This window comes from Podarcis muralis, chromosome 1, assembly GCF_964188315.1.
Source record: "Podarcis muralis chromosome 1, rPodMur119.hap1.1, whole genome shotgun sequence".
NCBI classification, from domain to species: Eukaryota; Metazoa; Chordata; class Lepidosauria; order Squamata; family Lacertidae; genus Podarcis; species Podarcis muralis.
Genome location: NC_135655.1, coordinates 133,671,097 through 133,815,275, shown reverse-complemented (window position 1 = coordinate 133,815,275; position 144,179 = coordinate 133,671,097). Strand labels below are relative to the sequence as shown.

At 43.6% G+C, this 144,179-nt stretch overlaps 3 protein-coding genes and 1 pseudogene across 6 annotated transcripts; 2 read left to right on the top strand and 2 right to left on the bottom strand.

Annotated features, from left to right (window-relative positions):
* Positions 1-15,790: 15,790 nt before the first annotated feature.
* On the bottom strand, positions 15,791-17,557 carry LOC144326939 (uncharacterized; annotated as a pseudogene).
* Positions 17,558-57,332: 39,775 nt separating this feature from the next.
* On the bottom strand, positions 57,333-94,571 carry MREG (melanoregulin). Its single transcript, XM_028704594.2, has 5 exons — positions 94,285-94,571; positions 84,453-84,612; positions 60,539-60,629; positions 60,077-60,240; positions 57,333-58,833 (listed from the first exon to the last, which is right to left on the bottom strand). The coding sequence occupies exons 1-5, from the start codon at positions 94,389-94,391 to the stop codon at positions 58,699-58,701; spliced, it is 657 nt and encodes a 218-aa protein (XP_028560427.2). The 5' UTR covers positions 94,392-94,571; the 3' UTR covers positions 57,333-58,698.
* LOC144324874 (UDP-glucuronosyltransferase 1A1-like) lies at positions 64,213-73,815 on the top strand. The gene is made up of 5 exons (XM_077919262.1): positions 64,213-65,159; positions 66,542-66,673; positions 69,044-69,131; positions 70,632-70,851; positions 72,779-73,815. The coding sequence occupies exons 1-5, from the start codon at positions 64,251-64,253 to the stop codon at positions 73,074-73,076; spliced, it is 1,647 nt and encodes a 548-aa protein (XP_077775388.1). The 5' UTR covers positions 64,213-64,250; the 3' UTR covers positions 73,077-73,815.
* A 2,996-nt stretch (positions 94,572-97,567) lies between the features above and the next one.
* Positions 97,568-128,456, top strand: UBE2F (ubiquitin conjugating enzyme E2 F (putative)). Of its 4 annotated transcripts, XR_013390806.1 has the most exons (11): positions 97,568-97,721; positions 99,261-99,394; positions 103,217-103,246; positions 103,558-103,623; positions 105,900-105,967; positions 110,681-110,751; positions 114,895-114,952; positions 115,526-115,558; positions 119,230-119,315; positions 121,116-121,178; positions 126,453-128,456. XR_013390806.1 is itself a non-coding variant. In XM_028704555.2 (10 exons), the coding sequence occupies exons 2-10, from the start codon at positions 99,277-99,279 to the stop codon at positions 126,501-126,503; spliced, it is 558 nt and encodes a 185-aa protein (XP_028560388.1). In that variant the 5' UTR covers positions 97,568-97,721; positions 99,261-99,276; the 3' UTR covers positions 126,504-128,456. The 4 variants fall into 4 exon arrangements, 3 of the variants coding, with proteins under 3 accessions (XP_028560388.1, XP_028560407.1, XP_028560392.1); XM_028704555.2 differs by lacking the exon at positions 119,230-119,315; XM_028704574.2 differs by lacking the exons at positions 119,230-119,315; positions 126,453-128,456 and adding an exon at positions 121,367-126,211.
* Positions 128,457-144,179: the final 15,723 nt, after the last annotated feature.

Below are 144,179 nucleotides of genomic sequence, written 5' to 3'. Positions count from 1 at the left end.
TTTTTCTTTCTGCATGCAGGGAAATAAAGGGGCAGCTTATGAAAATATTACTGAAAAATACTGAGGGATGTTAACTAGAGTCTGAGGAGTAATGCAGTAACAGGGGTTTACATATCTTGCAAGGAGAGTAGGAAACCAGTTTTTGAAAATTGTATTAAATTGTATTAATTTGGCAAATATTTGTAACAATTTGGAATACTGTTTTAAATTGACTCAATTTGATAATGATCTGTAATAATTGGGGGGGGGGGAGAAAATTTGGCAAAAAAGAAGAAACCCAGAAAATCAGAAAACTGAATTATCAATCATTTGAAATATACAAAATGAAACTGGGACCCTTCCAATACACACATTTTGCACTTACATAATTTCTTTTTTGTTTATCCAGGTTGCCGGAATGTTGTTTGTTTGTTTTTTGCTGAGAGGTACAAAACTGCACATGCTCAGAGTTGTCTATGATAATTTAAGCCATAATATATTTGCTGGTCTTTTAGATCCCACAAGACTTCTTTTGAAATCCTTGTTCCTTTTGCGGTGAAGGAGGGCCCTGTTTTGGGAACTGCGCCAGGGCCCCCAATCACCTTAATCTGGCCCTCAACTCATAGGGCTGCCTAGGACTACCCATGCTTCTCGGACAATGTCCAATCTGTAAAGTGGGGGCATTATCATCAGACTTCACATGCCTTTGTCTAAATATTATTTTCTTTTCCCCAGCAGATACTCTGGCAAAAAAAGGGAGAGAGAAGAGGATGCACAATTTTGTGCTGTGTTCAAGAAGCACAGGTGGTGGTAGGTGATGGGGTGCGGCAATGCATGGGATAAGGATCTTCTGAATGCTATGTTTTTAAGCCTTTCTCTGTAACAATGAATCTTCCTCATTATAAAAATAAAAACTGCCAAAGAAATTCAGCTGCTTGAGCCCACCAAGCTACTTCACAACCCTATTTTTAAATCCAGTTCTAAGGACTCTTTTTGGATTTAGTGAGATGCCAAATCAGAATTAACCCATCAGCCAATCCATGGGAAGAAAGCCAAAGAAATAAACATTCCCACCATGCAGCTGCTTGAGGCCAAGGTTGCCTGCACACTAGCTGTTTTCTCTAGAATTGATGTTATTGGAGAATCCGGACAATGTGGCTTTAAAACTGACTGCATTTCAGTTACAGATGGGTAGCCGTGTTGGTCTGCCATAGTCAAAACAAAAAAAATTCCTTCCAGTAGCACCTTAAAGACCAACTAAGTTAGTTCTTGGTATGAGCTTTCGTGTGCATGCACACTTCTTCAGATACCATTTCAGTGTTTTCTTTAACGTTGTCATCCTGACTTGAACCACGATTGCAGTGACTGCCTGTCTGGTGTGGGCTGGCAAAGCACTTTGGACTCTCAGCTTGGCCCTTTGGAAGAGTGGAGACATGGAGCACAAGGGAAGAAAAAAACATCTAGCTGAGGCCATGAAAAGAGGCTCTAAGCCTGGCTGCAAGAGAGGATGGTGGTTTGACCTGGCTGTCTGAATCGCCAGCAGTGCCACCTCTCCACAGCTGAGTCAGCTGGCTGGTGGAAGGCATGCCAGTTATGCTGGTGACTAGGGACCCTTGGGACACTTCGCTGTCCACCATATTCATCTTCCCCGCCTCCCCTCCAACTGGGTTTAGACACTTGGGCTGTTTACAAATGCACGCCTCACCCAGGTTCTTTCGGGAAGGGGTGTGTTCAGTTAGAGTGGGAACAGGAAAGGCCTTCTCCACTGGCTGCTGGAACTAGAAAGGTCACTCTTCTGCTTTTTCTGAACATTACACTCTCCCTTCTTCCTTCCCCCTCTCAGAAGCTTTTGGACTTCCAACCTAGGGCTCTGATTTTTATTTTTAATCTTATGTTTGCTTAGTCTGCCTTTGTGAAGGCTTGATTTTAATAATGATGATTATTACAGTGATTGTGATAATGCATTCTGATTTTGTGCAAGCATAATAATAAAGTTGTTGTTGTTGTTGTTGTTGTTGTTGTTGTTGTTGTGGCAATGGTGTAAATTGAGTTGAGGAAATGAGTTGAGGACTGTATGCTGAAAGGAAACCAGTTTAGAAAACAAAAGTGTCAATTGCAGCAATGGTAGGAGAAGCAGAAGCTGCTTAGATCAAAACAAATGCGGGAGAACTTGGCTGACTGAAAGCTGCGGTCCTGAAGACTTTCAAGGAATTAAGTCTCACTACACCAAACAGAATGTAAACTCTTTAGGACTTTGCCCGTGCCTTGTAAGTGGGAGAAGCAACAAGAGGAACAGCCATTTTAGATCTGGTCCTAACCAATGTTGATGACCTGGTTAGTGGGGTAGAAGTGGAAGGATCATTAGGCGCGAGTGATCATGCTCTTCTGAAGTTTACTATACAGCGGAAAGGAGCAGCCAAGCATACTAGGACTCAATTTCTTGACTTTAAGAAAGCCGACTTCATAAAGCTTAGGGAAGTGCTGGGTGAGATCCCATGGACAGTAATACTAAAAGGAAAGGGAGTTCATGATGGCTGGGAGTTTGTTAAGAGGGAGATAGTAAAAGCACAACTTCAGGCAATACCAATGAGACGGAAACATGGAAGGTGCCTAAAGAAGCCAGGGTGGCTATCTAAAGAACTTTTAACTGAGTTAAGATTAAAAAAGGATGTGTACAAAAAATGGAAAAGGGGGGAAACCACCAAAGAAGAATTCAAACAAATAGCCAGCACGTGTAGATACAAAGTCAGAAAAGCTAAAGCACAAAATGAACTCAGGCTTGCTAGAGAGGTTAAAAGCAACAAAAAAGGCTTTTATGGGTATGTTCGTAGCAAAAGGAAGAACAAAGAAACCGTGGGGTCACTCAGAGGAGAAGATGGTGAAATGCAAACAGGGGACACAGAAAGGGCTGAACTTGTTCAGTTTCTGTTAATTGGTTCTCGTGGGAAACTTGCAGATTCTAGCTTCGCACAATTAACTCAGGCTGGTGTCAATTTACTCTTGGCAGAAAGCCCAGGTCTGCTTGACCTAGAAACTACTCACTCTGATTGGTTAATGACCAGCACTCTGCTCTGTTATCAAGGGTTTGCTAGCTCAGTTTGAAGTGAGGTGTTGTTAGGAGTAGAAGTGCTGTGTATGGTTTTGAGAGAGAGAAAGAGAGGGTTTATTTTACTTGTATGCAGAAACTCTGCGGTTTTATTTCTCCTTTTAATAAATCCTGTAAATAGTTATTCTGAGTCTAGCTGACTTGTCATTACCGCCGCAACTAGCTTCCTCGCTGTGCAGGAAAACTCTGCTACGTTTGGGCTAAAGCCAGTAGGGCTATGCCTGACACTCCAAAGTTCCATGAGGTTATGGGCATTGTGCTGCCAGCCTGAGTTGCGGTGGTGTCAGCATCAACGGCGTTGGTTCCAGTAGTTCCAGAAGTTGTTGTTCTCTGGCTGGTTCCTGACCGTGGTGAGCTGGTGACGCAGCGGACACAAGGACAACAGCTGCAGCGTGTGAGTGCTGGGTGCTGTGGTTCCTGTTTTCTCTCTCGGTGGTCGTGAGTAGCTGGTTCCGGGTTCCAGGGACATCGCTCTCAAGATGGCCTCACAACCAGTTCAGATGGCTTTTGAGCGTCTGAATGACTCCAATTACTTGCTGTGGTCGGAACGCATGCAGGCAGTGCTGCAGAGGGATCGTCTCTGGCAAGTGGTAAGTAAGTTTCCTGCGAAGCCTGATGATGAAGACCTCAATAAAGACCAAAGAGCAAGGGCCACAATTGTCTTGGGGCTGGAAGATTCCCAGTTGCCGTATGTGAGGGGAATCAAGACAGCTAGAGGTGTGTGGCAAGCACTTAAAGAACTCCATGTGCGTGAGACAGCGGTTTCCAAGCTGTTCATTCGCAAGGCATTGTACAAAGCAATGTTACAGCCTGGGGTTACAATGCAGGAACACCTACACAGTTTACAGTTAAAGTTTGCAGCGCTACAGGAAAGAGACTGTGCGTTAGACCAGCAGGAGAAGGTGGCTATTATTTTGAGTTCTCTCCCGGAAAGCTGGGATAATTTAGTTTTGTCTCTAGAAGGCATGCAGGAGCATGATTTATCAGTCAGTTACATTACTGGGCGTTTGATTGAAGAATGGCAGAAGCGGCAAGAAAGGTCGTTGGCTGCAGAGGCTTCTACAGGCGGGCGGTTTGGAAGGAGTTCTCATGCCGTGCCAGAGGTGGAGCAAAAGCAGCGTACTGGTGAGAAGTCAGCGTTTGCTGTTAGGCGTTGTTTCCGATGTGGGTCTTCAGCGCATCTAAAACGACAATGTCCGGAGTTGGTCAAGTCTCAGTTGCCGGTGCAGGAGCAGAGACGAGATCAGCAGCAGCAGCAGCGTAAAAAGAAATTCTTCAAACAAAAACAGTCGGCTCAGCTGGTGACCGGCGAGGTCAAGAGTGCTGATGAGAAACAAGCGGTCTGGGTGGTCGATTCAGGAGCATCTCGCCACATCGTAAATTCAGATGAATTGTTTGTTTCCAAGAACTCAGCACAGCGCAGCCAGGTGGCTCTAGCAGACGGAAGTACTTCCGAAGTGATTTCGGGGGGTGCAGTTTTTGTTCCTTGTCTTCGTGAATGCCTGCAAAATGTACTTTGTGTGCCGTCATTAAGGAGCAATCTGATGTCTGTAGATTGTTTGCTAAAAGCTGGGTTTAAAGTGTATTTTGAAGGAGACAGCTGCATTATTAAGAAGGCTGGTGAGATTTTAGGCACTGCTAAGTCAGAGGGAGGCTTGTTTTGGCTTAAAGCAGGATCTCAAGTTGCAGCAGTAGTCAGTAAATCTCAGCCTGCAGTGAATAACAAAGCTATACATGACAACTGTGTGCACTTATTGCATAGGAAAATGGGGCATGCTTGCTGGAAAAGTGTACTAAAAATGTCTGAATTGGCTGATGGGGGTAATTTAAAGAGTTGTAACAAGTACCTTGATTGTAATGTGTGTAAGAAGGTTAAAACCCACAGAGTCTCTTACCCCAGAAGCGACAGAGTTAGTGAGTCACCGCTACAGCTGGTTCACATGGACGTAATTGGCCCATTTGCTGTAAGCAGGGGTGGATCGTGCTTTTCACTAACAATTGTGGATGACGCCACACGTTATTCTTGGGTTTTTCCCATGAAGAATAAGGGTGACGTGTTCACTAAGTTTAAAGGCTGGGTCGCATCTGTGGAAAGATTTCTGTCCATTAAACTCAAAAGGATTCAGACGGACAGAGGTGGCGAATTTATGTCAAATGCCTTTAAAGATTGGTTACAAAAGCGTGGCATTGGGCATAGAAAAACAAACGTTTTTTCCCCAGAGGAGAATGGCGTGGCAGAACAAAAAAACAGATCTTTACAAGATATGATGTTTGCCATGCTTGATGATGCTGATTTGCCCATGTCTTATTGGGGGGAGAGCATGCTCACCGCGTGTTATCTCCAAAACAGGCTCTTTCATCAAACAATAGGTACAACCCCGTACTTTAAATTGTTTCAGAAAAAAACCAAAATTGACCATTTGCATGTGTTTGGATCAAAAGCCTGGGTATTGATTCCGAAACAAATGAGGAAGAAGGGAGATCCTAAGACCAAACAGTTAGTGTTTGTGGGTTACCAGGAGCTGGGAAAAGGTTTCCGCTTTGCTGAAGGGACAAATGGCATTGTGATCTCCAGGAATGCCAGTTTTTGTGAACATAGTGGCTGGGAGAGACTACATGCCAATACTGAGGTTTGGTTTGAACCTTCCCAGGAGCTTCATGACTCTGAAGGTAGACACAGAGAATCAGAGTCTGAGGGGGAGGAAAGTTCAGATAAGAGCTCTCAAGAAAGTGGAGTTAGCCAAAGACCAGTTGCTAAGCAACAAAAGAGAGGTCATAGTTCTGAGGAGGAAAGTGGGTCAGAAGAAAAAATTTTCTCCCAGAAGATCTAAAAGACAAAACAAAGGAGTGCCTCCGGTGCGTTTTTCCCCAGATACTGCAAATGTGTTTAGTGTAATTGCAGAACCCAAGAGTTTTCAGGAGGTGTTAAAGTTACCAAAAGAGGAGGCAGAGCTCTGGAAACAGGCAATGGAGGAAGAGATGTCCTCTCTGAATGAGCACAAGGTTTTTACACCAGTAGCAGCGCATGAGGGGGCAAAGATTGTAGGCTGCAGGTGGGTAAACAAACTAAAAGGTTTGCCAAACAATTGTCCAGTAAGTTCAAAGTGAAAGACTTAGGCCCGGTTAGGACATATCTAGGGTTGGAAGTGTGCTGGGCCCAAGATGGCAGCTGCCTAATTAGTCAGCAGAACAAAGTTAAACAACTACTGACTACATACAGGATGCAGGATTGCAAAGGGGCAGTGGTGCCTATGGATCCAGGTTTCATAAAAACACTTCATATAGATGAGAGTCCTGAATTTGAACATCCTGATGTATATCACTCTGTAATTGGAAGTTTATTGTATATAGCACAGTGGTCCAGACCTGATATTAGCTACGCAGTAGGCATATTAAGTAGATTGGTCTCAAAACCCACACTAAATGCCTGGAAAGGGGTAAAACAAGTTCTGAGATATCTCAAACAGACAATTGGCTATATGTTACAATTAAATTCTTCAGTGGATGAAATGTTGAGTTGCTATTGTGATAGTGACTGGGGAAATTTGCCGGATAGAAAATCTGTCACAGGACTAGTCATAATGGTCGGTGGAGCTTTAATCAGCTGGCGGTCACGCAAGCAAGACGTTGTAAGTGTGTCATCAACGGAATCAGAGTACGCCGCATTGAGTGAATTGTGCAACGAGGTGATTTATTTCAAGCATTTGTTAGCAGATTTAAATGTAAATTGTGGAGAACCAGTACAAGTTTACATTGATAATCAAGCTTGTATAACCTTAAGTAAAACAGAGGGTTTCAAATCGCGTTCCAAACATATCTCTGTAAAATACCAAAATGTACGTTGCTGTGTACAAGACAATGTAATCACCTGTACTTATGTATCAAGTGAAGAAAATGTAGCAGATGTGTTAACTAAACCATTGGCAAAGATAAAGAACAAGCGAATGTGCAAGGGTTTAGGTTTGCTGGAAAAATGATCTCCTACATAGGTGTATTTGGTGTTAATTGTTCAGCAGAATCTGTGAGGGGGTGTTCAGTTTCTGTTAATTGGTTCTCGTGGGAAACTTGCAGATTCTAGCTTCGCACAATTAACTCAGGCTGGTGTCAATTTACTCTTGGCAGAAAGCCCAGGTCTGCTTGACCTAGAAACTACTCACTCTGATTGGTTAATGACCAGCACTCTGCTCTGTTATCAAGGGATTGCTAGCTCAGTTTGAAGTGAGGTGTTGTTAGGAGTAGAAGTGCTGTGTATGGTTTTGAGAGAGAGAGAGAGAGGGTTTATTTTGCTTTGTTTTGTATGCAGAAACTCTGCTGGTTTTATTTTCTCCTTTTAATAAATCCTGTAAATAGTTATTCTGAGTCTAGCTGACTAGTCATTACCGCCGCAACTAGCTTCCTCGCTGTGCAGGAAAACTCTGCTACGTTTGGGCTAAAGCCAGTAGGGCTATGCCTGACACTCCAAAGTTCCATGAGAACTCCTCAATGCTTTCTTTGCCTCAGTCTTCTCCGATAAAGAAAACAATGCCCGACCTGAAGAATTTGGAGCAAATGATTCAGCAGAGGAAACACAGCCCAGAATAACTAAGGAGATAGTACAAGAATACTTGGCTAGTCTAGATGTATTCAAGTCTCCAGGGCCAGATGAACTGCATCCAAGAGTATTAAAAGAACTGGCAGATGTGATTTCAGAACCACTGGCAGTCATCTTTGAGAATTCCTGGAGAACAGGCGAAGTCCCGGCAGACTGGAGGAGGGCAAATGTTGTCCCTATTTTCAAAAAGGGGAAAAGAGAGGACCCAAATAATTACCGCCCAGTCAGTCTGACATCAATACCAGGGAAGATTCTGGAGCAGATCATTAAGCAAACAGTCTGTGAGCACCTAGAAAGGAATGCTGTGATCACCAATAGTCAGCATGGATTTCTGAAAAATAAGTCATGTCAGACTAACCTGATCTCGTTTTTTGACAGAATTACAAGCCTGGCAGATGAAGGGAACGCAGTGGATGTAGTCTACCTTGATTTCAGCAAGGCATTTGACAAGGTGCCCCATGATATTCTTGTAAAGAAGCTGGTAAAATGCGGTCTTGACTATGCTACCACTCAGTGGATTTGTAACTGGCTGACTGACCGAACCCAAAGGGTGCTCATCAATGGTTCCTCTTCATCCTGGAGAAGAGTGACTAGTGGGGTGCCACAGGGTTCTGTTTTGGGCCCGGTCTTATTCAACATCTTTATCAATGACTTGGATGATGGACTCAAGGGCATCCTGATCAAATTTGCAGATGACACCAAACTGGGAGGGGTGGCTAACACCCCAGAGGACAGGATCACACTTCAAAACGACCTTGACAGATTAGAGAACTGGGCCAAAACAAACAAGATGAATTTTAACAGGGAGAAATGTAAAGTATTGCACTTGGGCAAAAAAAATGAGAGGCACAAATACAAGATGGGGGACACCTGGCTTGAGAGCAGTACATGTGAAAAGGATCTAGGAGTCTTGGTTGACCACAAACTTGACATGAGCCAACAATGTGACGCGGCAGCTAAAAAAGCCAATGCAATTCTGGGCCTCATCAATAGGAGTATAGCATCTAGATCAAGGGAAGTAATAGTTCCACTGTATTCTGCTCTGGTCAGACCTCACCTGGAGTACTGTGTCCAGTTCTGGGCACCACAGTTCAAGAAGGACACTGACAAACTCGAACGTGTCCAGAGGAGGGCAACCAAAATGGTCAAAGGCCTGGAAACGATGCCTTATGAGGAACGGCTAAGGGAGCTGGGCATGTTTAGCCTGGAGAAGAGGAGGTTAAGGGGTGATATGATAGCCATGTACAAATATATAAAAGGATGTCACATAGAGGAGGGAGAAAGGCTGTTTTCTGCTGCTCCAGAGAAGCGGACACGGAGCAATGGATCCAAACTACAAGAAAGAAGATTCCACCTAAACATTAGGAAGAACTTCCTGACAGTAAGAGCTGTTCGACAGTGGAATTTGCTGCCAAGGAGTGTGGTGGAGTCTCCTTCTTTGGAGGTCTTTAAGCAGAGGCTTGACAACCATATGTCAGGAGTGCTCTGATGGTGTTTCCTGCTTGGCAGGGGGTTGGACTCGATGGCCCTTGTGGTCTCTTCCAACTCTATGATTCTATGATTCTATGATTCTATGATTCTATGTAGGATTGCAGTCAGGAATTTGGTGCCATGTCGAACCACAATCATAATTCCAATGCAGTAACAGCATTAAAAGGCCCTAATGTTGAAAGGGCCAGAATCTCGCTCCTATCATTAACATGCCTTCTTTCAATATAATAAATATTGGTAAGATAGAAGCATCTCTCACTGGGGAGCGATGCATAAATACTAGTGCTCACTGTTTTAGGCGACACCCTGGAATAGCTTGACATGGACCAACACCTACCTACCTACCTTCCTTTCTTTCTTCCTTTCTTTCTTCCTTCCTTTCTTTCTTTCTTTCTTTCTTTCTTTCTTCACCCTCCCTCCTTTCTTTCTTTCAAAGATGCATACAAAAGTAATTTTATGGCATGTCATAACTGTTTCACTGTCATGGCTCCCAACGCTATAACTGTGAAGGGCTGGAAATCTTGTAGCAAATAATTTTCATTAGCCTCATATTGTTATTTGGGTGAAGCCACTAACTGGTTTCAAATGTATAGCAGAGAGGTGGCCTTAGATTGCCACCCCAATCGTATTGCTTCCAAGTCCAAGAAGCTGAGTTGCTGGGACACGGTTATGCACCTAAGAGCTGTGTTACACATAAGTATGTATAGAACATGTGCATGTATAGAAGTGTGACTTAAATTTCTTCTTGCTTTGCTTCTGTGTGTTATTTGCGAGGTTGATATAAAGTTAGCTGAGAAAGCTTAAGGCGTTTGTCTTCATTCAGCAACAGGAAGAGAACCACTCCTTTGGCTTAGTTTTTTTTTTTTCTTCCCCTCCTGGAGCTGTGATTTCACAAGCAAATTTGCCCAGAATACATGGAATTATCTAACTTCTCAACCAGCCTCCTCAGTACCTTTTAACCTCTAAAACTAAACATGCCTTTAAGATTTCACTTGTGTTCTTTTAGGTTTTTCCCAGCCTTAATCCACACATTTATTGTGTTTTTCCTGGAAATGCCAATGGAAGGACATCTTTGAAACCCAACACTGCTTAACTCCAGTCAACTTAGAGTGGCTGCCACAGGAAGAAGAATGTCATTAGAGTTAGTTTTGCAGGAGGGTGCTGAAACAGAAACATTGATCTGGGTTTACCCCGACACCCCATACTAACTGTGCCAGCCCTACCCTTGGAATTTCTTCCTGAGGTGTGAATTAGCTTGGCGCAAACATCTTTGCCCATGAACGGATCTGGCACACACCAGGGAACTTTGGTGGCTAACAGAACTATTTTCCACTGGGTGTGGATCCAGAGGCAAACCAGCAAGCCAATGTGCTCTGATGTTGTTTTTCCCTTGGTTTATGAAACACGCTGCCCTAGTCTCTTCATCCATTCCTTATCTGACAAATAAAGTTTGTTGCAGGACCATTGTATGGGCAGACAATTCTCAGTTTTATTCTCTCGTGTCGTGGCATGTCTTAACCCTTTGTATGCGCAGGACAGGGTCATATTTCCTCCAGTATATGCCCATACTGAACATCCAGGATCCAAACCACAATTCAGTGTCCTCTGAACTAGCATGTAGACTGCAGCTGAGATTGCTGTTAAAATGTGGTTGTATGACTGTCACTGTAGCACCTATTGGACAGCACAGGTGCTACTGCTGATGCCAAGCGAAACAAATTCCTTCTTTACTGTGTATAATTTTTTGGTGTTGTTTTAATGGATTTTATATATTATTGTGTAGAAATTGTATTAAAGTATCAACTAGCAAATGAGGGAATATGGGGAATAGCTTGCTACTCCCCGCCCCCCCCCCCCCCCGGTAAGCATTTCAATCGTCTTCCAAGTAATCATCTGAAGTGGAGAGCCTGTTATAAGATTTGTTTGTGTGCCAGTGCACCCATTAACACGAGCATGTATCTTACGGTCCATGTGTATTTGCTCAGTGGCGTAGCGTGGGGGTGCAGGGGGGGCCGGCCGCACCGGGCGCAACATCTGGGGTTAGGGCAAATCCACGGGTTAGGAGGCGCAAATCCACGGGTTAGGGGGCGCAAATTACTTGCCTTGCCCCGGGTGCTGACAACCCACGCTACGCCACTGTATTTGCTAGAAGGCTGGTTTGGAGGGATCAGCAATACTCCTCGTCAAGGAAGGTGAATGCACACTTGCACAGAACCGCATTGGCTTCGACAACCTTGCTTAATTTGTGGGATTTAATACAGACCAGTATTATGCTTGATTTGGAGTGGCAGCAATAATGACACTGCTGTTGTGATTATAAACATTAAAAGAATAAAGTATTGCCCCTAGAGCTTTCCGTTGCTTGCAAAAGCGGGGGGAGGGGGCAGACAACTGTGTAGCAGAACTTAGCATTTCTATGGCACTTTGACATACAGTACATCAACCTGTAATTCTTACAACAATCCAGTAAGGTAGGTAAATGTGATTATCCCAAAATTACAGGTGTGAGGCTGATTGTGACTGGTTTGCCTAGCAGAGATTAAATCAGAACCAGAGTCTTACCTGCTTTGCTACACCGACTCTCAAAAAAAGAGGCTGGATTTGTTTTACTGCATGCCTCTTGCTTTGAAACATAATTTTATTTGCAGACCTCTGTGCTTTGCATTAAAATCTGGATGTTTTTGTAGGTGGCTTTCAGGCTGGGTGTCTCAAATCTTCTAGTGACTCACCCGTCTGCATTTCCTATGATGCAGTCTGAAGCTAAAATCTGCAGACAGCCTACGTTTATTTACTGAACAGGGTGATTTCTATTTTGGCTGTTGTCATGTTGCTTTCCAAAGTACAACTAGGATGTTCAAAACATGGGGGCTAAACACTATGATTCAGCATTTTTACTAAAAGATTCAATAGACTCATTAGTTAATAGTCAAGTAAAAAGGAAAAAAGAAACCTGGTAGTGGAAATGGGATATTGTTTTTCTTGTTATTCTGCTATGCATTGCAAAGCATTTTGTATTAAACTGGCGGCGAGAACTTGGTTTCACAGTCATCCCCGCGCACTGGTTTGGATGCTCAGCTACCAATATTACAACCAGTCTACAACTCCAGGTTCTGAGCAATCTGATATGAAGACATAGCAGCCATCTTCAAATATCTCAAGGGCTGTCACGTGGAAGATGGAGCAAGCTTGTTTTCTCCTGCTCTGGAGGGTAGGACTCGAAACAATGGATTCAAGTTACAAGAAAGGAGATTCTAGCTAAACATTAAGAAGAACTTCCTGAGGGTAAGAGCTGTTTGACAGGGGAACAGACTCCCACAAGAAGTGCTGGTTTTTAAGCAGAGGTTGGATGGCCATCTGTCATGTATGAGCTAGTTGAGATACCTGCATTGCAGGGGGTTGGACTAGATGACCATCAAGATCCCTTCCAACTCTACAGTTCTATGATTTTACAGGCATACACCTATGTGTTGTTCAGGGATTCTCCCTTCACACAATTACAGTTGGATGAATGGGGTAGCAGGGCATACTGGCTGGCCCTGTCTGCGCAGCCCCTCATCCATTCATGAGGAGGAAAGCCCGAAAAGAGAGCACAATCACATTCCCTTATCAACTTGAAAGGCTATGGGTCTATACCAGGTTTTCACTTTAGACCTTCTCACCGGTGTGCAGATGACTGAGGACTGGAGAAGGAACAGTGAGCGCAGGAAGCATAAAGCATGATCAGCGCTCATAGGCTCACCACAGTGGGGGGAATTCAAAGGAGGCAAAATGGCTTAAATCCCATTTACATCCCATGAACTGGGCCTAATGTTCTCTAGAACAGGCTATAATGATGATGCAACCTCAGTGGGGCTTGCATCCCAATAGCTGTGTGAAATGCACAGGCTTTATGCTGAGCTTCAGTGAATGCACAGAAGAATGGATGCCGACCAGGACACAGAGGACAACCATGACACCAGCACCGTATGAGCAGTAGTCAGTGCAAACATCTTTCTTGCAGTGTCAAATTTATGATCCTCCAGGAAGAAATAAATAAAAAACCCTATAACAATTAAGATTGCATCCTCCTGCAGTTCCTTTGAGTTAAAAACTGTCAAGGAGCTGTCAGCAAGCCAGGTCAACCAAGGAGAGGCATGGGATGCAACTAGCTCTTTATTATCAGAAAATACCAACACAGCAGAGTCCTCTGGTTCGCCTTAATCCAGCTGAGATGTTGCCAAAAGTGACCACTAGCTTCCCCCTCCCCCCTCTAGCCTTTCACTCTGGATCACTCCTAAGCAGACAAAGGAGGCAAGCTCCTCCTCTGGGCTGTCTGGCCCAAGCGTGCTGGCTTGCCCCCACAACTGAGGGGACCAGGGCCATGCAACATGCATGCTATGGGGGTTCTGATGTCATGCACTCACTGCAGGGCACGCTGAAGTTACTCATGCACACTGTGCAACATGCCCTGCAGCCTGTGTGAGTGACATGAGCATGCCCCACAGCATGCGTGCACGGCTACTATGGAAACCCCCTCCTTGGAATTTGGGGGCCCTTGGCCCCCCAGCTTTCCCAGATGGGCCCCCTGGTCTGGCTCACTGCTCAGCAACATGCAGAGCTCTCCTTGATCTGTCAGAGGGGGAGGAGAGATAGCAGGACTGGGACTGTCCTGCTGTTGTGTAGCAAAGGCAACCTCTGATTCCTCTCTGCCTGAGTCTGCACTCACACTGTGACTCTCAGCCCCTAACCCTGTCCTGGTAGACCCTCCTGCTCCTGACCCCTCTTGATCACTCAGATCCCCTTCTTCTAGCACCTCCCAACTCAACCCTTCTGCAGACGGTTCTTCACTGGTCCACCACCAGGATCTGGGATCTAAGTTGTTGTCTTCAGTGCCTTCCCAGGCCGGGGGCTCTTGGGCGGGCAGCTCCCATCACTCTTCCTCATCCAGCTAGTCCCTGACAAAAACTTGGAAGAAAATCACATTGTGTGGGATGTGTAGGAGTTCGAGCCTCAGGACATTCAGGCCCCAAGGGATTTTGCACAGACACTCATGGAGGCCAGACCCAGGAAAAGCTGGACATAGATAATGCAACACAAGCAATTTTATCACTTCTGGCCCCTGACTCAGAAGCAGACAGGCCAGAATCATTACCTCTGACTAACCATTTGCAGAAGTCTCAGAGATACGGAACAAGGAGCTCTTGGTTAGGACTTGATGACTTTGTTAACCATTGTACAGTATCTGCCTCTTCTGAGAAAGCTGCCAGAATGTGGGAAAGGTCTATAAAAGAGAGAGAGCATTTAATAAGGCATATTGTCTGTTACTGTTGCTTCCATTGCTTTTCTTAGATCTTTTTATTTCTCTTGGATCTGGTCTAGATCTAACAGAATAAGGGAACAAATGAAAGGTGTCAAAGCTCTGAGGAGGCAGAATGAAATACATTCAAATTGCAGGTACAAGATACCATTTTTAATATTATCATGCTTGAATAACTTTTGGAGGTGGAAAACAAACACAAGGGGTGCTCTCAGGTGTGTGTGTACACACACACAAACACATATACACACAGAGAAACATGCACACATGGATGCATATACATATAATTTATGAAAGCAAAAGAATACAGATATATAGTCATTGACTCACTCAGACCTCTGCCTGTTTAAGATCACCACTTTTTTCTCTCAGTTTTCCTCCATCCCTGCTTTATTCAGTCTTCTGCTGTTTTTTAACACCACCATTTTCCTCTGTGTCCCTCCCCTCCACTTTGTTATTTATTTCCTCTGTCAGTGTCTGCCTTCTCCCTCCCTTACCATAGGTAAAGGGTAAAGGAACCCCTGACCATTAGGTCCAGTCGTGGCCGACTCTGGGGTTGCGGCACTCATCTCGCTTTACTGGCCGAGGGAGCCGGCGTACAGCTTCTGGGTCATGTGGCCAGCATGACTAAGCCACTTCTGGCGAACCAGAGCAGCGCACAGAAACGCTGTTTACCTTCCCGCTGGAGCAGTACCTATTTATCTACTTGCTCTTCATGCTATCAAACTGCTAGGTTGGCAGGAGCAGGGACTGAGCAACAGGAGCTCACCCCGTTGCGGGGATTCGAACCGCCAACCTTCTGATTGGCAAGTCCTAGGCTCTGTGGTTTAACCCACAGCGACACCCGCGCCCCTGGGTATGATGCGACCAGGGATTCCCTCAATCGCGCGGGGGCTGAGAGCCAGCCCCCGCGCACGTGGAGGGGGCGTGAAGCCCGCAACTCCACCTCCGCTCAAGTTCGGAAGTGGCTTTCCCAGCAACTCACAATTTGACCTGTAACAAACGGCAAATGTTTCCCAGAATGTCACCCTTAAAGGGGAATTTCATTTGTAATAAGACTTGCCAAGCCAACTTCAGTGTAAAAAAATTGTTTTCTAATGACTGAATTCCTCTTGGGACTTTGATTTAGTGTACATCATTCCAAATCACATTGCTGGATACATTTAGGCTCTGGCTCCAGATGCTTCAGCCAATAGCATTGCTTTATGCTTCTATCTGTTCTTCTGTTCTGCAAGTAGCATTTAAAACTTTAAAATGAAACTCCATAGCACTTTGTAACAGTATTGCAACAGTACTGCTGCTAATACCAAACCCCTGCTTTTTGTAAAACCCTGTTTAAATCATGTATATTTTTCAAAACTCATAACCCACCAAAAATGAGGATATATGAATGTCAGGGACTGGACTGAAGGGGAGGAGGAATGGTGGAGATCACCCCCTCCCCCCAGAGAAAAGGAAGGGAGTATTGAATTACAGAAGTGGTTTGAGGAAGGACACAGCGCAGAGACAGATGAACAGAAAAGTTGGGAGGTGTTGGGAGAAGAGAGGGGGGAGGCAGAGCCAGGGGAGACAACTGACACGTTATCTCTGGAGAATATTTCTGACCACCACCCCTTCTCCTAGAACTCGTAGAACTCGACGTTCATTGAGAGTGCAAGAGCAATTAGCCCTTGCAGAGACAATTAGCCCTTGGCGGCCACCATAAGGGAAAGTGCTGTTGCTAGGAAGGGAGGAGCTCAGTTGGAACAATGCCATTATGGGAGACTGACTGGATTTCTTTGTCTCTCACCATGATGTTTGAATAAACTCATTACTAAGAACTCTCTTTGTTTTTTCCTGCTTCGAGCTGCCACCAGGGAAGGATAGAATTCCCCGAGCCTGACAATGAAGATGCTAATTTAATAATTGTTTATTTGAAATGACACTGTGCCCTGCTGATAGTTCTAGGAAGAAAGAGTGAGACTAGCTGATGGCCCCCTTCAGCACCAGCTTTAGGGTGGTGTAGGTGGTTCCCCAGGGACGCGGGTGGCGCTGTGTTTGGTTGCATTCATTCGGATCTCTCCTCCACTTGCATTCAAGCCCTCTCCCAGCTTGTTTCCTCGCCCTAAGCTCTGGCGTATACCAGGGGGCCCAACGGGCTCCACAAAGTGGGAGAGGGCACTCAGGTGTGATCATGTCAATGGCTCGAGCCATTCGGGGGTTCCAGAGGTTGGCCAGGGCTTCGACAGGGCGCCAGTCATATCAGCCAGAACCACACACCCCCCGAGCTGTTTGGAATCCCACTGGATCCATCAGCCTCCAAGGGCGGACCTTCCTAATAGGTCTCCCCCCTCTACGGAGGGGGAAAGCTACTGACAGCCTCTATCTCAGCAGGAAGTGATCTGACCATAACAAGGGACTGATGTCAATGTCCTCCACCTTCAGATCACCCTCTTCCTGCCCAGTCGAGACAACAAGGTCCAGAGTGTGGCCTGCCATGTGCATTGGGCCAGTGACATGTTGGGACAGCCCCATGTTTGTCATGGTGCCCAGGAAGTCCTGAGCCACCCCAGAACCAGCATGGATGTTGAAGTCTCCCAGAACCAGCAGTCTGGGAGTCCTCAAAACTGCCTCCGAGACCAGCTTTGTCAGCTCAGGCAGGGAGACTGCTGGGCAGCAAGATGGACGGTAAACCAGAAGAATCCCTAATCTGTCCTGATTGCCAGATGCCAGGAACACACACTCTAGATTCCCCCACAGCTGGACAGAGAGCCTGGAGATAGTGAGTGAATCTCTACAGACCACAGCAGCTCCCCTTTCCTGACCCTCACGTTTGGCCTGATGCTGCACTGAGTACCCAGGTGGGCACAGCTGGGTGAGATCAACTCCACACTGTTCACCAACCCAGGTTTCAGTGATAGTGAGCCAAATCAGCCTCCTCATCCATAATCAGATTATGGATGAGAGAGATTTTATTCTGTGCTGACCTGGCATTCAACAGCAGCTGCAGACCCAAGGGCGGCTGATGACAACCACAATTCCCCTGGAGGGGGAGGGGCTGGCACACAGCACAGTCACTCACTGCCTGTGCCATGTGCCCCACCACCCACGCCATACCCAGAACCACTGTAATTGGGCCTCCTCCTGCTAGTCAGAAAGTGGATGGAAGCAGAACTTTCTCCTTAGGAGCAGAAACTGAGCGTCTTGCTCTCTCCCAGGGCTCCTTCTCTTTGGAAATCTCTAGCTTCCTTCAGTGGATCTCTGCATCCTTTGAATCTTTGGCCTCTCCTCTCATTTGGGGGTTGGACTAGATGCCCTTTGGATCCATTCCAATGCTACAATGCTATGATTTTATGTTAATGCCAGCAACAAGAAAAGAAACACAACAGAGGGAAGGGAAGAGTCCAGAGAGAAAATAAGTATTGTCTGTGAAAGACTAAGGCTGTGTACACAATATTGTTTACTCCAGTGCTAGTGTGGTACCACTAATGGTGTTTTAAGCCAGGTAGACATGCTGTTAGACAGAATTAGAGATTGGGTATAGATGGCTTCTCCTGGTCAGGACCAACCCAAGACATGCTTCTGCCTGAGGCAAAAGACAACATGGCGCCCCTTCCCCCTCTCCACCTACGGAGGCACCAGGGCTGGCAGCTGGATCTTACTTCAGCTCTGCTGATGGGCAGGTGTCCCCCTTGTACCTGATAACAGGGGTTATCCTGGGCTGTTTGGCCACGTAGCAGAGAAAGCCCTGCAACTCTTCTTACAGTGGGGGGGTGGCAGCCCTGGGGCTTAGGAGGAACAGCCAGAGGGCAGCTGCTGTCCCTGCCCACCCAGCACCGGATGCTCCCTTTGAGTAAAGGCAGGGCCAGGCCTGCTCATGGCACATCTGGCTGCTCTCAAGATCCCATGGTTTGGAGTAAACATAAAAGTGCCAGAAAAATATACACTTGCAGACTTTTAATTTTGTTTTCTTGGGCAGTCAGCTGAACTGCTTCATTTACTGTGGCCCTGAAGCACTGAAAAACAAATGTATTTGTACACAAAAGCAGCATGTTTCAGCATGCAACAAGCGAGCCGGATACAGAACTGCCAAAAGCTTATCTTGAACAGTTTAAAGTCATCAGAGTGAAGCCTTGACAAGATGCCCTTTGTTTATAATGCCATTTGGGTGAGAATTATGAAAGTGCAGATGAGAAATAATGGGACCTTCAGTTGCCAAGAGACAGAAAGATACAAACGTACCACAGTTGACAGTGAAATGAGGTTTTGTTCTTGTTAGTTAAGAATCTGTCAAATGGTTATGAGACAGAGTTGCAGGAATTTTAGGTATAATTCACCCCCTAAACTAAACTAAACATATTCTTTGGGATCTGTCAGCTTTATATGAAAGTACGGTACATGCAAAGTGGGGAAAATTTGAATCTTCCATTACAGATCTGCGCAATTTTGGAAACCTGGGATATTCTCAAATTGTAATTGGTGTCCAGTATTCAGGACGGTGTGGATTTAGGACAGCATGCCCAGTTGCACCCCACTGGGTGCCAAGCCTGGGGGGGCAGCAGGGCATCACAACTATGACATAGTGAAGTGAGTAGAATGGAAGGTGAGAGGCAGTGGGCCCGAACTTTTGGTTTTGCACAGGGTACTTTGAGAACCTGGATTTAAACAGAAAAATCAATCAGATTTTTTTCCAAGCTGGAAAACTAAACCAGACCAGAATGCAGGTTTTGGAGGGAAAGTAAGACAATCATGCAAGAGTGGAGTGGGTCAGCCCAGTCTCAGTGCTGATGGGGCATGCAGGCTCAAAAGGGCAGAATTTTGCAATTTGAACTGTACAAGAAAACCCCAGAATGAATCTGCAAATGACAACACAAATTATTGTTCATGCTGTGGAAGCAGACACAGATCCAGGCGGTGCCCTGCCTTTCTACAGACCTGTCACAATTGCAAACATGCAGAATCATTTTGCAGAAGTTTGCAAGCAAGCAGAAACTGGACCCAGCAAGAAACCAGGGATCAGCAATATCCACACAGTGAAAAATGACAGCGCTGGCACAGGAGGAAACGCTCCCCCCCACCTGCCACTTTGTGATACAAGTCTTTGAGAGATAGCTTCAAGACAAAGCCAAGCCACATTTGAGTACAAACTGACCTAACTTACAATTTCCAGCATAGAACACATTCAGGCTTTGAGCATTTGTGACTGCATGTCCAGGCAAACAATAGTGTGCTGAGGTTATCATTGTTTCAGGGATTGGAATATCTGTCTGGACCCTGGGTCTTATTATGAAATTGTGTGGAAGGATGGGAACTCTGACAGCCAGTTTCAATTTACAGTGGTACCTCTGGTTACATACTTAATTCGTTCTGGAGGTCCGTTCTTGACCTGAAACTGTTCTTAACCTGAAGCACCACTTGAGCTAATGGGGCCTCCCACTGCTGCTGCGCAATTTCTGTTCTCAACCTGAAGCAAAGTTCTTAACCCGAGGTACTATTTCTGGGTTAGCGGAGTCTGTAACCTGAAGCGTATGTAACCTGAAGCGTATGTAACCTGAGGTACCACTGTATCTGGAAAGGCTAGGAAATCTATCAGCAGAATGCAAAGAAAGAACTGACTGACATCTTCTCCCTCTGCCTTGTCATACATATGCCCATAAATATCCCTCTGCTTCTTAGAAATAAGGAAAAAGAGGAATTAGAAAGACAGACTGAATTATGATAGATAAAGTTGAACCCACAGCATGGGTTGATTCCCTAGTTACTCTAGGAAAGGAAGATAGATCCTATAGTTATGTACAGATCTTACAGAAATATTTTTTTAAAACAACATTTTCCAACACCCATAAGACTGGTAATTTTTAGTCTAATGGCACGTCCCAACATATTTTTCTTGTGGGTGCATCTGCCAGATTCTGGCAAGTGCCCCCATACAAAACTGCAAATGACTGTGCACTTTCAATACACATTTTGGAAAGTTTTCCAAAGTCTAGATCAGGGGTAGGGGATCTGACAGGGATGCAACTTGAATAAAATAGGGGGGGGCAGGTAAGCCCCACTCAGTATAATTGATCACATAATGCAGCACATGCAAACCATCTGAATGGCAATGCCCATTAACAATGCCCATTAAATATTTTATTGGGGGGGGGGGGGCAAAGGGACCTCTGCCCCTAGTAGCTGGCTCTTATAGAATCTGATGTCTGGGGCTCAAATTCAGTCCTTGAGATTATTTGGACTTTCAGAATTATTGACATCAACATGTTGGTTTTAAAAGAGTACTGTAGTCTAATAACTACATAATTATCCATCTGAAATGCAATATGTTATCCTGCTGTGCCTCTGTAAACCTCATATATTGAATTTGCATGCAAACAATGACAGGGGAATAATAATAATAATAATAATAATAATTATTATTATTATTATTATTATTATTATTATTATTATTATTACTTCATCTATGGGAAATTGAATTGCAAGAGACTGCAGGGAAGCATCTTAGCCTACAGGCCATTCCTCTGTGTGTAAGAAATAGTGCACTGGAACTAGTCCCAACTCCCACTATGTCTAGTGCAAGTAAAACTAAATTTTCCTGCAATGTGTGAAAGTATGATCTAGGGCGAAAGCCACTCTCATTAACTCAGAGCAGAGACATGAGCCTGAGTCACATCTCAGTTGTTTAAAATATACAGCCTGCTCATGTAATACGATGCATTCACTCCCATCTCTACTGCTACAGTACTACGTAAGATGGTAAAAATTTCCAGATTTATTCCTTGTGCAACCTATCTGCTAGGTTATCGTGCTGAACTACTTAGAAACAGCAGTCATTTCATTCCTTTAACAAGAGACTATGACTAAACTGTCCTTTGCAATTTTAGTACTGTTCTGTCTTGACAATTTGTGTGCATGATGTAACTTTGAAAACGGCCATTAATCTAGCTCTAAAACTCTGGTTTCTGAGGCACAATAAATCAGATTTAAATATGTTTTCACTGGAGCATATTAAAGAGAAATAGTTAATTTGTATTTGGGTATGTTATGCATTAGTTTTCACCACACACCTGCTGTTCTGCTCTTCCGCCAGTGAAGCCTTCTGCCCCTGGCAGAGCCAGTGGGATGGCTCAGAGCATTTGGTTTCTCAGGGAAATAAAGAAGGTGCAGACCAGATTATATGGGGGAAGCCGCCAGCTTTGCTGGGAGTAAACCAACAAGGCTTGCAATGAATAACTACTTGTTGGTAGATGACTTATTACTTTCAGGCTTTTACCTCCCTCCTTCTTCTCCTCCAAGTTGCAGTCAAAGCAGCATTGTGATCCCGCTGCTCACAGGAGACCATGAGGGCCAAAAGGCAGTGGTGCTAGGGCTGGATTTTCATGGATTTGGACTAATCAGCCAGTTCTTTGGCTAAAGGTTTCCAGTTTTGTATTGGTTTTGTACTAGATAGTCATTTTCCGACATGCACCACCCTCTGGTGTGGATGCGATACCATGGATGTGGAAAATATAAGATCCAGAAAGGTGTGGACAGTGCCGTGCTATCACATGGTCTGATAAAAGTGGAATAAGAAGGGGAAATAAATTGGCAGGAGGTTTCATGTGGAAGTGCCCTGGGGTGTTCCACTTGCATGCACCACATGCAGAGCCGGATTTACGTATAAGCTAAACAAGCTATAGCTTAGGGCCCCACTCTCTTGGGGGCCCCAAAAAAAGTTAAAGGAAAAAAACTGGATGTACATTTCCAAAATAATTTTTTATCCAAGATAAAAAACAAATAAAATAAAGCAACAGCAACAGTGTTTTGTGTTGTGTAGGCTCCTATGATGTAAGTAATCGGCCCCACCTGCTAGTCTGCTCCCTAAAATATCACATATTTTGTTATGTGCAAATGGCTTTAGATAGCTATTAGTTCCATAAATTACCATATAGCATATATTCAACACAAAAAAGGGACAATTTGTTGTTGACACAGGACAGCTGGACATATAAAGGGCCCCATTACTTTCAGTAGCTTAGGGCCTCATCAAACCTAAATCCGGCCCTGACCACAAGCTTCAAGGTGGGGGTTCCTGGCATGTGATAATTTTACTTGATATTAAAATGAAACTACTGCACTTGCTTCAGCAGCCTCTCTTCACCAGGTACAACCCCTATTTTCCAGTACCTGCGCTTTTTGTTTTGCCTTTGGGGAATTCCTTGCTATTTTTTTGTTGTTAGTGTGAGTTGCCAGCCTTGACATTTTTCAGGATCTGGTTTCCTTCCTCTAGAGTCTCTATAAATTAAATCTCTGAGGAGGAAGGTGGATGTGCAAGTAAATATATGCACATGAACACGAAGGCACCGTGCAACACTATGAATGTCCAGCCTGGTATTTCACTTACTGCAGCTGCCAGAGTATATTTGAACTATTGATACCATTTCATGGGACAAATTGCTTTTTTGAAGTGTATCTTTAACCAAAATATTTTAGATCCGTGGAAGACAGGCTGTTGCAGAGGCAGGCGAACCCATGGCTTACAGCAGACAATTAGCACCTTCAGCACTGAGTCATAGTGGGAAATGTGGGGCTTTCAAAGGGACCCTTTTTGTGATAATAGGGACATTGTGAGAATGTCAAAGTTTTCATCTGTGAAATGTTAGAGGGTATGATGTAACCTCACATGGATACACTTCTTTTAAGTGCATCACATTACTTTTAAAGTGGAGCTGAGATCTGAACTGGGGATATCCTAATATGCAGCTCAGTCTATTAGCCACTCTGCTATGCTAAAGCTCTTTTATTGTATTTCTAAATGAAATTGTTATAGTCCCAAGAAATCATTAAAATCCCAGAGCTGCATTGCTGCAGTTTCTCTACGTGACTGTAAGGGTGGATGTGGACTATAAGTAGATCTAAGGGGAGGGGGGAGCAGTTGCTTCTTGTACAGTTTGACTTCACCACACATTCTTCCAGTGTCTCTCGAGACAGACAGATGCCAAGGAACCAATTTGTATATTGTTGTGAGTTTGAAGGGTTAGTCTGCATGATGCCCGAGTCCCTTGTAATTCTTGGAATCCCGCAAGGGTTAAAATCTAATGGAGGATTCAGTTGTGCAAGTAGCCCGGCCAGCTTCTTGGTGAGTTTAGGGGCCTAAGTCTGCTCCTTACCATAACAAAGGAAATGGCTTTGTGCCAGATGGCAAATGGGTGGCCCCTTCTCTCACCTGGCTAGTAGTGAGAAGGACAAAGGCCAGAGTTGAGTTGTGTGAGCTGGGCAGAAACCAGAGAACAAGCATCATCCTTGACTTCTGCTCGAATCCAAGGCTTTAACTAAGGGAGAAGCAAGACCTTCTTGGGGTATTGATTCTGGGAGCAACTCCATTGTAGGCCCAGGTTCTATAGATGTGTAAATAAACCATATATCAAAAAGACACCACAGTCTCTGCTGTCCCTCATTCCAAGGAAAATGAACCCTGGAAGCCCTGGAACCTCACACCACTTGGAGATTGGGGCGGCAGGCAACAATGTGTACACATAGGTTTTGGATTTAGAAGGTCATTATAATATATATAGCAGGCATGCATATGTGTGGTATGGAAAGAATAAAATGTAGAAAAGTTTCATGAATCATGTAATTAGGAAAAATCTATATAGAGTATGGGATAAATATAAAAACTTTCTGGAAAGGAAAACACCTTTTTGGCTCTCACCTTTAGAAGCCATAGAGGTTAAAAAGGGAACATGAGAAAAGGCTGAGTAACATATAGAAATGTAATAACAGAAGTGGATGGTGAGATTAAACTAAAGAGGTTTGAGGAGGAGAAATAGTAACAAGTTGGTTGCAATATCATCAGCTTAATGAGGAATTCAAATTGGATAAGAGGAATGGTGTCAGAGACTGCCTCCCGGTCTCAGCTCACAGAAGACCAACGCTAGCCATTAGAACTGTACAGAAGTCTTTATTGGCATTTAGTTTCCATTTCCAAACACTAGCGTGCGTCTCTACGTCTAAACCCTAGACCAGCGAAGCCTCGTCTGAGTCTCCGCCCCCTGTACACCAGCTTAAGACTCTAGCCTTACTCCACCTTCTACGTTTCTCCTTCCTCCTCTGGGTCCTACTACCCCCCTGGGTGCCTTCTTTCCGGGATGCCTCGGAAGCGGACCCTTCGGACTCCTCCCCTTCTCTCCGGCGAGCTTTGGGACCCGGCTCTCTCTCCGGACTGCCCATTGCGCCCCCCCCTCCTGTACATTTGAACTTGGCACGCGCGCGCTGCCCCTGACCTTCCTTTTGACCGTTACCTCGCTCTCTGATGCAGGCGTGGCTAACCCTGACTCATGTCCTTCCGCAGACGGAAGGCTGCCTGCTGCCGATGTTTGGGACTCCTCCCCCTTACTGCTCTCCGGTGGGAAAGTTGGTCCCGATTTCCAGCTGCTGCTCTCTGAGTCCCCTCTGGCCCCTCCTTCCTGGGGTGTTCCCTCTGGCAACCCCCTGGCTCTGACCACTGGGGCCCCTTTCTGTGAATCCTCTGATTCACTGGAGAGACTTAGAGACCTCGGATGGCTACCCTCGCTGACTTCTCCCTCAGATTCCTCTCCCTCGGTCTCTACTTCCTCCCTCTCCTGTCCCTCTGCTCCTGAACCCCTGACATCCATCCCCCCCTCGAAGCCCCCCCTTCCCCCCTCCCCTCCTTCCGGTGCGGGTACTGGGTGCTCCGTCGTCGCGGGGGTGCTTGCCGGATACAGTTCATCCCCCATGTACTCGTCAACGTCGCTCTCCTCTGCTTCCATCTCTCTGTCTTCATGCTCGAACCCCACGTTGTCCCCCAACACGTCCATGTCCGTCTCGCCCCTCTCCCCCTCTTCGGGTGGTCCCATCCAAGGACCCCTCAGCCACTTCCTGCGCCACTGCTCCTCTGGTTGATCGTCCCACCAATACGAGTGGTCTGAGGCAGACCCCGGTGGCGAACCCACCTGAGAGCTGGGGACTGGTGCCTGTTCCTCGTCCGAGTCGAACCCCAGGAATGTGCTGGCTGAAAGAGTGGGTGTGAAAAGCCAGTCATCGAAATACTCTGCTGGCATGGGCCTGTGCGGGAAGAGGGCATGAAACTCCTCTTTGAGCAGCGGTTCCTCCAAGGCATAGTCCGGTACCCAGCTGTTGGCACTGGCCGGGGTACCCTCTCTGGCTAGGAAATATTCTACTCCCTCTTCCCCCCATCTGGAGTCCAAAATCTCTGTGACCTCATTGATGTGTCCCTTCCTAGGCGGCCCCCTCACTCTGGGCCCTTCACTGCTCTGGTCTGGTGCTGTGTCTGGCTCCTGAAACCTATGAGGTGCTTTGTAGGGCATGAGCACCGATCTATGGAACACCGGATGCATTCTGGAACCCTCCGGAAGAGCCAACCGGAAGGCCACTGGATTGACCTGCGCCTGGACTTGGTAAGGTCCTAGCTGCTTATGTCCTAGCTTCTTCTTAGCTAATGATCTGGTTGGCACTGCTTGCGCTGCTAGCCAGACCCAGTCACCCACCTGTATGTCTTCCCCAACTCTTCTGTGTCTGTCGGCCTGCACCTTGTATGCGTGCTTTGCTAGTTCTAGCTGCCTCCTGAGCTGTTCGTGGACTTCCTGCAACTCTGACGCTAAGGCTTCCGCTGCCTGTGGCTCCCCCTCCCCCACTCTCTCTAAACCCGGGAAGGTTCTGGGATGCCTCCCGTTGTTGGCGAAGAACGGCGTCACCCCCGTCGACACGTGCTTCGTATTGTTGTAAGCGAACTCGGCGAGCGGCAGGTAGTCCACCCATGTCGTGGGCTGCTGGTTGGCGTAGCATCTTAGGTACTGCTGCATGACGGCGTTGACCCTCTCCGCTTGTCCGTTGGTCTGCGGGTGTCTCGCCGACGCCAAATTGACTTTGACGTTCAGAATGCCCATCAGCTTCTGCCAGAAGTTCGAGATGAACTGTCGCCCCCGGTCGGAAAGAATAGACCGTGGCAGACCGTGGACCTTGAACACGTGGTCTATGAACAGTTTGGCGGTCTGCTCTGCCGTGGCTACCTTCGCACACGGAATGAAGTGTGCCATCTTAGTAAACATGTCCACCACCACTAGCACTGCTGTCTTTCCCCTCGAGCTGGGCAGATCCGTGACGAAGTCCAGGGCCACCCTCTCCCACGGTTCAGACGGTGTCTGCAGCGGTTCCAGCAATCCCGCCGGCGGTCTGTGAACTGACTTGGCCCTTTGGCAGGTGTCACATCTCGAGACGTAATCCGCTACTTCCCCCCGCATCTTGGGCCACCAAAAGTCTCTGGCTACGAGTTCGACAGTCTTTTCTTTGCCAAAGTGCCCTGCGGTGGGAGCGTCGTGTAGCTGCTGCAGGACCCTTGCGCGGAGGTCGTCTCCCGGCACGTAGAGTGCTCCCTTGTGGAGGAGCAACCCATCGCGAATCTGGAACTCGTCGGCCCTCGCTGTGCCCCTGTGCACCTCCTCCATCTTGGCCCGTGCGAAGGGGTCTTCCCGCAGCGCGCGACGTACGGCGTCCAGGTCCACGGTTGCCGACGCGCATGCCCACGCTTCCGGTGCGAAAATGTGCTTGGCCGCCGACGGTGCCGCCTCCTCCAGGTATTGCGGCTTTCTGGACAATGCACCCGCCATCACGTTGTTGTCGCCTGGGATGTACTCTATCTTGAAGTCGAAGTCCGCGAAGAACTCTGCCCATCTAATGTGTCTCTGGTTGAGGAACCTAGCCGTGCGCCAGTACTCCAGATTCTTGTGGTCCGTGTGGACCTGCACTGTATGTCTGGCTCCGATGAGGAAGTGCCTCCATGCCTTGAATGCTGCATGTATGGCTAGCAACTCCCTGTCCCAGATAGTGTAATTCTGCTCCGACTTGCTGAGCTTCCTCGAGTAGAAGGCGCACGGCCTCCAGTCCCCCTGCTGGTCTTGTTGCAACAGGACAGCTCCCACGGCTCTGTCTGAAGCGTCCGTCTCCACCCTCATGGGTCTGCTGGGATTCACATGCAGCAGCTGCTCTTCGGACGCGAAGAGACGCTTGAGTTTCTGAAAGGACTGCTCCGCTTGCTCCGTCCAGATGAATTTCTTCTTCTTGGAGCTGAGCGTGTCGGTGATGGCCGCTGTCTGCATGGCAAATCCCTTGATGAACTTGCGGTAAAAGTTGGCAAAGCCGACAAACCGCTGGACTTCCTTCCGATTGCGTGGGCTCTTCCAGTCCAAAACTGCGCGAACCTTGGCGCTGTCCATGGCGAGCCCCTTGTCCGACAACTTGTAGCCCAGGAAATCCACCTCCGTCACGTCGAACTGGCACTTCTCCAGTTTGGCGTACAGCCTGTGCTCCTTCAGTCTCTGCAGAACTTCCCTGACATCCCTCTCGTGCGCCTCTCGCGATTCTGAAAAAATCAGGATGTCGTCCAGGAAGCATACGCACTTCTTGTAAAGGAGCCCCGCCAGCACGTGATGCATAAAGGCTTGGAAAGTGTGAGAGCCATTTTGTAATCCGAAGGGCATAACTCTGTATTCGTAGGTGCCCAGTGGCGTGAACATGGCCGTCTTCCACTCGTCTCCGTCGCGCATGCGAATCAGGTTGTACGCGCCACGTAGATCCAGCTTGGTGAAAACGCGTCCTTTCCGCACCGTCGCGAGCAAGTCGTCTATCTTGGGCATGGGGAAAGCTGAGGGCTTGGTTTTCGAATTCAAGATTCTGAAGTCCACCACCAGTCTTTTTTGGGGCGTATCCCGCTTCTTCACAAAGAATACGGGACTGCCTCCCACCGCTTTCGACTCCCGGATGAACCCACGCTTCAAATTGTGATCTATGAACTCCCTGAGTTCTTGCAGTTCATCCTCAGACATGGAGTACAGTTTCCCAGTTGGCAGCGTCGCCCCCGGCAGGAGGTCAATCTTGCAATCATAGGGTCTGTGAGGGGGTAGCTTGTCCGCCTCCTTCTCGCAGAATACCTCCAAAAACTCCGCATACTTGTGGGGTACTGCTTGCAGCGTGCCCAACTGCAACTGCGGGTCCTCCTCTTCCCCTTCCGGGCTGGGTATAATGCAGTGTTCTGCACAGTAGGAGGAGCCAAAAGTCAGGTGGCGCTGGTACCACGCCAATGCTGGGCTGTGCCTGTGCAGCCAACTCATGCCTAATACTATAGGCGTGTCGGACAGCTGGGTGACATTGAAACTGATGACTTCCCGGTGATTCCCAATTTGCATCACCATAGGCGGCGTCTGCTGCACCACCTGCCCCCCTAGCAGTTCCCTGCCATCCACCGTGACAACCTTCAGGGGCAGTGTGGCTGGCAGTAATGCTACGTTGTGTTGTTGAATGAACTCCAATCCTATAAAGTCTGCGTTACTGCCAGAGTCAATTGTAATAGGCACTTCTAAGGTGAGTCCATTGGGCAGCTGAAGCGATGCGGTTAGCTGCACCACTGGCTTGGGCGGGAGGGGGTCTGTGGGCTGCAAAATCTCTGGGGACTTCCTCACTGACTCGTCTGGCTGGGCCCCAGTGCCTCCTCTTCCAGCCAGACCTGGTCGTTTCCCTGCTGTGGTGCTCTCTGCTGAGTTGTTTCCAATACTGTCACTGAAGCTGCAGTGTGCTTGAAACTCCTCTGGGGACACTCTTTCGCCATGTGCTCTGCACTCTCACATATATAACACTTCCTGTTCCTTCTAGGCAGCTTCGATTTTACTGCTCCCGGCGTTAAGGCTCTGGTAGCTGAGTGAGCCCTAGCACCGCCAATCTCCATCTGCTCCTCGCCCCCTCCCTGTGGAGGCGTGGACTGCGCACGCGCTGCCTCTCTGGGCAAGAGGGAGGGCACTCTCGCTGGTGAACGTCCCCAACGCCCTTCTTCTTTGCTCCACGGACGTTCTTCCTGCCTCACCCCAATAGACAACGCTCTTTCAACCACTTGCTGAGTGGTGGTGGGTCTCTCTCCCCTTGCCATCTCATCCTTGATCTGTGCATTCAGACCCTCCCAAAAAAGGTCTCTAACCGGCGGAGAATCCTTATCCCAATTCAGCGCGTTGACCAATGCAAAAAACCGGGAATGATACTGCCTTACGCTGGCTTTCCCTTGTCTTAGCCCAAATATGTCCCTCCGGGCAATGTCCAGGTCTATTTTGGATAAGAAACAGGAGTCCATCGCCTTAATGAACGCATCTGCGCTTTGGAGCGCTGGATCCTTATCTCTCCACAGGTTGCGCAGCCATGATTTCGCGTCCCCATGCAAATGAGACAAAATAAACCCCACTTTTTCCCGCTCATCTCTAAAGTCTCTTTCCAGCAGCTGCAGCGCAAACAGCACATCTGCTCGGAAATTGGGGTACTGCTGCAAATTCCCATCAAAATGAGATACAATGCTGCCTCCTCTCTTCCCCAAACCGATCCCCTCGGACCTGGGTGCTGGGATCCCCTGCTTTACAAGCCCTTCCAACCTGGCTTGAAGATCTCTGCATGCAGCTGCCGCTTCTTCCTCTCTCTTCCTGGATGCGATTATTTCAGCGTTGAGTAGCGTCACCGCTTCTTGCAGGGAAGCTATTTTCTGTTCTGTAGTCATCTTGCCTGACTCTTGTGAGCTCGCAAGGCACCAGTCTTCCACCCTCCCTGCCTCGCTTCCTTAGCGATGCTTGAGGCGAAGAAAACCGATGATAACCTGAGACGAGGCTTACTGTCAGAGACTGCCTCCCGGTCTCAGCTCACAGAAGACCAACGCTAGCCATTAGAACTGTACAGAAGTCTTTATTGGCATTTAGTTTCCATTTCCAAACACTAGCGTGCGTCTCTACGTCTAAACCCTAGACCAGCGAAGCCTCGTCTGAGTCTCCGCCCCCTGTACACCAGCTTAAGACTCTAGCCTTACTCCACCTTCTACGTTTCTCCTTCCTCCTCTGGGTCCTACTACCCCCCTGGGTGCCTTCTTTCCGGGATGCCTCGGAAGCGGACCCTTCGGACTCCTCCCCTTCTCTCCGGCGAGCTTTGGGACCCGGCTCTCTCTCCGGACTGCCCATTGCGCCCCCCCTCCTGTACATTTGAACTTGGCGCGCGCGCGCTGCCCCTGACCTTCCTTTTGACCGTTACCTCGCTCTCTGATGCAGGCGTGGCTAACCCTGACTCATGTCCTTCCGCAGACGGAAGGCTGCCTGCTGCCGATGTTTGGGACTCCTCCCCCTTACTGCTCTCCGGTGGGAAAGTTGGTCCCGATTTCCAGCTGCTGCTCTCTGAGTCCCCTCTGGCCCCTCCTTCCTGGGGTGTTCCCTCTGGCAACCCCCTGGCTCTGACCACTGGGGCCCCTTTCTGTGAATCCTCTGATTCACTGGAGAGACTTAGAGACCTCGGATGGCTACCCTCGCTGACTTCTCCCTCAGATTCCTCTCCCTCGGTCTCTACTTCCTCCCTCTCCTGTCCCTCTGCTCCTGAACCCCTGACAAATGGTTTTGTGACTCAAAAGAGTCCTTGGAAAGAGACCTGCTAGATAACAATAAACCACTGTCTAAAATGTTTAAGATGCTACTAGAATGGCAAACAAAAGATGAACAGGTGAAATCATCAATGACACACTGGGCAATAGATCATCAATGGGCATACAGTCGGCAATAGATATTGGTCATAATATTGAAATAACTGAGTGGGAGCGATTGTGGAATGTTGACATGAAATTTACTGCATGTTACAGGATAAAAGAAAATTATATGAAAATGATGTATAGATGGTATCTGACTCCTAGTAAACTAGCAAAAATGTATAAGTCAGAATCTGATACCTGTTGGAAGTATAAGGAGAAAGAGGGTACTTTTTAAATATGTGGTGGTCTTGCAGGGTAGCAAAAGCATACTGGAAAATGATATATACCGGTAATCAGTTGAAAAAAATACTGAAAATAATGTTTGTAAAAATAAAAAATAAATCCAGAAGCTTTTCTTTTAGAAATAATAGGTTCAGAGATACCCAAAGAACAAAGGAAATTGTTTATGTATGCTTCCATGGCTGCTCGAACGTTATATGCCCAGAGATGAAAAGAAGAAACAATTCCAACTAAGTAAGATTGGCAACATAAACTGATGGAGTGTGCAGAAATGGTGAAACTTACCGGGAGATTAAGAAATCAGTAAGAGAGATGCTTTAATATAGAATGGGGGAAATTATTGATTATCTGAATAATTATTGTAAACAACTTAAATCACTAGCAGGACTGAAATAAAAATGTGCAGTGAGAAAAACTTAAATAGAACTTAAAGGACGACTAGTAAATATATATGAACTGGATATGCAATGGGGAAAGATATAACATACGAAACTGCAGAAAGGGGGGAGGGGGTCAATGATTGGATGTTTTGATGTGTAAATTTAGATTTGTGATTTAACTGTAAAATGTGAAAATGGAACCAGAAGAGATACCAGGTAAACGGAGAATTATGCAGAATCACACACAGAGCTAAAAGCTCTACCAGGTTTAAAGGATCCTGCCAGTAGCCCTGAATCTTTGACATACGAACCCTTCTTCCTTTCTACTAGCAAGAAAAAGAGGTAAGCAGCAGCATCAGGAGAATCATCTAAACGGAAAATGATGATACGCATTGATACTGAATACTTTCCATGCTCTCTTTGGCATACTAGCATCTGGCAGAGAGAGAGAGGACTTCTACTCCATGCCTTACCAGATGTTGGCATGAAAGTTAGCACAGTAATCTTTTTAATGCAAACCATAACAGTTCCTTAGTGTATTTTAGCCATTTTCTTTTATAAAAAAGAACCAGTTTGCATATTTTGAGTTAATTAGGCCCAAATTTTAAAGACTCCTTTCTAAACAAAACATTTAATTACACAAGGTCCTCTTTTCTACGTCAGCAAAAGAATTCTCCTTGGGAGGTCCAGATTTGCAAAACATAAAAAAATCTCCCACTCCTTCTGAATGTATTTGATCCAGTCACCTGCAAGATTTCCTTTACTGTTAACTTTATCCAATATTTCATTCTTTTTAAATATATATATCCCACCATTCAGCCCAACAAAGCTCCTTAGTTAGACAGCTTGAGTCCAGGTTTTCCCAGACATGTCCTCTTTTTTAGATCCAACCTGGCCATCCAGGCACACTTTTTTTCATTTTGCAGGACACGTCCAGCCCTGTGTAATCTTATTTTCCAGATTTGCATCCAGGCTGATGGCACACTTGGTGCCCGTGGTGTCAGAGCGAGTGGGCAGGCGCGGGTGCGAGAGAGTGAGAGAGGCTGAGCATGATGTCAGAGGCTGCCCAGATTCAGATTGCTAGGCGTTCCAGGGCTTGGATGAATAGGAAGGGGGTTGGACTCAATGGCCCTTGTGGTCTATTCCAACTCTATGATTCTATGATTCTAGGAAGGGAGACAGTGGGCATCCTTGTTTTGTGCCTCGTTGGGGTGCTGTGGTGTTAAAGTCCATGTTGTTAATTCTGCATTTTGTAAAGGCTTGGGAGTAGATTTGTCTGAGGATTTGTAGTTCCATTCTAAGCAATCTAAGATTTAGTAATTTTCTAATGGAGTCTGTTATATTGCAACCAGGGACAAAGTTGTCTGGTGTGTTTGGTAGTTTGGTTCATGTTCAGTTCAAATTTAATTTCATCCATATGGTTCTTAAACCTTCCCCCCCCCCCCCAGCAGTCACAGAATCATAGAATGGTAGAGTTGGATGGGACCCCAAGGCTCATCTAAGGCAGCCCCCTCCTTTGCAGGAATCTCAGCTCAAGCATCCAAGACAGGTGGCTCAACCTCCCATTTTAAAAAATCACATGAACAGCATATGGATATTTTCACATAGGCTTCAAAGTCAGAGGTACCCTTGTAAGATGATTATGCATCAACCAAAATGCTCGCTTGCACTACAAATTCCTGATCTCTCATTCCTTTCCCATGTTGACACCATCACATAAATACAAATGTCTGTCTTCTTCTTCATCTTCTTCTTCTTCTGTCATGGAAAGTCAAGAACATGGCTACTAGCAATATATTGCAGCTTCTATAGCCTACATATAGGAGGGGCATTTTAAAAGAGAGTCATCACCATGACCCACAGTTAGAAGTCAGTGAAGATGTCCTCTTTGGGGCTCATTGCAATATGAGAGTTTGAGAGTTTTCAGCAGATCTGGAAGAAATGTTCAGTGTAAGACTATTTTAATTTGGGAACATTTAGTCATCTTTGGATAAACATAGAGTTATTTTAGCTCTGCTTTTTAATCTTATCAATGGTGCTTTTTATATAAACTATTTTAAATCAGTCCTTAAATTAGAAGTAACAAAAAAACCTACCACAGTTTCTTCAAATTCTTGCATACTATCACACCGTCAGAAGGATGTCTGGTTTAATTTTTTTAAGCTTCCATCAATAGGGATAGTGAGCAGAATTTCTCCAGTGAACATGTTGGATACAAATAAGAGCTTTCTGCAGTGGGAGATTTCTGAAAGGTCACCCAAAAATTACCTTTCCCAGAACTATGTGCTGTTGCTCATAGGCTCACAGTCCCAATTAGCAGTTAACTTCAGTACCATTTTTGTTTAAAAGCACGTCTTCTTTCTCCCTATTAGTTTTGTCATACAGCCAGTCAGATTTGGTAATATGGCTATTTCACCAAGAACAAATGACGCCAACTTTTGCATAGACAGTACCCTCACTCTGAACTTCATTTTCCCTCAGTGACATCATCACGCATGATTGACAGCATGGCAACGTCAGTATTACTGGAAGGAAATGGGACTACTTTTCATGGGGAAGACTAATCAGTGGTTGCAGTTGATTGGGGCTGTGAAGGATCTGGCAATGAAGAATCACTGACACATGAATGCCAAATATAGGGTTGAGCATACACAGGACAAGTGTATTGCATGCTTTCTTCTTGCACTGCACAACTCACACATACAGGAACAGGATGAGGAGGAAACCTGGGTGCATCTCACTGTAGGTTGAAATGTACATGGAAAGCCTCCCCATCCACAGTTTGATTAAACTTGACTGAAACGATACCATTCTCAGGAGCTAATATGACAAGAACTTTCTGTTCTTAAATGAGACAACTGCGAAACTGCCAATTATAGAATTGACATCAAATAACCAAAAGACTCCATCTCTAATAGTATTTACAAGAGATGTCGTGTGGGTTGGATGGCAGCTTCACATCAAAAGGAATTATTCACTTCTCTCTTTGTGTGGTTAGTTTCAGCCACTGATTAAACACCAGTTGTTATGTCTTGAACAAAATCTTAGACAAGTAGTCAAACATCTCACAGCAGTGAAAGAACTCAAGGAAGTCTAGCATGATGGAAAATAACCTAGGATAAATAAAAAGAGAAACAGAAGTATATTCTCGCTAGATCTATAGCCAGGAAAGACCACAGTTCAGGTGGTGTACCTCCTCTGCCCCTTGAATCAACACCACACCAAGGCCTCAATATGATGGCAAATTAAATTTTGACAGCAATGCTATCTCAGAGAATTGACCTTGCCCCAGGATTTTATTGGGACTTTTCCATTTAAGCAAGACATCGCCACCTCAGACCAAGAAGTATACTGAGGCCACTTTCTGTGACTCAGTTGGGAAAGCAGGAAGACAACATACCACACAGCAGAGGCTGGCAAAGGCTTCAGTGAGAGACTTATTTTCACTAGCTGAGGGCTATTCTAGGTATAAGTAAATGACTGCCACCATAGTTCCATCCATATCCAAAGTGCCATGGCTACAGTGGCAGAGCAGTTTAAAGATGGAAATATCCAGAAGATTGGCTGTATGGCCATGCTAGTTGGGAGGACAGATTAACTGTCTTCACCATACAGCAAGACTGTCTTCTTCTTCATCGTCGTCTTCTTCTTCTTCTTTTTTCTTCTTCATCATCTTCTTCTTTGGCAATCACTCGTAGCCAAGTAAGATTGTCTTCCATGAATATGGTCTTAACAGTGAGTCCATAGGTGACTATGGAGGCCAATTCTGGATCCACATCTCCTTCCACAGTGAGGACATAGATTTCTGGGCAGGAGTTGATCACGGTGAGGATTTGCCAAACATGCCTTCCTCTTAGCACATTTCTCCCTTTTATTCCTGAGTCTGAGCTTCTTCAAAGTCCATGACGCTTTTGGTAGAGGCTATTCTCCAGTTGGAGCACTTGCAGGCCAGTGTTTCCCAATTATACGTGCTTATACTGTATTTTTTTTATAATTGCCTTGAGAGAGTCTTTAAACTTCTTTTGTTGTCCACCAGCATTTCAATTTCCATTCTTAAGTTGGGAATAAAGTAGTTGCTTTGGAAAACAATAATCAGGCATCCAAATAACATGACCAGTCCAACAAAGTTGATGTTGAAGAATCATTGCTTTGACACTGGTGATCTTTGCTTCTTCTTGTACACTGACATTAGTTCGCCTGTCTTCCCAAGTGATATGTAAAGATTTTCAGAGACACCGTTGATGGAATCTATCAAGGAGTTGAAGATGGCATTTATAAGTGGTCCATGTTTCACAAGCGTACCGTAAAGTTGGTAGTACAATAGCTTTGTAAACAATTATTTTGGTCTCCCTGTGAATGTTCCGGTCCTGAAACACTCTGTGCTTCACTTGGGAGAAAGCTGCACTCGTAGAGCTCAGGCAATGCTGGATTTCAGCACTGATGTCAGCCCCTGTGGAAAGATAACTGCCCAGGTAGGAAAAGTGATCAACACTTTCCACCGTTACAGCATTAAGTTGGATTTGTGGTGCTGCGGAGGGGTTGTTTTGTGTTTGTTAGTGCAGCACTTTCATTTTTTGGATATTGAACTTTCTGTTTTTAAACAGAAAGCTTGTCTTAATAATAATAATAATAATAATAATAATAATAATAATAATAATAATAATTTATTTATACCCCACCCATCTGGCTGGGTTTCCCCAGCCACTCTGGGTGGCTTCCAACAAAATATTAAAATACAGTAGCCCATCAAACATTAAAAGCTTCCCTAAACAGGGCTGCCTTCAGGTGTCTTCTAAAAGCTCCTGCAAAGATATTTAGGATGATTTGGAGGTCATCTTCTGCATGTGCACACACTACGTTGTCATCAGCATATTGAAGCTCCATGATGGAAGTTATGGTAACCTTATTCTTTGCTTTCAGCCTACTCAAGTTAAAGAGCTTTCCATCTGTTTGAGATATAATTCCTACATGGGGTTTATCAGTGATTGTTGCCATTATATTATCATGGAGGAGCCAAAGGATTTTCACAAATTTATCCGGGCAGCCAATTTTCAGAAGGAGACCATTTACAGTATCAAAGGCCTTAGTCAGGTCCATAAACACCATATACAGGGGTTGGTTTTGCACTCTGCATTTTTCTTGAAGCTGTCAGGCAGTGAGAATCACTGTTGGAAACCATTTTGAGATTCAGGAGATTCAGGAAGGGTATCCTCAGATATAGCTAGGAGAGGGTTTGCTAAGGGAGAGAGACAAAAAAATTAATAGAACAAAAGACACCATGGTGGTTGTCAACCACGGAAGCAATATCTCTCAAAAAGATAAATATGAGGACAAATTGGCCAAAATATAGAGAGCTCCTAATTGAAGTGGAAAATCAATTAAAATTAAGAAAATTTGAAGAAATAAGAGAAAAGATAACAGATTGGTTACAATATTTTCAATTAAATGAGATTTTTAAGGAGGATAAAAAGACAGGATTTAGTTATACAATATCCAGATTTCAAAGAGAAATTGTAGAGGACAAAAGTTACCCTCTTTTTCTTTACATTTCCAACAATTATTAGAACTTATTCTATAAATTTTGGCAAGTTTTACCAGTGTTATGTAACAATGGTACATCATTTTCATATAGGTCTCTTTCAGTGTTGTACATGCAGTGAATTTCAAATCCACCTTCCAAAGCTTTTCCGTCACTCATTTGAATATTATATCTCAGATCTTTTGCCCATTTTATCATCACACATTTACGAGACATTGATACAGTGGAACTGGTAAATGAAGTAGCTTCTTTCAAATTTCAAGCAGCAAAACTACTTGAAAACATTGGCGTGGCTTCCCATTTAAATATGTTGAAAAGTATAACCAAGTATGGGTTAAGGGATGTTTAGTGATAAAGCGAGATATCAAATTCAAACTCTTCTTCGGCTGTACTTGGTACCAAAATCTGCGGCACATTTTTCAAGATGGGAAGTTGGACTTTCATTTTAAACTTTCCCTGCTAGAAAACTGAAATCTGATGTAACAGTATCATATACCTGAGATCTTTTTTTTCATTTCAGACATAATTCCGTTAAAAACTTCATTGGCCACCCACACTCCAGGGGCGCTGGCCACCCCTTCACCATTGTACTTCACATCATCATAGCAGTGGTGCTCATTAAGCAGCGACACCTGCAGCAGGGCGCGCAAGTCCCTGCCGGCGGTGGCCGAGCACCCAGCCAGGGGGCGCTTTGTGGCGTCCTGGGAGGCAGAGAGAGCGGGGCATCCTCCCATGTGTTCACTGCTGCTGCTACTTCTCCAGGCTCCGGTGCTCAGGCAGGCTGAGCAAGAAGCACAGTGCGGCCTCTCCACACCCCACTTGCAACGCCATGCAAAGGCTCTCACTGGAGCACACGCCCAAGCCTGGCAGCCCCACGACCGAGTGACCTCACACTGCCAGAGGGGCCACCATGGCTGGGGCAGCTGTCGTGGGGGTGTTCCTGGCGGCTGGGGCACCTCTGTTGCACAGCAGCTGCCTTGGGAGAGAAGTGTTGGGCCAAGAGCTTGAGAAGGCACTCTGCAGGGATGCTGCCATGACTTTTCTGAGGGGGCTTGGCTTGGGCGAGGGGGGCGCCACCAACTTTTTGGCAGCTCCCGCGGTTGGCAGAGACGGCTGCTGCGGATACCGGAGCTGGAGTTGGGGACAGCAGCAGGGACAATAGAGGAGGCAGGGACATGGTGCGAACACCATGGTGTGAACACCAGTGGGAGCCCCTTCCCTCCTGCTGCTGCTGCTGCTGCACCCCCCTCGCCTGCACCCCTGGCAAGGGCCTTCCTCACCACCCCCTAGCTACAGCCCTGGTCATAGCTCTGGTAAGGAGCACATCACAGTGATCTTTAGCTCGGGGAATTACATACTCTAAGAGGTGCCAGTGGTTCGACTGAGGGTGCTTCCATTATATTTTTAATTTACTTTTTTGTCAAAAGAGTGTGTTGGTGGTAATAAGTTGTGCACTGCACATATAGTCAAAAGTAAGATTCCCTTCTGGTTACTGTTGCCAATTCCTTCTTTCCCAATAGTCCCTGACCACAGATTGAAGTGTCACCCAACTCTAATTTTATCCTCCTTAGGTGTCTCTGATAGGATGGCATCCAGCCGAGAATATTTTTTTTCTTTAATGTCTTCATCAGCATCCAGGGTTGGTGCATAAGCACTTAAAATAGTTGCCTGCTGGCTTTTGGCAAGTTGTATTCGAAGGGTTGAAAGTTGTTCATTAATGCCAGCAGGGACTTCTAACAAGAGCTTCACAAGATCATTTTTGATAGCAAAGCCTGCTCTGTGTCTGCACACATTACTGCAGAAATCACTTCCTCGTGGCTTCTTTCCATCTATTTCTGGTTAGCATTTAGATGAAGGAACCACATTGGTAGGGCCAAAGATTTAATTGCTCCCCATACAAATATTCCTTGCCAGAAAAAATTAGGTAAACATCCTTATAGTCTAGCATTATTTTTGAATGGTTGTTGCCTTTCAGAGACTGTGGCCTCTGAAACCTTATGCAGTGCTCTTTTTCTAGAAAAAGAGGTGCCAGAACTCACCATGAACACCTCCCCTTGTTCTCTTAGAATGGCAATGGCATCCACCTGAGAGGTGCTCGAAGTGAGTTCCTGTGAGTTCTCCCTGAAAAAAAAGCCCTGCCTATAAGACAGGCATGAAAATCATCCCCTATGATTTGACTACAGCATCTCATTTTGCTGTCAAGGCCGTTGAGAGGTCTACCATCTATGAATATGTCTATTCTTTTAAATAAACCATCTAGTTTAGTGATCATCATCAGATATTGTGGTTGTGAATTCCATAATTATATGTTGTATAACCAGCATTTTCTTTTGTCTGGCCTAAACTGACTTGAAAACCAATTTCATAGGGTGACCTCTGTGTTCTACTATCATGAGAGAGGTGAATTACTGTCATATGAATGGTTATGCTTTATGGTGAGGTGGGAATGGAACTTGCTGATGGATTTGGTCACCTCTACTGCTCTCTTAGGGGGACGCGGGTGGCGCTGTGGGTAAAAGCCTCAGCGCCTAGGGCTTGCCGATCCAAAGGTCTGCGGTTCAAATTCCCGTGGCGGGGTGCGCTCCCGTCATTCGGTCCCAGCGCCTGCCAACCTAGCAGTTCGAAAGCACCCCCGGGTGCAAGTAGATAAATAGGGACCGCTTACCAGCGGGAAGGTAAATAGCGTTCCGTGTGCTGCGCTGGCTCGCCAGATGCAGCTTGTCACGCTGGCCACGTGACCCGGAAGTGTCTCCGGACAGCGCTGGCCCCCGGCCTCTTGAGTGAGATGGGCGCACAACCCCAGAGTCTGTCAAGACTGGCCTGTACGGGCAGGGGTACCTTTACCTTTACCTTACTGCTCTCTTACCTTCTCAGTTCCAGCAAGTCCTTATGGCCTTGTTTCTGATAAAATAAAAATGGAAGAGGAACTGCTCATGTTTCATGAAAATCATCCAAGTTATTTTACTACTGCTTCATCACAGAATTGGGAAAATGATCCCAGAACATGGCCGCAAGGAGTAAAAGACAGTTCTTCCATGGGAAGCTCATTAGCACCACTGCTTTTCAACGTTTGGTTTGCCTTGAGGACATCTGTATGTATTCATCATTCAGTTAACTGAGGCAAAACAGCTGTTATAACTTTGAAACAACACAGTCATCTGAGAAGCCCTTGCATGTACAGCTGTTTGCACAAAGGTTGCATGACTGGGAACCTTAATTGCATTGGGTTCCTAACTGCATGGTAACCTTCCTGCGCACAGCTGTATTTGTAAAGACCTCCCTGCTACAGATGTTTGCACGGTCTATGCATATAGGCATGCATGTAGACCTCAGGAGGAAATCTGCCTAGCAGTAACTAGAAGGATATTATCCAACCAGCTAGAGGAATATTTTTCCAATTCCCACCCCACCCCAAACACACATACATACAAGTACTTCTTTGTAAGTTACTCTGGGAGACTTTTTTGGCTGAAGAATGGAGTAAAAATGCTTTAAATAAATAAATATTTTCTCTGCACTGGTTGAGGATTTCTGGAAACAGTGGGCTGTTGTTACTTAAGGTAAACCTTAAGTACAAATCTGAATCATAACATTTTTGCTGAGCACTTTGAGGAACCATTTAAAACTTGGAATAAACTATGCCCTAAAGACCTGAATCATCCTCTATCCCCTCCATGCTATAAACAAGTGCTCTTGGAAGTCAAAGTGTCATCCCTGTATAGCAGTAATGGAAAAGTTTAGAATGATGTATATACCATGACCTTAACAAAAGGAGAAACATAATTTCCACAGAAGAGACTTGAAATGATCCTTGAAAAGTTTTGCCCCTAGCAACAAGTTTGCCCCTAGCAACAGGCCTTGTGTGCCAAGGCCCCGTGACTCCGCAGTTCCCTGGGGAGATAAATAACCACACTGGACAACAGCATATTGGGTTTGGGGTTTGACTAAGGCCACAACTTTATTGATTACAGTAGTGAACAGTTTGGCATAGGCATTGGGTAAAGCCATTGCTATTCCACTCCAGCCCATTTGCTGGAAGTGCATCTAATAACGAAAGGGCTGAGAAAGGGTGCCAGGCATGCCACAATCTAACCTCTCCTGGAAGCGGGCCCAAGCATCTCCATTGGTTGGTTGGGCCTGCCACCAAGGGAACTCCCAGCTAATGTCTGCCAGCATTGGCCAATTTGCTGGTCAATCTGGCCTGCCATTTGTCTGATCACTTGGCATGGTTCGGGGCCATACCGCAACACTGCCCATCCCAGAAGGTGAGCAGGCCCCCCCAGTAACAGGGTTGCCCTTGACAACAGACTTCTTTATAAGGCATGCTCTGCAGGAGAGAGTGTGTGGTGTGGAGACTGTTACTCTGGCCAGTTGGCTGAAGAGCAGTGAGATAGAATGATTCTCTGTACATTAAGAACAAACTTAATTCATTCCAGAGGTCCGTTCTTAAGCTGAAACCGTTCTTAGCATGAGGCGCGCTCCCACTGCTGCCGCACCGCCGGCACGCAACTTCCACTCGCATCCCTGGGCAAAGTTCGCAACTAGGGGCATCTACTTCTGGGTTAGCGGAGCTCATTACTCAAAGCGTTCACAAGGAGGACGGTACGTAACCCGAGGTTCCACTGTATATAGTTCCATTTTATTTTCCTTAGTTATATAAGTTATATACACTGTAGTGTTAATTCAACAATAAATACTTTATGAAGAACTGAAATAGGAGAGGTGTTTATTCTCACATGGGAGTTCATCAACAGATGAGCAGCTGAATTAAAAAAGGAGATTCTGGAAGACTTTCTAAGTGACTCTGCTAACTGAAAAAAGGAACCCCAAATGATTGACAAACTGCACTAACATTTTGCCACTCAGTGCAGTCAAAAGACTGAGGAAGCAGCAAGTCGGGGCTCATCCACACTTCCACTTGTCCCACGCCTAGAAAGCATAGGTCTGAATGGTTTTCCTTAGAAAACCCAAATTACCATTCTCTCCAAGTGAATGCTAAAGAGCAGTCCCCCCCCCCGCCCCGAGGGAAAGGAAATGGACAAGAGGAAGCATGGATAAGCCCTCAGTGGTGACCATTGTCTTAGTGACCTGATAATCAGAATTATACTTGTGGACGTAACTCATTGGCCAAAGCTGTCAACTGAAGAAGACAATGTAGGTTTAAAATGGAATATCATATCCCCCCAGTTTCTTGCCCCATGCCTTAAACCTTTGTTTCAGAACAAGTGCTGCAAATAGACCATTAATTAATCCAATAAATAATCATGATCTTCATGATGGTGGTGCAAGAGGTCCTTTAGGAACTGAAAAATGAAAGATGGAAGGAGAAAAAAATACATCAGAATCTGGCATGGGCCTCATTCCATTCTGTTTAGCAACGAGTGGTAAAAGGAGTGAAATGTGAAGGCAGGCCAACAAACCTCCAAGTCTTCCTCCTCTGCTCTCAACTGCAAAATAATTTTCTGCTTGCTTTCCCACCCTCCCTCCAGCACGGAGCTATCAGAAATTTCCTTCTTTTCCTAGGGAGAATGTAGGGTGACTCAGAAATGTCAGAACATTTAATTGAAGGGAGTGTATGAAAATAAAAAGAACTCTGTCTGACCAAAGAAGAAGGAAAAAATGTTTTAGGCAGCCTAAAGAGAAAGCCCTCAATTCACTTTGGGAAGCAATATGCATATGTTTACTGGAAGTTAAACACCTGAATGAATTCCTCTCCTGAGGGAAAGTAATCCTTGCATGAGATCTGTTCCTGAGGCTACAGCAGCATGAAGTGCAGTGACATCATTACCCTGCTAGCTTTTCAGTCATCCAAAGGTCGAGGACACCTGAAATAAGCTTTCCACCATTTTCATAGATTAAATAAAATAAAAAGAGTGGGAGAGGGCTTTTCCACAGTGCTTTTAACTGTACGTAACCAGCATACTAATACACTGATGAGTTGACGGGAAATGGAAGTAGGAGCTCAGCGGTAACAGAATAGATGGAACATTCTTTAGCTGCTTCATTTACTTTGAAACAACACACAGGAAAGATAAGGATTAAGTTCATGAGGTGGGGTCTGTTGATTGCCTTGGTGCTCTGGTAGGGCCGCCATGCATCTGGAATTTCCTGGACACGGCCAGGATTCGTCCGTCGAAAATGGTGTTGGAAGTGTTTATTTTTCCCTTAAAAATAACTTTAAAACTGCTCTCTTTTTTGGAGATTTCCACTTTTTGAAATATGGCAATGCTATGATAAACGTGTAACCCTGAAATTTTGGATCCCCTCCAGAAACAGGTCCTGGAGCCACGTCCCCTCGCATTCCTCTACCACTCCACCACCGCTCCCTTTTCCAGATCAGTTCTTCAACACAGAAATAAAAGTTTTTGTCATAAACAGAAGGATCCACAGGTGGTTCATAGCAGTTGTAACTGAAATTCCATAGCAATTGCATTTCAAGACTCACCATCACAAAGTTCACTCCAGCCCCAGAGGGACTATCTTTATCTCTTGTTCCCATGATCACAGCTTAACTTAACCAATGCCCTCTTCTGCAGTTTAAACATTTTAAAGGCCTGCACAGTTCCAGAGGGTTCAACCACATTTCCTTGTGGCATCCAGAATGAAAACAAATACTGTACAGTACAAAATACTGCAGCATTTTCATTTAACTCTTTCACCACCAGATAACAATCTCCAGTGTCAGCATACAAAGAAAAGATTACACTCAGGGCCATCATCACTAACACACAGGATTTCAATACTGTTCCTCAAATCATAGAATAATAGGATCATAAAGAAGTAACATTACTTACCTTAATCTGGACACTATACTAAAAAGGTAAAGGTAAAGGACTCCTGGACAGTTAAGTCCAGTCAAAAACAACTATGGGGTTGCGGCGCTCATCTCGCTTCAGGTGAAGGGAGCCGGTGTTTGTCCACAGACAGCTTTCCGGGTCATGTGGCCAGCACAATTAAGCCACTTCTGGCACAATGGAACACCATGACGGAAACCAGAGCACATGGAAACGCCATTTACCATCGTGCCACAGCAGTACCTATTTATCTACCTGCACTGGTGTGCTTTCAAACTGTTAGGCTGGCAGAAACTGGGACAGGACAACGAGAGCTCATCCCACCATGGGGATTCAAACCGCCAACCTTCTGACTGCCAAGGCCAAGCGGCTCAGTCAGTGGCGTAGCGTGGGTTGTCAGCACCCGGGGCAAGGCAAGTAATTTGCGCCCCCTAACCCGTGGATTTGCGCCCCCTAACCCGTGAATTTGCGCCCCCTAACCTGTGAATTTGCCCTAACCCCAGATGTTGCGCCCGGTGCGGCCGGCCCCCCCTGCACCCCCCACGCTACGCCACTGGGCTCAGTGGTTTAGACTACAGCACCATTCGCATCCCAATAACAACTACTACTACTGTTGATGTAGCCTAGAATAGCATTAGCTTCTTTTGCTGCTGCATCACACTATTGACTCATGTTAAGCTTTTGGTCTACAACCCCTAAATCCTTTTCACATGTACTATTCAACAGCCAGGTGTCCCCCATCTCACATTTGTGCAGCTGGTTCTTTTTGCATAAGTGTCACCTGCAGTTCCTGCTATGGCATTCTGCCTGTTTCTGTGGTGTGCAACACACCAACAGCCCACTTTATGTGGTAAGAGGACATGCAGGAGGATGGGAATGGGGCAATGGACAGGAGAGCCAAAGATGCAGATCCAAAGATAAATAATAATAGGAAATTACTTTTTACATGCCTGGTGACTGCTAAACACACTGGAGCCTTGGCAGAAATGAAAATGGCAATACTTGACTGAAAGTAGTTAGCAGAGCTGCAATTCTGGGTGCTGCCTCTCCTATTGTCCCTGGCCGCTGCCCATGCTGGCTGAAGCTGATGAGAGTTGGGAGTCCAGCAACTTTGGGAGGGCCCCAGGTTCCCCACCCCAGACAGACAGAGTGAGGTGGACGGTGAAGGTAGCTTGATTCTGGACTGTGTCACTTCCATGAGTAGGCAGGACATCATATTTTTTGAATGCTCTGACAAAACACCTCCCTTCCTGTGTAGCATATATGAGAGAATGATACGCCGAAGCTTTAAAGCGGTAGCTTTAATACAGGCAATTTACTTTTTATTTCCTTTTTTAAACAATAAGCATGCGTGCATGCAAGTATGACTCACTCAGCCTTGCTTCCACCTGCAGTCAGAACTGGTGTGGTCTGGAAAAGGAGCCTTTGGGGACCTAGGGACATAGATTGCCACAAAGAGACTTTTTTGGGCACCACAAACAACTCCCTCCAAACAACATGCAAAACATCTATAGACACCCTTGCGGAGAGAGAGAAAGAAAGAAAGAAAGAAAGAAAGAAAGAAAGAAAGAAAGAAAGAAAGAAAGAAAGAAAGCTCCTCCGCTCAAGCAAACTAACAAGCAACAATTTTAGCAAGAGGACAGAAGCCAACATGGTCTAGAAATGTACCACATCAGTCCACTACCTAATTCTCTGTAATGTGTGGTTTAGCTAGACATAGCATTTTGAAGAGTTCCCATAAACTAAAAAGGCATATGTATTGATGCTGCTGTGCGATTTAATAAAAATAAAATAGTAATAACTTCAACAATAATGTCAAAATTAGTATGCTGCAAACTGCATTTTAGTCATGTATTTATTATGAGGGGGAAATCAATTAAAACTGTTGGTACGTAAAAAACAGTTTACTTTTGTGCTTCTATAGAGCAGCATAACACTCTAAAAGTCCTGGAGGTTGTGATGAGAGAGAATCTGAAATACAGGAAGACAAACTGTGATTTTGACACAAAGCGTTCAGAGTTTTATCTGCCAGATTTGCACATTCATGCAGCAGATGGAAGTGGGAACAATTTTTTGTTACTATAGCTTGCTCAAAAATGACAAGCATTAAATTGCGGTTTATGAAACAGGAAACAGATGTACTCTGTGTAGCAAGTCTTATGAAAGTAAGGTGGGGCCCTCCCATATATACATCTTCATAAAGAAGGACTCATAGTCAATGTCCCAAAAGTTCAGGCAGCCATGGCGATTCATTGGGTGGGGGAGGGGCAGAATCCAAGCTGTATCATCATTAATTTCAGCTTTCACTTGGTCCTTATGAATGTATTGTGCTGCTGCAGCTGTTTGGATGAACAGAAGTAAATCTCCCTTAGCACCCTTTAACCATCTTTTTATATTTACAGGGTGCTAAAAGAATGGATATTCCACTTCAGTCAATGCTGATAAGTGAACTGGAACATCTAATTCACTTTAGTGAATGTGAATATAGAACCAAGAAATAATTTGTAGTTCTGTGTTAATTAATAAGAGCTAAAGGTATGAGCTTGTATACAGGGCAGCAGTCCTGAACAAACACATTTGAAAGTGAACATGGGGGGGGGGGGGGACATTCAGAAGGAAAATATATCTGGACATGAAATACAGCTAGAGCGTGCCTCAGTGTGCTTGTGTAGTTTCTGCTCATTTAGTCTTAAAAGTGCCATGGGACTCTTCATCGTGTCTTGTAAACAACCTCAATAATTTATTTGTTTCCACAAAAGCTGTACCAACTGTAACCTTGCTCCCATTTGCAAAAACTTGAGTAATGGGTCTAATACTAAGTTGGCAATGTAGTAAGAGTTTACCACAATAATTTAACAATCCTAAAAAGCATTTCAGTACCAGTCCTAAAAGAACTGCATCGGCTCCCAGTACATTTCCAAACACAATTCAAAGTGTTGCTACTAACCTTTAAAGCCCTAAATGGCTTTGGCCCTGTATACCTGAAGGAGCATCTCCACCCCCATCGTCCAGCCCAGACACTGAGATCCAGCTCCGAGGGCCTTCAAGTGGTTCCCTCATTGCAAGGGGAGAGGTTACAGGGAACCAGGCAGAGAGCCTTTTCGGTAGTCAGCTATGTGAATTTTAAGACACCTGAAGGCAGCTGTGATGCATTTCAGTCCCCCTGAAATTCCACCAGCGTGCTGGAGCCTGTTGCTGATTGGCTACAAAGTCAGCTAGCCACAGAGGGCAGAGGAGCATAAAAAAGAGAATAAAAGGAGAGAGTTAGATAGCGCTGGATTTGAGAAGTTGGACAGGGTTTGTTTTGGGTTGTGAGATAGGGAGAACTGGTTCTGATTTGAGTTAAACATCCACACTGAGTGAGGAGACTACCTATGGCAAGAGGACAGAGCCTTGCAGCTTAGACAGGGAGACCTGTTGAGGGTCTGGGGAAGGTGCACAGACAGGAGTTACCTGGAGGGCCGAATCTGAACCGGGAGAGACAGACTGCAGACGATACCTGGGTCTCATTCTAGCCAGGAGGGGAGGGTTCTTCTAGGTAGAGAAGACTCCCAAACCTGTCGCAAAGGGTGAGGGGATCCCCTGGGTCTGTTATACTGTTTGGAAACCCTCAGGAGTAGGATTGCGAAGAGTGGGTAACTGAGTGCCCCTTGCTCATGAACCAAGGTATTAATGTGTGAAGGAGGCTGTATGGTGTAAAAAGTATTTAACTGTCATAACTAAGTAACAGAAACTGAATTTGAGCAAAGAGAGGTTAAGAGAAGCTGTGACTGTAACACTGTGATTAAGCCTGTGACACCTTTATATATAGTTTTAGTAATAAGTTAAATTCTACTTGAAAGAATGCATTCCCTGACCCACTTTGTTTCACAAACTTCTTTTGTTTAATAAAACTTTTCCCGTTCGTTTGATCCATTCCTGCCTGAGACTCTAATCACAAAGTTTTCCCTCACACAAGTTCCCCACATGATAGCCCATGGTAAATTGTAAAACTTGGTGTAAATGGCATACAGTGAGGCATATGTGCCATATATAACTGGGGGCAGTTAGTGAGTGAGCCCACCGCACTATTAATCGGGGGTGAGCGGTGGATCTGCTGCTGCAGTCCTGTTCAGGGAAGTTTTCAGTGTGTGGTGTTGTATTGTGCTTTTACTATTTTTTGTTGGGAGCTCTCCAGAGTGGCTGGGCGTCATATAAATCATAAATTAGTAGTAGTAGTAGTAGTAGTAGTAGAATCATAGAATCATAGAGTTGGAAGAGACCACAAGGGCCATCGAGTCCAACCCCCTGCCAAGCAGGAAACACCATCAGAGCACTCCTGACATATGGTTGTCAAGCCTCTGCTTAAAGACCTCCAAAGAAGGAGACTCCACCACACTCCTTGGCAGCAAATTCCACTGTAGTAGTAGATTGCAACACTGATGGGGATGCCTTGGAAATGCTAAATACCTTCTCTTCCTACTGGGTGTCAGCCACCTACAGTACCTCCCAAGTACATAACTAGCTTCAAGAAAATGTATTTAAGTTTCATTATTAGCATCCTTAGGGACCTGCTCCAAGGAACATACATCCTGGTTGCTCTCGTAAGCTTTCTACTTCAGTTCTTTCATAATCAGGATTTTATCAAGGTACAGTGGAACCTCAGTTGTCGAACGCTTTGGAAGCCAAACAATTCAGAAACTGAACGCCGACAACCCGGAAGTGAATGCTTCCGATTCTGAACATGCCTTGAAGGTGGAACAGCTTCCGAGGTGCGTTTCTCCATTTTTTCAATGGATTTTGCAGGGCGGCAATTGCGCCTTGGTTGCTGAATGTTTCAGAAGTCGAACTCTCTTCCAGAACACATTATGTTCAACAACCAAGGTTTCACTGTACACCAAAATGTGACACACCTTGAAATGAATCGTCCCTATTTCTTTGGAAAATATCAGGAGACACTAGGACACCAAGGCGGAGAGCACAAAAATAGGTTTTAAGCTTTTTGCCTTGCTTACATTTAACTTGCAGAATTTCAACTAGCCTGCCTTCAACCATATGCACAGTTGAAATTGTCCATTCGATGTGATCATACTGTACCTTAAATTCTCTTTAAAATGTCTCAGATCTTAAGAATGCTAAACTCACATTTTTTCTCTCTAGTTCTTCATTTTCTGGGGAAAAGATTAGCAGGTACTTGTTTGTCTTACAGCCTCGCCAGGGTACCTTAGATGTCTGGAATCAGTTCCCATGGCTTTCATATCAACTTGAATATTCATCAGAGTGTATCTAGTACGCCTTAACTATTTGAGCAGGTTTTTATAGAACTACTATTTCAAGCAAGCAAAAAAACCAAAAATTCTGTAGTACATTATCCAGCACCCCACAAAGAAAGGTTTCCTGGTCATATTATATTGCACTCTGTAGTACTTACAGAATAAGAAGTGCAGTTGAAATAAGGATGTAGGACACACTTTACTCTGATAAAGAAAAATTAAATAATCAAATAAGCAAATCAATGCCAGGTTGCAGAACTAGAAATGTGATATTTTAAGTTTTGCATCTCTGGCTTTAAAGGCGAGGAGAAAGCAAGAGGAATCTGATAAATACACAATTCTGACTTCTTGCTGGAAACCAACCAGCTTTCAGCCAAGCTTCCTGAAAGCTATCCAAGAATGGATGAGTCTTCCTCCTCCCGTCTTCCTCCACCCCCTGCACACAGTGGGTAACCCCAAGCCTAGAAACCAATGGAAAACGAATGTGCAGATATTTTTATTTATGTGTTTATCAAAAGCAAATGTTCTGACTCAATGTGAATTTTATCCCCTCCCAACTAGTGCACTGAGCCCCCGGATCTCAAGAGCTTATTCCAACTTGGTTATGAAACTTGATTGCTCCTGAGGAAATCAGTTTGTATGGAAGAAATTTTAAGTCCCAGAATTTATTTTTATTTTTAAAAAGCCATGCCTGTTTTCTGATATGGACTCCCACACGTCATAGTCTGCCTGGATCAATCTGCACATGTTTTACCAGAGTGAGCAGTGGGCATGAATACATTCACTTGATCCTTCAGACTGTGAGCTGTGGAGCCACTTCTGTCTGGAATAATCCAACAAGACATTTACAATTGTATTCAGGCACCAAGTGCTCACGGGATTCAGGCTTCCCTTTTGAGAAACAGCCTCCTGAAGGTATCGCTGTCACACTTGTGAAAAATAAGGTTTCAGTCTACAGATTAACTAATGTTGTGGCTCAGCCTGTCCATATGGCTATTAGCTTACTTGGGGGAAATGGATGCTGCTTTTTCATTTCGAACCACATATGATGGAGGATCCAGACTTCAAGCCAGGTTTTCGTTCACCTGGGACATTTTACAGCAGTTTTATTGGGTCACCTTTCAGAACTTCGTTTGAACCCATCATCCCCAAGAGCGAGTGGCTGATGACTAACTGGTGAGTAAGCCTTATAACCCTTAACCCCACACCCATTCTAGTCTGTGTCATTCACAGGCCAGACAGGAGAAAATGCAACTTCAGCAAAATAGTGAGACTAAAATAAATAGGAGGAATTGTGATCCCCCTTTGACCGCACCCCCCAGTATCTCCTTCCACAGGATTTCCCCTCAGTTGCCTGAGTATCTTCTGCTCCTCTCTGTGGTTCTCTCTCACTTCCCCAAAGTCCTGGAACTCCCCTCAGAACACCCACCTCTCTGACTCATTGCGAATCCCTCCTCAAGGTTCTCAAAGGTGTCTCACTTTTCCTTAGGATGTCCCTATTTTCATCAGAGAAGTGTTAGAGGGTATGCCATATATCATCTGGGACAGGTAGCCCTCAAAATCCACCTCCCCCAACTCCTGTATACTGCATACTGGGTTCCAGAAAGCCTCTGAAATCCATTAAGGGACAGGGACCTGTAGCAAGTTTTGGTACTCTCAATAAAATGCAGCCAGCAAATTCTGCCAAAAAATACGCAAATATAAACAATATATCCAAATGTGAAAACCCAGTATAAAAGACACACATTCCTGGAAAAGCTATGATTAATAAATCAGGATTCCTTATATGGGGGAGAGAGAGAGTCTGGGCACAACAGTTTCAGAAGGCTGGATTTCCCCTGGGGAGAATCTATATCATCAAGCTTCCTTGCTGCTTTTGGTAGAGTTCACACGAGCCATTTACAGGAAACCCCCTGCATGCAGAAATGGAAAAACACAATGGAAAAGTTCTGTCAGGGGCTGGTTTCCCCTGATGACAATGATGAGATCATAGACTTGCTTGCACAGTTTCTCCTATGGTATTGTTACCCATGGAAAAGTGAAATCTCCCTGGAGTTCAGAACCCATGAGAGGGAGTTGAAAGAGGGAAGAGTTAGACATGCAAATACTGAAGGAAAATAGGCCTGGTATTCATTACATCCTCAGCAAGAGTGCAGAGCAATATAAGAGCTTCCAGAGTGTACAGTCCTCTGACATGAGCCTCAGACGCGTTTTCCTTAAAAAGTCAACTCTCCAATAGAGCAGCCTTCCCTTGATTCATGGTTTGCTGTCATTGGGCCAGAATTTGATAAAACAATAACTTTCAGGGAGCTTTAGGTCTCCTGAGTCAGAACTTTGAAGTCCAGACAAGTTCTTTAACTGTTCCCCTGCCGTAGTAGATTCCAGCCAAAAAACATTGCTCAGGCTGGGGCAAATTCTTTCAGGTTTCAGAAACTACATCTGCTCTGACAGTGGCTAATACGAACCAGGAGTGGGCAAAATCGTTCAGGCTGTTGTGTCTGGCTATTTGAAAGAAGGAATCTGTTGGTCAAGAGCCAGGCTTGTCATGTATAGACTTTGCCTAAAGTGGACCAGGAAGTATAATGTTAGTAGCTATTAAAGAATGCTCAAAAGGCAGCAGAGCAGTGATTTGAGATGAATTAATCTGCAATGCAAAGAGTGTGATATTGTAAAACATTTGAAAAATGCAAGGAACAAAGGGCACAACTGAGGGATTCTTATCATAATAGGGTGGTTGTTTTAAGCGTCCACCGAATTGATATTAGAGAGCTACAAAAGAGCAACAGCAGCAGCAGTCCTTTAAAAAGATGTGCATTTTATGCTTTGAGCACAGAAATATGGATTGGAGTAGACTTGTGGAACATCCACTGATCATAGAAACCAAGGTGCAGGTTTCTGTTGCCATCTAGTGGTTAATGCAAAAGAGGCATCTGTCTCCATTTAGATCCACCGATTGCAGATGTAGCTAGGCTTAAGCTTAGGCCTTTGGTGTGCACCCTCATTAATTTTCTTGCCTGCTGACGGGTGATTTTCAGGGTCATGCCTGGGTTAAGGGCCACCTCAAGTTGCAAGTTGAAATCTCTATGGTAGTTTTTGAATGGTGCCATGGACCCCCTGGGTAGGTTGTACCCAATGTTGATGTACAGGACTCAACTCAATTCCACCCAAATTTGTGAGAACTGCTATGAGGTAGGAAAACCCCGCCCACCGACGGGCCCAATTTGCAGGCAAATTTCTTCCCACCGGGCCCTGAATATGGCAACCACATCTTAATAATGCAATATCCACAGCCCATGGTACCTAGTGGGTCGGCAGGTTGATCTGCCACCAACTGTGCCACTTGGTCAGAGTGTAGCCAACCTTTTAAACTGCCACAGCAAACCAGAGTGAAGCCTTGCTCCCTCTGCTCCACTGTCAAAGTTCTGCCCACCTTGAAGACCACGACTGGCCAATTTAAACTGTGCTTTTGGTGAGCCATCCCAATGTTACCCAAGGCTGGCCAGGGCCAAAGCCAATGGTCAGCTGCAAAGAAGGGAGGCATCGCTCACTCCCCACTCTCCGTCCCCAGAAGCCAGGCTGGGCCGCAACCATCACCCACTCTGAAAGGGTAAGCAACCATTTCCATTTCAGTTACTTGAGCTATCAGTGAGAATTCACATTTCTCCTTAAATGTGGAAATTTTGAAATATAGTCAATGGTAAAGGTTAAAGGTAAAGGTACCCCTGCCCGTACGGGCCAGTCTTGACAGACTCTAGGGTTGTGCGCTCATCTCACTCAAGAGGCCGGGGGCCAGCACTGTCCGGAAACACTTCCGGGTCACGTGGCCAGCGTGACAAGCTGCATCTGGCGAGCCAGAGCCACACACGGAACACCGTTTACCTTCCCGCCAGTAAGCGGTCCCTATTTATCTACTTGCACCCGGGGGTGCTTTCGAACTGCTAGGTTGGCAGGTGCTGGGACCAAGCGACGGGAGCGCACCCTGCCGCGGGGATTCGAACCGCCGACCTTACGCTCGGCAAGCCCTAGGCGCTGAGGCTTTTACCCACAGCGCCACCCACGTCCCAACCTATAGTATGCAGGTGTTATAAGAAAAAACTGCTCCTTTTCCCTTATGGGTTATCCAAGGGCCCATATAGAGTCCTCTATCGGTAGGAGAAAATAACAGAGGCCAACCAGAGAAAACTGAGAAGCAAAGCAGCTAGTAAGCCCGATCTTTATTAAACTGTTGCAACAGGATCCTCACTCACCACACGCAGGCGGGAGGAGGAACCCAGAACAATGGTGTGCAAGCCCTTATATAGACATTTTAAATTGCCCACCCTGTAGTCCAAGACCACCCCAAAACATCATACATACATCACAGAAGGAGGCGGTCTACAGCAGAAATCCTGTTTTGATTGCTTTACCTGCAATCTGCTTTACCTGCAATTCTTTACCTTTACCTGCCATTCTTATAACAGCAGCTTTACTCAGTAAATGCTGCTAAGTTCTGTGAGACTTCCTGGAGTTTACAAAGCGCTCAGCAAGCTGCAGGGCTGAGAGGGATGGCGTTCTAAACTAGAAGGGATCAGAGCTCAGCTGCTCAACTCTCCAACCCCCCACAAAAAACCCCAGAATGCTGCCCACAGTTCTCTTGTCCTCTGGCTCTTTGCACACTCAGCCCAGTTCAGCTATAATCAGCCACAAGATGGCCCTATGAGGAGATCCACTACATTAACCCATGTGTCTCTTTTCCTTTAAATGCTGTGCTGTGAGATGCTTCTTATACTAATATGGTACAGACATAATGTGGCTGTGTAAATATGGCATGGGCAGACAAAACTTTTTGTCACAGCACCACAATTAGCTAAAAGCATAATTCTCTTGTCAGCAAAAAAGAAAAGAAAAGAAAGCAGATCTGGGTCTCTGTTTGCCAGGTTTGGGGTGGGGGGGGCACCAAACTCTATCAATATATTGCCCAGCTCTATTTGCAGAAGGCAAACATGAGAAGAAATCGCCAGAGACAGGTTGCTCCTTTGACAAGTGAAGGAGCTCAGGGCCAGCAAAGTGTCAGGGGATAAGTGTGAGCCACAAGTGACTTACAACCAAGTAAAAATTGCAATAATAAAACCGTTTGAACCTATTTAAAACAGGCTAAACAATACAATATCATGGGCGCTATCCCCAAATGCTGAGGAAACAAAAAATGCCTTTGTCTGGCATCAAACAGATGACAAGGTTGGCTCACCACACAACAGAGTGTGGAGTCTTCTTGCCACTCTCAAGGGTGATGATCTTAGGCTCCAGGCAGGTTCATATGGGGGCAAGATATTTCAAAACTAGCAGCAGGGAGGGAGAACACATTTGCAGGGACTATTTATTTGACTGAGTAAAGACCTATTTCTTCCCCACCAATTCTCTCCCTAACCTCACATTCCATAGAATCATAGAATTGTGGTGTTTGCCTTATAAAAAAAAATAATCCTAGTTGAGAATTAAGGTGGGAATTCAGTTACCAGCACCTTCAAATGTAAAGTGCCTCTTTCTCTCTCTGCTATGTACTTCCTGAAAATAGAGAGCAGGTTTAAAGAACACACGGCAAAGGTGAGTGAATGGAGGTGAAAGAACTCACAGCTAACAGCAACCTCCACATTCTGGCATTCTAAAGTCTATGTTGCCACCCTGTGGAATTCAGAGGGGAAAAGATGCTGAGGAGAACCTTGTTGACAGCGACAGAGAACTACAGCAGGAACAGGACTACCAATCAGTGGCCCTGACTAGGCCCTGCCCTCCTCGACTAGACATCTCCTCTTGGCAGTGATAATGGGCATCCAAGAATCTTGAACCGTTCCCAATGCAAACGCCCAACTCCTTCTTGATGCTACTTGCCTGCTGTTGCTACAACAATAATCTAAGGAAACAGCAAGGTTGAGCCTCAAGACGGGCATATTTTGAATAAATCTGTCCAAAATCTGCTACCCCTAAATTTTGCCCCAATTCTCTGGCTATAGTGGCAAATAACTTTTTCTGATTTCCTAAGCCCTGTTTCCAATAGTGGAGCCGCGGCAGCCTGTGAGAGTACATTTGAGAGGAGAACACAGGAGGCTGCCTGATGCTGAGACATGCCATTGCTCCATCTATCTCAGTATTGACTACACGGACTGGCAGCATCTGTGCAGGATTTCAGACCAGGACCCTCCCAGCTCTAACTGGAAATGCCAGGGATTGAATCTGCAACCATCACACCAAAGTGATCACACCCCACGTACAGCACATTGCAGTAGTCCAAGCAGGAGATAACCAAAGCATGGACCACTCTGGCGAGACGGTCTGCGGGCAGGGAGGGTCTCAGCCGGCATAACAGGTGGAGCTAGTAGAATTAACCTTCACCTCTATGGACAACTGTGAGTCCAAAATGACCCCAAGGCTAGGGTTGCCCCAAAAGTTGTTGAGTTTTTAGTTTTGCCCAAAGTTGTTGAGCAAAAGAAAATTGCCGTTTTTGAGCTTTTTAAAAAGGAAAATCGGCAAATCCAACACTGCCAAGATGGGTTGTCATACGTCTGGATTTGCCTATTTCTGCCCAACACTGCTTCTGACTGCAGTATTCTGCATATGTTCAGAAAATTCCTCATGTATGGCAACCCTACCCAAGGCTTCAGGGGCACAGTTACCCCATTCAGGACCAGGGATTCCCCAACACCTGTCTGCCCCCTGTCACCCCAAAACAGTACTTCTGTCTCAACAGTACTTCAGCCTCAATCTGCTAGCTGCCATTATCAGATCCCACAGCCCAGAACCTACCAGCATTATTGTTAGATATGATTCAGAAAAGAATGAGATGGCAACTGGAGCATAAATGTTGATATTAGATGCACAACATTAGGTGCACAACAACAGCTACTCATGGGAGGACTTGCATTCAGATTCAAAAGGTCCCCTTCTGTGGACAGAGTAAGTCTTCCTGGCAGAATAAGTTCCTTCGGTCAGCAAAGGTAAACCTTTGGTTCCAGCCCTAATCACTGCAACCTAGGGATGGGGAATTTGTGCTTCTCCCAGATGCCGTTGTGAGTTGGAGTTCAACAACTTCAGTCGGCTGGCTGATAGCCAGGGATGATGGGAGCTGGAGTGCAGCGACATTTGGAGAGAAACAAGTTCACCACCTCTGTGGTAACCTGTTGAACACATGTTTGATATTAGAACACTTGCTGTAATAAAAATGTTACTGAGACAGGCCACAAGACTTTTTGTATTAGGTAGAATATGTATATCTTGCTATATAGACCCAAGAGGATATCAGTAGCTTACAAAATATCCTTAAATATAGGACAGGAACAGAAATTAAATGGCACTCCACAATGAATCAGGATTACCTGGGCAGCATCCTTGGTATCTTCCTATCAGGTAGCAACTCCCAACAAAATATTTTGAGGCAAGGGAGCCATGAACAGTGGGGGGGGGGGGGAGAGGGAGAGAAAGTGTGTAATTTCTCACCCAAATACTGAAACTGAACAACATGCAGTGCAGCTCTAGTTCTGCATGATGCTTAGGCTGCAATCCTAAACATACTTTCTAGAGAGTAACCAATAAATCACAATGGGACTTTGTTCTCAAGTAAGTATGCATAGAACTACATTGTAAATTTCATAAAGTAAAGGGACGTGGGTGGCGAAGGGATGCGGGTGGCGCTGTGGGTAAAACCTCAGTGCCTAGGATTTGCCGATTGCATGGTTGGCAGTTCAAATCCCCGCGGCGGGGTGTGCTCCCGTCGTTCGGTCCCAGCGCCTGCCAACCTAGCAGTTCGAAAGCACCTCCGGGTGCAAGTAGATAAATAGGGACCGCTTACCAGCGGGAAGGTAAACGGCGTTCCGTGTGCTGCGCTGGCTCGCCAGATGCAGCTTGTCACGCTGGCCATGTGACCCGGAAGTGTCTTCGGACAGCGCTGGCTCCCGGCCTTTAGAGTGAGATGAGCGCACAACCCTAGAGTCTGGCAAGACTGGCCCGTACGGGCAGGGGTACCTTTACCTTTACCTTTAATCTGCAAGGACCAGATAGTTTTTTGATTTCTACAATTTCTAAATTGCCTTAGAAAAATGGTTGGAACCTCAATATGTCTAGCATTCATTAATCTGCTTTACAAAGACAAAACATACTTCAAAATAGGGAAGAATCACATAGGGACTTTTTATTTATTAAATTAAGGTATGAAAGTATAGAATCAATACATCCCCCCCCCCAGGAAGTGACAAAGCACACATTTCATATAACTGTTTTAACATCACTGGTACAAACACTTAAAATACCTCTTGCCATTTTGTTAGGTATGTTGCAACCACAAAAACCAAATACCATCTGGTGAGAGCACCAGCTTTTTGCTTTAAAAAAGTAGTAGTGACAATGAACCATCACCACATCCGTAGTTTAAAACCATTGCTCATTACCAGACCAAAACAGCAAGATACTATTTGGGCTATATTAAAACATTTTGTATCATTAGCTTTTGTAACACAATATAGATTTCAATAAACACATTTGTTCCAACAGGTTGGTGAAAAATAGATGCAAGTGCCAAAAAAAAAAAAGTGCCCCTCAATTACTAAATGTTCCATTTCGAGCAAAACCGCAGGACACCGTAATGTCCAAGTTCAGTATGTGATAAAAATATCAGCTGGAACAAAGGAGGCAGCTGGAATCAATAGCTACTGCATAAGGATCTAGGACAAAAGGAAGGCTTGCAGATGTTTTCAATACAACATCTTTAAAAAGATGCTTACACAATAATCTTTCACAGTGGAACAATGGATTCGTGCTATGATGAGGAAAGCTCAGTAACAGCCATTGTAGATTTTTGAATCTTGAGGCAAAACCAGCTCAGAATAGCAGGATTTGATTTCTTCACTTCTAAAAATGCTAATTAAGACACAGAGTAAGACTCTTTTGCTGCTAGGAAGTAATTTGCAGTGTGGTTTTTGATGGTTCTCACAACATTCTGCCATTGTTGATGAATACGTCACCCACATCTACCAGGCAGAGAATCTCTAATTGCATAGATGGATATGAGGAGTTTTGCTGGCACGATACATGGTGTATTCTCAAGAGAGAAGGAACTTGATGAAATGGCAGTTTTAAAAGGAGTTAACTTTCCACCCTGTTAAAATCCCACTTAAACAGGAACACAGGAAAATAGTCAGTTATGGGAAATAACTGTACCAATTGTACCAAGCTGTCAAAGAGAAAAACATTACATCGGAAGCAGTACAGGAGGTTTCTGTCACTGCACTTTTTATACTCACTGCAGCTCTAAGACTACCGCCAGCATCTAATCTAGCACCAAAGCTTATAGCAGACTCCAATCACAGACTTTCTCCTGAGTCAAGGTGAGTCTGTATTGCATCACACTATACAACAGGTACATCATCCTGGATTTATCCTGCACTTCTGAGATATACTAGTTTCCTGAAGGAAGAAGTCACGTTACTCTGGCCAATCCCTTCAAAATCAAAAGTCCATCCAAAGGTGATCAGTGTTATGACAGAGAAGAACTGAACTGGACCGCAATCAGATTGACTTCCTCTTTCACAGTACATCTTTCACTCTTTGGATAGGTTGCACTGGCGATTCGAAAGAATTCATCAGCAGCATCAAGGGCAATGAGACGATCCTGCACAAGAGAAAAAGCGGCTGAACTCCATGCAAACTCAACCCTTTACCTCCAGGTAGAATTTCTATCATAGTGACGTTTTTGCCCCTGCTGGGCAACTTTAAGACTCTCTTGGGAAGTTTTCCAAACATCACTCAAGGTAGTTCGTAGCTTCTGCATATAATCTTAAACAGACAAAGGACTTGTTTGCAACACTCCCTCCCATTGTTGTTTTAACAAGCTTAATGGTTTGCGCAGAGACTTCCCATATACTAGTTTGAGGAGCACTGAATCAGGATACGCGCACATCAAAAACATAAGGTGTTGGTCCCATTCTTTTCCATGAACTATTTCAGCAACATGTGCCCTATAGATTTATTCAGCCTTTCAACTCTAAGCCATTGATCAAATGACAATAAGCCGGGCTTGTCCTATGTTCAATTTTAGTAATTTCAAAAATAGGCTGCATTAACCAGGACATGAAAGCTCCACTGGCGACAGTTTGTGGTAAGCCCCAGCGACAAAAAAACACTTAATAAAGCTCTTGCCACAAAAGGGGCACTAATTTGTGATAATGGAATCATTTCACAAAAACAAGTACAATAATCAATAACAGTTTAGTTATACTTCTTGCCAATTTTGTGGCTTGTGGCATTGGGCCAATAATATCTATTCCAGTTTTATTGGTTCCCCAATAATCTCACTGGGCTGCAACAGGAAACGCTTATGATCTCCGTCAGGTCCCACTCATTGGTATACATCACAAGACCTGATATATAACATCTCGAAACACATCAGGCCAGTAAAATTCTCTAGCAACCTTTCCCAATGTATGCTTAAGCCCCAAGTGTCCTGAAAAGGCAGCTTCATGAGCCAGATGTAAAACAGTCTATCTGCATGTCTGGGGTACTAGCAACTGTCTTCTCGGCTCACACTCTGGGGCAGATTTCTTTGGAAGGAACTGTCTATAAAGCAGCCACATGAAACTAACTCTTGATTCAGTGCCAGAGACAACTGCCAATATGCCATCTGTGGCTCTTGGCACAAAAGTTGCTATATTTCTATATTAATGCAAGCTTGCAGTGATGTAGAATCTTGTGCTGAATAGGTCATTCCTAGTCATGGGACCGATCCTGAACAGGACTGTATGCAGCTAGACAGGCACTACTAGGTCATCATCCAATATACATTCCAAATCACACTGAGCAGTTCCATGAAAGCGTATGAAAAAGTAATCACAGGAGAGAGAGAAGGCAAGACTTACCACCACAAAGAGGTATCTCTCTGAAAGCTCCCAGCTTGTTGGGAAAATAGCTGTCTCCTCAGACAGCTTCAGGAGGATCTCCCGGGCTTTGCTCATGTTCTGAGAGTCACTGACAATGCTTCGTTTGGTCACTGATAACAGGGTATCTGCTTCCTTCAGAAAACCTAGGGCAGGATTTTAAGTCTCGTTTTAGCAAATGCAGGTTACTGCAAATATCTTTGCAAAGGATCAAAAGGTAGCCTTCATCTTGCAGACACACGGGAAACCCAGTGGTAAAATGAAATGAGGCACAGTATTAAGTAATGGGGGTTTTGTTTTGTTTTAAATATCTCACTATCACGCAAAATTGAGTGCATATATCTTTGTTTTTCTTTTTGCGTGTTTATTATGTTTCCCTTCCTCGCATATACATACTGTTTCTATATTAACTGTAAGAAAATAGCCTGAGCTTAACTGACTTACCCAAATCTTCCAAAATGCATTTCCACCTGTTTCTCACTTCCCTTCGCATTTGCCGCAGGGTATAGATGTCATAGTTCAGCTTTTGCCATTCCTGCAAAGGAAGAAGATCGGCCACCTTTACTCCTGAATGCCTTAATTCAGCTCTCTCTGATCTCCGGGGTCTTCACATTCACAGGTACATTTGCCTTTTAAACACAATTTTATTCAGGAGCACTACATGTCCCGAGGCCAGTTTTTCTCCATACTGCACTCTAATTATGCTCACTGGGTGGGGAGGGGTCAGGGAGTTTGAACTCATCAACCAAATATTTTGCTTCAGGACAATTGCTTATAGGTGGATATTTTTGATGGGGAGGATTGCTTCCTTCTCACATAGCTATTCACAAACTTGAACTGCCGACCTGAATGCAGAGGGGACTGGTTTAAATCAAAGCAATTTTTTAAAAAAATCACAGAGAGGACCAGCTTAAACAATTACATCAAATTGACAATCTGAAAATCCAACTTTTTTCAACAAACATGTCTACTAACTGGTTGCTATAACTTTTGAAATTAGTGATGTTGTAGTTACCTGGTTCAGAATGCGAATAACAAACTTAGTTGGCCTCTAAGGCGCTACTGGAAGGATTTTTTTTATTTTGCAGTGTGTGTTGTGTTGTGGGGGGGGGGGGGAGAGAAGTGCCCTCCCAGCAGTGGCAGTGCTGCTGCTCAGCGGAATGGAGGTGGAACAGAGAGTGGCAGCAGCAAAGTCACAGAGCTCTTGATTTGTGGTGGCTGCAAGGGGGGATGGGGACAGATGGCTAAACTGGGGGGGGGCAGATAAATACCAGCTCAAGCCAATTGATGATGGGCAAAATAGAGGCTTGTGGGGTGTTTTTCTTTTCTTTTTTTCAGAGACATGGTGTATATTTTTAAACAGAATTAACACTGGCTTCCGGTGCCAGGGCAGGCCTGCACAAGACGTCCGTGCTCTTGTTGTTGTTGTTGTTGAATATTGTTACAGTAGTTAGAGCCTTCAGGTGTGTTTTTGTTGTGCCTTCAGTGTGCAGCAGCATTTTGGTCACTGGAAACGAAATGGCTAGTTTGTATTCAGCTGAGCCGCATATACAGGTAAGGGGTATGAAAGTAAAAGCCCCTCCTGCCCAGAGGGGTACATGCAAACTACTTTCCCCAAAAAATAAAGTGCACCAAAGACTCAGCTATACGGCTGCAAATAAAATGTTTTAAGTGTGTTTTATGTACAATATACAATGCCACACTAGATGGCAATAGTGAGCCTTGTGGAAAATTCAATGTATTTTTTAAAAAATACTTTTCAAAAAGCATTTTCTGAATGGTTTTTATATGTGTGCAGATTCCACCAAAGAAGCTTCCCTGTCAACAGTGACTACATTTTTGTACTGGACCATTTTTCCTCAGTGGATCATCCATGGATTGGGAAAATCTGGATTAAACATGTAGGAATTTGGGGCTGCCATTTTGTTAAGGATGATGTGTACACATTGAAAAACCTTGCTCACATAACTAAGAGCAAATGCACAGTAAACGGACATGTGGAGAAGCCCTTTATTTGTCTGGACATGTTCCAACTATTGATTTGCGGAATAATGGTTACCAGGAAATTGGGCATTTTTCTCTGCTTGTGACAATGTGTTTGACATATGTATGAAAGGAGCTTGAATGTTTTATGAGTTTCCTGTATCAGTTTATGAATGACCTATTCATTCAAAGCAGTAAACTTGTTAATTGGAATGTTGTCTTTGTAGACCCTGTAGGTGTGCTGTGGTGCTGTTTAGGAGCCTGTACTGTCACCATGTAAAAAGGTAAAGGACCCCGGATGGTTAAGTCCAGTCAAAGGCAACTATGGGGTTGCGGCGCTCATCTCGCTTTCAGGCCAAGGGAACCATTGTTTGTCCACAGACAGCTTTTCCGGATCATGTGCCCAGCAGGACTAAACCGCCTCTGGCACAACAGAACACCGTGACGGAAACCAGAGCACACGGAAACACTGTTTACCTTCTCACCACAGTGGTACCTATTTATCTACTTGCACTGGTGTGCTTCCGACCTGCTAGGTTGGCAGAAGCTGGGACAGAGCAACGGGAGCTCACCCCATCACAAGGATTCGAACCGCCGACCTTCTGATCGGCAAGCCCAAGAGGCTCAGTGGTTTAGACCACAGCGCCACCCGCATCCCTTGTCACTTTGTAAGATCAGGAAGATACATACAGTATATCATATTGATACAGAAACAAAGCTTCACATTACAGTCTCAAGTAGAGACACACTTTGGAAATAACTAACATAGAAACTACTATAAGACAGATAGAACGTAAACAACGAAATGATATATTTGGATATAGGCATTTTCTTATAACAGATGTCAAATGCAAAAAAACTCTACTAACACATATGACTAACAGCAAATTGACAGTAAACTCCTGTGTGGAGCAGTCCTTTGTTTGAGTATTTCCCAAGTGATCCCTGCATTGTACTGCTTATTCTTAGTATTTTTTTAGTTTGAGTATTTGATTTTAAAAAAATAATAATTTTATTTGCTGGCTAAAGGTTTTGGGGGGGGGGGTTATTTTATTTTATTTATTCAATGTGTATACCACCCTTCAGACTTCATGGGGCTTCACAGCATAAAAATACAGAATAATACCACAAAACACATAACAAAACAAGAACAAAACCCAAACAAACCAATAATCCTGCTTCCACAAACACATTTAAAAGGACGTAGACTGTTAATTAGCCAAAGTCCTCGTTGATAAAGAATGTTTTTGCCTGGCACCTAAAAATGTATAATGAAGGCACCAGTTGACATTCCACAAACAGGGAGCCACTACAGAAAAGGCCCGTTCTCATGTTGCCACCCTCCTGGTCTCTCGTGGAGGAGGCACACGAAGAAGGGCCTCAGAGGATGGTTGCAGGATCTGAGTCGGTTCATACTGAGATAGACAGTCCTTGAGGTACTGTCGTCCTGAGCCGTTTAAAACATCAACTCAGTTGACATTGCTCTTATAATTGGATATACAGTAGTACCTTGGGTTACATACGCTTCAGGTTACATATGCTTCAGGTTACAGACTCCGCTAACCCAGAAATAGTGCTTCAATAGAGGCCCCATTAGCTAAAGTGGTGCTTCAGGTTAAGAACAGTTTCAGGTTAAGAACGCACCTCCGGAACGAATTAAGTACTTAACCCGAGGTACCACTGTATGGGCTATTTGTCCTGACAAGAGGTTCAGCAGTGGCAACAAATTAAACATTTACTTGATGCATAGAATCTGTGATCCTGTGGGCTGCACCAGTGTTTTATTCTGCAACCTCTGCTTTCATACATTAGGCACACAAAGCGTATAGCGAGTTCAGGGCTCCTTGATTCCATGATAGGAAGGATGAAGGTCTCATCCAGCTGCTGCTGGCCTTGCCTTTTGGTTCTGTTTGTGGCGTTGTGCTGGAAGTGGGAAGCTGTTGGTGATGCCACAGGATGGAAGTCACTGCCTGAGTACAGAAGTGGTAGTAGAGATGCTTATGCAACAGGCTAGCCTGCAGACTCCTTATCACCCAATCCAGGTTGGTTTGCAAAACCGACCTTTGACCAAGATTTAGACATTCCACACTGCCTTTATAATGTGTCACAGAAAATAAATATTTGCAGAAGAAGATCGGGCTCACAAGAGGCTTTGTTTCCTGTGCCGTTCGCAATGGTTTTTTTACATTCATTTCATTTTGGGTTGGAATTATGCCACAATGCAACCAGCAAGAAGATTTCTATGCGTCAAGGCATTTGTGTTTTGCTTACTCTCTTTTTCTGGAGCCTTACGGATGGAGGAAAGGTGTTGGTAATACCCCATGATGGCAGTCACTGGCTCAGTATCCATCCAGTTATGGAACATCTTCAGCAGAGAGGACACCAAGTAGTTGTCGTTGCTCCTGAGACGAACTTATGGATAAAGTCATCTGTACATTATACATTGAAAACATTTGCCGTGCCCTACTCAAAGGAATACTTGAAGGCAGAATTCCAAAAGCTTGGTCACAGGATTTTTGCACGTCAGCCTTTCCTGGAAAGAATGACTGGGACATTTTCAAGAATAAGAAATATTACAATGCTTCTATATAATAATTGCAAGCAGCTTTTATACAACAAAGAGCTGATTTCTTACCTTAAAGAAACCAAATTCAACATTGTAGTTATGGATCCAGTGTTTCCATGTGGGCAGATCTTGGCTGAGTATTTATCCCTTCCTTCTATTTACTACTTGCGGGGAATTCCATGTGGCTTAGACTTTGCGGCAACGCAGTGTCCAAACCCACATTCTTATGTCCCAAAATTTTTCTCGGGCAATACAGATCACATGAACTTTAAACAGAGAGTGAAGAATTTTTTAATCGGCTCGCTGGAATTCATGATATGCTATTTTCTTTATTCACCCTATGGAACACTGAGCAAGGAATTCCTGCACCACGATATGACAGTAGCAGACCTTTATAGTCAAGCATCAATTTGGCTTCTGCGTTATGACTTTGTTTTTGAATATCCCAGGCCTATCATGCCCAACATGGTCTTCATTGGGGGTATAAACTGTGCAAAGGAAAATCCACTAACTCAGGTCGGAATCCACCTCTCCACTCCCCCTTACTGAGACGGTTCAAAACTTCAGTTTAAAAATGGAGGATGAGAAAGGGATTAGGATTGCGATATTTCAGTAGATTGGAAAAGTTAATAGCATGGTGCCATCTCCCTTTTGACATAATATCAGAATGTCTGCGGCCATCCTACCTTGAACACGCCCGATCTTGTCTTGTCTCGGAAGCTAAGCAGGGTTAGGCCTGGTTAGTACTTGGAAGGGAGACTTAATATTGGAATCAAGAGGCACAATGCAATTACCAAGCAGCAGATTTAAAATAATATGCACAGAGGCCCTGGGCTTATAAATCCTAATGCCTAATACCTTAGCAGAGCTTAGTGAACCGCCTTATATTATATTTATGTCACCCTGCTAACTTGCTTTGCTGATGTGGAAAACTTTATTGTGTATGATTATTATTTATTATTTTTATTGGTTGCTGTACTTATTGCATTTGTGTTTTCTGTTGTAACCTGCTCTGTGATGACTTCTGGGATGAAGAGCAATTTAGAAATATCCTAAATGAATGAACGAATATGATATGTTGTTATAGAGATTCCTGAAATTCAATATCCACCTTCTTCTTTGGCGATCACTCGTAGCCGAGTAAGATTGTCTTCCATGAACACGGTTTTAACAATGAGTCCGTAAGTGACTGTGGAGGCCAATTCTGGATCCACACATCCTTCCACAGTGGGGACATTGGTTTCCGGGTGGGAGCTGATCATGGTGTGGATTTGCCCAGCATGCCTTCCTCTTAGGACGTTTCACCCTTGCATCCTGAGTTCGAGTGTCTTCAAAGCCCATGACACCTTTGGTCAAGGCTGTTCTCCAACTGGAGCGCTGGCAGGCCAGTGTTTCCCAGTTGTCAGGGTTTATACTACATTTTTGTAGATTTGCCTTGGTCTAAGACTGAATATGAGGGCAGGTGGACCATTAGGCTGGTCTAGGACAATTCTTCTCAGGAGCAAAAGAAAAATGTAAGCCAGGGCAGGGGAGAGAGGAGGAGGAGGAGGAGGAGGAGGAGGAGGAGGAGAGGCTGCCACTATTACAGTAGTGCAAAAGAACAACAGCAAAAGTAAGTGGAGGGGAGAGGAAGAGTCCCTGCTGGGGAGGGGCAGAGGAGAGACGGGGGCAACAGGAGGGCCTACACAGAAGGATTTGTTCTGGATCCGACACTGCCCCCCCCCAACAGATCTGGTCCTAGAGTTAGTCTAATGTTTACACACACACACACACACACACACACACACACACACTTACCCAGCAAAGGTTACTTTTTCTTTTAGCTTTTTGGGAGAGATGAAAATATTCCCACGTGACGCAGAATTCTGACCAAAAGTTTCTTTGTTTGTTTTGCCTAGGAATTTGAAGCCATGGTGAACAGTTCTGGCGAACATGGCATTGTGGTGTTTTCCTTGGGTTCAATGGTTTCTGAAATTCCAATGAATAAAGCTATGGAGATTGCTGAAGCGTTGGGAACAATACCTCAGACGGTAAGAAGGAAAAATGGTAACCTCTATTCACGTAGGATGTTAAATATTTTGGTTCATTTTGCATGTGTTGCTGTCTGCTTGAAAAGTGGCTCCGAAGCTGAAGTTGACACACAACCCTTTGCCTCAGTCCAACCAGCAATCTTGCAGCTTGACACAGCATGAACTGGGAAGCTGTTCACATACAGCTCTTTAGAAATATTGCCATGGTAATTTAGATGCCAGCTGCTGGCTCAGACCCTCCTCAAAAGCTACAGCTGATATTGCTGCAATAAGACAACAGGGGATCAAGATATGAATAGTTCCTTGACAGTTGTCACGTTTGGCTGCATTCCAGATAAAGCTGCCAGAGCTGAACCCTCGGCGGGTTCCCCTAATTGTACAGCAACCGCAAGTGGAACAATGCAGAAAACCCTGCTGATCTTCATAACCAACATTCTGCAAGTAAATTTCAGATCATATGGACTTTAAGTTGGGATAAAAGGTAAAGGTACCCCTGACCGTTAGGTCCAGTAACGGACGACTCTGGGGTTGCGCACTCATCTCACTCTATAGGCCGACGGAGTCGGTGTTTGTCCGCAGACGGCTTCCGGGTCATGTGGCCAGCATGACTAAGCCACTTCTGGCGAACCAGAGCAGCGCACGGAAACGCCATTTACCTTCCCGACGGAGCAGTACCTATTTATTTACTTGCACTTTGATGTGCTTTCGAACTGCTAGGTTGGCAGGAGCAGGGACAGAGCAACGGGAGCTCACCCTGTCGCAGGGATTTGAACCGCTGGCCTTCTGATTGGCAAGCCCTAGGTTCTGTGGTTTAGACCACAGTGGCACCCGCGTCCCATTTAAGTTGGGGAGGGTGGGCTAAAAGATTATCCATGCACACCACCTCAAATCCAGAGGCTAGAGACATCTATTGGAAAAAAGTTTTAGTAATGATAGATTGTAGTATAGCCATGTCAGCTAATCAATTACCAGTCCAGAAACTGGTGAAATTTTGCCTCCTCTGTATTTTTTTGCTACCATAACATGAGACTTCTTTCCTCATTCCTCTGAGAATACAGCTCCTTCACTGCTAAGAAGTGAAAGGAGTCAATAATAAATGGATTTCCCAAACTTGCCTCATCCTTCTTGGAAGTAAGAAATAGCTGCTTTAGCGGCCTCCATCCTGTTGCCCTTTCTCAGACTTCCTAAACCTGGCGCCTTCCAGATGCCTTTGACTACAGCTCCCATCTGCCCCAGCCAGCCTGGCCAGTGGTCAGGGAAGATGGGAACTGTAGTTCAGAACAACTGGAGGGCATCACGGTGGTGTGGAAGAAACCATGTTGCCGTGGTAATATAAAAATAGGCTCTGTCAGGGCCTGGATTATTATTTATTTATTTTTAAAATAATTTTTTGTTAAGTTTCAAAAGAAAAGGAAAGAAATGGTTTACAAAATTCTACAAAATACAGTGTTACCAAACAGGATCTGATGAAAATATATAAATTCTTTATAAAATCATAGATCACTGTTAGACAAAAACGGACATAAAATAAAACCAAAATAAATAAACTACAGGTAAGTGAATGTGTGGGAGGTAGTGACTGGAGCTATTTATAGCACAGACATAATGGTTAAACAAGAGAAAGTTACAAAACGTAGACCCTGTTATACCAAGAGAAAGTGATTAAAGTATTCAAATGCCCTGAGTCACTGAGCCATATTCATTTCTAGGCTGAGGGCGTCCTTGGCCATGTTTCTCTTTGCTTACAACTGAAATGAAGTCAAACTGAACAAATTCTAAATCTTCCTTCTTTCTTTGGCCCCTAAGGACTCTCAGCTTACTAGTTAGTTTTTCTAGCAGGGCCATATCACACAGAAAGATTGGCCCCATCTATTTCCCCCAAAAACTGTGATGGTCATTCTAGCGGCAATAAGCAGCTGTACTATCAGAACTTTGTGCAAATTGTGCAAGTTTTGATTACCCTCAAATATAAGCGTAAAAATAAAAGGGCTAATTGAGATGTTAGGATAATGTGGCAGCTTAAGATCTGATCCATTTCTCTGAATGCTGTTGCTGAAAATTCTTGCACTCTAACACAACCGCGCCATAGGTGGCTGTATGACCCAATTTCTGAACATCCCCTCCAGCACCTTAGGTAAGCTGATAATTTATATACAAGTGCACTTTCATTCTTTTATATACAGGCAGTACCTTATTTATTTGTTGTTAACCGATATCCCACCTTTCCAACCAATGGGGCTCTTTGAAGAGGCATTGCACCCTACGTAAGAGATATGAGAGAGTGCTTGTTCAAGTGCAATTTGAAGTTTTTGTAAGTGTTTGAAGTGAAAAGATACATTTCCTAATCTATGTGTTTCCTTCCTCGTGAAGGTGCTGTGGAGATATACAGGAGAAACACCCCCCAATCTTGCAAAGAACACAAAGCTTGTGAAGTGGCTACCACAAAATGATCTGCTTGGTATGTCTGGGGCAGGAATTACGTTGTTGTCTATAACCAGCCCTTAATGCTGCTTCAATGCCATTAGCCTCTTAGCAATACCATGAGAGAGTGTATCTAAACACTGTTTAGCAAAGTGTAAAGTAATGTGATGTTGGATGGACATGCTCCCACATTGCTCTTGGTCATGTACACTCATAGCTGCAAAAGCTGGGCTAGGAAAAGAAAACCCTGCCTAGCGCTTTATGCTCATAGTGTGCATAAAAAACCAAGGAAGTGGTTGAAAGGACAGTGGGCACAGATGCCAAAATGTGAGCCATGAAATAGGGGTGAGGGGGAAATTTCATTCAGTTCCCATTTAAAGGCAAGCTTACTTCATTCGCACTATCCAAAACAATCTGTGAACTGAATCACAGCTGTCCTTCAAAATTCACACGGCTCTGTATTACGCAATGCAGGTAATGTACAAAATTTATATATTATGGTGAGGCATGCATAAAAATGCTGAAAGTAGTAAAAATAACCTATTATATTAGGAGAAATTCACACTAAAACTGTTGAGTTTTCATGATGACTAATAATAATTGCAAACTGGCATAGAAGTATGGAGAACTGAACATAAGACTGGTAAGATGAGAAACTGGGAGAAACCAAAACTGACTGATTTGCTCATCCTTACCCATAACCACTTGCTGGAGTGAAAATTGCACTCAGTTCTGTGGAAAACAATAACTGACCAAAGTACCATTGGCTTTAATGGAATTTAGCACCAAACTAGACAGGATACTGGAGGCAGCTGATATCCTGCTTTCTACAGGTGCATGCTTGGTCCAAAGAGGACAGGACTCCCTGCCCATCACTTGATGTTCAGTTCTGCATCTCTACGTGTCTCACATCTAACATTACATGTGGTGTCAAATATGGGGCAGGTGGGTGTGGTTTGAAGAAAACAGCCTCACGGGCCAAATCTGGTGGGTCAAATCTGGCTCTCAGACCAAAGGGTCTCCACCCTTTGTATTGAATTGAGGGATCAGGGATGGAGAAGCCAAGCCTCTTTATCTGGCCTTCAGGACTCAACACAGGCCATGCCCCCTAGGCCACATCCTTCACTGGCCCTACTCTGCACCCTACCTGCCTGGACTGGGCCCTTGAACTGTGATAGGACCTCTTCCTCGCCTGGGTGGAGAGTGGCAGGACCCACCACTGGTCTGGAGTCCTAGAAGGCTGTCCATGAAGGAAGGTGACCCTTTGGCTGACAGAGGGTCCCCACCCCTGGCCTAGATGGCCTAGAAGGGGGCCACTTCTCTCCTCCCACAGTTCTGTACCATCCTTCTGAAAGACATTTTGCTAGACGGTACATAACTTTCCAAGGAGATCCGCTTAATCATATGGCTGTTTAATTTGAACTTCAATTGGCTGCTTCCATAAAAATGCAATTTTAAAACTTGGCCTAGATACGTTGTCATTAGCAGAATGATAAACCTGTTGGTATTTCTCCGCCTCCTGCTCTTTCCTCAACAGCTCATCCAAAAGCCAGAGCCTTTATCACTCATGCTGGCTCCCATGGGGTCTATGAGGGAATCTGCAATGCAGTACCAATGGTGCTGATGCCGCTTTTTGGAGATCAGATGGACAATGCAAAGCGGGTGGAATCGCGAGGAGCAGGAGTGACTCTGAATGTAGTTGACATGACTTCCAAGGATTTATCTGATGCACTGAAGGCTGTTATTTATGATAAAAAGTGAGTAATGAGTGGTACAAAACTCATTTTAGGGTTGGCCCAAAGTACATTTAAAATCAGAATATGCAAGGAAGTATACCATGGAAATATACCATGGAAAATTTCTTTCTTCTTTTCTTCAGTGCATTGTTGTCTTTCTCACTGGCAGTTGTTGGTTATTCAGAGGAAATAAATTAATGTCTGGTGACCAGGAGTGTAGCCAGGCAGGGGCGGGGGGAGCGTTCTGCACCGGATGTGTGGGGGGGGGTTGTAGGGTGCCACAGGGGTCTGCTGGGGGTGGACTTCCTGGTGGGATGGGAGCTTCAGGGCAGCACAGCAGTTGCTTGGTGATTCGGGCCCTGCAAGGGGGCAGAGTCACTGCTTGTCACTGAAATCAGCAGGGGTTGCTACACAGCTGCTGGTGACAGGTGAAGAAGAAAGTCTCTTCTTAACAACCCCTCTGTTTTTACTGCTTTGATTCTTTATCTGGGTCTTCTACAGTAGTGGTTTTAAAAATGTATTCTCTCAGACCGTGGCATTCCCAGAAGCTAATCAGAGCATTATCAAAAAAAAGTTAAGTAATGGCAACGTTCCGTAAAAGAAAGCTTTCCCTACAATGAGCAGCTGCAAGAGAGTTTGGAGTATCTTCTGATGCGTAGTGCTAGCTCCCCCAAGGGGACAATAAGTGGGGGAAGGGGGGAGGGCCAAGAAGCCGCGCCAGTGCTCCAGGTGAGCCAAGTGCCCTGGAGTATTCTCCAAAATCCTCCAGAATGCGCAGGAGTTTCCAGGGGTTCCTTCACAGACAGGTTGATCTGGAAAGCATTCCACATCCGTTACAAACCGCTGTCCTGCACAATATTCCATCTCTGCTCCTTGGCAATGCTGTTTCTCCCAAGGGTAGCCAGCAAATCTGTCGTTTGTTATTATACCCTCTGCTGATTCATACCATCCTATTTCCAGTTTACGGGGACGCGGGTGACGCTGTGGGTAAAACCTCAGCGCCTAGGACTTGCCGATCGCATGGTCGGCGGTTCGAATCCCCGCGGCGGGGTGCACTCCCGTCATTCGGTCCCAGCTCCTGCCCACCTAGCAGTTCGAAAGCACCCTTAACTGCAAGTAGATAAATAGGGACCGCTTTATAGCAGGAAGGTAAACAGCGTTTCCGTATGCTGCTCTGGTGCCGGTTCGCCAGAGCAGCTTTGTCACGCTGGCCACATGACCCGGAAGTGTCTGCGGACAGCGCTGGCTCCCAGCCTCTAGAGTGAGATGAGCGCACAACCCTAGAGTCTGTCAAGACTGGCCTGTATGGGCAGGGGTACCTTTACCTTTACCTTTATTTCCAGTTTACGCAGTCACTGAGGGGCAACTGAAGGGAATGGAAAAGGACGGCCTTGGAGGAACTGTCAGGAAGCAGCAGTGAAGGCAGGGGGCATCTCCCTCCACATTGGGGAGTGGCCCTGTTCTTGACTACCTACCAGCTCCTGCTTCCTTCAACAGGCCACATTCTGTGTTTAAGAGACACTGACTGAGATCATCCCTCCTCCAACTGCCACCTGCTGGTGGTCACCAGTATCATCAGTTGCCCCACAGAAGTTCCTGGACACTGCATCATTCTCCATTTTTATCTCCAAGGACCTGTGATTAGCAGCAGCTGTCACATAGGAGACAGATAGCTATGTGAAAGATCCACCAGAGAAAAATTAGGGTTCAGCTACTAAAAGCATCAGAACTCTGGCCTCAGTCACCCTGTATAAGCTGTATACAGAGTATCCCGAAGTGTGTGCATCTGCACCCATAGGAACAGGGGAGGGGTTTGCATCCCATGTCCCCAGTCTCTCAGAACAGTATCAACCCCACTTGGATTTCAAATGCTTTGGAAATCTGCTTCTATGCTGTGTGTTTTATTTCCCTGTAATATTTATTTCCTAAAGAGGTTCTTTTCTTTTAGGTATAAAGAGAACATCCAGCGTCTCTCAGCTCTCCACCTGGACAGGCCCATTGAACCTCTTGACCTTGCGGTGCATTGGGTGGAGTTTGTGATGAAGCACAAGGGGGCTCCCCACTTGAGGCCGGCAGCACATGACCTCAACTGGATCCAGTATCACTCTCTTGACGTCATTGCCTTCCTCCTGGCTGTTGTACTCCTTGCCCTATTTATCTCACTGAAGTGCTGCCTGTTTTGCTGCAGAAAGTGTTGCTGTAAAAGTGGAAGGATGAGCAAGAAAAGCAAATCAAAATCACACTGAAATGGGGTGGGGCATGTAAGATGAAGAGGAACAGAAGAAACTGGGTCCTGCTCTTGGGGTTCAGAAGGCAGAGGTAGCCAACATGATGTCCTCCAGAGGTTTTGGATTACAACTCCCATCAGACCTAGCTAGCATGGTCAGAGATGACAGGAGTTGTGGTACAAAATATCTGACGGGCACTATGTTGTCTAGCCCTGTCTCAAAGCATCCTTCCTCAGTCTCATTCCCAATTTGCAGGAGCTCTTAAAAACACATACATGATGATTTGCAAGGTCACTTCCATGCCTATATATGAATTCAAACTATTTTAGTCAATGAACAAGCAATCTGATAGCCAAGGGACCTGTGAACTTCCATACAGATCCCACAGTTCTGTAGTTAATTGATCTGTTGGGGAATCAACTGTTTGCATAACTTATCTTGAACTGATGGGTCGAGGCCCACAAATGGGGTCAGTGGTGCCACCAGTGTTTTTGAGGGAGGTTTATTTTAACAGGAAGAGAGAGATGGAAAACACAATGTTCAGATAGCAGAGAAAGGAAGCTGGGCTACCTTTAACAATTGAGTGAGAGAGTGGACTCTGACAAGTGGAGCGCATTGCACAGGGTTGATAAAAGCTGCTTATGGGAATGCCGCCTTCCATAGGAACCCCCTGCCCCCGGCTTTCCATCTAGTCATCCTGGAAAGAGAAGAACAAGGTATGGCCTTATCATGCCACTAAATATAAGGAGAAGGAGGACAGGCATATGCAATATATTTAAGGTGGAACCTGCTTTGCTGGGGGACCTGAGAAGGTTGGCTATTAATGGTATACATGAGCCATTCCCGTGTTAGTTGAGTGAGTTACTGGTGTCTAAAGTCAATCCAAGTCAAGCACTCTCAAAACATAAATGCCGTCACAGATGACCCTCTCCCTTTGAAATGGCAGCACAGCCGTGTTTTAGAACAAACTCCTGTTTCCCCTCCTACTTCAGAAATGTTGTTGTGACAGCATCTCCTGTAATATTAAGCAGTGAACATCCTTGTGAGCGCCATACTAATACTGCCGGTTTGGCTGTCTATAAGGGGCCCTTTTCAGAAACATCCTCTACACAGAAGCAAACGGCCAGTGGTCCATTTAGTCCAGCATCCTGTTTTCATGGAACTGGGGGTGGCAGGAGACAAAAAATGACTATTGAGGACTGAAAGTAAAGGCTGAACGAAATTATATCAGAGTGAAGACATAACAAATATAATGGGAGAAGAAGTTCTGCTGTGGCTCCGTGATCAGAGGAGCTTCTCCCCCCCCCCCCAATTAGGTAGGACAATGGGAGAAGTGAAATACCTCAGGAAAATAGGGGGGAAGACAAAATGGAATGTATGGGTATGGGAGGGATGGGAGGGATGGGGGAAGGGATTGAATGGGATGGGTAATGGGTTATATAAGTCTCATAAGACACGAGACCAGAAATTAAGAAGTACATTTATCTCATTGATAATGAAATAAGGATTTCAACCTTCAACATGAGAGGGCTGGGGTCGATTATGAAAAGGAGGACAGAAACATTACTGAATAAAGATAAAGAAGTTATAATATATTTACAGGAAACGCATCAGACGAAAGAGGCGGTTAATGAACTCAGACTGAGAGGTATAAATAATTATGAAAAAGCATATGGTACTTCAAAATCAAGAGGGATAGCAACTATAATTTCAAAGAGATGCGGGTTTAGTATATTAAAGATGAAGAAAGATCCTGAGGGAAGATACATTATAATTCAGGGAACAATGACGGGGGAAGAATACACTATAATTAATATTTATGCTCCCAATGAAAATCAGGTGGAATTTTTTGTATAAAGTGTTTAAGGAAATGGAGGGTATTCAGAAGGGTTATATGATTATGGCAGGAGATTTCAATATGGTATTAGATAAATGACTGGATAAGTCAAATCCCACCCCAGGGGAAAGATGTAATAACATTACAGGATTAGCTAAAATTATGAAAAGGAAAGATATGAAAGATGTTTGGAGAGTGATGAGGGGAGGAGAGAATAAATTTTTGTTCTTCTCACCAGTGCATAAGACCTACTCAAGGATCGATTATATCTTTGTTTCAAAAATCTTAGTGTTCTAAAATAACGAATACAGAAATTGGAATAATAAAGGTAACCGACCACACATTGGTTAATATGGTATTAAAAATAAAGAAAGATTACAAGGAAGCCAGAAGATGGAGGTTAGACACGAGGATCTTCAATAATAGTCAAACAGTAAATAAGATAGGGAAAGAATTATTAGATGTATGGGAGATCAATAAGAAGAGGCAAAGTACTCAAGCAATAATATGGGATACAAGCAGTGATGAGGGGAATTAGTATTAGGTGGCCTGGGGCTCCCTAACATAAAGTCATATTATATAGCAAATCAGTTATGATATGCCATACACGGGATAACAGAACAAGGAGAGTTAGAATGGTTAGAGAGTGGTACACAGGAAATGAAGGAGAAGTTAGTGAATATATATGTTTATCAAACCAAATAGAAAATAGTGGCAGAATACTGAAAATCCTTTATTAAAAAATATTATTGAGATATGGGTGAAATATAAAGGAAAATTGATACCAGCAAATTCCCCACTAACCCTGGTGGTGATGATAGAAGACTTCCAAGTAAATTTTAAAAAGGAAATTGAAAAAGAAGCGAAAGAGAAGAAAATACTTAAATAAAGGATTGAGTAGAGAAAATGAGAAGCAAAGAACAAATAAGAGATGCTTTAATAGGAAGTAAAATAACATGGTATAACTGTATACCATGTGGGAGCAATGGGCAAAGAAGTGGTTAAGGGGAAACAAGAACAGCTAAGAATATACAAAATTTGGGGAAAAAATATAAAAGGGGAGATAAAAAAGAAAATAAAGTTATAAAAGGGGAAACCAGTGAAATTTATTAAATATTACTAGAAATGGAGGATCAAGAAGATCAATTAAAAGAGTTGTGGGAAAAGGAGACATCAGGGCAAATAGATAGTCAAAGCTGGGGGGGAAATATGGGAGAAACGTACGTTGAAAACGTTGTCTATAAGAATAAAAAGGTAAAGGGACCCCTGACCATTAGGTCCAGTCAATAAAAGAAAATTATTATAAATTAATTTGGAGATGGTCTGACACCAGTCAGATTAAATCAAATAGACAAGGAATATTCGGTGTTATGTTGGAGGGGATGCCAGGAAACAGGGAATTATGTTCACATGTGGTGGGGGTGTAAATATGTACAATTTTGGGGGCAAAGGGTGTTTAAGGAAAGAACAGAAATCACTGGGTTAAAGCTGACTGAAGATCCAGAGGTAGCATTATTATCAATTTACGATGAAAGCTGCATGAATTATTATAGCCAGGAAGTGGAAGCGGCAAGCTTTTTTAGGGCAGTCGACCCAATAGCCCCACTGCCGAGCCCAAGCTGCCCATGCCAGAGCCAGAGCCTGAACCAACCAGAGCCACCCACCCACATTAAAAAAAAAAACCAAAATCCAGGACATTTGCTTTCAAATGTAAAATCCCCCCCCCCCCCGGACAGGCATGTAGGACCCACAAAAGAGGACACGTCAGGGAATTCCCAGAAGTATGGCAACCCTAAAGGAAACTGAAACATAGAAGCTGTAATTGGAGCTAAATCATTTGAGGAAAGAAGATGGCGACAGAACATAGAAAGGTACCGTTGCCTGGCACAGAAACAAGAACTTTGTGTTGGCAAACAGCAGTCCCACATATAATTAGTTTCCTTCTCAGGCACTTGTGCAATTACTCCTTTTAACTTCAAATAGCATTGATCTGCGTAATTTCCCCGCTAGGGGGCACCAAAAAATCACAAAAGAAGCTACTAAGTGGGGTCTCCACTGGAAGCAAAAATACTGGCCCATACTAGATATCAAGTTTCAGCATGCTCATACTTTTGAGAAATTAAGTGATATACAAAATTATTCCTTTGTTAAGTACATATGCAAACCATTCTTATGGAAGGACAAGTTTCTAAAATGTCGTTCAAACCCTTTTTTGGGACTGACAAAGCACAGCAGCATTAACAAAATGTCAAGAGGACAGAAGCAATAAGTAAGACTTCTAATAAGTCTCCGCTGTTTTATGCTGATGGGGTGAGGCAGGCAGACTGAAAGACAAAAAGTCTTGGACAGTGTCTTACAGTCCCAAATTGTCTTTGTTGGGGACAAAAATGTCACTAGGAATAAAAGGAGTCTAATTTCCCTGACTACTGGGTCCAGAAGAGAGATAAGAATATTTTAAGTCCTAGGGCCTGACAGACTACGGACTTCCTTGCCCAGCAAGGAAGGAAGACCTGCTGAGAGTCTGAGGGTCCTGCTCCGACCTCTCCGCCATGCCCAGGACGGCGCCAGGCAGGCTTCACAAGGACTGCTGCTACCCAGCAGAGAGTACTGTTCACATTCTTTTAAACTGCTTTTTAATTGTGTTTTTAAAATTGTTTAAAATTGTTTTTAACTATGTGTGTTGCGGGGGAGGCTCTTCCTGATTATATTTTGTTTATATTTTTATTTTGTTTATATTTTTATTTTGTTTTTATTTTGATTATGCGCTTTGTGTTTTTCTATTGTAATTTTATCTTGTAAACCACCCTGAGGCCTGCAGGTATAGGATGGTATATAAAATAAAATAAAATAAGGCCTCTGAAAAATGCTTGAGATCCACAGCCGTAGGACCACTCCCCTCACAATTTCACAAGTAGCAGTTATTAGGAAAACCAAATTGGCAACACATCAGATTGTATTATTAATTAATTAATTAAATTTGTATACTGCCCTTCAAAGATCACAGGGTGGTTCACAACATAAAAAGAAATATTGTAAGAACACTGTAAGAAATAAAACAAAAACTGAATGAGTTTCTTGTGTCATATACCAATTGGGTGCATTTGAATTCCCTTCTTCAGTCTGTAATCTTAGCTGCATGACACTATTCTGGATATAATAATGCAGCTCAACAGGAGTAGCACTGGGGAAAATATACAACTTTAAGAAAACTGAAATATGACTCTGCACTGCAGTTGTGGAGCAGTCTGGAAGCAGAATAAGATAAAGGGCTGGACTCCAAAGCCTTGACTGAACTTTCACAGGTGTCCGTCACATGACACCAGCCCACCTGTCACAGCTGGCCTAGGGAGGAGAGTGGACTCAGGGATTTGGCCAGGCAGTTCCCCACCTCTGATTTACAACAGTCTCAGCTGAGCATCAATATACAAACACAGAAAGCTCTCAAATGAGTGGGAGAAAAAAATGTATGTATGTTATCAACTGCCTTAATCCTATCGCAACCTATGCAGTCATTTCTAGACTTTAAGGCTACAGGTATCGTGGCAAAAGCATTACGAAATCCAAGAGCTTAACAGAAAGATTAGCTTTGCAAACCTCAAATCACCGCCCGCCGCATTTCTGGGTGGCAGAACTCTACACGGCTGCCAAAGCCTCCCTCACCTGGTTTGCTTCGGTGGTGGCACTGGGGCAGGATGCCTGCGGGGGCGCTGCCTCTTGCGTTTCTGCCACCTGAGGCAGCTGCTTCACCCCACCTAATGGGTGGGATGGCCCTGTGACTCCAGCCTTTCTGCCCAGGAGAAATGGACAACCATGTTCTCAGTCATCCCCAATATCTATCCTGCAAAATTTCTAGAACTTTTGTTCCGTAAGCTTAAGATTTCAAATCTACGCATAAAGGAGAGTACTACATGTAAAACGGAAGCCAAATTAAAGACAAAACCAAAGGCTTAAATCCACATCATGCCAACAGACCGTACATAATTGTTCTCCAAATGTTCTGTTCCTCTCTCACTAAGAGGTTGGCTTCTTTTGTAGATGTGACAGTCCAGCAGAGCAGCTTCATTGTGCCGTGAAGCTTAGTTTTTGTAGCATTCTTCTCGCAAGGGCACCACCAGCACTGAATACAGTTCCTTCCATAATTGGGACACCAAATTTGGATTTCTTTCAAAGAACGTAGGCCAAATAATTGGGGTCTAGGTTCTCTTTCCCTTGTGTTTGTGTACTGTGCTGTGGCTCAAAGAGAAAGTTCATGCTCGCTTAAGATGTGGCTGATTTACCCAAGCGTCAAAGCCTTTCACAGTTCTCTAACAAGTCCTTGGGTTACTTTATTTTCCAACGTCATTATCTCCCTGAAAGCAGTTGACAGATACACTTCCATCTTCTCAAAAGGGAAAGGGAAAGGCTGTGATGTTGTAGAATAAAAGAAAGCAGTCAGGAGCCATTTTGAAACATGAAGTAACCCACCTTACTACTTATCTAAGTTTTATCTAATAAAACATGTGCAATACATGTTTTATTGAGAGCATTTTAAAATTAATATTGTTGAAATTTCTGCCTGCAATCCTACTTTTGGCCGCCTCTCACTTCACTGGCCTTGTGAAGTTCAACAAACATAATTATCTGAGTCACAGACATACAGTTTATTAACCACTGCAGTTCAAAACCATAAATCACAGGATTGAAAGGGACCCTTAGAATCATCTAGTCCAACCCCCTGCAATGCAGGAATATGGGGATAGAATCTGAGATTTTGGTGTTATCAGGACCACGTTCTAACCAACTGAGCGATCCAGCAGGTTTTTTCGTTTGTGGGAATTGTTGTGGGGATCAACAAGCACTTTGCACACTGAAAACTGCCATGAAACTGGATTTTCAAAATAAAATGTTTATTAAATGTACTTTAATAAACAAGTTGCAGCTGTTCGTTGCAAGATTCCAAAAGTCAGAAATCAGAAAAAGAAAATTATATGCATTCATTTTGTTATGAAAAGAATAAATGTTAAATGAGGCAGAGGTTTTTGTTTTAGTGGAAATCGATTACATAGTAGCACAGTGGTACTTTCCCCAAGTCATTACAGAAAAGCAAACCTAGAAGTGAAAGCAAGTGAAAGAAGTGAAAGCAATCTGGGGACAGATTTTTCTTTCACTTTTTCAGTCTTGTGGCTTGGAACATGAAAGTATATTGAAGGTTACCTTCGGTCAGTATGTCTACAATTTTGCACAAACTTCTGTCTTCTATTCTTTAGACCAGGGATTGTCCACCTGGTCCCTCCTGCCCACTGGTGGGCGTTTCAGGATTCTAGGTGGGCGGTAGGGGGTTCTACGGCACGAGCTTCCATTGAGCACTGGTGAGCGGTAAGGAAACTACCATCAAGAAAGATGCCTTAGTGGGTGGTAGGTATAAAAAGGTTGACTGCCCCTACTCTAGAGAGAGAGAGAGATGGAAGCACTTTTGTATATAAGGCAAGGTTCCCAAAACTTCATGGCTGCTTATTCTAGCTGCTGAACCCCTTTCATTCACATATAGACAAAAGGAACCCCCAAAATAGTTAACTCAGGGCTTAGTTCTCATAAAGGTACATAAAGTTTCCTACACAGAGAACTGCTGTATTTTTCCATCTATAAGATTGTCCCCATGTATAAGACGCCCCCTGTTTTTTGGGACACGGATTTAAGAAAATGGGGGGAAATGGCCCTGTGTATAAGACGCCCCCTAATTTTTGACATTATTTTTTAGGGGGGAAACCTAGTCTTATACACAGAATAATATGGTAGATTATATGTGAGAAAGATAGACTTGAATAATACCCACCACACACATTTTCTGTTACTCTGTTATTAGGGTATACTTGCAGGAAATAAACATTCATATCACTGCAATTCTAAGCCTCAATCCCACATAAATGGAAGATCCAGGATCCACTGAGCTGCAGGATTAACAGTCAAGCATTACCCTTCACCAGGAAAACTGACACCATCACTTCCTAACATCTCAAACCTATCCTCTGAATCTGAAAGGCTACCAGCTTATAGTACTAAACCCATGTGGAGAGCTGGAATGTAACAACACTAAGAGGATTATGTCCAGTCACATGCCGTTATAGTTCCCATCTAAAACCACTGCTTGTCACAGAGGACCAAGTCCTCTTTAAAGAAGTGGGAAAAGTGATTTTGCTCTTTACTCAAGATGAAAGTCATTGTATATGAGCTTGCTGCTCTCCTAGTCTACTCCTTCAACCTCCTCTGAGCTCCTTCAAGCAACACACACACACACACTTACTTTACTGGACTTTTACTTTCCAAGATCACTCACTAATCTGGAAGTATCTTAAGTCTTATTTCTTCTACGTAAAGAGGGATTTATTTGACCATGTTGACACTATAATGACAGGGGAGATTATGGAGCCATTTCTGGAAACAGGAAAGGAGGTTTCGTGACTTCTATTCCAGGAAATCCTTTGTAAACATCTTTGCTGATTCAGTTCTTTGCTTTCATTCTTTTATCTGAGCAAGCTCAACAGCACTGCCTTTAAGGCTCATCCACACTTCTGCTGGTCCCGTGCCTAGAAAGCAAGGGTCTGAGCTGTTTTCCCTGCTGCTTTCCCCAGGAAAACTTGCTCTTTACTGCTAAATCTGAGCAAACATCAGTCCATGGAAAACCCAACTGATGTTTGCTCCGATTCAGTGGTAAAGCGTGGGTTTCCCCTGGGGGAATGAGGCAAAAAAAGCAGAAGTGTGTTTGGCATATGCAGGGCTTTTTTCATTCGGAACTCACCAGAACTTACCAGTTCCGGCCCCTCTCAGGCGGGTGCCATTGCCATTATAAGAGAACAAGGGAGGTGTTCATGGTGAGTTCCGGCACCTCGTTTTATAGAAAAGTAGTACTAGGCATTTTTATAAGCCATCATCTATATCCATAAATCTATTTCTGGAGATCTTGCCAGTGTCTAACAGTATGACATGCTTGTACATTCAAATTAACATTTTCCAACACTCCCGTCAATACATTTCTTCTGAATAGCTTAGGAGACTCGATATTTGATCCATGTTTCCCGTCACTCTTCTCTTGGGCATGGTTGGGGACTTCAATCAAGACAATAATACACTCAAACACTGTTGTATTTTAAAATATTAATACAGTAAGTTACAAGCCTCCTGTAAGATAAAGGAGCTTACAACAAGCTAACAGAATCAGAAGTCATTTTTCTGGAACACAGTTTACAACTTCCCTGTCTAGACTAAGATGCCTGATCCATTTTGGCCCCACTTAACATCAGCCCGTGTCATTCATGTGTGCTCTAGAGGATGCATTGAACACCACACCAAGGCAACCATTCTACTGGGGCAAGCAATCCCCATCTCCTGCTCGCTGCACGCTGCACGCTGCTACAAGGGTTCTCTTGAACCTCTTTCCAAGCCAATTTTGGGGGCATGGGGGGGGGGATAAGGGAAGACCTGTTGCACAAGCTCTTGCACAATTTCACTGATGGAACTTACTAGTTATTGTGGAATCAGAGTCATAAGGGACCCTGATGGTTATCTAGCCTAACCCCCTGAAATGCAGGAATCTAAACTAGCTCTAACAATCCACCCTCTGTTTAAAAACCTCTAAGGAAGGAATGTCCAGGACCTCTCCTGGGAGTCTGTTTCACTGTCGAACATCTCTTCCTGATGTTTAGTCAGACTCTCCTTCTTGTAACTAGATGCCATTGGTTCGGGTCCTACCCTCTGGGGCAGGAGAAAGCAAGCTTTCTCCATTTTCCATGTGACAGCTCTTGAGATATCTGAAGATTTCCTCTCAAGGCTCTTTCCTCTTTTCCAGGCTAAACATACCCAGCTTCTTCAACTGTTCCTCATAAGGCTTGGTTTCCACACCCTTGAACATCTTGGTCACCCTCTTGAATCCCACCCTTGATTTTAGTGTTGTTTGGGGGGAATAAAAAACAAATGCCACTTTTTTTTTGGTCCAAATAATTTTTATTGGTTTTCGTGTAAATACAAGAACAACATATAACTACAGTAACTTGCCCAGTGGTACATTCTTATTAAGTTCCATATGTAGCACACAGTACGCAAGCAATATGTTTATTTATGCATTATCAATTCAAGCATCCTCTCCACAGAGACTCTTGTATTGTGGGTGGAATAAAAGTACCTTTTGTCTCATTTATAAACGAAAGGAATGGAAGCCAAGTCTCGCCAAAAGTGTCTTTAATTACCCCTCTGTGGCGAGTAAGGCGTCATGATAGAGCCACATTCCAAATATTATTTACCCAGATTGCAAAAGGAATTTCTATAGGTTGTTTCCAGTATCCGACTATTGTTAATTGGGCTGCTGCTAATAGAAAAAATACTAAGTCTCTGCATTTAAAGTTATTGTTTAAATTTAAGTCTAATGATAACAAGACAAGAGCTGAATTGGGTAACCCAACCCACTCCCTGAGACCATCACCACCACTGCTTGATGTACCCATCACTGGCTGCTGCCGGCACCCCTCCGCTGGAAGGGAAAAGGCTCGCGCAGTGTGCACTTCCTCCCAGGATGACCCCGGCGTGCGGCTCCCTGGCCTGCTCCCGTTTCCAGCCACCCATGAGGCTGCAAATGGCCTCCTTGGGTCTCCCAGTCCCTTCCTGCCTTCCTCCTGTGGTGGCGGCCATGGCAGTGGTGGCCGTTGAGGGATGCTCAGATGGGGGGCACCACTGCATTCTTTCCTCAGCTCCAGAGCGGGGTGAGTTTCTTTGCTCAGCTCCCCAGGCCTCCGGGCTCTGTTTGGCTGCTGCCAGGGCAATCCGGGGCAGAAGTTGTTGGGGAACAGGGGGCTCCAAGTGGCCTCTTTGGCTCTCACGTTGGGCTCCCCTGGCTCTCCCCCATTTGAACCTTTTAGCTTTCAATTTTTGGTTTATTCTGTCAAACCTTAATTTGCATCTTGATTTTGCATTTTTAACTCCAAAGAAAGAGGGGGAAAATCTTTACATTTTGATTTTTTAACATCACCTCCCATTTTTAATTTGATTCTGTCTTGAACTTTTACCTCCAAACCCCTACTCCTACTCTTGCACTCTTTGCCCTCATTCAATTCTTCCCTTCCTCCTTCCTTTTTCTTTTCATTTTGATCTTCATCTAGCCTCTCATTCTATTCTTCCCTCTACACTGACACTCCCCTCCCCTTCTCCCCCTCCCTTATATGAGTGCATAGATACACACAAACACGGACACATACTAGGGTTGCCATATGTTGGGTTGAAGGTCTGATCTGCAGTCTGATCTGCTCTTCAAAATATAGCAACCCTAAATTAGAAATTCCTAAGCAACTCTTTTGCTTAATCTAATTAGCTGCTTAATTTTTTTCCAGCTGTGTTTTCTCTTGCTGAAGAGATATGTGCAAGTTAACATTAAAAAAAACTATGTTCAAGATTTCTGGATCAAGTTAATAGAACTAACAGCAACCAACAGGTTAACAATAAGGGCATGTTTTTGGTTTTTTAAAATCGTAACCATAATCATTCACTCTCAGCATATCTTGAGCATTTGTTCAGTGTCCGCATACAGGACTTACCTCAGAATCTTTGTCCAATTTGTCTCTAACCACAATTAAGTTGTACAATATCCGGTCATCATCCGCTTCTGTGTGGGAGATGTCATGAGGGGCACTCCACAAGTTTTTCTCTTCATCCCATGCCTGAGTTGTTCCAAATGAAGCATAAGGATTGTTATTACTGAAATACAAGAAAGAAAGAAATGGAAGCTCTGTTAGCAATGCAGCTTTGAAATAATGATGTAAAGCATATGAATTGCCAGCATCACTTATATTTTACACTTATATTTTATATCACTTCTAGCTTACAAGAAGGCATGCAATTTTAGTATGTGGTTTTATTATTTTATGTATATTTTAAACAACTGATTTAACTTATATTTTAATGCATTTTTAGATTAACTTGCTTTTAATGTTTGGCTTTATCAATATTTCTATGTATGCTGCTTAGAGGTTACGGATGATTAAGCAGGGCCCGTCCTATGTTAGAAACCACACATTACACAGCAGATCCAAGATTTATCTTTTATTTTATTCTCCCTTTATACGGCCACTCCATGGCAGGAGATCTCTGGGAAGCTCACAAAGCCAAGGAAACTTAATTCTAACTCTTCTCTGCCAACACTTTGATTTTTAGTTAAGAGAAGCCCAGGGGATATGAGGTGGGATTAGGGTTAAGAGTGATTCTCTGCAGGTGGTAAAGCAAAGGCTAGACCAAACCACCTCTCCCCCAACCATTTCCCATGTGAAGTGGTTCAGCCCAGAAACAGATTTCTTCCCTCAGTGAAGGCCAAACTAAATGAGACAACAGGACAGCTGTGATCACATCTCCCACAAGGTTCTTTAAATCCAGCACTCTGGCTTCTTTTCAGATTGCCTAAAGCAAGTTGCAGAAAGGCTAAGTGCACCACGCTGGTGGCAGGAAAACGGTACTTGAGCAGTGGAGAGGCTGTTGAACTTTCTCCCCTAGCACTGCAACCCAGTCCAAATCAGGAGCTCACTTTGTGAAAAACAAGGAGAGCCAAGGCAAAGAGAAAATACACCAGAGCAACTTCTTCTTCAATACTGAAAAGAGAAGCGTTCACTCACCAATTTTTTGCTTGCTTGCTTGCTTGTTTGCACTAACCGTGTGCAAACTGCTATACCAAACGGAAGAAACACGGTCCTCAAATCCAAAGCGTACAAAATTAAGACTAGGGTGATCTCAGGTTTTCAAGATCACAATGTATCACCAGCCAAACATTGTGGGGTCTGGTGATATACCACGATGCATCGCCCCCAGCCCCGTGAGGCGCCAGGGTGAAACTGCCACTGCTCTCGAGGGAGCCAAGGTGCTTTCATGGGGACGACACAGCTTGTGCCCAGTGCTTGGCCTGGAGGGAACTTGCACTGCTCAGCTGGGGGGCTCCTGCCCCCTGAACAAGCCACATGAGCCGGAGGAATGTGGGGCTTCTGTGCGCTTCTCAGCCGGGGTGCGAGAAGGCTCTCCCCGCCCCCAGCTGAGCAAGCCCCACGTCCCTCCATCTTGCGTATGAGCTGGAGGGACAGGGGGATGTAGCCCACCCTCCCAAGTGAAGGCACCCTCGAGACGGTAGCCAACGGGCAGGCTACCTCTTTTTCCAGGGAGAAGGAGGTAGCCCATCTGACTTCGTGTCAAGGCGGTGGAGGACAAGGCAAGCACACACAGGCCTGCCTCAGTCACCATCACCTTGCCAGGCCGGGAAATAGAATGAGGAAGTCTAACTTACCCCCACCCCTCCATTGAGAAGTCTAAAGGAGCCCCCGCCCTGTGTCTGGCTTGCACAAGCTGGAGGCGAGGTGGTGGCTCTGTTAGACTTCTTCAGCTGGGGCATGCGAAGCCTCCTGCTCCCCAGCTGATCAGCTTCATAGTCATACAGTCATACCTCACACCGGCCCTGGACAATATATTGATATATCGCGCAGGCCTAATTAAGACTAGCAAACTAAAGCAGCTTATAAAACGAGGAAACAGAAAGTGCTAAGTCTGAGTGAATGTCAGATCTTTAAAACTGGCTTTCGTATCTTATACAAAGCACACACTTACTCTCTCCATCCAAAGGGATTTTGCTGCAAACTTGCAACCTTTACATTTGGTTTTGTGCATTTCTGGCAATGTAATGTTTCCAAGCCCCCTTGAGCTGGCTGCTTTCAGGAGGATGCCTTGCTTTACTCTTCTTCTTGGCATCTTGAGGAGCATCCCAAGCCAACTACACACACACACACACACACACAATGCAGAGGCACTGCTCATATGCACCCCGTAATGGTTTGGTGCAGGCATAGGCAAACTCAGCCCTCCAGATGTTTTGGGACTACAACTCTCATCATCCTTAGCTAACATGATCAGTGGTCAGGGATGATGGGAGTTGTAGTCCCAAAACATCTGGAGGGCCGAGTTTGCCTCTGCCTGGTTTGGTGCATTCACATGGGAAGAATGGCTGCAAGTGGTGGCTGAGGAGACTGGAAAGGAGCATAAATCAAAGAGGGAAGGATTGGGTTCAACAGTTTGAGACCCACTGTTTCATGGCAGTATTTCATTTTCTTAAATAAATATAGAAGGGGAGCTGCAGCCAATAAATTAAAGACTCTTGTGGCACCATAAAGACAATATTTTCATGGCAGAAGCTTCATCACATGCATTGAATGTTATCCCAAGCTGGCAAGTAGGAATACACATGGGGTGGGGCGGGGGGGGGGGTTAGAAACAAAGGCAAGGAGAAAGGAAAGGCAAGACACAGAGAATGGCCTGATTCACGCTTCATGGTGGAATCCGCTTCTGCTTTGCTCCTCTACTCTGGGGGAGAACAAACTGTGATCTCTGGCTTACTGTCACATCCAAACTGGGGATTATGGTCTGTTTTGGTCAAGATTGGTAGGCTAATAGCAAACCTTGGGTTAACAGAGTTTGTTTGAAGTGAAACAAACCACAATCTAGGAGCAGTTTTCAAGCCCCCTTGAGCTGGCTGGTTTCAGGAGGACGCGCCCCAACGAGCTGTAAGTCCACATCCAGGATTTTCTGTATCACCATTCACCATCCAGGGGAAAAACTTCAAAGTGCCAATAAGTTTTCCCCTACAGGGCAAACAGTAACTTCAGCCATTTTAATCAGGACAATGGTGGGGGAGAAGAGTTTAATAATAATAATAATAATAATAATAATAATAATAATAATAATAAATTATTGGGCAGCTCCCAACAGAATATTAAAAGCATGATTAAAAGCATGATTAAAAGCATGATAAAAACATGATAAAAACATGATAAATCCGCCCCTGGACCATGGTTCCAATCCAACTCCTGACTCCCAGCTCTTTATATGTCTTTAAAATCTTCCTTTTAAAGACATTTATAAAGAGGGAGACCCTGTTCAATGATCTTCTGTGTCTAGTTCGGCCCCAAGTGTCTCTCTCAGCCACAGCTGATGATTGTGTTAATGTAACCTGGGGTTTTACAGGACCAAATCGGACACTGACTGTTACACATTTTCTCCCACTATGCTTTAGGTATGTTTCATCAAAAGAATAGGTATCAGAGTTTCATAATGTTGTAGTAAGTTATGTTTACAAAAAGAAAATGAAAAGTTTTTGCCTTTAGACAACACTTCTTCTCTGATGAGTTGCTTTGCTCTGCCAGTCCATTTAGGTCTCCCTACAAAATATGGACTTGCTTATAGAGCAGGCATAGGCAACCTCAGCCCTCCAGATCTTTTGTGACTTCAATTCCCATCATCCCTGACCACTGGTGCTGTTAGCTAGGGATCATGGGAGTTGTAGTCCCAAAACATCTGGAGGGCCGAGGTTGCCTATGCCTGTTATAGAGAATAGTATAAAATAAATGGAAATCATTTGGCACACCCTGAACAGCTAACCTTTCACTAACAGCTGTTGTGAATTTATGTTTCACTCCGTTGCTTTTTAAAATAAATTATGCAATTAGAAGCGTGAGTAATTTCCATTAGTATCCACTTGGAGAATATAAAATAACAGAGAACTATATTTTCAGAGTAAGGTACTGACATGCCTTTAGAAATAATGGGTTTGGATTAGTACATACCACTTATAGAACCTCAATTAAACGCTAAACAATTCATTTAGGTGCACTGCCACGACAAATTCACCAGAGTATAGTTGGATAAAGGCCATGAAACAGTTATTCTTTAATGGGCCACTTCAATTAGGCAGGAACGTTTTCTCTAGTTCACATTTCTTTAAAAAGCCAATTATACTAATCCCATTTCACCAGGACTCACTTAAGAGGCCTAAAGTGGGAATGAAAGAAGCCTGTCTACCCACTAGGAAAGCACAAGGATGAATAAGGTGCAGAAATATTTTGCCCCACACAGGTTCTAAATAGGACAGTTACGTGATCAAGGAAATCCTAGTTTAATTAATCATGAGCTTTAGTACAGATTTCTAGGATTTAACCGAATCTGCATAACGGTTCATATGAATAAAGCAAAGGCTTGACAAAAAAAAAAATCAGATTTCTATTGCAGCAGGTACTACTATACACGCACATAGGAAAGAATATTATTGTTGTGAGTAGTAATATTAAAAGTTCATATCAATTAAATGCTGCAGCCTAACTCTTAGGAAGAGGTGGGAAAGACGTTACCATCACCACTTTATTCCATTTACTTACCCTATAAACATTATCTTCAAGTACCATTTTAAAATGTTTGTGTGATGACCCTGCAAAAAAATGTGCTGCTTGGAGACTGTTTTGTATCAACATTCAGTAATGTTTGCCTAGTTTGCAAACCCCACTAGTTATAGTAGTAAATTACAATTCCTCTACATAATTTCCTTTGTAAGGTCATTATTAGTTAGCTCACACTGATAGTTTTAAAGCCCTACTAAGGAAAGATATTCTATTACAAATCTACTAGATCAACTAGGAAGACTTCCCTAAAACAAACTGCAACATGTGCAAATTAAGAGATTTTGCACAGCATACTCTAAAATTTATAGAGCAGACGTTCCTGTATGAATACTGCGGCTTCTTTTGTCTGCCAAAGTGCTAATGGGCTGGAGAAGGGAAGAGCTCAGAGCTATACAGTGGTACCTCGGGTTACATACGCTTTAGGTTACATGCGCTTCAGGTTACAGACTCCGCTAACCCAGAAATATTGCTTCAGGTTAAGAACTTTGCTTCAGGATGAAAACAGAAATTGTGTTCCGGCGGTGCGGCAGCAGCAGGAGGCCCCATTAGTTAAAGTGGTGCTTCAGGTTAAGAACAGTTTCAGGTTAAGTATGGACCTCCGGAATGAAATAAGTACTTAACCTGAGGTACCACTGTACTCACAACACATCACACTCAAAACAGGTGTTGTGTCAAACCATGATCATCAGATCAGCAGCACAGGGCATTGCAGGCAGGTAAATCCTTTAGATTCTTCTGCAAGGCATCAGTTACAATGCAAAGCAAGATGATCAGAGGAATTGCAAGACCATTAAATCTTATGATCATTTTCAAACAAATTCCCTGCACATGAAGTACTTCTGCAGAGGGGCGGGGGAGGGGGGAGAATAAATCCCAGGTGTAAGAGAGAAGAAAGCAGGAACAAGAACTTTCTCCCGACAGCCAGAACATGGGAAGCCCTCTGCAAATTTTTAATTCGGAATGTATAATTGGCTTTATTGTTTGTATTATGATGTTGCAAGATTTGATTTGATTTGCTACCAATTGGAATGTTATTAATGGAAAATTAATAAAAATGATTTAAAAAAATAAAAATAAATCTCAGGTGTAATAACTGCACATATCTAACAGGCACCACAGATGGTTTGTATGGTTTTTCTTACTCAGCCCGTAGCCAACACATATATGTCAATGATGGCTGGTCAATCTTATGCAAACAAAAAGAGAGTGGAATATAAATGTTACTGTGCTGTACACATACGGCAACACTTCAAAACAAGCAGTGACCATTTTAGGTGTGTCCAATTGACCTGCGATTGTCCTTTAGGACTCGGAACGGGGAGTGGGCGTTTATACGAACTCCGCCAATGTGCATAGGGGCCAAGAATGGAAACACACACAAAATGGCCACTCCTTGCACTGCACATACATATGCTCACTTACTAAAAGGACACCATTAATCATATGTGCTTAATCCACAAGCTATGAAGGATTTATCCAAATGAGTTGGCATTTGAGGCCTATTGTTTAAGAAGTGGCAAACTATGAACATTAGAAATCAGTGACAGAATTACAGTAGTACCTCGGGTTACATACGCTTCAGGTTACATATGCTTCAGGTTACAGACTCTGCTAACCCAGAAATAGTGCTTCAGCTTAAGCACTTTGCTTCAGGATGAGAACAGAAATTGTGCTCCGGCGGCGCGGCAGCAGCAGGAGGCCCCATTAGCTAAAGTGGTGCTTCAGGTTAAGAACAGTTTCAGGTTAAGAATGGATTTCCGAAATGAATTAAGTACTTAACCTGAGGTACCACTGTACATGAATGAACAAATAGCACTTGGGTGTGGGGCATGACACCGTAGAAAGATGTATTACTCATACTTGTGAAAGCCGCACAATTTCGTAATATGAAAAAAATAACCCACAACACAGTGTCAAGTTACTTTCCATTTTGTCAGCGCCTTCTTCCAAAAACACTATTCAAGTACCAATAACTCCTGCCTGAAAAAAGCAGCAACATACCCACCCACCCTGGCAAACCAACCAGGAATATTATTGGCCAGAAGCACAAATATCCTTTGAGCCTCACAAATTTACAACCCCATACTGTGAAAAGACAGAGCTGCTGTCTATGGGCACAAATAGGAGCATGCCCAGCATAAGCTCATGTTTCACCCTGTACAGCAAACAGGACAGTGGGTAGTCAAGTTCTGCCACTTCCTTGGTTAGAGAAGAATTGTGGAACATACATTCTTCAGTCCAGTGATAATTGCCAAACGGCACCTTAAACCCCGGTTATGGGCACAACAGAATATCTAGGCGCCTTTTTTTACATGAGATTTTATTATTATTACTTTCACTTTACAACACATTAAAAATCAAATAAAATAATCCAGAATAAAAGAAATTCAAGTTTCAATGAAAACAGTTCAGATCCTTCTCTAAGTGAACTCTAGGGAGCCAGTGTGGCGTAGTGGTTGGAGTGTCACTCAGACTAGGCCCTGGGAGATCAGGGTTCAAATCCCCACTCAGTCAGGAATCTCACTGAATGACCTTGGGCCAGTCGTAGCCTCTTAGCCTACCTTGCCGGGTTGTTGTAGGGATTAACTGTGGAAGGGGGTGAACCATGTGCTCCCTGAACAAAAAGGTGGGGTATAAATGTAGTATACAAGCTCTTCTGCTTACCGGCTTAAGAAAGCTGGAGAGGCCAGCCAGAGACGTCAGCCGCCAAGCTAGCACCCAGAAATCTCCACATGGTCGCAATTGGACCTGTGCCAGTCACAAAACATGCCTAGCTAGTTTCAAACACTCCTGCTCACAAGCTGCTACAAGTCCCGGGTTGGGAAACACATGATGTAGTTACTTTGCTGGAAGTAACAAAACTGTGTCTCGTTAGTGGACGGAAGGGAGAATGTTTAGAAAGCCAAGTGAGTTCCACTTGGGGAAAGGTAGGCTGTAAGTATTATAAATCCCATACCAAAGCTTGGATTAAAATTACTATGAATGACAATCCTAGCAACAAACATCTCATACACTCTATTCAGATAACATGTCATGCATGCTACAGTTAAGGAACCTTAACTACGGTTTGATGCCCTGTCCACAAGCTATGACCGTCACACTATCTCCTCAGGCCATGAACAAGGGAGTGGGGCCTAGAAAGTTTTGAGTTCTGATAGAAAGAGAAAGCAGATCAAATGCTCTAAAGTTACTGTGTTTGCTCGAGTCCTGTCTTGGGTTCTGTTGGCCAAATGGAGCCACGGGCAATTACTACTTTAGGTCTCAACACTGTTTTATAATGAGCAATTATCATTTTATTGTAAGTATTTATAGTGTACCCTTCACCCACAGCCCACAAGACAGAAATGCGCACACTTCAAAAACAAAGCAAAAGCAATCAAGTTAAAACATAAAACAAAATACAGGATTCCAGTTACAAACTGAAGGAGACAAGAACCTCACTATTCAAAAATGTTTGCTACAAATAATTCCCACAAAATCTACAATTTCATTGTGGTATGCTTTCATGACATCAGCTTTGTTCACACAAGCAGTGCCTCAAGTTATGTTCTGTAGTAATCACACATAGAGTTTCTGAGTCCTCAGCACCAACACTGTGTACTCTTGTGTATGTCTGAAGCCCCAATGAATCAAGACCCTAAATTCCCGGTCAATGCATTTAGAAAGGCCTCCCTGTCTTAATTTGAGCTTCATAGGGTGCCTTTTGTGTATACCAAATTCTGTACTTTTATCATAAAAGTACAAAATTCTTATTTCCTGGAGCTTGGCTGCTGAACTATTCCATACACAGTTACCCATGCGCAAATTAAAACCCCAGAGTGTGTACCAATAACCTCCATCCATTGAGGATGGCTACAAACAGGTTGCTCATCACAGCTGTTTGTAATGGCTGTGGGGGTCTGTAGCGTCCAGCCAAGTTAGCCAGGCAAATTGCACCATGTACTCACAACTAATCTAATAAATGGAATAGCAAGAACAAAATACAATTTGGCTCACTGTATAAAAACATGCTAGCCCTCATCCCACTCCAAACTAGACAATATTATTATTGTTTGGAAGCATTTACCCCTGTGTATCCCCTACTGCCCAAACACAGGTTTACCACCTCAGTGAAACTAGGCCCAGGAGTATAGTGGCTTGGTGGCAGTACTGTGCCAGTCATTCCACAAACCAGAGCAAACTAGGGCAGATTCCAGCCCTTAATTCCACTTTCGTGCATCATTTTAAAAATCATTTCAACTTCACTTCTCATGCAAAGGTGTTTCTAGATGAATAGGTATTACAAGCAAGGATAGTCTCTCCAGCAGACACCCAACAGATCATCAACATGCATCATGGGTGTAGCCAAGGGAGGGGCAGCTGCTCCACCAATTAATAAAAATACACAGCTAACTGAGGTTCTGCCCCCCAACAAAAATCCTAGCTATGCCCATGTGCATCATAAGCAGTTAGCAGAACACCCCAGGAAGATGGTAAGATGCAAACAGAAGACGCAAGCAAGCAATGCCCATCCAGCTCAACAATTCAAATGTTATTGAATTCTTCTGGTTGTTGAAATTTGAACATGACTTCAGCATGTGCCAATCGGTGCTAATATTGCTTGGGGAGCTGGAAACAACATGACAGGGGTATGCTCGGATGAGGAGCAAACAAAAGTAGCCATGTGATGACAGAAGCCAAAGTGTGCACTTTAAAAATGCACTAAAATGCACACCAGTTTTTTACTTAATGGATATGGCACACTAAAAGGAAATCCGGAAGTGAAAAAGTACAGGCTGGCGTTTTGAAAACGTCATGTGGATGGTACAAAAACTTGTACAACGACTCCATAATAGACCTCCATTTGGAAACATACATGGCAGCTCCACAGAAGCTCCACGTTCCGAGGCAGGATACATTCCGGGGAGGACGGCTGCCTTCAAGCCGCGTTTGCAGGCTTCTCGGCGGTACCTGAAAGAGGATGCTGACCAGGTGGAGCCACTTCAGGAGAGCCAGAGGCGCGCGTCTGCCACTGCGCCGGGTCCCGCAGGGAAGAGCCTCATCGCCGGACAGGCAGGGGCCACTCGGCCAATGCGCCCCCGGCAGCCTCGGGCTGGCGCGAAGCAAATGCTTGGAGGATGGCGGCTCGGCGGCGGCGGCGCAACCCGTTGCCCCCTTCCTCCCCGCTTACCTGACCAGGGGCTCCTTCTCTGGAAGCGCCGCGTCGCCCGGGCATCGTCCTCGAAGGCAGCCGCAGCAGCAGCAGCACCAAGCCTCCAGCCAGTCGCTCAGCCCCATGGAAGAGCGGCGGAGACGCCCGCCCGGCGCCCGCAAGAGCCTCGCTCAGCCCCTCCGCGCCCGAGCGCGCAGCACCGCCCGCTTCATGCTCGCCCAAATCCCCTTCGCGCTCGGCGAGGCGCGCGAGCACCCGGCTCCTGCTGGCCGCGGCCGCGCGCGCTCTCGCGGCTGCCACCTCCCGGGGGAAACCGGAGAGGCTGACAGTCTCCGTGCCCACGCACCTCTCTCTCGGGCGCTGCTCACAATCCGAGCTTTCATTTGCGCCGCGCAAGATCAAACTGGAAGGAAACATGAGCCCAGAGTCAGCGCCTGGACCCCGGAATCTCACACGGCTTGGCGATTGGGGGGGGGGGTGAACGCAACAGCAGTGCACACCTGGCACAGAGTCGGACCTTTCCATTTCTGCCATAATGGCTGCTGTCTGGCGTCTCGGGTCTAACAGAAGAAATTTAGCAATGGTTATTAACCATGGAATGGAACCTCCTTGTTCAGAGGAAATATACTTCTGAAGGCCAGTTACTCGGAGGCCCTGTCCAGCTTCACAAAAACAGCTAACAGCTGACCACAATCTGAACCAGAATGCTGTATTAAATGGTCTTTTGCTCTTACCGAGAAGGGCTCTTATTAGATTCTTACATAACCTTTCATTGGTTACATCCTATTGTGTCATGTTATTCATCGTTGACAGATGCAGACACACAGATATTTTTTTTTTAAAGATACATTCCCATCCATCCCATGGGCTCAGAGTAGCTTACAGCTCCTTTTCTAAAAGTTAATAGTCCTGCCACAATGTTTTTACTTTAAAAAAATCACATTTTCATTCATTTTTATCATAAGAAAAAAAGTATACAAAAATATAACTGAAACATAGTAGGAAAGATGCAGCCTGCGCATATAGGGTGTCATTTACATTATAAGTATATTTGATCAGAATTTATTTATTGCATTTAAATCCCATCTCTTTCTCCAAGGAGCTCAAGATGGCATACATGGTTTCCCACCTTCCTACTCATTTAGTCCCCACAACAACCCTACAAGGTAGGTTAGACTAAGATGCAGTGATTGGTCCAAGGTCATCCAATGAGCTTTATGGCTGAGTGGAGATTTGAACCCTGGTTTCCCAGGTCCAGCACTCTATAATCACTACACCACACAGGCTTTCACTGACAGAATGACAATCAGTGAGAGGAATTATAGCAGTTGTAATTCAAAAAATTGTTTTTCTATTTAAACTTTTTTTAATATAGTTTTTATTCATTGTGAAATCACTTGGAAGTGCTTCAATGGAAGCATGAAATGAAATAAACATCTGGATGGCATCAGGTTGGGGGGGGGTTCATTCCAGAAACAGCCACTGATAACAGAATAAATTAGCATGTGAAACTCTTGCACCATGAAGATAAATGTAATCATATTATTATGAGGATTTTGTGGGGGGCGGGTAGTCTGTATACCATGACCCTGCTAATGCCTGGGGCCCCTTCTAATTATTGGAATAGTTAGGTAGGCTAGCTTCCTGGTGGGTTTTATATGCCTGTCCAAGGAGTTTTCTTGGCAGGGATACAGAAGTGGCTTGCTGGTTCCTGCTCCAGGTGGATCACGTTTAGTGGTATAGAGCCACTATGACACAATATAGCACCAAACTAAAAACTTCCCTGAACAGGGAAGACAGCTGTCTTTTAAAAATCACATAGCTGTTTATCTGTTTGACATCTGTTGGGAAGGCATTCCACAGGGAGGGTATGACTACTGAAAAGGCCCTCTGCCTTCTTCCCTTTAACCCATGGGTAGGCAACCTAAGGCCCGGGGGCCAGATCCGGCCCAATCATATTCTAAATCCGGCCTGTGGATGGTCCAGGAATCAGCATGTTTTTACATGAGTAGAATGTGTGCTTTTATTTAAAATGCATCTCTGTGTTATTTGTGGGGCATAGGAATTCATTCATTTCCCCCCCCAAAATATAGTCTGGCCCCCTACAAGGTCTGAGGACAGTGGGCCGGCCCCCTGCTGAAAAAGTTTACTGACCCCTGGACCTAGACCGTCTAGAACCACAAAATGCACCTCCCTCCTCAGCAGGGAATAAGGGGTGAGTGAACATCTGCATCAGGAACAAGACTATGGGGGAATAAAGATCTACATCAGGATCTGCTGCCCTGCGGATCCTGCCACCTGAGGCAGTCGCCTCACATTACCTCATGGGTGGGCCAGCCATGAAGGCAAGCTACAAGCAAAGATAAACTAGCCACTGCCTCAGTATCATACAATATTTTGGGGTCTGTCAAATGCAGTGCTCACTACAATGGAGGAGGGAGAGGTGGTTCCCCTCCACTGTTTCCCAGCTGTTCTTGGACTACAACTCCCATCATCCCCGATACCAAGGGATGGTGGAAGTTGTAGTTCAGCAGCTGGGGACCTAACTTTGGAAAACACTGCAAGAGACTCTCCAAGCGCCCGTTTTCCAGGGACACCCCTGATTTGATCCCCAGCTCCCACTTTCCTTCACGATGTCCCTATTTTCATTGGAGAAATGGTGGATAGTATGGAGATATCTGACCTCAGAGGCATCTAAAGACAATCCTGTATAGGGAAGTTTTAAAAAAATGTTTAATGTTTTATTCTGTTTTTATATTCAAGCCAGTGGCTTGAATTAATTAATTTTATAATGAATGATTTTAGAGTGTTGTTTATGCTGTACTTTTGTACTGTTTTATTGTTGTTAGCCGCCCTGAGCCCGGCTTCGGCTGGGGAGGGCGGGATATAAATTATTATTATTATTATTATTATTATTATTATTATTATTATTATTATTATTATTATTATTATTATTATATATGTTGGAAGCTGCCCGGACTGTGCGGGGCAACCCAGTCAGATGAGTGGGGTATAAATAGCAACAGTCTCATTGCGGAAGGGCACGTCCCTGTTTCCACGGGAGAAATGTTGGCGGGTCTGGGGCAACCTCTCAGCGCCCCCCTCCTCGCCCCCTCCCGCCGCCTGAGAGCCAGAGGAGGCAGCCAAGGGTTAAAGGAGCCCGCGCGCTCCTTTGCAGTGCGCACGCGCAAACTCGGATTTTCGTCCCCACGGGTCTCGTGTGTGTCCTTGGCCCCGCTCCCTGCGGCTCAATAAAGTTCTTGTTGCGCCGCTGTCAAGCGTTCACCCCGGGAGCTCCGCCCCCGTTCCTTCCACTTCCGGTTCACGAGGGGGGAGGGGTGAAGGGGGCGGTGTTGCCGCCGCCGCCGCTGCAGCTGCCGGAGGATCGGGAGCCTCGCCGGGGATGGTGCTTCTGGCGGCGCTGGCTTCTCCGGGCGGCTCGACGGCCTTTCCAGGTGAGCAGCGCCGCCCGCCACGCGACGTCTCCTCCGCGCCGACGCGCCGGCCTCCCTCCGGAGAGCCCCCTTCAGCGCCCGGCCGCCCTTGGCTCCCTCGCGCCGGAGGCACGAAGCTTCCCCTCACCCCCCCCCCCCCCGCCACACACAGGGCCGAGGGAGGCAGCGCAAACGGAGCGCAGGTGCGCGCGGTTAACCTGCGGGATTCACTGCCGCAGGATCTGAGGGCGGCCGCTGGATTTGGACGCCTCAGGAAACGGGTCGGGGGGATTCGTGGGCTGCCTCGCCCCTTCCCACTCCCAGTGATATGCGCAGGGCAGCTCCGTGGAGGCGTCTCCGTAGACTAGGTGTTGGGGTGAAAACGATGGTGCTGGTGGGATGGCTCCCCTCCTGCCCTGGCTGGTGGCATTGTGAGGGACAGCTGGCTGGCCACCACGGGGAAGGTTCTGCTGGCTTAGGTGGTCTGATCCTCCGGGGACTCTCTTCTGTGCCTGCCCACCTCAAAGAGCCCAGCCGCATCGGACGAAATGCCGGTACAGCATCCTGTTTTCTGCCTGCAACTGGTTGGGAAGCTCCAGGAGCAGAGCATGAAAGCAATGGGCACTGTGGTGGAGAGTCTAAGGTCTAGCTTTAGATTTGCCAAACCTTCTTATTTTGTTTTTTAAAAAGCCATTGAAGTTGCCACCACATCCCATCCCAGGGAATTCTGCAAGTGCATTGTGTAGTTATTGGGGGCAGCGGTGTTCTGTTTTGAAACAGCTTTCCTGGACTCATGGGTTGTCTCCCCCCAGACAAGTGGTAAGCCAAGAGCAAACCTTGGCTACAGCCAGTGGTTTGTCTGGAGAGAAACAAACCATGAGCTCATGTTCAGACAAATCTTGGCTTACCTTTTGGTAGCATGGCAGCAGGGTGACCAGGGACTGGCAAAGCAAACACTATTTTTCTTGTGCGTACCTGTGCGTTCATGCTTAACCATGGGTTAACTCACCATTCTGCCTGAACCGAGATATCCTGACTTTTATTCTTCTGTAATCTTATTAGGTAGTTGTTTGAATGTTCTAACTTTTCTTTTTTGAGATGTTACACCTTTGTACTTCTTACGAGCCAATCAGAAGGCTGCTTTGACAGCAGTGTCCATAATGATTATGGTAAGGGACCATAGTTCAGTGGTTGAGCACATGCTTTTGCCTGCAGAAGGCCCCAGGTTCAATCTCCACTAGAGTCCTGGGTGTACGGATTGGAAAAGCCTCCTGCCTGAAACCCTGGACACCTGGTCCCAGCTTAAGTAGATAGTACTGGGCTGATGGAGCAATAGCCTCACTTACCAGAATGCACATTTCTATGTTTATAAGACTGACTTAATGAAAACAGATAATTTTATGTAAGGAATTATGTATTTCACAGGTATTGAGCCTATTGCTGTGCATAGGTTATACAAGGATAACTATGCTTTCATGTAACTGAACCTTACATTTGGAAGAAAATACAAACAAGGTTTTCTATAAAGACTAATTTACTTTTATTTCATGTATGCTTTAGACAGAAGATAGCAGTAATGCTAACATTGGCAAGCAAGCTAAAACGGGATGATGGTGTCAAGGGGCCCCGTTCATCCAACCCAGGTTCTGATTCAACTCGAAGAGTGTCTGTTAGAGATAAGTTACTTGTTAAAGGTAATGCTGCTTTCTATATGAAATATCACTGTTCTCCTAAAATTTAATGCACTGTCTGATAATTGAACTAAATGTGCAGAGGTTAACGGAGTATAAAAAACCCTTTTAAAGAGATAAGTTAAGATGCTTACAAATTCATGAACACGCCAAAAAGCATGGAAACTGTAAGTTAAGGATCCACATTAACTTCCATATCATATAAACAATTAGTGCAAAGCAATCATGTACATGTTTACCTAGGAGTAAGTACCACTGTATTCCGTAGAGTTTACTTCCAGATAACTCTGCATAGGATTGCACAATCTTACATCATTCTGCTCACGTACAATTTAGCCTCCGTGCACCTTCAGTCTTTTGGCCCCAGTCCTCTTCTTCAGGCTGGGGGAGAACTGAACTAACAGCATTGTGGTATTGGTTGGCTAGTTGAACACTGACATTCTTGTTTTCTCTATGCTTTGCATTGATTCAGAAAGAATGACATATATTACTAAGGATAGGTTGCATATTGGGGTGGGCAGATGATGAATGAAAGACTACAAAGTGTTAGAAGAATGGAGAGAGAGACTGTGGTACATTCCTGTATTACTATGTGACAAAACATGTTGATGAAAGAACAGAGAAGGTAAGTCCTGTTTTTATGACTAAACATGCATAGGATTGGGCTTTGGAACTGACTGGCACTATTTAAATTGAGTGAATTAAATCATCTGATGTTCTAATAAAACTTGAATAGTTATTTGGTTTGTTTTATTTTTTATTGAACATGCACAAAATTGCCCTCTGTGGTTTAAAATAGACATTTTACTATACTGTTAGAATTTAAAATGTGTTCCTTATATATGAAATACAGTTTCCCCCAGTCTGCAGAGGAAGAACAAAAAAGTCCTCAGGGGAAAAAATACTTTATTTCTGAACTTTGATAAGTCTTCATATCTCTGGAAAGGACTGTACCATGTGCATATCAAATCTGTGCTGACCAGCTATTTAACAGTAAAAGTTCCAAGGAAATGGAATTCTCATGAGAAATTGCATCCAGGTCAAACCAGCCAATTTATATTTTTAAGCATAGAGGAAGCTTGAAACCAGCTGCCAGGTATTCTAGGGCATTGAAAAGAAAATGGGCTTTTCTGAAGAATTACACCAGACTATAACTGCTGTAATAAGTCTAATTTTTTTCTCCATGGCTAATGTTTGACCCACATCATAGTATATAAGAGCACAAGAGAGTGTGTTCATGTGGAGCATGCTGCTGTTTGCATGTCTGCCTCACTGCATTTTTGTCAGTGCTTTACCTAAAATGCTTATCTGAATCCTATTAAGGAAGAGCTGTGGCTGTAGTTCTCTTTGAAATAGTGCTTTCTGAATCTGTGAGCTTTTACAAATAATTGTGTGTTCTTGGACAGGAAAAGTGGTCAGCTGGCCCAGTCCACTGACTAGGCCATATGTAGAATACGGTTCATATGCCAAATACTAGGAAGTCTAAATCCATTTTCTGCATCAATAATGGGAGGGGGGTTGTTGCTAGTATTGCTCAGGGAGCAAGAGAGTCCGGGCTTCTTTAATAAAATGAAATAAAAATGTGGGAATGCAAAATTTAAGATTCATTCATTTAAGCACAATCAGCTCTGCAGCAAGAATAATGATAAGCTGAAGAGAATACAAATGATGGAAAAGATAGAGAAAATAGTTAGCTTTACCTTGGTTGGGGAAAATATAAGCTACTGGAAGCAGGAGAGGAAAAAGTAGATTGTATATTAGTGGAAAGAGGATCATCAGGTTGCCTTGGTGTTCTTTTGTCTCTTAAGCTTTAAAGCAGGCACCCCCAACCTGCAGCCCTCCAGATGTTTTGGCCTACAACTCCCATGATACCTAGCTAACAGGACCAGTGGTCAGGGATGATGGGAATTGTAGTCCAAAACATCTGGAGGGCCGAAGGTTGGGGATGCTTGCTTTAAAGTGTGCTGTCAATTTTGCATTGAGTTGACTAGGGTTTTTTTTAAAGCAGACCGCTAACCTTTATTTGAGGCTTGAAAATATGTTTTACAACATACATCTGGAGTGTCATTCCAGATCAAGTCCAATTTTTGATGACTTTTTTTACCTCATGTCCAGTTTTCTTAATATTTTGTACACTTGTTTAATGAGCAGAACTAAGTTTAAATCTTTTTTTTTATTATTATTTTATCTCATCCTGTTTTTGAGTTTGAAATTTCAGAATATTTACAATTTTGGCTTTGCTGGACTACACAAAAACCCTAAAAGTGCTTTTTTGGGGGGGGATACTTTTTTATTGACATTTAAAATCCTATTAATTTTTTAAAAATATTTTTAATGTTTATATAATGTAACTTAACTTTAAAATTTACTCCATCATGTTCCATATCACATCAAAGCCCATGAAGGTCTGAAGAGATTGGTATTTTTAGTTTTGAAATATCTCAATTCTGGGCTGAGCAAGGCCAAAATTGTCAGTTTTTTGAAATTGCAAATCCTCCTAACTCAAAAAGAAGATGATATAAAGAAAATTAAAAACGGAGATCTGGGACCTTCTGTTATACAGTGGTACCTTGGTTTAAGAACAGCTTAGTTTATGAACAACTTGGATTAAGAACGCTGCAAACCCGGAAGTAGGTGTTCTGGTTTGTGAACTTTGCCTTTGAAGCAGAACATGTTCCGCTTCCTGTTGAGTGTGTTCCATTTGTAAATTGAGTCCCCCACTGCTATGGGAAAGCACGCTTTGGTTTAAGAACAGACTTGTGGAACAGATTACAGTAAGTTTGTAAACCAAGGTACCACTGAAACTGAAAGCAATATAAAATGGTAAGGTAAAAAGTCTGTGGATCACTTGACACGATTTAAGGAGCAGAATTGTAGGGACACGTTTAGAGCAGGGGTGGGAAGAACCTGTAGCATGTCACCCTGGGCTTAATTTCATGCTGATGAGGAAGGAAAGGGGGTGGCAGAGAGGGAGGAAAGGGGTGCTCTACCCACTTACGCACCTCACATTGGCATGCATCCCTAACAGAGTTCGCAGCCCCAATTGAGAAGTACTGTAAATGTGCTAAATGCCTTATTAAAATGAGCAAAATTATACCTAGGGTCCAATCCAGGAAAAAATCTTCACCATTAAACCCCTCTGAAAACAGTGGGATTGTGACAATCTTGTTTCATTAATTTTTATGGGACCTAGGTAATAATGACTGTCTGAATTGCGGAGGGTGTCATACTGTTTAAGTTGCTGCTGGCCTTTGGCTCTGTTGGGTAATTGGCTTTTATACAAACTACTATTTAGACGGTTTCCATATGGAAGTCATTGCTCTGTACTGACTCTTGTAAAATATAAAGGTGAATATTAATACAGGTAATATCTTGCTTTTTGAAAATTTGTTATGATTAACTGCGTATTTTTGTGTTAAGGTGATTTAAATGCTTTAGACTCCAGTCCTACACTTACTTCCCTGGGAGTGAGCCCCACTGAACTCCGGGGCTTACTTCTGAGTATACATATGTAGGATTGCATTGTCAATAAGCTTAGAGTATTTCAATATTATCCTTCAGCAGTTATGTGACTGACTTCATTGAATCATTTTGTGTAATTATAATTCATTTGTTTAATCATAGCCCTAGTATTGTTTAGAGCACCTTATAGTTTAACATGTATATTGTAATATCCTCTATATAAAGATACTGTTTTTGCTGTGACTTTTTATTATTGCTTTGTCACTTTAGATGTAAGCCAAAATTATCTTGAGTATTATATATAGAAAGATGCTATATAAATAAAGTTGGCATTGACTCACATTTTTATTTCATTTTTAACAGAAGTTGCAGAACTTGAAGTAAATTTACCTTGTAAGTATAGTGTTCAGAAGGTTTTCTGAGGAGTGTACAAACTCTTCTTTTCCAATGTATATCATTTTCAGATAGCTGCAGATATTGCAACCTGGGACTCCTTTGGGAGGAAGGGTGGGATATACATTTATTTAATAAATTAATAGATTTATGCATGAAGTCAGCTCAGATTGTAAATATTAACTGCACAATTTATTCCCTTGTGAGGCCTTTTTCTCTTTCGTTCCTATGTTTGTTGCCTTCCCCTCCACAGCTTGTCAGAAATGTCACAATTGGTGGTTATTTTCAGATTTTTAAATTTTGTTTTTCAGGTACATGTGAAGTAAACTTTCCTGACCCAAATAAACTCCATTATTTTCTCCTAACTGTAAACCCAGGTAATCATTTAAGAATGTATTTTGAAACTGTTAATGTTAAGTGCAGAGTGTTCTATAAACACTCAAATCCGTTTGTGAATGCGCACACACAATTTTCAGCCTTCTCTTTTGAAATTATTTGGGGAAACTGAAGGTGAATATTTGTTGTTTGAAAAGAAATGTAGGGTAAGAGGATAGATATATTTATATTTTGATGGTTAACTTACAGCCATACTTGATGCATCAAAGCTATGCAATGCCCCCCCCCAAAAAGAACTACACTAAATCAAGAATTCTGTAAAAGCAAGTGGCAAAACAAAAAGGTACAATTAAAAAAAAAACTTACGTTTTAAAATCAAATGTAATAGAATAGGTATATAATAAGTTAAACAACAAATTAATAAATTAGAGCAAATGTTCTTTTTTAAATTCTATCAAACTCTACAATTCTATGATTCTGTGGTTTATATGCCACCTTTTCTTCCAAGCAGCTCAAGGTGGTGAACATGGTTCTCCTCCCCGGTTCATCCTTCCAACCACCCTGTGAGCTGTAGGTTAGGCTAAGTGATGGTGACCCAGTGAGCTTCATGGCTGGGTGGGATTCAAACCCTGGTCTCCCAGGTCATAGGCCAACACTCTAACCATTACACCACACTGGCTCTATGACATCACAAGAAAAGTTAATGTTCTTGATCTTACGGCAAGCTGTTTTCCAAAAATCTGGTATCTTTGGTCATGGACAATATACAATACATGGTATGTATCAGAACATGGACAAGTACATCTCCAGCACCTTTTGCTGATTCTGGTGTAAATTTAGCTTGGCCTATTAGCATCTGCACAAAATTATATAAAACCCTTTTGGATGAGTTTGAACAAGTTTGAGTAGATGTAGTCCTCCAAATCCAGATGTCCCACGTTACACATTTGACTCAGAAATCTTATCCGTTGATTGCTCAAAATCAGCACCTCGTGCTGTGTACTATTATACAATTAGTGTCTTCACAAAGTTTTCATGAAACGTCTTAAGGCGTCTTTACACGAGTTACAGATCTATACAAGACCATCTAAATAGCAGGGAAATCAGCCCCATACTACTTCATTTGCTACACGGTGTAAATAAAAACCTTTAGCTGTAAAGCTTAACAAAAGATAAATTGCTGATAATTCAGTTGACTCTTCCAGATAACTATTTCGGGGGTTATTGTGTATTTCTGTTACATATACTATATTCTATACTATATTCTACATATTGAATATATGTATTCTACATATACTATATTCTATAGTATGTAGAGAATGCGTAGTTTGAAATTTAACTAGTACTGCCACATTGATCAGGCTGGTTGGAGATCATATTTCTTGAGTCTTTCGCAGGATAAGTAGTAAGTGTTCAGCTTGCATGAAAAATAATTATGTGGTTTGGTACCATGTCAATGTAGTTGCTTTATCTGTATAATTTTTGGTTCCTTTTTAGATGGCTAGAAAGCCATCTACACTGCACTACTATAGTGTGTAGACCAAAGTATTTTTCACTAGTTTTGACAAGTTGGGAATTATTGAACTTCATAGATGTGGGTACTAGATGGCACTGATAGAATAACTCTGTTGTACTGGTGATGTGTGGTTGTTGGCAGTAGAACTCTCAATTCTTTAGTCTTTTCCCCCTCTCAAGTCATGAAAGTTTGGAGGCAGAACACACAATATGACAGAACAAACAAATATGGGTGGTGATTCTAGATGCATATTCATTTACTTCCCAAGTCACTTGCCCAGAACTACCCTGTTTCCCCAGTTGTCCATTCTAATTCTTCCAAGGTTCCATGATCCCAGTGGACTCTAGTCTGCCTTCGTCCTTCTTTGAACTCCCTCCCTCCCTCCCCAGCCCTGCCTTTTGGGCTTCCCATAGCCATCTGGTTGGCTGCTATGAGACCAGGATGTTGTACTGATCTAGCAAGACTTTCCTTATGTTCTGCTGCCATCACATCTACTTTGACCATAAGCCTCATCTAGCTGAAATATGCTTAAGAACATAGGGTGCTAAAGCCAGTTGTCTTGGACTTTCACCACCTTTGGTTAGAAAAAAATTATGAGCAGAGGGTGACATCCAACAGGGCTTTCCCTTCCTCTCTCTCCCTCAACCCCGACCCTCCACATCCGCTCCAGAGTGTCCCCCAACACACCGTTCCTTCCGTTGGCAGATGGACCCCATTGGATTTCACCTGTAACGTCCCTAGATCACTGTCTTTTCTGTGCTGCTGCATATTTCCTTTAAGCTTCTGTTTTTCCTTTAACAGATGAAGGTTATTATCAAAATGGAACATTTCAGTTTGAAATTGAAGTTCCTGATGCCTATAATATGGTGGTAAGTAATTAGAACAGTTTAATACTTACTGAGTTTCCTTTTACAATAGGCTTCGAAAAGCAGTTGGTTTTTAACTGTATGGCACTGTACTTGATTAGGGCCATATTGTCCAGGTTATTCATATTCTTTTTTAAAAAAAAATGATTTTCAGTTATATACATTTCAATAGTTTTACAGTCATTTTAACATTTCAAAACTAGACTTCCTTCCTCCTCTTTCTGCAGTTCCTTAAATTTATTTTTATCATTTCCTGCATATTCTAAATTAACTTATCTTATTCTTTTATTTGTGTATTCTTATGAAACTGCAGGTTATTACAATAATCCTGCCAATGTTCTTACCTGTTCACAGTTTATTTGTACATATTCAATAAACCATTTCCATTCTTTTGTAAAAAGTTTGTTATCTTGATTTCTTATTTTTCCGGTAATTTTTGCCATTTCTCAATAGTCCATAAGTTTTTGTATCCATTCTTCTTTCATCAGTACTTCTTCTTTCCATTTTTAGGCAAATAACATTCTTGACACTGTACTTTCATACATAAATAAATTTCTGTACTGTTTAGGTAGGACCACCCCTATAATTCCCAGAAGAAAAGCTTCTTCTTTTTTACAAATGCTATTTTAAACATCTTTTTCTTCAACCTCTCTTGCTCCCTTTTTGTCTCTTGCCTTCACTTGTACTTTCTTGGAAGATTCATACAAATTGGAGGTTTTAAGCTTTAATTCTTGCACTGTTTTTTCCAATTCTAATGTTTTATGTGACAGTTCTTTAATTTCTGTTGTCAAATTTGCGACCTCAGCAGTGTTATTATCTGTTTTCTGTTCCAGTCTCTGTATTCCTCCCTTCATTTCTTTCCTCATTTCTAATAAAATTATCATTAAATCAGACTTTGTGTCCCCTTCTGTAATTGAACCTTTTCTTTGACCTGGTTTTGTAGTTGGGCCTCATGGTGGGTTTTTTTTGCTGTATTAGCCATGATTTTATCAAAAAAGATTTTTTTTCCTTTTTTAAAAAAGTTACAAAATGCAAAATAATTTTTGGTTTTTATTTTACATAATTAAATAGTTTTAAATAAGTTTAAAGAATATTTTAGACTTCAGTTCTCAATTTCTATATAAAAAGACAATCAATACTTATATCAAAATACCAATAGGTGGCGAGCTCTCCTTTCTTATGAGAAAGTACTTAAAAAAAAGAAAAAGCCAAAAAAAAAAACCCCTGTAATTATTTTTCCAGCCACACTGTGTCGCTTCTGTTTCTGTCCTTGTTCTCTCACTCTGCTTTCCCTCTTATCTATTGTTTTGGTTTCTTATTTCCTGTTTTCCCTCCTTTATCTGCAAGGAGGGAATAAATAAAGGAGTTTTCCCTCCTTTATCTGCAATTCACACGATTTCCCAGGATCTAAGAAAATAAAAAATAAAATAACCTTTAATCCAAACTTTTTTTTAGCTGATGTGAAAGTTTTAAAAATCTCCTTTTCCAATCACTAAAACGGTATCGTTCCACAGTGTATCTTTCTTCAGCATCTTCAAAAAGCCCTCATAATATCCACGTGTGTGTGTATGAGAGAGAGAGAGAGAGGAAGTTTAAGATCTTTTTGCACCAAGTCTCCTTTTCCCTTTTCTTCAGCTTCTTCAAAAAGCCCACCAATTACACAGACAAGGTTCATTTAAAAATAAATAAATTGCCCCATCTCCAAATTGTTTCTGATCTCTTGGACCCAAATAATAAAAATAAAAATATTTAACCGTCCGATTATGATGTGCTCTAAAAATATTTCCAAACCAGTCCTAATTTAAAATTTTAAATCCATAAATACAGTTTCTGTCTCTTTTAGTTCATAAAAAGTAGCAAAGGAAATAAATATGTTTCTTAAAGTATTAAGATGAATAATTCAAAGTTCACGTCCTGCTTTCTTCTCTTATCACCCCAATGTCTGAAATTCATTTCCAGTTTGGCAAACTTGCTGGAAAAGCACTATAAAGTCTTAAACTTATGCATTCAGTATTAGCTCAAATCACAATGTTAATTCAATTCATCCAGTGGAATGCTTAAAAAGAAAAATCATTAGTGGGTAATTTATTTATACTTTTCTTAGCCCCTGCAGATTTTATTCCATGCCGATTGATACACGCCTCCCGGGGGGGACATCCTCTTTACCTCCCTGGTGTGGATCCAATTGATAAATTCTTCTTAAATATATATTTTTTAAAAAATTATCTTGTCCAAATTGGTCCGATTTCCTTTTACTTTTTAAAGAAGTCGCTGCTTTAATGGGGGCACTTGAGGCATTTTGCTGTGAGGTCTGTGTTCAATCTTGGTGCTCTCGCTGCTCCCTCCAGAGCTTTGGGGGCTCCTAGAGCAGTGTTTCCCAACCTTGGGCATCCAGCTGTTTTTGGACTACAACTCCCATCATCCCTAGCTAGCAAGACCAGTGGTCAGGGATGATGGGAATTGTAGTTCAAAAACAGCTGGAGGCCCAAGGTTGGGAAACACTGCCCTAGAGAGCCTTCTCCGAGACTGCTGGACCCTTCAGAACCCAAATGTTCCTTCCGGGCTTTTTAGAGAAGGTGTTTTGCCCGCGCTCCCTTTCCGCCTCCTCGCAGCAATTAGGTTGCTCAGGACAAGCGATCCCCGGCATCCACCATAGCCTGCAGCAGACCCAGAACTCCCAGGTTATTCATATTCTTTATCCATTAAGAATTTGTAAAAGTGTGAATGAGTTTTGTGTGATACTTGGGAAATTTTCAACACTGAAGAGCAATTCTCTTGAATTAAATCTCATCAGATATGGGTATAATTCTGCAGTTATCAAGAGAAAACTATTTTGCATAACGTATACTAATATACTCTTTTTCTATTTCTGAAGAGCATGCAAGATACCATTCTGAATTGAATGTTAAGATCTATTTAATAAAGCGGATCCTTTATGTAAGATCTGGTAATTGTAGCAAGCAGGAGGTGCTGAAAGGAGAATGAGAGGAAAGCATTCCTGCTTATGCTGGGAAAATGTGAAGGTCAGAATCATGAGATACTAGATCTGGCATCCCCAGACTTGTCCCTCCAGATGTTTTGGGACTACAACTCCCATGATCCTTAGCTAACAGAACCCGTGGTCAGGGATGATGGGAATTGTAGTCCCAAAACACTTTGAGGGCCGAGTTTGGGGGTGCCTGTACTAGATAGTGTCTTCAGCTGCTTCCTGCTCTGCCCATTGTGAATCATTAGACAGTTTTTGTTTTAATTATTATTTTGAAAGCAGAAATAAAATTGTTGATAAAATCTGAAATAAAAAAATTAGCCTTCCTTGGATTTGCTCTCAAGTGAAAGGTACACATATGTGTTTGTGGTTTAAGGTTTCTGAGAATAGGATTATATAAATAGCAGCTGCTACAACATTATCACCAGGCTCTTGTTGTATTTTTTGCCTCGCATAATCAACTTTTATAGAAAAATAAGTATTCTTGTTAATGTTTTTCACACCTTTTCTGGATGAAAAAATAAGCCTGGTAATTGCAGTCAAATACACAACAGCAGCTGAAGTCTGAATGTGTGAATATGATTGGCAGAGCTATGAAATTAATTTCTGAAAGAGTTAGCTGTTGTTTTTACCAGTAAGGATTATTTTGGAGCTGCATATTATAATTGTATTTTCCAGTGTTTATAAAGAATCTGTTTGTTTAATCAGTTTAAGTATGTGATACAAAGATTTGTGGGGATGAAAGAGAGAGAAAATAGAAATATTGGATTGACTTTAGAATCTAACGAGTCTAATTAAGTTAGATGGTTATTAGTTATAATAAATTACTTGAATTGATCATCTTATTTTAAAATATGTTTGGTAGTCACATTTGTCTGAGTTTTGCAGAGCTGATTTCTAAAAAATAATAATACAGAATGTTACTATAACAGCTACTCACTTCAGTAAAAAAGCCGCAAAAGAAAAAGCGCTCCTCCATCCATCCTTATTGAGGTTTCTGGCTGCAGGTTAACTGGGACTGAACCTGGCCACAAAATAAAACGGGGAGCGAATATTGCTATTTTAAGTGTCTCTTCCTCCCATATTGTTCCTTGATCATGTTTTTAAATTGCTGTTTTTATTGTATATGACCCTGAGATAATTGTATAAAAGGTGATCAATAAATTAATGATAATAATAATCTCTTACATTTACCACCACACCCTTGCACCTACTCAGACCTTCATGCACACAACGGAAAAAAATCATATGAACTGAAGAGCATTTATTTTTAACGAGATTCTAGAGAGCTAAATTAAGTGTACTCAAGGATTGTAGTTGTAGATCTTCTCTGAACAGATTCAGCATGTTGCTGCTTCATAATCTGCCATAAATGTTACTTAGTGTTTGCCAATGTTGATGTGGCAAGGATTATAAGGAACATGGAGTGAGGGTTACTAGACTGGCAAATTTAAATACGTGTCACGTTTTGATGATGATGATGATAAAACAGATTTCCCCCACAAATGTAAACCAGAATCCATTCCAGAAGTCCGTTCAACTTTCAAAACGTTTGGAAACCAAAGTGCGGCTTCCGATTGTTTTCTGGATAAGTAACTGGGGGGGGGGTGCGGGCTGTGGGGTGGCACACGGTGCAAATTTCTGGAGAGCAGCTGTCCAATACAATGTGATCTCCTGATTTGTCCTTCAGCTTGGGCAGCTTTGTAATCTTATGTTTTATTTTCTGGCAGCCTCCCAAAGTGAAATGTTTGACTAGAATTTGGCATCCCAACATCACGGAGACAGGGGAAATCTGTTTAAGGTAATAAACAATTTTTATAGCTCACTTCTCTTATTCTATTGTCAGAGTTAAATGCCAGTAGATGAAATGGCTATTTCTTGTGAGTATGTAGGTGGAAGAGCATATATCACTGTCAAATGGCTCCTCCCCAAGTGGGAATTACTTCAGCATAAGTATGCATGAAAAGTTTCTCCTGGTTTGCTCAAACGCCACACCAGGCAGTAATGTTTGTAAAACAACAAACAAACCACCCACCCATACAGAAGCCTGCTTTATGATGGTCTGTAGCTGAACCAACCTGGCTAATGCAGCCAACTCTCTGCCAAGAGCTTTGTTTGCTTTAAATGCTGTGCTACAGTGGTGCCCCGCAAGACGAAATTAATTCGTTCCGCAAGTTTTGTCGTCTAGCGAATTTTTCGTCTTGCGAATCACGAAATCCCATAGGAATGCATTGAAAATCAATTAATGCGTTCCTATGGTCAAAAAAAGTCCAAACAAAGCCAAATTTGGTACAACAACAGTTTATTAACTGCTCTTTAAAGTCACACATACTGTAAAGAGCAGTTCAAAAATTGAAGGGAAAATAAATTAACTTTATAAACATGACAGAAAAACATTTAAAAATCAACAAAGTGTACAGTACATTTTCTAAGACTCTGGGGGACCACTCGAAGAAGGCTCCTCTTCCACTCTTTGCTTCTTGCTCAAGAACCTGTCCATAGTCTGCTGCTTCATCCGCCTTTTCAGCACCTCCCTGAAAGACGACATGACCCTCGTATCAAAAGTGTTCGCAAGGTCACGTGTCAGGTCCTTGTCAGGGTGGTGCCACTGTGCAAAAGCCTGCACATCTTTCCACTTCTGGCAAATGTCCCTCAGTTCTTTGGAGGACACAACCTCCAGGAACTCCGCTGCAAAGTCTTCAGCCGCAGGAACATCAGAACTGGCAGCCTCTCCATGCCTGACCACGCTGTGGATGCCAGATCTTGTCTTGAACCGGTCAAACCAACCTCTGCTTGCCTTGAAGACTTCTGGCTCGCCTGAGGTTCCTGACTGTTCCCGGATGAGGTCAGCGTGCAAGGCCTTGGCCTTCTCACAAATGACGGCCTCAGTCACTGTGTCCCCTGCACGCTGCTTCTCTTCTATCCAGATGAGCAGCAACTTCTCGACCTCCTCCAGAACAGCTGGGCGGTTCTTCACGATCCTGGTGACTCCCTTGGCTGCATCAGTTGCCAGGATCTTCTCCCTCATCTTCAGGATGGTCCTGATGGTTGATGGATTCCTCCCGTACTCCCTGGCGATGTCCGTCACACACATTCCGCCGTCGTGCTTCCGGATGATCTCCTTCTTCATTTCCAGCGTCACCTTCTCCTCCTTCCTCTCGCCGGCCACCGCAGCAGCAGTCTTCTTGGGTCCCATGGCAGCACAGCTCCTACCTTCGTAAACTCAGAAAAAAAAGAAAAAAAAATCAGTGATGTGCTTCAAATCCAAAAAATTCAAAAGCACCCAGCCACCCACCACACAGAAATTAAAACCCAGAACCAAGTCCTTGAATCCCAAACACCCCAACCCAAAATCCAAAACCCCCCAAAAAAGTTTTAAAAGTTTAACTTACCAAATGGATGCAAGAGAAGTTCTGGAAAAGCTTCAACAATCAATCACCGAAGTCTTCAGAAACCTCAAATGGCTGCAAAATAAGTTTTGGAAAAGCTTCAAAATTCACCAAAGTCTTCAAAAACCTCAACTGTTCCCACAGACACCCACCCACCCACCACACAGAAATTGCAAACCCCTCCCCAACTGCTCCCCCAGCCCCTCCCCAACTGCTGCAAACCCCTCCCCAACTGTTCCCCCACCCAGACAAAAAAAATTCAAAAAATAACAACATGGCTCAATGGTCCCAGATTCCTGCAGAAACCTCTCCAACTGTTCCCCCAGCCAGCCAGCACTCAGAAATTCAAACTCAGAAAAAAATTTTTTGAAAAAAAAGCAACCTGGCCCAATGGTCACAGAAAATCATAAAAATTCCCAAAAAAGCCCCACAAGCTCCCAGATTATCGCAACCCCCCCCCCACAACACCAAGTCCTTGAATCCCAAACACCCCAACCCAAAATCCAAAACCCCCCAAAAAAGTTTTAAAAGTTTAACTTACCAAATGGATGCAAGAGAAGTTCTGGAAAAGTTTTGGAAAAGCTTCAAAAGTGAGCAAAGTCTGAGAAAAGGCTACCAAACCACGTGCTAACAGTTGCTCCTCGAAGTCAAGTCGCAACTGCAGCTGTTCAAGCTAAGCACCCTTTGTTTTAACGGTTTTTAGACAAAGGAAACAAAGTCGCGAGACGTTTTCGTCTTGCGAAGCAAGCCCATAGGGAAATTCGTCTTGCGAGGCAACTCGAAAACGGAAAAACCTTTCGTCTAGCGAGTTTTTTGTCTTGCGAGGCATTCGTCTTGCGAGGTACCACTGTATTTGGATCTTGCTAAAGAGCAAGTTCCACCTGCTGCAATAAAAGAAGAGAGGCTACAACATCTTACCAAGCTGAATGTACACAGGCATTTCCCACAGGAAAGGTGCCATTTCACTTTCCTCCCCTAACCTATGCACATGTGAGACACTGATACACACCATATTGCGGCCAGCAAAGGTTGGTGGGTCTCCATCAACTGAAAAGGCCTAGCAGAGGAATAAGTGGGACTGGGCTTAGGCTAGCAGTTGCATTGCATTTGCTGCTACCAAGTGGGCAGGGAATCCCACTGAGGAAGAAAAGAAAAGAAAACGTGCAAGCCAGACTAAACAAACAATGAAGAAGAATCAGAGAGGGGATTCAAATGACTTGCACCCAAAACTCACCTTCTGTTGGTCACACATGCACTCACCACAGACAGACAGACAGACAGACACAAACCTCCCTTCCTCTCTCGATCTACCCAAATGCATTTCTTGGTCACCTTTCTCTCCCTTAAAAATGCGTGTCCAGGCTACCAGATAGGCAGAGAAGCAATCAGGAAAACCATCCCAATTGCTTCTCTAACACTAAGACAAAAAGCTTTTTGGGGTTTTGCAAACCCACAACAGCCTGAAGCAGGACAAAGGCTGGCAGAAAATGACCAGGGAACTCATCCCCATCACTTTCTCCAACTACCACACACAAAGTTATGACAAAAGCCCTTTGGGGGATTGCAAGGCCCCGCCCCCTGCAATGAATTGGTGGGTGGGGATAATATTTCCTTCTCTTCTCCAAAGTGACCGATAGCAGAGCCAACCAGTTGGGAGATGTGGATCCTGGAGGCAGAGGCCCCAGGGCTGAAAGGAGGACTGACAGCAGAGCAGGGTGGCTGCTGCTGTAACCCAGTCTGGTGGCTTTGCTTGGGCTGCCCATCCACCACCTCTTTGCCACACTGTGGTTTGCAGCGTCACCTGTCTGTGGCCAAGTGAACTGCAGCGTGACAACATCTTACAATTTTATATTACAGTGGTGCCTCGCAAGACGAAATTAATCCGTTCCGCGAGTCTCTTCGCCTTGCGGTTTTTTCGTCTTGCGAAGCACGGCTATTAGTGGCTTAGCGGCTATTAGCGGCTTAGCGGCTATTAACGGCTTAGCGGCTTTAAGAAAAAGGAAACAAACTTGCAAGAACTCGCAAGACGTTTCGTCTTGCGAAGCAAGCCCATAGGGAAATTCGTCTTGTGGAACGACTCAAAAAACGGAAAACCCTTTCGTCTTGCGAGGCATTCGTCTTGCGGGGCACCACTGTAGTTAGATTCATTACCCACCCTTTACCACAAAGGCCCAGGGCTGGTTATTGCAACGTAAAATGCAACATTAAAAACAGATTAAAACAATTGCAATCACAACCAGTTGATACAAAATTGTGGGAGCAAAATGGACTGATTGAATTAAGAACCTTGATGAAAGACAGATTAGTCAGAATGTATCTCCAAATGATATGAGGTGGGACAAGACCAGCTGCTTACACTATTTGCCAAGTTTGTGTGCAGTCACCTATATGTAGGGGTACACATACATACAAATGACTTTTCAGCTATTAATATCAAAATTCCTGTCATTCCTTAGAAGGCAGTTGTCTGTGCATTTAATTTGTCCCTTAAATCCTAGAGTAAGTAAAGCACATATGAATTCAGTGTATAATATGTATTTGCATCTTTATTTCAGTTTATTGAGAGAACATTCAATTGATGGCACTGGCTGGGCTCCAACTAGAACATTAAAGGTAGTATTATCTTAAACATACAAATGTGATAATCATTATCAGGTGAAAACATTCATAAATCAGAAACATTTGTATAAATCTTCAGGGCAAATTTTAACAATTTTTTGTTATCTTGATTTGAATGGTGAATACATGCTCTCTAATAAGATTAGTTTCTTGCCTCTTCCAATAAATAAATGGGACCTAAATGTGGTTTCATTGTTTATTTTTTTAACCCAAGCTGTATTTTTTTGTGTTCTATGAAAGTTTTGATTTCTCTGAGTCATATGCCCCTGTTCACCTATGAAGTGGATGTGAGAGGTTGTCTTGTTAAGGCAGAAGGGAGTATTGGGAGAAGTGGGATAAAGCCTATTCCACCGTACGGTCATGCTGGAAATGGTTCGCTTTCCCCACCATAGACTTTGCCTCATAGATACCTTGAAATTAAATGCTTTACATAAGGGTCGGGTGTTGTTGTTTTTTACATTCTTTATGGAAAGCTCAAAATTTACTGAACATTTTATGCTATAATTCAATATAAGTAAGTTGCGTTGTTCAACTTCTTTGACTGAATCCACTTCTTTTTCTTTTCAGGATGTTGTTTGGGGATTAAATTCATTATTTACTGTAAGTAACAAGTGCACTGGCTGAGATCTTTTTCAGTTGGCCTCATCACACTTTCCCTTTGCAAAAGAAAACAGTGCTTACAGCTTCTAGAAGAGTTACCGTGTGAATTTGTTGCATCAAAGGTGTTGTAGGGCCTGAAATACCATCATCTTATTTATGATTGCATAAGCTTCAGTGAACTAGAGTCTCATTGCATGCACTTGATTAGGTAGACTGTACTAAAGCTTATGCCCTAATGAAATTATTTCTCTTCAGAGTGTTACAAGACTCTTTGTAGTCCTTATAAACATCAGGAGCCTACTTCCCCTAGCAAATCACATTGACAAGAAAGTATGTACTCTTCTCAGGCATTTTGGCACCTAAGGTGAACTACAAAATGGCGCCTTCCTCCCTGTTAAAGAAAAAGGAATAATGATCCACATCGGGATCTGCTGTCCTGGGTCGACCCCGACTCTTCTGTAAATTTGGCGTTTTAAGTTTATGTTGTGGTTTTATTGGGCTCTCAGTTAACTTCTATGGATGTTACTGTCAGGGAACAGTTACCTTATGTAAACTTCTGGGATGATAAGATATAAACAAATCTGAATCTATGTACTCTTGCTTCTTTAAATTAACATTTCTGTGATCAAACATTCATGCTATTTTTCTGGAAAGTAAAAAGAAGGATAAATAAGGTCTTAATTGCTTTTTTCCCTTTAAAGCATAGCTGTCAACTTTTCCCTTTTTCTAAGGGAAAATCTATTCGGAATAAGGGAATTTCCCTTTTAAAAAGGGAAATATTGACAGCTATGCTTTAAAGTTATGTAGTTACAGCATCAGATGGAACATATTTCTGCTCTGCTGTCCAACTTGCAATCTGAAGTAGAGATATATGGTTTATTTTTATGTCTTTGACGCTGGGAAATCTAATGATTATAAGGTATTGACAGTCTACTCAGAGGAAGAAACAGTATCATTTTTATTCAATTTTATTAAAGGCTTTCAACATATAATAAAAACCAAACAAAGCTAATATTCAAAAAGAGCAAAATAATAAAAAGGAAAAGAAAAGTGGGGGACACACTCTCACACAAAAACAAAATTTTATATTTTTTCAACCTTCTATCTTAATTTTCAGTTCACAAACATAAATCCACATCTTCCCAGCTCCCACCCTGGGACAGTTCCCATCTTTATCAGCCTCACACCCTGAGAAAAACCACTCGATTCTGTCTCTCACACAGATCTCTTCTATCATTTTTTTCTCTGTATGTATCTTCATATCATGGGACGCGGGTGGCGCTGTGGGTAAAAGCCTCAGCGCCTAGGGCTTGCTGATCGAAAGGTCGGCGGTTTGAATCCCCGCGGCGGGGTGCGCTCCCGTTGTTCGGTCCCAGCGCCTGCCAACCTAGCAGTTCGAAAGCACTCTCGGGTGCAAGTAGATAAATAGGGACCGCTTACTAGCGGGAAGGTAAACGGTGTTCCGTGTGCTGCGCTGGTGCAGGCTCGCCAGAGCAGCAATGTCAAGCTGGCCACGTGACCCGGAAGTGTCTCCGGACAGCGCTGGCCCCCGGCCTATAGAGTGAGATGGGCGCACAACCCCAGAGTCTGTCAAGACTGGCCTGTACGGGCAGGGGTACCTTTACCTTTATCTTCATATCATATTGTCATCTCATCTCATCCTTACATAATTTAATATTAATCAAAACAAACTATAAAAAAACTTAAATAATAAGGGGGGAGAGGTACTTCCACTTTCTTTCTGCCAATTATGTATAATGCAGTTGTTTCCAACATTTGGCAGATAGACTCCATAGTAACTCCTAGCTGCAAGTGCTATGCAGCTTTCTGCCATCTGCTAATGGTATTCCTTCAAATTTCCTCTGCAGGCCTCAAACATCGCCAGTTCTGATACTCGATCAGTTCAATATGACGTTTCATTTTAGAATGTCCCAAACTAATATTTCTCCAGTTTCTTATGGGATACTTCTTTTTGTGGATTCCAGCACATCTCAATAAAATGAGAGTTCACATTTATTTGCCTGATGCTTAATCCATAAATCATAACCTCGTGCTTTTCTCTCCTGCTTTTCCAGTTTTTTAATCAATCTTCCTTCAGGAGATAGGCAACATTTTCATCTGACTTCTCTTTAAGGACGTTTCGATGTGAGCATTTTTTATTTTTGAATGATTTTCGGCTCATGAGTTTACGACAGGCACTTTCCCCATTAATATTTTTGTATCTCTGTCTCCACATCGCCATCTGCTGGGTTGAATTTATCCTCTCTTTCTGAGTCTTAATAATTCATTAAAAATGGGTCCTCTTGTTTTTCATCCAACCTCACATCACCTCCCATTTGTCTCATTTGCATTCCAATGTAAGGTTACCATCTTTTTTTCAGTGAATCAAGGGACACTTGTCAGCTTCAGTGGATTTTGTATGGGGACTGATTTGTAAATCTGGGGACTGTCCCCGGGAAACGGGGACGTCTGGTAACCTCATTCCAATGTCTCTAACCATACTCCGAAATTCCAATTTCAACTGCATTAACTGCTCTTTAAGCATTTGTTCCAAGAGGCCCAAAATCAGCCTTCATGATCACTAGATTTCTCTTCCAGAGCTGTGATACAGCTGTGAATTCAGCCACCGTCTCTCATTGACTCAACACAAAGAAACTGCGAGTTATCAAGTACATAAATTATAGGTTGTAGACAGTTGAAAAGTCACAGTCTGATCTACATTTTTCAAAGTTATCAGATATTTAGAGCGTCTTAAAGACATTTCCAGCCTGTTACAATATTCTATATTATTTTAGTAGTCCTTAGCAACCTTTATCACTGGGTGCTATTGACAAATAGAGAGTCCAGTTTACTTTTCTTTCCAATCCGTTAAAAATAATTAATGCAATGGAGATGCAAACCCGACGCCCTCATTTCAGAGCGATTATTCGGTGTATGAGCTGCTGTAACTCCTTATTCTAAGCGCCCCTTCCCCGGAAGTTTCACCTTCATCCCCATAGCAATGGGTGAGTGTCTCTTCAGAACTGAGGCTGGCTTCTCAGGTATTCTGACCACCTCTTATTAACAAATAATTATCCCTGATGGCTGACAAGCTAGCAGTGGATTCCCTTCAGCTTCCTGTGCTCCACCAGAAGTCTGAAACAGCATCATTTTTAAACGTCCCTTGTAAATAATTATGCACCCAGGACCATATTTTCTACATCAAAGTTTTCTTTCTACTTCAAAGGCAGACTTTGTGAATTAACTGAATTGTGTGTGTCCTGTCCCAATTTAAGCACATTCTACAGTATAAACTCAGAAGAGCCATGAGACATTGGAAAATGTAATGCCTGACAAGCTGTAGAATCGGCATACTCTGAACTCTTGGCAATTGGCTGTATATGTGCTTTACGAGGATTTCTATTTCAAGAAGTATCCACATCTCTTCCCCCCCCCCCCCGCAAAAAAGTGTAAACAACAGATTGTTTCAGATCACAGGTTCTGAATACTGCTCAGATTGAATAGGCTAATGACCTCTTCCCTCAGGGCTGCTGGTCCAATTAACTTGGGATGCTTTGGGCAGCTTTTATGTAAAAATAAAAATATCAGTTGACCTGATCACACATAGCATGTGCAATTTAAGCCTGAGCTATGTTTTTAAAGCTAGTATAATATTTTATTTTTGTTTAAAGGACACCAAATTTTGGGGATTTTTGTTTAGGGGATTTAAAAAAAAATCCATAATGAGTAACAGTGATAGCAAGAAAAGCAGAATATGGTAGGTGCAATTTTATACCACTTTCAGCACTGTAAAAATAATTGCCAGACAATCTTCTGTTTCCATAGTGATAATTTCTTTCCCCTCCTTCTCACAGTGACTTAATTACTGCGTGAGATTGTCAACTCTCAGGCTGCTTTGATTTGAACAAGGTTAAATTTTAGCCTTCTTGCAAAAGAGTAGTAGTGTTTGTTGCAGAGAGCATTTTGGAACTTTGGACCTTATTGTCTAGTAAAACTACCTAAAATTAGTCATATCTGAGACTGCAATCCTACACACACTTTGAATTGAGCCTCACGGAAATAGTGGAAATCCCATTGAAACCACTTAAGTCCTATTACTTTCATAGGATTTATAGTTCACTTGTATACCTATCTATTCTGAAGGAATTCATTCAGGTACAAATTTATAGAACTGCAGCCTTATTTTAACTAATTTTAGCTAGATTGGGAGTGTTGCTTTCTCCTATAGGGTAACTTCATCATTGTTTTTATTGAGTGAAAAGTTAATGGAATTATGGACATATTTATTTTGTGGAGACGTAATGTTGACATGGTTACTTGCTTGGAACTGAAGTATTGTTCACCCAGTTCTTGGATAACAGCATGTGTGCACATGCACACGCAACCTGCTGAATGGTGAACCTTTGTTGAAATGGAGGAGTGGGTGTTCATAAGCTGTTTGTGATAAGGCATAGCAACCTGATTCTTAAAGTCTTAAAGTAAAAAATTGCAGTAGGCCTCCCTAAGGGTTTTGGTTTGCCTTTAGGTTCCAGATTTATTTATCTAATTCTTATCCAGCTGTTGCTCTGCGCTAAATTCAATCTCTTTGGCTCAGTTAAGTGTCACAGATCACCTTTGTTCGGTCATCATGAGTGGGCTGTGGACTTACTGCACTCCTTCCTCCCCTTGTACGCTTCAATTCTTTTCCTCACTTCCTGGTTTATGTTAACCATAGTTTGCCAGAGTATATGAATCGGGCAAACAATGGTTGTTGCAAACCATAATTCAGCTGCAAAGCAGAGTTCAAAACTTGTTTGAAGCGGGTTTCCAGTGCTATTTTGGAGGCAATGTTAGTGTGGTTAGTCATTGTTTTTACAATTGTTGGAATTCTGATCAATAAATTCTGTTGTCCATTCCAACCTTGTAACATTAGAACAGCAACAGCAGTCGCCCAAGCTTTCTCAGTTATGATTCCAATACTATAGAATCTTGAAAAAGATTGAAAACTTATTTACTGAGCTTTCAGAGGGTAAGAAATCTACCTCTTTCATGTCAGTTGGCTTTTTCTCTGAGGCTACCGGTACAGCTTTATGGGGTTTTAAATATATAACTGTTCTTGTGACCAGCTACTTTAAACCACTAGGGAGAGTGGTATGAAAGTGAAAATATTTAAAATAAACAAGTGAGGGAAAGAATTAAGGGTGTAAAAGGAATGGAAAGAACCCAAGGCACAGCCTGTTAACTTGGTTGTGACATCTGAACCAGGTCTTTGCAAACACCTTAATAGTAAAACATTGGTATATAGCCTCTGAATGCTTAGATTTTCAATTTGTATTATGAATTTCCGTATATATAAGAATTTTCGTTAAATTCCATGGATGGGGTTCCAGAGATCTCATTGAGTCAGTCCAAGAGCTTGTACATTCTCTATGAGACATCTGACTCTTTTTTATGACCTCAGACCATTATACCACATCATAAACAGTTTGCCGTGTGGTAGAAAGGGTTAGTTTCAAAGTTCATTTGTGTGATAGTTATAGCCAACCATTTTCTTAAATGTCTGGTTTTTTCTCTTCAGGATCTCTTGAATTTTGATGATCCTTTGAATATTGAAGCTGCAGAGCATCATTTACGCGACAAGGTGAGTAGCAGTGTACTAAATATATTCTCTTATGAGAATACGGCTCAATTTTCTAATCTCTTGTGTAGCCTTTGACAGGGAATGATTTCTGCGCATCAATATTTAACAAGCATCATTTAAAAAGTATTCAATGGATCTTGGATCTACCTTCTCCACTGCACAATAATATGGCATTAATGTTTGTGCAGGATCCTGGATCTTCTCTTTCTGCCTGCAAGCCCCTGTGCACACCCACCCCCCACCAGTGCCAGAGTGTTCGGTGACCCTCCACAGTGACTGGGAGCAGGAGCAAGGTGCAATGGGTGGGAAGAATTGGGGGAGGGGAGGGAGCACCCTACAAGCAGAAGTATATTCAACTTGTGCACTTGCATCTTTCTATCCAAACCACCATGATTATACTGTGAACTCTATAAAGTTTATTGTGTCATTCAGTAAGAACAGTAATGAGTTATAGCCAAAGAGCCATAGGTAGCATCTGATTGCACAGACAATTGTAGAACAATACTGTTGGCCTATGCTGCAGAAATTGATTCTTGGAAAATGGCGAAATATATTTTTTGGGAATTTTTTAATCATATTAATTTTTTAATCACTTTCTTTTAAAAAAATTGTAACTTAAATGTAGAAGTTAATGTAAGCCCATGATGTGGCATATCATATTAAAGCCCATGAAGTTCTGAGGAGATTGATATTTTTAGTTTTGAAATATCTCAATTTTGGGCTGAGCTTTTAAGGTTTTTGTGTAGTCCGGCAAGGCCAAAGTGGTCAATTTTTTGAAATTTCAAACCCTCATAACTTAAAAATGGGATGAGATAAAAATGTACATTTTTAGATTTAAACTTAATTTTGATCATTCGACAAGTGTACAAAATATTAAGAAAATTGGGTTACATGAGGTTAAAAAAAACTTGATAGGGAATGACTCTGCACTGCTATCATCAGTACATTCTCTAGCAATTCTTGTGCTTTCCAGAACATTTTTGAGATTGAGTTTCAGTTTCTAGCACTAGACATAAAACTGCCTTTTCACAGTGAAATCCAGCCCAATGCATAAATGTGCACAGGTGTTCAGGGTTTGGGTATCTCCTTACCACGCTGCTGAGATATTTTGCAGTGGTAATAGTGATTCAGCAGCTGGCATGCACTTTTGCCTTAAGACTAATTTACTGGAATGTCAAGTTTTAGCATTAGGACTAGGACCTAGGAGACCAAAGTTGAAATCCCTCACCGAGTTACCTTGGACTATTCTGTGTGTCTCAGCCTAACCTACCCCAAAAGGTTATTCTGAAGATGAAATGGGGAGGGAGAGAATCTCCAACAGCTTGGAGGAAAAATGGGACATAAATGCATTTTGAAAGTAAGGGGTACGGGTGTGGGTGTGGACAAGATACAACAAAAGGTTGCAGTGTAGAGTCCTTCATGCCATCTTGCACCCCGCCCACCTTTCTAAAATAGCAAATGGAAGTCATGGGTGAAAATATTGGAGAATGAATGTTTTGAAACTATCTAGAGATCTCTGCTGTTGCAGGGACTTAGAAGTAGGTGACAGATCAGGCAGTTTAGTAAAATCTGTTGAGTTTCTAGTGTGTCGTTTATAACTGAGTTTCTTTTTCATTTATTTTATGAATTGTTTTTATTGCAGTGGTACCTTGGTTCTCAAACGTAATCCGTTCCAGGAGTCCGTTTGACTCCCGAAACTGTTCGAAAATCAAGGTATAGCTTCCAATTGGCTGCAGGAGTTTCCTGCACTCAAGCGGAAGCCGCATTGGACGTTTGACTTCCGAAAAATGTTCGCAAACTGGAACACTTACTTCCAGGTTTGCAGCGTTCAGGAGCCGATTTGTTCGACAACTAAGCTGTTCGAGAACCAAGGTACCACTGTATATTACTTTCCTGGGACAATCAAAGCCATTTCCGTTAGCAGAAAAAATTATTCCATACCAACAATATAACCAGAATAATAGAAAACAATATTGAGAACAAAGGTGCAAGCAAGACATGTCTTACATTTTTTCCAAAACAACAAACACACCCCTTTTCTCAACTGTTCAGGAAGGAGGGCCCACAAATTCAGTTCTGCTACTATAAAGGTTTGCTGTCTAGCCACCACCATGCAAACCTGAACAGTAACCTGAATACCTTGAATCAGACTGAGATACCAAAAAAAAGGGTTAATGTCTCCTAGGACCTGTTTCCCACGCTGTACGGCATGTTGCTTTTGGCACTAAAGGGAATGTGGGGTCTCCTATTTTAAGACAACCTGAAAAACGCGGCTTGCGCCTACATCTCTAGGAACACCCAGGGTATATCTTGTTGGGTTTCAGCTTCAGTATTTTGTGTGTGATGCAAAGTGTACTACTGCTTGGCAATTAATATTTTTGGGGTGGGGAAGAAGGCAGAAGGTTCAGTTCATTACAAATCACAGTTAGTGCTAATGAACAAATTAGGTTGCATTGCACACCTGACAGTCGAGCACAAAGGGACCATCTGTCCAGTAGCTGTATGAATCAGTCCCTGTTTTTTATTCACTCACTTAGAACTTGTCACCTTTTCAGGAAGTTATGCACAAGCAGCAGCATCTTCATGAGGGTTTCTGCTGTATTTAAATCACTGTTTTTCTACTAAAAATTCAGATGCAGAACTTAAGAATTGGCAGTTGTTGATGAAAAGCAAAAAAGACTTTTCTGTAATTCACTTTCCACATCTCTAAGGCTTTTCAGTAACTTCACAGTACAGTGTAATCACATCACACACACATTTTACTTGAGTGAATTCAATTACACTTGCTCGACTCCACTGGTGGCAACGGCTTTCCTGGCACAGTTGCAGCACAGGAGGGGGAGATATTAAGGCAGGAGAGTACGAAGACGCCCGTCTCTCTCAGCTGCAAGACGAGCGGGGAAGCAGAGACAGCTGGAGAAGAAGAAACCCCAGTTCCATCAGCTACAAAACAAGTGGGGAAGCAACAGAGACAGGCAGAGGAAGAAGAAACCCAGCCTTCATCGCCTGTGGAAGGGAGGAGAGAGGCAAACAGAGAGAGATGCAGGCAGAAGAAAAAGGAATGGAACATTTCTGGCCAACTATATGCCCCACCTTCCTATAGCTCTCTATGGAGTAAGGGCGCTCTGTTCACTTTCTGGTCTGTTTCTCTGGCTTTCTAGACTTCCTCTACAACTGGAAGTATGCTGGGACTATAATGCAGACGTTTGCTTTGTAGTGGGTAGAAGGAGGAACGGTCTTCTGTTCTTCGGAGGAGAAGCAGCAATAATTCCCTCCTCCACGCGCTAAAATCTACCCCACCACTTAGAACTCAGCACAACATTCTTCCCTTGTAGCTCACCAGAACACAAGCTAAAAAACAAATTTGTGGGAGGGTATCGAGTGAAGACAAGCATCCACTGTGGACACAGAGCCGCCAGGAATTGAGACAAGGAGTTGCAGAAAAGAATCCTTGATCTCTGTTGTGGCACAACCTTAAAAGTGCAATTTTTAGCAACTAATATTACCAAAGTTTTGGATATCAGTTAGTGAAGTGCACTTAGAATTGGCAAGTGAAGCAATCATTCACCCGTTGCCATTTGGTAGCACCTGTCTTCGTGAGCAGGCTTCTCAACAATGGTGATCCTCAAAACAAAAACAAAACCCCAATTTGGTTGTACAAGGTGAGCTGTGGGTTAGCTTTTCACGTATCACCCCCCCCCCCGGGAATTAAATCTGAAATGACATTTGCTCAGATGTCTATTTGAAATGGTGAATCAATCAATCAATCTCTGGTTTTCAATAGCTTCTCAGTCTTTTGGCTAAGAAAAAGTGTAAAAATCACTGGTTTTCATTTCATACTAATGCCGAAGTAGCACTATGTATGTTGCTTTGTGAATTACCATTTCAATAGAAGTAAAGTGTCTTATTAGTGCTATTAAGTTATAAATCAAAAATGAATATGTGAAACTGGGTCCCATTATACAAGTTGAGAGTCAGGTAGATCTTGGGTCTGGACCCGTTGAAGACCACAGGAACATACTATTTGCACGCCAGCTCATTCTGAGTGGTATGAGATTCCAGGGGTTCCATGCACTTACCAACAGAAGCAAGCCAGCTGTTAGTTACACAAAGCAAGTAGAATTAACTCTTGATTAGGAAAAAGCAGGATCTGCACAGGAGTGCCAGGCCTAATGAGCAGAGCAACTCATCTTCAGTAGCAGAAACTGAAGGTCCCCACCTTCCCACAGCGAGTCCCCTCCTCTCCAGGGCTTTCCCCAAGCAATCTCTGACTGTGCCTGCAGTTTTTGCTCCTTCTGCTTCTGGGAGACCAGGGAGAGGGGATCTTCTTGTAGCAGGAGGGGCAGACAAACACACATCTTCACCAGCTGGACTCCTCTCTGCCTCTTGGCCTCCCTCCTTTCCTGCTTCAGCGTCTGGTTCCGATTCTGGACTTCTCTCTGCCACAAACTCTCCCTGCTCACTAAACCCTGTTAACTCTTCAGCTTCCAACACCTCCCAGCCGTCGTCTTCTCCCACCACCAATACCTGGGCTCTGAGCCTTCTTCCCTTTGGGGTTCCCCAGCTGGTTCTTCCTAGCACTTGTATGCGTCGAACCAGTCTGTGACACCCAGGGTTCATGTTTCATTCAGAATGAGACACAGTGGAGCCTGCGGTGTCTTAATGATAGATGGTTTACTTACACATATATACAACCTGAGCCTACAGCATCAACATCCCAAGATGGCCTTTCTTCCCCCATAGCCGCAACCTTTGATTCGGAACAGAAATCAAACATCACTCTCTCTGGCTTCCTAATCTGCAGCTTTTCTGCTAGCTTCTAGCTCACATCACTCAACTCTCAACTCTGGCCTTTTGTCCTAACTACCCATGAGTTGAAGGAGGGGGCCCTACCCATTTGCCATCTCGCAGAGACCACCTTCCTTTGTCCCGTTCCTTAATGGCCCATCACCCAGGCCAGCACCTCACCAGGAAGCTCACCTGGTAATTAAAAGAATTAGAAGGGGGCGTGGGCATTCAGTCTTCGCCCTCCCCCCCAAAAAAAACCTCCTAAATCTACTTTCCATGAAATACGGAAACACAAGCTTCAGATGTATAAAGTTTCATATCTCTCTGCACAGTCTAATGTAGTGAATCATTCTATTTCTTTACATGTATTGGCAGGCTGAAATGCGTATATTTCCAAGTGCAGATGCTTTCTTTCATCAAAAATGTTACCAATATTTCTGCAGACAAATCTTTCTCTATTCCTCCCCCCCACCCTCACTGGTGTAGGAGGATTTCCGATCTAAAGTGGAAGATTACATTAAGCGCTATGCAAGATGATGAAGGGAGAAGGCAGGACCATGGATTGTGTATGCAATGTTGATTGGTAACTTGATAAAACATCAAAAAACCTGGAATGTGCTTGTTCTGTATCCATGTTGTTCTGAAGAAGATAACAAGCTTCAAAATAGTTCATGTCAAATGGTGAGTTCACCGTCAATACAAGAAGAAAAGTGTGTATGTTGGTTGGAGAAAAGGTTGTTTTCTTAACTCTTGACAATGTTTTCTTTTCTGAAATTGTACTGTATATCTGGAATTGAGATATGCTTGAAACTTAGAAGAAATCACTATTAAGATTATTTTCACTCAAAAAAATTATTCATGTCTAGTAAAAATTAATGGTATGTTTACTGGAACACTTAAAAATTGGCAATAAAATTGGTCTTTATAGAACTTTTAAGACGCATAAATATTTGCCTTTGCTGGAACTGAAAAGAGAGTCCTGCACTTGAGCAAAGGTAATTGCATAAAGCCAGTTTATACCTACTGTTGAAGTTCTTATATTTAATTTAACTTTTAAAAATTGCTGCTTTCTCTTCCTTTTTTTGCCTACAGTGTTTTTAGTTTGCATTTATTGTGCAAAGCACTTACTGAACCCAAGGCTGATTCTATGGCCTACATATAAATGCAGTGTATTATTTTTAAAACCCAATATTTTACATGGAGGTGCAATGAAAGGGAAGTGTTTTTTTTAAACGATCTTTTTAAATTTTAGATTTTGCTGTGGAAAGTTGATATTTCAGACTATTATATAATAAAGTGACATGAAGTTTCAAGTAATAACTTGGGAGAACTACCCAAAGCTCTAGCACCTAATCCATGAGAGCAACTTACTTCATGCTGCAATTTCATTATCACACTCTTGCAAACCAACTCTTCTGGGATAAAGGCATAGTTTGTGAAGAGTGCTTTTAAAGCCTACTTAGCTAGCTAGCTCTATATCAAAGAATGTATATATCAGATTGCAGCATGCCTGTTGGGTGGGAGGGTGCATGTACCTCAGGAACTAGTTCAAAGCAAATGCCACACACAACGTGTGTTTATTATTTTAGTCTACTTCTTCCTGACATGTTGATCACAGCTGATACTGTAACTGGCCTGGGAATCAATTGAGAGAGCCATAGTCATCAAATTTTATTTAGGTTTCATACATAAAAGTGAAATGTATTTTGGGTTACTGTGATAAATTACCGCTAAAGCCAGAAATGAATAAATGTTTCTGTAGTTTCATGCATATGTTGTGCAAAACATTTCCTGCCTCAACAGTTACCTGTGCCATATGAAAGAATCCATTTAAATTCATCGGGTGCTTGTGAATTGCCATTATTGTAAAAACTGTAAACTTTGATAATGAAAGCCCTGAAATTGCACCATGATTTTCATAGATTTTATCAGTGTAAGATATTTGGCTGTGCAATTGTTACGATCTAGCCAAAGTTTTATACTTTTAGGTCCCATCGATTTGAATGGGAAATATTTAAACATAAGTTTAACTTTCCTTTTGCCATCAATGATACTTTAAAAGTACTTAACCTTTGGCGGGATTGTACCTAGTGTGTCTTAAAGATCTGTTGCAAAACATATAGTTCCTTAAACTTGCAATGCTGCTACTCAGAACTTGGGTAAATGACCTTTTCTAGTCACTGATGTTGGTGTGCAGAGTTGGGCCTCTGAGAAATTATTCAAAAATATTCCTCTGAATCTATAAAGCAATGTGTAATTTTATTGAAAAGTATGAAAGAGATTATTCCTAATCAGGGCAGTTTTCATGAGAAGCATTTTTTCCCTTTCTTAAAAAGAAAATACTGAAACAGCAGGAAAGATAAGAGCCACTGCACATTCGTCTTTGTAATCAGTAACATGAATATAGCCTGAAGGACTGTTTCCCCCGTTAAACATGTATAATGTGGAAATACATTTCTTTAGGAATGATTAAAGTTATCCATAGTTTTACCATCTGCTGATTTGTCCAATAAGTGACCATCCAATCATGTATCTGGGAGGAACTTTTCACCTTAAGAAAATATCCTAAAATGGGTGCTCAGTAATTCATGCTCTTTGATATTGTATTGGTGTCAGATACTCGTTTTGTAAAACAAAAAACACTGTTGAGAAAACCTTGTTTTCCAAATATCCAAATGATGTGGGCTGTTGACACGATCACTCCAGAGCGCCCTCTTCCACTCCATGGAGTTATTTTGGCTCGCTGGTGTATCCCCAGAGCTTAGGCCAAGGAAACAAGATGGGAGACGGCTGGAACGCAAGTCTAAGAAAACTCCAATGCAACTGAAAACTGGTGAGGGCTCCTCATCAAGCCTACCTAGTAGCAGCAAAGAAGGCTTACTTTGCTGCCTCCATTGCATCCTCGTTGTGCCATCCAGCAGAGCTTTTCTGGGTAGTGTGGGGCCTGTTACAGTCTGGCATAAAGGAAGTGACAGAACTGACAGTAGTTCGCTGTGACTTCTTTGCAAAGCATTTTGAGGATAAAATCACTTGCATCTGCCAGGACCTTGACTCAAGTATTACAGCAGCTGAATCATGAGAGGCGTTCAGCACACTGTCTAGTCGTGTTATGTTAGATGCGTTTAAGCTAGTAAGGATTGAGGATGTGGACTGGGTCCTTGGGTAAGCCAGCATGACCACGTGCTCTGGACCCTTGCCCCTCTTGGCGGGGGGCAGCTGGCTGGGCCAGGAAGGTGATTATTGTCTCCAAAGAGAGGGGATGGTCCCTGCCTTTTCGGAAAATCTAACTAATTACCAGCCGCTTGCTAATCTCCCCTTGGGCAAGGTTCTTGAGTGGGTGGTTGTGGACCAGATCCAGGTGCTCTTGGTGGAAACTGATTTTCTAGATCCATTTTAATTAAGTTTTGTGCTCAGTTTTGGCACAGAAACTGCTTTGGTTGCCCTGTAAAATGACCTCTGCCATCAACAATGGTATTCTTCTGGAGCTGCTATCCAAGTTCTGGGTGGGTGCCACTGTTCTGTGGTGGTTCCAGTCATACTTGGATGGTTGTCTCCAGTCCAGAGGGTGTTACTTGGGGAGCACTCTTCTGTGGAGCCTTCAGTGTGTGATTCCTCAGGGTTCAGTTTTATCCCTCATGCTGCTTAACATTTACATGAAACCTCAGCAATAGGGCTTTGCCCCATATTGGATATTGAAATAACATTGTGATAAGTGTTTCAACAAGGCAATATACCATTGAACAAAAGGTGAAACTTGACAGCTTCCCAGGGGGTAGCTCAGCTGAACAGATACTTTGCACATAATTTGCAGGCACCGTGTCTCCTGCTATGTTTGCTCTCTCCCTCCTAACCAATAAGAAAAGATCCAGCAGCAAAGTAAACAAGGCAAAGTAAATAAAGAACTGGACAAAGAACTGGAAAGCACTTCCTTCTTCTCACACTCACCCCCACCAGTGGAAAAAAGATAGGGAAGAGTTTTTGTTATTATTTTCTGGTGGTGTTTACATGGTTGGTTCCCCCTAGCTTTCGTCCATGTCAAGGGATTGGTGTGATGAGGGCTTTTGGCGCGTCTACTCACAAGCAAGCCCTACTGAATTCAATGAGACTTACTCCCAGGAAAGTAGAAGTAAGCTTAGTTGAACTCAATGGGGCTTATGCATGCACAGATTCCACTTAGACCTCTGAGTGGGGAAGCAAATTCAACTTTACTAGTAAAGGCCCTCCAGCGCAGATAGGTCATGATATATTGAGGTATTGCGATACTTAGCTGGTGATACATCGTGATGTGGAAAACCAGACATCGCCCAGCCCTAGTCAGCAATATGCTGATGGAACAGCTCTACTCCTTTACATCGACAGATGTGGCAGTGGAAGTGCTGGACCGTTGCCTTGCCTTGGTAATGGACTGGATGAGATCAGGTATGTCGCTTGGGGACACGTCTGGATCTCCTGCTATTGCCTGAGGCTCAGGTGACCTCAATGGCCTGCAGCTTCAGGAGGTGGCCTGTCTGTGCCACAATCTGAACAGGAGAGCCTGACTTCTGTAGTCTGTGCTCTGGTAACCTCTAGGTTAGTGTTAAACGTGGGGCTGCCTTTGAAGATGGTTCGGAAACTCCGCACAATTATTATGTTATCTGAGAAAAAAGCGGAGTGGTGGTGAAGCCCAGAATTCAAGAGGGGAGAGATGAGGATCTTTTATTATGGCAGACGGGTCTAGTTTTTTTATCATAGTCAATTATTTTCTCACAGCAATTTGCAGGGGAAATTAACAATTTCCCCATGCGGATCTATGCCCTCCTGAATGCAAGAAATTGAGAGATCTCCGTTGTATCTCCAAAAATCCATTGGGGGGGGGGGGACAAAGGCCGATCCCACACTGACAAAATGACCATTGGGATAATAAGAAAGGTCCTTCTGGGTGGGGGCTGCTCCCAAACTCTGAAACACCTTTTCTAGAGAAGTTAGACTGGCTTCCTCCTTGTTGCCTTTCATTCAGCAAGTGAAGACTTTCTTGTTCCAACAGGCTTTTGGGAACCAACTGCTTTTAATGAAAGGGCTGGTCCCATGCTGCTTCTATTGTAATTATCTGTATGTTTTAAATAGATTTATACATACATACATACATATAGTGTGTGTGTGTGTGTGTGTGTGTGTGTGTGTGTGTGTGTGTGTGTGTGACTGTTTTTTAATTATTATTTTTCCATGTTTTTAGCTGTTAGTTTTTCTGTAAGCTGCCTGGAATTCCTGTCAGGAAAAAAGGGCAGGCTCAAACAAACAAATAAATAATGGGGGTGGGCTATTCTATTTCTCCTCCACCCCTTTCCCTATTCAAGTCAATGAGAAAAGAGGCTTTATCCCCGAAAACCTGTTGAATGGTAACACTGGCCCTTGTGGCAGATTCACACTAGTTCTCATTCCAAAATTTGTCATGCTTTAGTCCCTTAGCTAGGGACGCGGGTGGCGCTGTGGGTAAAACCTCAGTGCCTAGGACTTGCCGATCGCATGGTCGGCGGTTTGAATCCCCGCGGTGGGGTGAGCTCCCGTCTTTGGGTCCCAGCTCCTGCCCACCTAGCATTTCAAAAGCACCCTTATAAGTGCAAGTAGATAAATAGGTACCGCTTTATAGCGGGAAGGTAAACGGCGTTCCGTGTGCTGCGCTGGTGCAGGCTCGGCAGAGCAGCGATGTCACACTGGCCATGTGACCCGGAAGTTTCTGCGGACGGCGCCGGCTCCCGGCCTCTAAAGTGAGATGGGTGCACAACCCTAGAGTCTGTCAAGACTGGCCCGTACGGGCAGGGGTACCTTTACCTTTACCTTTTTAGTCCCTTAGAAGAGGCGACTGCATGCCTGCCAATTTCATTCAATTCTGTGAAAATGTGGATGGAGCTGCAGCCATTTTTAGATTCTCCATTACAGTCATACCTCGGAAGTCGAACGGAATCTGTTCCAGAGGTCCATTCGACCTCCAAAGCTTCTGATTGGCTGCAGGAAGTGCTTGACTTTCGGCTTCTGAAAATTGTTCGAAAAACAGAACACTCACTTCCAGGTTTTGATCGTTTGGGAGCCAAGGCATTTGAGATCCAAGATATGACTGTATAGAAAATGGGAATAAGCTTTGTTTTTAATGGATCTAATCTGGTCCCAAATAACAAGCCAAACTGGAAAGACACAGAACAGCTCTGAAGAAATTCGGCTGCTTTCTAAAGGTACAGATAAAAGCCTACTGTTGTGGCCAGTGCACGCCCCCTACTAACCAGTATTTCTATCTTTACAAAATTTGGAATGGCTTTGTAGATATGCACTCTGTAACATTTTGTCTTGCCCTGAGCAGAGAAGAACATAGCATTCATGTATGTATGTAAATGAAATGACATAGTTGTGGACTACAAAGACTGAAAACGTAAGTGCAAGGGAAACAGATGACCATCACCTTAGTAGTTATTAAGGAATGAAGATGAGTGGGATCTGATTTCAAAGAAGAGGAAATTACAAGGAAGATGGTCCTGAAGTGCTTTATAAAAGGTAAGATGCACTTAAAAGCCTGAGCCCAAAGGAAGATTCAATCAACCAACACAGAAAAACAGCAATAGTGTCCCAGAACAGAATTTCATATCCTGCAGAGTAGATATACAATCAAGTACATTTTTTTTAGTTTTCTATCACTTTGATTTATTTGACTAGTAAGCTGAATGTGCAGCCTGATTCTATGCATATTTGCTCAGAAATAAATATCCACTGCATTCAGTGGACTTTCTGTCAAGCACATGGGCACAAAATTAGAGCATTAATCTTTGTTTTAAAAAACTATTGCAGTGCTTGTGAATCTTTGTAAGGTGTAATGGGTAGGTAGCATAAAATATCAGTGATTATAATCATGTCAATCTGTATAATTTGAAACCAATAAAATTAACTTCTTGTGATTATGGTTATGATTGGAACTTTAAACAAAATGAAAACTGACAGTTGTGTACAAAACCACCACACTTCTTAGTCACCAGTTGTGCAATGCAACGAAAATTTTCAGGGATCTTGCATTTCTTCTATAGACTTGGGGGGAATTCTAAACTGGTGAGAATTGGGGGGGGGATTGCAAAATATAGGGAGCAAGAAGTTTGAAATAATCATTATATTTCAATGCTTTCATTCGGTCATAAAGCTGCCTGTGAACAATACATAACTAACATACTAGAACATTGCAATTAAAACATAAATCACTTAAAAGAATTAGATTTGTAGAGTTGGAAGGGACCCCAAGAGTCATCTAGTCCAACCTCAGAATAACAATTAATAAATCATCAGTAAAACAACCACCTTCTATAAAATATTATTAACAAAATTGACAAGTTCCATTAATGAACTGAATTTTTAAACTTATTTTTCTCCAATATTTCCTCACTTGGTTTTAGCTTTTTAATATAGTTTTCATAGTTTTAACATTTGAAAATATAGCTCTTACCCCTTCTGCTGACAATATCTTTTTCCATATCTTTTTCTCCCTTTCTGACATGTATCAAAATAAAAACATATCAAAATAATTTTGCTCGTCAATGGGCTTGAATCTATACTCTCAGAATCAATGGGTGATATTTACTATGTCATAATTAGAATTGTAATCAGTGGACTTAAGTCCAAGAGTATGGCTAACAGTACCCATTAGGAAAAGAAAACAAAAGAGTAAGACTCTTAATTGTTTGTTTGTTTGTTTGTTTGTTTGTTTGTTTGTTTGTTTGTTGTTTTTTAAAAAAGATCCAGTTGACAGAGCAAGATCAGTTGAAAAAGACATTTGAGGAGTAAAATAATTCATTCAAGCTCAACTGCAACATACTTCACAAGCTCAGTTCAGTGGGATCAAAGTGACATGAAAACTCCTGACAACCTGTTAATCATTCATCCTGATTCACTCACACAAAAGCTTATGAGGTGGTGCTCAAACCTTTTCCTCTGAGCCACATTTTCAGAATAAAAATTTGCTTGTGCCACATCAATATTTTACTGGTAAGAAATACATTGGAAAACAAAAAGTGACAACAACTAGCCGTGCTTGATTTATAGAAGAACACAACTACTTTATAATATGATCACTGGACATCCAGAAAGTATAAAACAAGGCAGTGACAGAAGAACATGGATCATTCCCAAAATATATTGATTGCCCTTGAATCTCCCCACCACAAACCCTTTGAGAACAACTGGACTAGGCTGCCCAGTCTTTACGGAGCATTTCTTCTGCTAACAATGAGCATTCATCTTGATTTGCTTGGGCAGGGCTTACTGATTTTCCCATTAGCCATCCTGCACTTTTCAGCGCATTCACCCTCACTTTCTGAACTGCAAAAAAATCTTGGGATTTTTAAAAAGTAGATTTGTTGCACTAGGGCGACAGAGTGCTTTCATCCACTTAAATGGCGCACTCCCAGTATGTCTGGGAATCCCACACACAAAATGACAGTCTGGAGGAGAGCACCCTGTCAAGACCACCATCACAGAGCGACAGCGCCAGGTCTGCAGCAGCATGAAATTGGCAGCAAATACAGGATAGCAGAAGGCAGAATACAAGAGCAGGGTAGAATTAGCAGCAGCGGAGCCAGGTGAAGTTGTGCTAGGTGCAAACTATTAACAGCTAGAAATCAATTTAAAGAGAAAAGGTTAACCAAAAATGCCATGTTAAGTTTAGTAAGCGTTATCTTGTGCCTAGAGAGTAGTATTGGAATTCAAATAGCTCCGTGTTAACACCCCTTTTTTTGATGCACTTCATAGAAACAGAGAATTGAAGATTTGGAAGAGATCTCCAAGGGCCATTTAGTCCAACCCTGTGCAGTACAGGCACCACAGTAAAATAATAAGAGCAAGTTGTTTCTCTGCTCACACGGGCTCTTTCCTTCTGTTATCCGAGTCTGAGCCCCCACTCCTTTTTTCTCCTCTCTTTTAGCCATCCCATGGCTGCTCTGCAACAGTGCTGGGCGGTGCATCCCTCCACCTGAAGCGAAGGCGAGTTGCTCTTTGGGGGTGCATGTGGGAAGCAGCCATATCCTGAAGAGCAAAACAGAGGACAGCTCATGCGCAGACCCCCACCCGTGAAACAGCACGGTCTGTTATTTCACAGTACATAAACCTTAGCCACGTGGCTGGAGGTCTTTATATGTAGCCAAACTATTCATCGCTATCCTACTTGCATTCCTTGATGTCTCCCCCTTTAAAATGCTGCTTCCTGCCCGTTGGGGTATCAAGCCCTGATCCGCCAGAACCCGAAAGATCAGCAACATGCAGGTACCAATAACACCAGCACAATAATTGAAAGTGAGATGATGAAGGGGAGAAAGGAGGGGGGTAAAAATGCTTTTAAAAAAAACTTTGAAAAAGAACAACACCCTTCTGCCCAGGGTTGCCCTTTTTCAAAAAAACAAAGTAAAGCCACTTTTCTTCTTTTTGCAAACCTTACTAAAGGTAAAGGGACCCCTGACCACTAGGTCCAGTCGCGGATGACTCTAGGGTTGTGGCGCTCATCTCGCTCTATAGGCCGAGGGAGCCGGCATACAGCTTCCAGGTCATGTGGCCAGCATGACTAAGCCACTTCTGGCGAACCAGAGAAGTGCATGGAAACGTTTACCTTCCCGCCGGAGCAGTACCTATTTATCTACTTGCACTCTGACGCGCTTCCAAACTGCTAGGTTGGGAGGAGCTGGGACTGAGCAACGGGAGCTCACCCCATCATGGGGATTCGAACCGCCGACCTTCTGATCAGCAAGTCCTAGGCTTTGTGGTTTAGACCCAAACGCCACCCGCGTAAGCATTTACAATTGTTTAAAGGCCCACATACATTACCTGTGTTCTTAAACTCTCTCTGCACATGTTTATGGGCACTGTAGCTCTTTTGGGGTGGTAGAACATCTGTACATGCTCAGAGGTCCTCTCTCGGCCAGACTGCTAAGTGTACTAGCAGCCTGAACCTCGCTTGCAAACTGTAGGACCTGTCAAATGCAGCCGCTGAGGGAGGCCTGAGCTCTCCCCGCAGAAGCAACAGGGTGTATAAGCCACACCGGCCCTTCACACCTTGGGAAGAGGAGTGAAAGGTGAGGAGCAGGCAGACTCTGCAGAACTTCACTGTGGGGGGGGGGTTCATTAAGGGGGGAGAGAGAGACTTGTTCTAAACAGGCGGGGGAAGGATTTCCCACCACTCATCCTGAAACGCCGCCTTCAAAACAGCTGCAGAATCTTTTCCTGCCCCAGATGCAACTCACCAGGGAGACCTCCTGCCTTTCCTCTACCTTAAAATCATGCAATGGCCAAAAGGAGTGAAATGAAACCAGAAGGAGGGGGGGCTTTCCCCGACCTGGCAGGAGAGCCATTCATCAGCTGATTTGCCCCATCCCAGCAGGCACCATGGGGGCACACCATAGAGAGAGGAAAGGGTGAAGAGGGATCCTTGCATGCACACTTCCTGGCTCTGCTTGCAAAGCAAGTCTTTGTACGGAGCAGGTGTGCCCATAGATATGGGGAAAAGGAATGAGTGATACACACACACACACACACACACACACACACACACACACACACTTCCTGGTTCTGTTTGCAAAACCTCAGACGTTTTGCTGATTTTTTAAAAATCCCCCCAGATGGTGACTTCACCCTTTGAATCTCATACATGTCTGGGGAAAACCGGACATATGGCAACCCTGAATAGCACTCAAAAGGCTGGCCATTGGCGACATACCCAGGCCATCTCTCAATAGCACGAGGAGTGGGGGAAGGAAACCTCCATACTGAAATGAAGTTTAGGGAAGGGTTACCTTCCAATGTAATCTGTGCATTGCTGAACTTTATCCTTTCAACTTTTACCACGTCTTAAGAGTTATTAGAATGCCAAGAGTTCACTGCCAACTCCACACAATCACGGTTCCAATCTTGATCTTTTAACAAAGGCCCACACCTGACAGCACAGGCCAAGAAGGCAGAGATTCACATCTGGGATGCTGGAAGGACAGTTTTATTTCAGATCTGCTGCTTCACAGGCCTGCTTCCACCCAGGCCCCAGGATGCTTTCACCTATATGTAAGATCTTTCAGTGGGCTTCCCCTCCAGGGTGCCTGTCTCCTGTGCCCAGGACTGCTATGCCTACCCATAGGGGAAGGGGGCTGATGCAGGGATTTTGCCCCCACCCTGTGGGGTTCATAGGCAGAGCCTGAAGATAGTCTCTGGTAGGGGACTCCTTGCAGGGAGATAACATTTTCACCTGAAGCTTTTTTGTTTCCAAAAAATGGGGGGGGGGAATGGACTATGCTGGAATCTTTCTTAGTCTTCCAACAGGATGTCCCCCCCCCCCCCCGTCCTGCATCTCTTTTGTTCTCTGACACACTCATACCACCTAGCCCCCCCCCCCCCATTGATGTATCGCCCAGCTGCCTCCCTCCTTCCTGTTGCTTAGCTACTATCTCAAAGCTGGGCAGTTCCTGTCTCAGCTGTGCATTCTCGAATCTGCCTGTCTCTCTGCTTCATGAGACCCTGAAAATGGGGTGGGGTGGGGGTGTTGAATATTCCCCTTCCTCTTCTGTTAGAAGCTGATCTTCCTGCGATTGCATTCCCCCATCTTCTGAGTCAAACCAGCCCCTGACAGAACCGGATTTCGTTGTATGAGTTTACAACACGTTTAACTGAAATGCTTTTTTGGTGTGTCTGTTGTTGTTGTTTAGTCGTTTAGTCGTGTCCGACTCTTTGTGACCCCCTGGACCAGAGCACGCCAGGCACTCCTGTCTTCCACTGCCTCCCGCAGTTTGATCAAACTCATGTTCATAGCTTCGAGAACACTATCCAACCATCTCATCCTCTGTCGTCCCCTTCTCCTTGTGCCCTCCATCTTTCCCAACATCTAGATCCAGCCTAATAGTAAACAGTAAAATTAAATATCAGCAAATAATTATACAGTTCACACTTATCAACCACAATAATTACCAATTTATAATCAATAAAAATAACAGCAAACCACAATGCATAAAATACCACAAAACATACAAAACAGTTCAAAAAGATCAAATTGAGAAACAAAGACACACAACTTATAAAACTGTTTTGAAAAAATATCCCTGAACTCTTCTCTTCTCTTCCCAGCTGCTGTTCTCAAACAGCAGTACATGTGAAAAGGATCTAGGGGTCTTCGTAGACCACAAGCTGAACAGGAGTCAACAATGTGATGCAGCAGCAAAATAAGCTAATGCTATTCTAGGCTGCATCAAGGCTAGCATCCCGATCAAGGGAGGTAATAGTCCCACTCTATTCTGCCTTGGTCAGAGACCACACCTAGAGTCCCGAGTACAGTTCTGGGCACCACAATTTAAGAAGGAGGTTGACAAGCTGAAACGTGTGCAAGATGATCAAGGGTTTGGAAACCAAGCCCTATGAGGGAATTGGGTATGTCTAGCCAGGCTAAAAGGAGACTGATGAGCAATATGATAGCCATCTTCCAATATCTCAAGGGCTGTAACATGGAAAATGGAGCAATCTTGTTTTTCCTGCTCTGGAGGCCAGGACCCGAACCAATGGCGTCAAGTTCCGAGAGAGGAGATTCTGATTAAACATCAAGAAAAAACATTCTGACAGTGAGAGCTGTTTGACAGTGGATCAGACTCCCTCAGGAGGTGATGGACTCTCTTTTCTTGGAGATTCTTTTAGCAGAGGCTGGGTGGCCATCTGCATTGCAGAGGTTGGATTAGATGACCCTTGGGGTCCCTTCCAACTCTAGAATTCTATGATTCTATAAAGTAGCAGGATGAACATCATCAACTGAAGTTCTTCTTACCCCACAGCTGTTAAAGACACATTGGCAATCATGTCCAAAATAACTCCATTTAAGCAAACTACATTTATGCATATTGGGGCCCGCCCCAATGAAGCCAGTCAGATTTACTTCCTAATAAGTGCACTTAGTTTTGCAGCCTTTTTCTCACTCCCACATCACACTTTGCTGGAGAGGTCAAGTAGACTCAAACCCTTGCTTACTGTTTTGTGACATCTTGATTGGTTTTGGTTGGTTTCAATTTTTCAAGTTAAAAGAGTCACTCTGCTTAGCTTATTATTCTCTCTGCTAGAAAAGCTTATTTATTTGGCATTGCATATAGCAATGGCATATAGGTAAAGGTAAAGGTACCCCTGCCTGTACGGGCCAGTCTTGACAGACTCTGGGGTTGTGCGCCCATCTCACTCAAGAGGCCGGGGGCCAGCGCTGTCCGGAGACACTTCCGGGTCACGTGGCCAGCGTGACAAGCTGCATCTGGCAAGCCAGCGCAGCACACGGAACGCCGTTTACCTTCCCGCTGGTAAGCGGTCCCTATTTATCTACTTGCACCTGGGGGTGCTTTCGAACTGCTAGGTTGGCAGGCGCTGGGACCGAGCAGCGGGAGCGCACCCCGCCGCGGGGATTCGAACCGCCGACCTTTCGATCGGCAAGCCCTAGGCGCTGAGGCTTTTACCCACAGCGCCACCCGCGTCCCGCAATGGCATATAGGATTGGCAAATAGCAACACTGACTCTGCTGTGAAATAAGTGTCAGAACTTTGTCCCTGCTCCACCACATCCCGAGGTGTGAGAGATGTCAAGGTCATTGAGAGCACTTGAGCACAGAGATTTCATCCAAGGACTGTAGCAGGAGAGGAAGGGGTTAAATTCATTTCCCATGCGTGATCTGATGCTATTAATTATCAAACATACACCCAGCTGTTGCAATTTGTATTTTTTAAAGAATGTGGCAGCTTAGATGCAAAGACACTTAACAGCAAAACAGCAAATCCTATAGATGTCCACTTCAACAAAGGCAAGTTCTCGTGAGGTGAGGCGTGTACAAGAGCTTATTCCCAGGTAAGCACATATAGGATTGCAGCCTTAACATTATGCCTCAGTGTACCTGAGGCAGGAAATAAAACCTATCTTAGGCTATGTTTCCATTCAAGTCTTTCTTAAATCAGTTAAACAAATTGTAAATAGGATAATTAAAAAGGACAAGCAGTTCCTTTCCAGAGCTTTCTGACCTGTATCTGTCCTCTGTTATGCTAATTTCTCATTAACATTCCAGCTTCCCTGAATTCACAACTGTTCCATCCTTTGTTGCTAGAATTTGAAAGGTTCCATAAATAGAAGGTTCTACAGTAAATTTTCTGTTGCCTGTACTTATTAAAAATCAGAATTTAATCGTTGTTGCCAGCTCTTCAGCTAACTAGGCTGCCTTCAGCATGTGGTCTGCCTTTGGCAGCTCTTTTACCGCAATAATATATCTGAAGCATGCATTTAGCTTCAGTTTGCCTGTACCCAAACTGGTACTGTTTCTTTATTACTTCCCTCTCCTGATTGCTTGAAGCCTGCAATCCTGTACACTCTTACCTGAAGGTAAGCCTCACCAAGGGGAGTGGGACTTTCACCTGAGTAAATAAATATACATAGAATTTCACCTGGAAAACATGCTCCAAATCAACAAAGGGAGGTGGAGTGATCCTACATTAGGAAACTCAGAAAGCTACCTTCTACTAAGACAGTCTTTTTGTTAATCTGTCCCAGAGGTAGGCAGCCCATGAGCCACCCCCAAACCAAGCTGCCCACTCGGTGAGTCCCCACACACTGCGCGAAACCGGTGCAGCGCGGCACAGGGACTCTTTTCTGTGGCTCCGGAAATCGCTTCTGCGCATGTTCATGGTGCCAGAAATCGCTTCTGCACATGCCCAGATGCCAAAAATCGCTTCTGTGCAGGCACAATTTTCGCCACAAACATGTGCAGACGCGTTTTTTGACAGCGTGCTGCACCTCGGAGTATCTCTGCGGGAGTGTTCCGGCCCATGCCCCTTAAGCCTTGCTGACCCCTGATCTAACCCTCTATCATCAACACTGACTGGCAGAGGCTCTCTCCCACGGCAGGGAGCAATCCTTCCAGAGCATTTGGAAGTTATTCCCCATTATCTCTGTTCCTCGGGGATAATATGATAGACGGTATCTATCGTTAATCACCACTTAATTATTTCTGTCAACCGAGATGACTAACCAGCCATGATGCCTCCCCGGAAGTCCCAGAACTTTCTGCTATGTATCTCAAAATCCTTCTGTTAGTAGATCTTACATGAGATTTAGTCCATCCCCATTGTCTCTTTGGTTCCTCATTTTGTGAACTTTGTGCGCCTGCTTTTCTTCCTACTTTCCAGCCTCCTGCCCAAGAATAGATTTAAACATCTAAACAAAAGGTAAACAAATAAGTTGAACACCCTCTTCCCATACTTGTTTACAGCATCTGGAGGTGAAGCTTCAAATGTCTGCATATTTGGAGTCAAGGCAGCTGTTCCTTTGGCCCCTCAGTCTTTTAGCATACATGAGCAGCTGCTGTTGTGTCTTGGGGTGCATCTTAGGAGGGCATACCCAAAATAGAAATTCAGTCCACATTTGGCCTGGATGTTTTCATGGTTAAAGTTTTGTTTCCATCTTTTATTTATTTTTATTTTATTTTATTTTATTGGGTTTTATAAACAAGAATAATGTTATACAAATAAGTATAAAAAGGTAAAGGGACCCCTGACCATTAGGTCCAGTCGTGTCTGACTCTGGGGTTGCGGTGCTCATCTCGCTTTATTGGCCGAGGGAGCCGGCGTACAGCTTCCAGGTCATGTGGCCAGCATGACTAAGCCGCTTCTGGCGAACCAGAGCAGCGCACGGAAACGCCGTTTACCTTCCCGCCGGAGCAGTACCTATTCATCTACTTGCACTTTGATGTGCTTTCGAACTGCTAGGTTGGCAGGAGCAGGGACCGAGCAATGGGAGCTCACCCCGTCGTGGGGATTTGAACTGCCGACCTTCTGATCGGCAAGTCCTAGGCTCTGTGGTTTAACCCACAGTGCCACCCGCGTCCCTTTTACAAATAAGTATACCAAGTTTTTAATGTCACTTGTAAATCACAAAATAGCATAATAAATGTTGAAACATATCTACACCGTATGTTTCATTATGAATTGTCAATGTAAAAATTATTGGTTTATGGATTGGTTTAAACAATTAGGAAGAAGAGGAGGAGGGGGGAAGGGGCTGTTTCCATCTTTTATGATTGTTTAAAATTGCTTGTATGCCACTTACCATTTAGAAAGTCTTGAAGCAGTTCATAATAATGAAAAATTAAATTGATTTTAAAAAGTGAAAATATCAGATGATCAAGAAATTGAGGACTTTAGAATTCAGCATTAATGATCAGGAAATGCCTGGGCAAGAGGAAAGTTTGCAGTAAATGTCAGAAACACGTCACTGTTCATTGTGTGCAAATAACTTTTGCTCAGGAGGATTCAGTGTCTCTGAATTATGAACAGCACAATCCTCACCATGTCTACTCAGAAGTAAGTCCTACAGAGGTCAGTGGCGCTTACTCCCAGTAAGTGGGTTAGGATAGCAGACTTTTTTCTCAGGGATGCCTCTTTGCCATGTTCTCTTCAAGCTGTTTGAAATGTAGTGGTTACTCGGGCATCAATATAACTGTAAGAAAACACCTAAGTCTGCCATTTGATGTAAACAGTCAGGATGGAGCACTGCTGACAAATTCTATTTGCATGTCCGTTCCACAGCCTGCCAGACTTCTTTAATTTTCATGATTTTTTTGCTGAGAGCAACTGATGTATTTGTAACAGCAGCTCAGCCAATGACTATGTGGAACAAGCAGCCTAGCCTCTGATTGGCACTGGGATGGGAGGACAGTGCCTGTCCTAATGGAACACAGGAAATTATAGTAGGGCAGTGGGAAGAGTTCAGCTCCCCTTACCAGCCTGCACTTTTTCTGGTAAATATGGGACTTTTGAACTCACACATAATGTGTGAATGGGGCAGACCCATAAGCAACAAACATGGCTGCCCTCACCATTTCTAGTTTGGCCCATTTTAACTTTATAATGTTAAGAAACAGATACCCTCTATCTGGTTTCTGAACAAGCTCTGCTCTTGAGAATAATAATTATCATTTTATTATTAACACTCTACCCATCTAGCTGGGTTTCCCCAGCCACTCTGGGCGCCTTTCAGCACATATAGAAACATTGTAAAATGTCAAACATTAAAAACTTCCTGAAATAATAATAATAATAATAATAATAATAATAATAATAATATATTATCTATAAAATGCTGTTCCCAAGATGGCTTTGGAGTCTGGACTGAGAGAGCTCATGAACTTGATAAAGGAGCCCTTGTGGGCTTCTAGTGTTCAGCAGCTGGCCAAACAGGGACCTTGCTATGGCCTACAGCCACTGTCGTCAGTAGGACTTCTAAAATCAAGCTGCATCACTCTCTGCCTCAGCAGTAAGCCATCACCAGCAAAACACTATGTGTTGCAAAATATTGTGCTAAATCTTACTAGCTCAGGTAGGAGCTTTATTTACAGTATTTGCAGGCATCCTGCTCTTTATGGTGTTAACTTACCCAAAGAAATCCTTCAGAGGCTCTGGATACCTGCATTGCTTGCCTTCATATCAAATTAGGAATATAATATTGCTCTGCGCTATCCCAGCACTGTATGAGCTTCATAAGACAGCTAGCTGCAGACTTTGTTGTAAATAACATACCCAGCCATTGCTTCACAAGGATGACAATGGCCTGAACTGCAATTCTCCCTTTTAAAGGACAAGTGACATGGGGCCTGATGTCATGGTCTTCCTTAACTTCCTTCCCCACATTGCTAATGGGAGCAGGGAATGCATGCCATGACATCAGGGCATGTTTGGCAGCCACCACACAATACACAATACCAAATGTGTTTTGCACTACAGGAGGCTGATAATGATCTAGTCTTTTAATCTGATGGTGCAGGTCTCAAGTGCTCACTGAGGAGGTAAACATGTGTTTGGAGGGAACTACTTCAGGCTGCAGGTGGGGGCTGACATAAAATCCTAGAATTGTAGAGTTGGGTTCTTTATATAAAAAAAGTATCTTTATATACCTTTATATAAAAAAAGTATCTGCACAAACATTCAGACAATTCTATACATGCAACACAATGATATGAGGATGTGGTGACAGAATACTGAAGTGGCAGAAGGAATACTATCAGTGCAGGGGGTGGGATTGGCTAGAATATTTTCCCCTGATCTGCTATCCTTCTACCTGCAGGGAGAATTGGGGAGTCTAAATCAAATCCCTTATGAATACACAGTGGAAGTGAGGAACAGCTTTAAGGATTTAGATTTGGTGGACAGAGTGCCTGAAGAACTATGGATG

Excerpts from the sequence above, each read along its gene's own strand:
- UBE2F (XM_028704574.2), top strand. The coding sequence starts at position 99,277 with ATGCTAACATTGGCAAGCAAGCTAAAACGGGATGATGGTGTCAAGGGG. Across the intron at positions 110,752-114,894 it reads ACAGGGGAAATCTGTTTAAG|TTTATTGAGAGAACATTCAA; the intron begins GTAATAAACAAT and ends TCTTTATTTCAG. Across the intron at positions 115,559-121,115 it reads GATTAAATTCATTATTTACT|GATCTCTTGAATTTTGATGA; the intron begins GTAAGTAACAAG and ends TTTTCTCTTCAG.
- LOC144324874 (XM_077919262.1), top strand. The coding sequence starts at position 64,251 with ATGGTTTTTTTACATTCATTTCATTTTGGGTTGGAATTATGCCACAAT. Across the intron at positions 69,132-70,631 it reads ACCACAAAATGATCTGCTTG|CTCATCCAAAAGCCAGAGCC; the intron begins GTATGTCTGGGG and ends TTTCCTCAACAG. Across the intron at positions 70,852-72,778 it reads GCTGTTATTTATGATAAAAA|GTATAAAGAGAACATCCAGC; the intron begins GTGAGTAATGAG and ends CTTTTCTTTTAG.
- MREG (XM_028704594.2), bottom strand. The coding sequence starts at position 94,391 with ATGGGGCTGAGCGACTGGCTGGAGGCTTGGTGCTGCTGCTGCTGCGGC. Across the intron at positions 84,613-94,284 it reads GAGAAGGAGCCCCTGGTCAG|TAATAACAATCCTTATGCTT; the intron begins GTAAGCGGGGAG and ends CTTGTATTTCAG. Across the intron at positions 60,630-84,452 it reads AATTGGACAAAGATTCTGAG|GAATGGCAAAAGCTGAACTA; the intron begins GTAAGTCCTGTA and ends CTTCCTTTGCAG.